The sequence below is a fragment of the Sus scrofa genome, chromosome 15 (assembly GCF_054392235.1).
Source record: "Sus scrofa isolate SSC_HxYL_T2T_F1_AM1 chromosome 15, Sscrofa_HxYL_maternal_Yorkshire_Landrace_v2.0, whole genome shotgun sequence".
In the NCBI taxonomy this organism is placed as follows: domain Eukaryota; kingdom Metazoa; phylum Chordata; class Mammalia; order Artiodactyla; family Suidae; genus Sus; species Sus scrofa.
This window is the reverse complement of record NC_139397.1, coordinates 32,129,005-32,273,183: the sequence shown is the minus strand read 5'-3', so window position 1 is coordinate 32,273,183 and position 144,179 is coordinate 32,129,005. Positions and strand designations below refer to the sequence as shown.

Genomic DNA, 144,179 nt, shown 5'->3' with positions numbered 1-144,179 from the left:
TTCACTCTGGGGGAAATTGCCACCATACCAGAAATCTGGCTGTCATGACACCACCATTCTGAGAGGTCACAGGTAGGCTATCAGTCAATAGCCATGGCTGAATGAGCAGCTCACAGACAGCATTAAATGCCACCCTGTGATTGAGCCACCATCTTGGACATCAGCCCAGCTGAGCCTTCAGATAACAGCTGCTTCAGCCGACCTCTGACCATAACCATAGGAGAGGTTCCGAGTAAAAGCTTCTAAACTAGGAATGCCATGAATTTCTGAGTCACAATTTGGTGAGCAAAGTAAAATGGTCGCCAGTTTCTATCACTAAGTTTTGAGAGAAATTTTTTTTTTCTCTTTACAGCAGTACCTGCAGCACATAGAAGTTCCCCGGCTAGGGGGTGAATTGAACCTGCAGCTGAGGCCATGGCAACAATAGATCTGAGCAAAATCTGTAACCTACACCACACCTTGTGGCAACACCAGATCCTTAACTCACTGAGCAAGACCAGGGATAAAACCCGCATCCTCACAGAGACTACACTGGGTCCTTAGCCCACTGAGCCATGATGGGAACTCAGAAAATTCTTAGCCAGCAATCATAGCAAGGACACCCCATTAGCCTATGATGGATATACTTGATGTGACGTGGTACTCTCATCACAACAAGTTAAAAAAAAATCACCTACAAGTTTAAGAACCCCACAAACACAATGTTTCCAGATTCTTCCCAAGTTTTCCTAAGGCCTGTTTGGTCAGTGAATGCAGAATCCTAAAAATAAAACAAACCTCTTTTTCATGCCAATTTCTGCTACCTGCTTGATCATTTTGCTGGTGATGAACAATAATTCTGTGTTTCTTTTGTTCCTCCAAGTGCGATGAATGGCTCTCATCCTTCAAAATGGGACAGAGCACCTGTGTCCACTGCAGGTGGGACAGTAGTCAGCAGGAGAGCCACAGACGGGCAGTCACAGGGCTCCCTTCATCAGCGCAGCAGCCCCTCTGTCAGCAACTGTCTGAGTGGAAAATAGACCATTGTTGGTAGAATCTGTGAGGCACCAATCTGTCAATAAGCACGCCTTTGAAGGGAGGAGGGCGAGGGTGGAAAGAGGAAATACAAATCCTATTTTTTAATCCTCTGGGGTTTAATGTCTGTTTCACTGCTGTTAAGATTTTTGAGAGATAGAGCGTGCCTGAGAAAAATACTATGGCAAAGGGAGACAGTACAAATTGGTTTCCATAGCAACTTCTCGGATAAGAGCAATGGTTCTACCCAGCCTAGAGGGTACAGTAGTAAGACTAAAATATGCTCAAAATAAACACTTTCATGACTTTATTTTTTTCCTTAAGTATTTAATTTTATGTAACTTGCTTATTGCACAGATTAGAACTCTTACCATGACATAATGTTTCCCCATGATCCCATTTCTGAGGAACTCATGAAATGCAGAACTACACTCTGAAACACGACATAGTGCACCTACTCAAAGAATAGAGCATAAAATGTATAATGTAAGTGAAACTCAGCAGACCTAAAGTGATATTTCAATGTCATTCTTTTTTATTTTTTTTTTTTTTGTCTTTTTAGGTCTATACCCAATGGCATATGGAAGTTCCCAGGCTAGGGGTCAAATTAGAGCTGCAGCTGCCAGCCACAGCCACAGCCACATAACATCTGATCCGAGCCACATCTGCAATCTACACGGCAGCTCATGGATCTTTAACCCACCAAGTGGGGCCAGGGATGGAACCAGAATCCTCAAGGAACCGGAGTCCTCAAGGATACTGGTCATGTCCATAACCCACAGAGCCACAACAGGAACTCCTGTCCAATGTGATTCTTGATTGAACACTTTAGAGTTGACTTGGTACTCACGTCACTTACCCGAAAATGGGTCCATTGATGTCTTCCTATTTCATAGGACTATTGTGAAGATGAACTGACAAAGCCTATTTTAAAAAATGCCAATCTAAAATGCAGAAGTAATAATAATTGTACCAGCAACATCAGTAACAGGGGTAGGAAAATATCATTTTTAATATTGGAGAATCTAGATTTCCTGAGTTCACCACTAACACTGGGTTTTTTCTACCATATCCCCAATATTCAAGTCCCTTTTTGCTTATGGCCTCATCCATGGCATATGGGGGTTCCCAGGCAAGGATTTAATCCAAGCTGCAGCTATGGGAACACTGAATCCTGTAACCCACTGCACTGTGTCAGGTATCGAACCCGCATTTCCACAGTGACTTAAGCCACTGCGGTTGGATTCTTTTTTTTTTTTTTTATTGTCTTTTTGCCATTTCTTGGGCCACTCCTGCAGCATATGGAGGTTAGGATAGGGGTCTAATCGGAGCTGTAGCCGCCGGCCTACGCCAGAGCCACAGCAATTCAGGATCCGAGCCGCGTCTGCAACCTACACCACAGCTCACGGCAACGCCAGATCCTTAACCCACTGAGCGAGGCCAGGGATTGAACCCGCAAATTCATGGTTCCTAGTCAGATTTGTTAACCACTGAGCCACGATGGGAACTCCTGGATTCTTAACCCACTTTGCCACTGTGGGAGCAACTAGAGTCCCTCTTAATGTCCATCCAACCAAAGATTTTGTTTCCTCCCAGTGAGATCTGTTCCAGGCTTACTTAATGTCACAAAATATATAAGAATCGAAGGATAGTGGAGTGCCTGTATCCTGCCTTTTTTTTTTTTTTTTTTGGTTCTCAGGGTCTGTGCTATTGTTAGCAGCACTTGTCTGTACTCATAGGGCATTTTAAACAGCACAGCTGTAATGACCCAAGGAATGATAAATGGACTGGGACAAAAAAGAAAGAGAAGGTGAATTCCAACGAGGAAGAACAAGAAGTTAAGAAGGCAGGAGTTCCCGTCGTGGCACAGTGGTTAATGAATCTGGCTAGGAACCACGAGGTTGCAGGTTCGATCCCTGCCCTTGCTCAATAGGTTAATGATCCGGCATTGCTGTGAACTGTGGTGTGGGTCACAGACACGGCTTGGATCCTGAATTGCTGTGGCTCTGGCATAGGCCGGTGGCTACAGCTCCGATTAGACCCCTAGCCTGGGAACCTCCATATGCCGCGGGAGCAGCTCCGGAAAATGGCAAAAAGACAAAAAAAAAAAAAAAGCATACTTTTGGCCAACACTGAAGACCTGAAATTTATATTTAAAGTAATTTTAAAATAAATAAATAATATTATTTTGTTTTACATTTTTAAATACCAAAATAAATATGATATTAGGCTTCAAAATAGTTGCCCTAGGAGGCTATGGTTTGATGTGATGCTCAAACATTTTAGCACTCCTATTTTAAAACTGACTTCAGAACTAGAAATTAAGTCCTGCTACTTTAAAATTAAAAACTATTAATGACCAAAATTTTATTCTTTCTCATAATTCCCAAATCATTCACCAAACATGGCTATGAATTGCTTTCAGTTGTTTCCAAAAGTCACACTCACCCTCACAGGATAAAAAGTCATCACCACTGAAAATAAGTAGAAACATGTGCTCTGAATGCAATTAATTCCTACAGGAGCTTGAAACCACCCTAGGCAATAAAGGTATTGCAAGAATAAATCCAAGACGATTACTTTGAAGTGGAGAAAAATCTGGACCTAAAGTCCTAGCATATTTGCTTTAGAAAATTAATTATACAACTTTGTAGTTAGAACTTGACTCATTCATTTATTCACCAATTTGTTCATTCAACAAATGCTAATTTTCACCCCTCCTACACAGATAGTGTAATAGCAAGTTTAAGACAATCTTCTCTATATGCTGATGATTTCCAAACTTGTATTTCCAACCCCAATTTTTTTTTTGTTTTTTAGGTCCATATGGACCTTCTGAAACTCAATCTTGATGTTCTCTAGATTCTTCAGATTTTAAATATGAAAGTTTATGTCTGGACACATCAACTTGGGGGCAAAAACTGCATTTTGTTTTTCCAGTTAATCACTGGAGCACTGATCTGTTTTTTTCCAGTAGGAAGTCCAGATACGCATTTTTAAGACCCACATTTACTATGATTCTTTTATATCCTAGACCCTTTTTCAGACCCATGTGACTTCCAAGTGACAAATAGAGAGAGAACTGTGAGGTTCAATGTGTCCACTGGCCCCACCACCTCAAGTATAGTCACAGAATGAACACTGGTCCCACACAGGTCAGTGGTGATTTGCCTTGAGTGATGCTCTTGGATACCTAGACCATATTCTACGCACCAAAGTGATGATCCTGGCTTAGTTTAGGGTCACAGCTTGCTATGTCTTCCTCTGTTCACCAAGTTTCTAAAGCATGACACCACTCCACCCCCAGCATATCCTGCCAGGTCTATTGGCCTCCACTACATATTGCTTCTCTCAGATGTAAACCAATAAGTAGCCCAGGCTCCCCAGGTATTGTGGTGTTTCTCTGTGCTGTGCTGTCTTTGTGCCTCTACCTCTCTCTCTTTTGTATTAGAAGAGGGTCTTAGAGTTCCCGCTGTGGTGCAGAGAGTTAAGGATCTGGCTTTTCTGCGGCTGCAGCTCAGATTTGACCCCTGGCCTAGGAATTTCCATATGCTGTAGGTGTGGCCAAAATAGGAGAAGAAGGAGAGGAGTCTTAAAAATGCTAGTATGTCCTAAGTGGAGTAAGTCAGAAAGAGCAAGGCAAATAGCATATGATATCACTTATATGTGGAATCTAATATATGACACAACTGAACCTATCTACAAAACAGAAGCAGACTCAGGGACATAGAGAACAGACTTGTGTTTGTGAGGGGAGCGGAGGGGTCCAGGTGGGATGAATTGAGAGTTTGGGGTTAGCAGGTGCAAACTATTATATATAGAATATATTAAACAAGGTCTTACTGAATTGCACAGGAAAAAATATTCAATATCCTGTGATAAACCATAATGGAAAAGAATATGAATATATATACACATATATATGTATATATATCCCTGAATCACTTTGCTGTACTTTAGAAACAGCACAAAATGGTAACTCAACTATATTTTTTTTTTTTTAAATGCTAGTATATCTGTGCTCTGATTGACACATTTTGTCATTACACTAGTAATTAAGGCCTTTGAGTATATGCTAGGAAGAAGGCACAGTTACTGAAAATGAATAAAATCTAATCCCTATCCTCAATAAATCAAGAGTTCAGAGGACATGGCTGACAATAAACACAATAAATCAACACTCTAGGTGCTTCAGCAAATACATCGTCCTGAGAACCAGAAGAGGAATATCTACAAGGATTTCTACTCCCAAAGAATTTCCTGGAGGCCTGACTCTCTATTGCTCTTCTTTTTCTCAACTTTAGGCTTATGGTCTTTGAACAAGATGATTTTAGGAAAATGAGCTGTTACCTCAGTCTTGTACCCAAGGAGCAAACTTATAGAGTCTTGCAGAGCGCAGAAAAAAAAGAAACTACTGCTGTGACCTTGCCCTCCCCCCCTCTTTTCTTTTGTCTTTTCTTTTTCTTTTTTCTTTTCTTTTTTTTTTGGGGGGGGGAGCTACACTGAGGCATATGCAAGTTCCCAGCCTAGGGGTCAAATCAGAGCTGCAGCACCCTCCCCTTCTCAATGTTCCTAGTTCTTTTCTTTCTCCTGTGAAATAATTTAATCCTATCTGTGCAAAAACACTTATCCAAAACCTAGCACATGTTGGGCTGAGAGTTCCTGATCCATGAGCAGAGGAGCAGCCCACGAAATCAAGTGAGCAGATACATTTCTCTAGGCATTGGCAGCCTCTGACTAAGCAAATTCTAAATTACCAGCTGTCAGGGGATGGAATGCTGATGAAATGGGGGAGCACAGACATCTGCAAAATGAGTCTGATTCAGGTGATCACCAATGTTGAGACCACTTTAGAAAGGGAAGCACACACTTCATTTATTTGATCTCCTTGAACTGAGCTTGCTTCTTTGGCCACAATCAGATTTTTAGAACATGAGTCACTTGGGCTTAAAACACATACACAAATACACATGGATCTCTCCCACACCACCTTCAGAGATGCCAGAAGACTCCATTCAAAGTCTTTAGAAAGGTAGGAAATGGCAGCCTCCATTCACCCAGCCAAAAGAGAAACTCCATACAAAACTGCCACATCCCAGGTAGCTGCTATGGTTTGGGATAGCATATCTCTGGTTGCAGAGATAAGAAAGGTGTAGGGGGGAGTTCCCTCATGGCTCAGTGGGTTAAGGACTCAGCTGTGGCTCTAGTTACAGCTGTGATACTGGTTCAGTCCCTGGCCTAAGAACTTTCGCATGCTATGGTCAAAAAAAATTAAAGATAGGAGTTCCCACTGTGGCACAACAAGATCAGTGGCATCTTGGGAGCACTGGGACATGGGTTCAATCTCCAGCCCAGCACAGTGGGTTAAGGATGCCGCATCGTCCAGCAGCAGCTTAGGTCACGGGTATAGTTCAAATCTGATCCCTGGCCCAAGAACTCCATATGCTGCTCGGGGCAACCAAAAAAGAAAAAAAATAAATAAATTTTAATTTTTTTAAAACAATAAGTAAGGTGGAGGAAAAGGGAAGATGGACAGTCAGATTGAGGAGGAGTCAAGTCTGCACCATAATTAGGCAATGCAGGTGGCCAATGGATGCATGTCACTTAGGAGACAAACAAGTACACTTGACCAGAAATACTACAAAACAACTGGATCGCTACAGAGGCTCATGGGGAAATCATTCCCTATGGATTGAGAAATGAAGACATGTGTCTGAAAAACTACCAGTGCAGGGAAACACAATCCAGTTGTGTCCACTACTGCCATAGTTTAGGATATCAAATTATATAACCAATCACCCAGCAAAACCTTGAAGAAATAATGAAATATCTAGGTAAGCTTTCATGATGGGGAGGGGACATGTAAGAACTAGAACATAGGCATAGACAGGGAGGTAATCGTAGGTGGGTCAACTCTCATTCAGTCAATGGCATCAGACATTTACTGATGCCTTACCATGTTCCAAGCACCATGTATGGGAATATGGAGATAAACAAAGGCCTGAAAGGAGGTGTGTGTGTGTGTGTGTGTGTGTGTGAGAGAGAGAGAGAGAGAGAGTTAGAGAGAGTGAGACAGAACCATTGGCCTGAGAATGTTGTTGACCAAAAAAAAAGTGACTTAAATTCTGTGAAGTTAGGGGCAATGGACTGAGAGGACCAAACTCACTTTCCAATCATGGGATGGTCCCCTGATGTGCATCCCCAGCCCCCAGCCCCACACACAGAAAAATTATTTTTTTCTTGAAAGATTTCAACCAGAAACACATTCACTAGCCCTACCTTTATGTTCATAGCTCCACCTTCCAGCAGCAACACAGAAAACCTCATGCTGATGGAGGCTGGAAAAGCACCAGGGAAAAGCAGTGCAGTGGCCAACAAAGCTGCCCAGCCATCAGCTCGTGGGAAGGCTGGTGGCAGGACAGGCTGTAGAATCCCCTGTTCTGAGAGAACCATGCTGCTGATGGCTTCCAGGTTCTTGGTCTCTATCTTCCCCCTGTCCCCAACCTCTGTAGACTGCCCCCCAATCCCTCCAAGCTTGCTGTTTACATAGACTTTGAATGGCCATCTAGCTTATGCACTCTGACTTTTGGTTACTTAATTTTCTCTGACTGACTACTCCCTAGAACTAGGAGGCCCACTTCCAGCATCCCAGCATCTCCCTTTACTGGTGGCTACCCACAGTGATGCTTGGGATAAGGAAGATGAATCTTCTGGGAACACAGCAGGAAAGCTTTTATGCTGGCTGCTTTCCACTAATCTTCCACTGTGCCAGACTTTGTGCTCTGGTGCTCTTTATGGACCACATCAGTGGGCTCTTTTGTCTTCTGATTCCACTGGGCTTGGAGGTGAGGTCTGGAAATGAAAGTCTTTCCTCAGGTCTCATGAATTCCTCTTCCAAAGGCCATACTGCTGTTGGGAGGCCCTCTGCAAGTAGCTGTGCTTTAGGATCTGAGAGATTAGTGAGGACTGCCCTGGGATTTGGCAGTGAACAGAAACCTAGAATGTCTTGCATTCATGGGTTTCACATCGAAGAGCAGGAGACAGACAATGAAGTAAAAGATAACCAGGTGAGATGATGGTACATACAATGGAGAAAGCAAAGAAAAGAAGGACAAAGAGGGCCAGCAGTTCAATTTGATACACCACACCCAAGGAAGGACTAGTGTGTTTGTTCAGGGCAAGGCTATCAAGCTCCATAGGAAAAAGGGAAATCCCAACCTCCACAAGGTGAGAAAACTTTCTATGAGAAAATTTTGACTAACTAGTGGAAGGCAACAAGCAAGGATTTAACATGCCATTATACTTAGCAAGAACCAAGAAAAAAAGAATATTAAAATTAATAAGGATAAATATTTAACAAAAAAGTTTAAATATTTTAAGAATTCTACTTACAGGGGAATATATTCCACCCCAAAGAGAACTTTACCCTGATAATATATCTGGATAACAGGAAAATGTTATTTCAAAATAGTGATGCTTGATGTTGTTATTTCAAGCAGTAATTCAGGGGAAAGTGGTTTTTTTCCTAATAATTTTTTATCTCCAGATGAACTCTTTCCCTCCTCTCCATTTAAGAAGACATAGTCTGGGAATATCAGTCATGGCTTAGCAGAAATGAATCTGACTAGCATCCATGAGTTTGCAGGTTCGATCCCTGGCCTTGCTCAGCGGGTTAAGGATCTGGCATTGCCATGAACTGTGCTGTAGATCACAGATGCGGCTCAGATTCCAGATTGCTGTGGCATAGGCCAGGAGCTACAGCTCTGATTGGACCCCTAGCCTGGGAACCTCCATATACCATGGGTGCGGCCTTAAAAAAAAAAAAAAAAAAGGCAAAAAAAGAAAAGAAGATATAGTCTATTCTGGGTTCTTAGCTTCAAGGATGGTTATATGTGGGGAAGGAAATATTTAGTGGGTTTTAGAGGACTTGGATCACAAACAAGTTGCTTTGGAGGAGTGTTATTACAAAAAGTATGTGAGGGCCACCACTGGCATGTTCAGTTCTAAGTGAGGATTTTCCCCAGCCTCACAGGTTCCCAGGGCCCCAAGCTCAACTTGCACAAGAATAAGATCGAAATCAAAGAAGAGGAGTTCCCGTCGTGGCGCAGTGGTTAACGAATCCGACTAGGAACCATGAGGTTGCGGGTTCGGTCCCTGCCCTTGCTCAGTGGGTTAACGATCCGGCGTTGCCGTGAGCTGTGGTGTAGGTTGCAGACGTGGCTCGGATCCCGAGTTGCTGTGGCTCTGGTGTAGGCCGGTGGCTACAGCTCCGATTCGACCCCTAGCCTGGGAACCTCCATATGCCGCGGGAGCGGCCCAAGAAATAGCAACAACAACAACAACAAAAAAAAAAAAAAAAAAAGAAATCAAAGAAGATATGACAGAAGGAAAGACAAAAGAGCTCTGCTTCCTGTGCCCTGGGCAGTGTATGGGAGGGAGGGGCGTGTACTGCCTGAGGCCAAAGGGAAATCTGATTTGAAGAAGGATTTTTGTAAGGAGAGCCAGGTCTAGCTACTCCATACAGTGAAATCTTTATTATTCAAAGCATGAGAGAGTGAAGAAATTAACTATATCCATTCATGTTTCTCCAGGCCATCAAACTCTGGTCACCTGCCCCTTCCCTGGAGGACACAAGGGACCCAGCTATGCTTGGCAAGCTTCAAGACCAATTTGTTGTTTACTCAAAAGCTGGGGTGGCTTATGAAGGGTTTTACAGTGTTCTTCAAGATGTTAAAGATAAGTTTGGTATTATTTATGCCCTGGTGAAACAGAGAAGGACCCTGTAGGGCTCCTGGGCATGGAAGCCATTTTGTGTCCCCTAGTTCTTATTTGTAAGGAAGAGGTTTCAGCCTCTAGGATCTTCCCTGAGCTCCAAAGGGCAGGTTCAAACAGTTGCTAATCAGGGAGGGAGGAGATGAAGAGACAAGAGACCAACAGCCAAGAAACATGAATGCAACCTTAGAGCAGAGTCCTGGTTCCTCCTCAGGGGATACATAGAACAATATCTTTGAGCAGAATTAAAACCCCCAACTAATGGAAGATATTAATTACTGGGTGAGGCATTCTTCATTCCAGAGAAAAGGTCACAGTTTGATAAACTTCAAACCACAAAACTCAAGCAGGAGACCCCCTGAGGCCAGATTAAAGGAATTCAAGCCCTGCACACTCTGTGATCCTTATCGGAGCCATTGCTAAAACACTCCTCACCAAATCCTCCCAGGCAGAACACACAGTTTTTGGAGACAATAACATTCTGATTCCCCCTTTGCCTGGCAAAGCAATAAAGCTCTTCTTTTCTCCTTTACCCCAAATGCTCTGAGGTTCAATTTGCATGCATGCACAGAGGCTGGGTTTCAGCAGCTACTCGTACGAAGCAGCCAGTCACCCTCAACCTCTTGCAGTTACATGAAAAGAAATGAAAAACCAAATGCTGACAATACTTCTTGTACAGGGTAAGGCTCACGGCAGAGGCCCCCAAAGTGCTAGACAGGTTGGGTGGGAAAGCTACACTCTTTCTAAGGTGAAGGTCTGTATTCTCAAAGGAATTCCAGCTGTGGTTTTCTCATAGTTTCTGGAATGTTCTGCCTCACTGCTTTCTGAAGCTGGCATAGGAGGATCCCATCTCTATCAAACAGAGAAAACAAAACATGGTCCTCTGTTCATGAAAGAAACAGAGATGGGTTCATGAAAAGCCTTATTTCTCCAGTATAGCATGAAGAGTTTTAGTGACTTTATCCACAGGGCCTCCTCCCCCTAAAACCTGGCACAGAATTGGGGCTGCAGGTGCCCATCTAAAGTGAAGCCACGTGGGGCCTGGTAAAGTGCTCAGAGCCACTGTATGTTTTCCCTCTGCTTTGACGATAACCAAAGGTGAGTCACCAGGCAAGTCACTGCACAACTCTGGTTGTCAATTTCATCACCTGTAAGATCAACAAACGGATTCCATTGTAGGGTCTCTAACTGGTGGCCCTGAAGCTGAATCTGGCCACAGACATGCCTTGTGTGCCTCGTCACACCAGCTCCTCCAGGCTCGGTGATGCTGAAAGATATTACCGGAACCCGGGTTCTTGTTCACACAGCCAAAGAATGAACTCCCCAAACATACAGGCAGCAAGCAAGTAAAGTCTTTATTACAGGAAAGCAAATAGCTCCCAGGGCTGCTGGGAGGGGAGGAGAAGAGCCCCCTTCTCTTTTGTCTTATAGGGATTTTTATCCCTTAAAGATGGAGATTACCAACGGGTCCAGAAAGATGTAGTTTCCTCCCATTGGCCTTGCCCATTTACCTATATCAGTCCTTGTCCAATAGTGGGTTTAGGGGTGGAAATGTCCTGTAAGTTTTATGATTTCTTTGTCCTTCTCTTCCCTTAGACTGAGTCACCCTTCCTCTCATTCCTTTTTTATCAATTGAGGAGTGGGTTAGAGATTAAGGTCCATGTGGGCATAGGTACACTTTCTATAGCAAACAAGGCCTGTGGGGAAGGTACATTTTATATAGTAAAAAAAAAAAAAAAAAAAAAAAAAAAAGCCTGTGGGGATATTACTCCCTGGAGCCCTTAAACAACAAATGTTACTCAATAGCCATATCAAAGAATGCATCGAAGCCCATGCTCCTACACTGACAACCTGAGTTAGGATTCTGCCTCATCAAGACAAGTGGACCAGCCCTTCTGAAGTGACCTGTGACTCTGCAGTGTCATTCCCCAAGTGAAAACCAAGCAGGGCAGCATCAAGGCACAGCCCTTCCCACTTCCACAATCTGCCTCCCCAGTCTCCTTTGGGGACTTCTACTCATCCCTTGTATATTGGGGTTCCTTCCTCAGGGTCCTCTTCAAACCCAGTCTACACAAAACCTCCTGGGTGCTCCTTCAACTCCCAATGCTTCCAGGGCTGCGTGGTCATGACTTCCCAGCCTATGTTTCACCCCTAATCTGCTCCATTTATTCCCCTGAACATCTCTACTTAGATGCTTCACAAGCATTTCAACACATCCAAAACTCACCTTCCATTAATCTCTCTTTGCCTCTTGACCAAATCCACCCCTGGTTGTTCTCACTCATTCCTCCTCTTCCAACCTCTGGGTTGCGCTATCCCATTTGCTTGGATTACCCACTTCCACCTCTCTCTTTGCCCACCACCCTTCTCATCCTTCAGATGTCTGTTTGCATCCTTGGAGAATCTTTCTCTGCCCACTGAGACTATGCTGCTCTGGGCTCTCACAGTACCCTGAATTTTTACCTATCTCCCAGCACATATCAGCACATGTGGGCCATCATAACATGTTCACCTGTCTACTATGAGTTCTTTTTTTTTTTCCCTTTGGCCATGCCCACAGTATGTGGAAGTTCTGGGACCAGGGATTGAACCCATTCCATAGCAGCCACCTGAAACACAGCAGTGACAAAGCTGGAATCTTCACCCACTGAGTTACCAGGGAACTCCTACCCTCCATTTTTTTTTTTTTTTCCTTTTAAGGGCCACACCTGCAGCATGCAGAAGTTCCCAGGCTAAGGATTGAATCAGTGCTACAGCTGCCAACCTAGGTCGCAGCTCACAGCAACACCAGATCGAAGCCACATCTGCAACCTACACCACAGCTTGCAGCAACCCTGGATCCTTAACCTGCTGAGCGAGGTCAGGGATTGAACCTGCATCCTCAAGGAACTACTTTGGGTTCTTAACATGCTGGGCCACTCCCTCCTGCCCTCCATTCTTTAAAAGAGGATCTGTGTCTTATGTGTTGCTCCTCCTGTATCTAACACTCTACCTGGCCCAGTGAATAACTGTTGAATGAGAAAACCAAATTAAAGGTAGACACTTGTGTCTTGCTCCCAAAAATGTATAATCCATCTCTAGGAATCCTTTTCCTCTCTCTTTTTTTTTTTTTTTTTTTTTTGACTTTTTAGGGTCACACCCACAGCATATGAAGGTTCGGCAGGCTAGGGGTTGAATCAGAGCTGTAGCCACTGGCCTATACCACAGCCATAGCAATGTCAGATCCAGGCCGCATCTGTGACCTACATCAGAGCTCATGGCAATGCTGGACCCTTAACCCACTAAGTAAGGCCGGGGATCAAACCTGCGTCCTCAGAGACGCTAGTCAGATGCATTTCTGCTGAGCCATGGCAGGAACTCCCCTTTTCCTCACTTCTTTCTTCTCGGCTTAGCCTATAAATTAGTGACCTGCCATGATACATTCTCCTCTATTTATTATCCAGTAATATAATTTGGGCATTGAAAAAAAAACTCTTGTCTGTGCAGGTTCTTTTGCATTTAAGTCACTGCTTCTGTGACAGCAGGAGGACCACTAAAAAAGAAATGTTGACCTAGGAATGGAGTAAAATTTGCCGCCTAATTCAACACTGAATAGATTTGGTAGAATTGAATTCCATGGGAAATTAGCCCTCGCTTGCTAGGCGGCCCTTTCTGTGCTTGGTTCACACACACACACACACACACACACACACGTTTCTGGTGTTTTGAAAAGTGAGACCATCTGTCACATTTGCAGAAGGTGGAACTCCATCTCTCATCTCTAGCTTCTAACCTCCTAACACTCACTGCCACTTCAAACAAAACTGGAGTGGGGACTGTTTTTTATGTGTGTGAGGACATATTTGCAATTTACCTGCCTCTTTGACCTTGGCAAGAGGACTAGGTGTTTGAGGTGAAGATTAATGAGACAATTACTTTTACAAGGAATAGAAAGAGTCTGAATCACCAGTGTTACCAGCCACCATGACAGCCATGGCTCCTTGGGGTCAAGACTTTGCTCCTTGAATTCTGAGCAGTGGAAAGTCGATACAAGTGTTCTTTGAGATAATCACTTCTAATGGAGAAAAGAAAATTAAGATACAGCTTGATATCATGACAACAAACTTAGTAGTTAACACTGAAGTCTCTTGAAAAACAGAAGGGTAGAGTGGGAATACAAGGTCTTAGCCTAATCACCTGCTGGCCCTGGGATGCCTAAAAGCCTTTATTAGACTCAGAGCCTCCATTTCCTCATCTGCAAAATGGAATGATTATTCATGAAAAGGAAAGGAAAAATCAGTATTTAGTATAAGAACTAGCTACAGCCCCTTTGGTATAGTTAGGAATTCAACACAGGGGTGACAGCCCTTGATTTAGGAAAATAACTGAACGAGTTTCTTTGAGAATAAAAGGTAAGAACTTTTCATGGTCTGAAAAGAGAAAATTTTAACAAAATGTGGGAAAAAAAGAAATCATTCTGCAAATCAGGTGTTCCCGCTGTGGCTCAGCAGGTTAAGAATCTGACATGGTATCCATGAGGATGTGGGCTCAATTCCTGGCCTCACTCAGTGGGTTAAGCCTCAGGCGTTGCTGCAAGCTGCAGTGTAGGTCCCAGATGCAGCTCAGATCTGGTGTTGCCATGGCTGTGGCATAGGCCAATGGCTACAGCTCTGATTCAGCTCCTAGCCTGGGAAACTCCATATGCCACAGCTACAGCCCTAAAAAGATGGAAAAAAAAAAAAAAGAAAAAGAAAAAGAGAGAAAAGAAAAGAAAAAGAAATTGTTCTGCAAATCAAAGTGAGAGAAAACATAAGCCCAGAATAAAGGGGCAGAGTCATCGGGAAGGAAAGAGGGAGACCTTGTAGGCAGCAAGACGGCTCCTACAACATGGCAGCAGGTGAATAAGACATTCCCTGTGGTGAAAAGTGCCTAGTGGATTTCTACGAACAAGGACATCTGAATGCAGTTTGAAGTGGTTTTCTACCTGTGGTGTAATTACCTTCCATTTCTCCTCAAACTTCAATAAAGTCTGCAAAACACAAGAGTCTGGTATGAGTGGTGAATAGTCAGGAGGAAGAAAAGCTGCCGACAGGGTGATGGGAAGATGGGACATGGCATCTCGCAGGTCAGACAGCTGCAGGGAAGGCTGACCGGGGGCCTGCAACCTCCCTCACAAGGCCCCTTTGGAGGCAGAACAGAACTCACCTCTCCATCTTCCATGCCATGCTTGTCTCTCCTGGAAATTCATAGAATCAATGGGTAGCATTTTCTACCCACACAGAAGGGAGACTTGAGTCCTCTTGTTTAGATTAAACAGCTTTTTTTTTTTGCCACATCCATGGCATGTGGAAGTTGCCAAACCAGGGACGGAATCCAAGCCACAGTAGCGACCCAAGCCACTACAGTGACAATGCCTGCCGAATCTTTAACCTGCTGTGCCACAAGAGAACTCTTGAGTCCTCTTATTTGGATATTCAAGTGAAATGTGACCCCAGAAGCATAGCATACTTAGAGCATCTGGGCTTCAAAGCTGTCAGAACTACCTTAAAGAGATGCAGTGAGGACTGCATGAAATAAAAGATGTGAAATTAGTTGGCAAACTTTACAATAGCATAAAGTGAAATTAGATCTGAACTAGTAGATCTCAAGTCAATTTCTTGCAGGCAAATGCAAAGCCACCAGATTCGTAGTTCACTGGGGTTCTTTAGAAAGGGTTATATCTGACAATTGTTATGATATTCAGAGAGAGAACCATACATGTGCATTCAAAGTATACTTCATTAATCAAATAATCAATGAGTATGTATTGAGAGATACCATGGTAGGATTGATACAATGAAATGTTAATACATAGTCACTGAGCACAGAGATTATAGTGAAGAATTAAGTCAGCAGAAACCTAAAGACCAGGAAAAGAATCTATCAAATGTGGCCTCCAAGACCAACCCCAGCATAAACTAACCACAACTTTGAACAAATCACCCAGCCTCTTTGGGCTTCTTGTCTTTGGCTATAAAATATAAATAAATAGGAGTTCTTGCTGTTGTGCAGTGGGTTGAGAATCTGACTGCAGTGGCTCAGGTGGCTGTGGAGGCATGGGTTCGATCCCCTGCCCATTGTAATGGGTTAAAGGATCCACTGTTGCCTCAGGTATAGGTTGCAACCACGGCTCAGATTCAATCCCTGGCCTGGTAACTTCCATATGCCATCAGTGCGGCCATAAAATAAATTTTAAAACATTTTTTTAATTTAAAAATAAATAAATAAGGAGTTCCCGTCCTGGCTCAGTGGTTAACAAATCCGACTAGGAACCATGAGGTTGCGGGTTCAATCCCTGGCCTTGCTCGGTGGGTTAAGGATCTGGCATTGCTGTGAGCTGTGGTGTAGGTCACAGATGCGGCTCGGATTCCATGTTGCTGTGGCTCTGGTGTAGGCCGGTGGCTACAGCTCTGATTGGACCCCTAGCCTGGGAACCTCCATATGCCGTGAGAGCGGCCCTAGAAAAAGCAAAAAGACTAAATAAATAAATTTTTAAAAAATAAATACATAAATAAAAAGAAATATATGAGCTCTATCCTATCTACCTCCCAGCACTGCTAAAAAGTTAGAAAGAGTTAATATATATGAAAACCCTTTTAAAACTGTGAGATGCTCAGAAAAATGTCATTATTACTGTTAAGAAGTCTTTTCTGAGTGTTTTTTTCCTCTGTCCATTGTTTATCTGCTTGGTGTTAGGCAGACTCTGCATTAGCCTGTTCATGCTGCATAAAATGTCTGATCTCTTTAAGAACACTGAGTGATAAATCACTCACCCGGCATCCTCTAAGGGGTTTGGTCCTGCTCCCCTCCCATATGCTGGAGAACAGAAGGGCAGAGAGCAGCCTAGAGGGAGAAGTGCTTCAGCTCAGGATCACCTCTGACTGTTTTCATGTGGATAAGAACTGGAAGGGAATATACAATACCGGAAAATAATAACTGCGTGGGTTAGCATTGCAAGATCGCAGGCCTCTCTTTTATGTCTTCAAGGCTTCCTTGTTATAGCTGTAGTGGTCTCGGGTAATAAATAAAAATACGTGTAAACAAAATACACACTTTGCAACCCTTTTCAACCTACAGAGCATTTTCACATATAGCAATTTTTACTAATGCTCTGTGAACCTAAGAGGGTGATATTGGTGACACCATTTTACAGTTGAGGAAATTGAGGCTTGGAGAGAAACAGGCTGCAGAATCAATATATTCTTTTCATTACTGGGCTCTACTTTCTAGAAGAAAGGAAAGGCTGCTCCAGGGAGGAACTGAGAGGAGAGGCGGGATCAAGCAAAGGGTTCCTCAGAAAATATTCTGGAAAGAAACAAGGTGAGGCCATGACTCAAGACCAGACTGCTGCAGGCTCTGAAAGCAGTGGTGAAGATGGCCAGAGACATGTGATATGGTGCTGATCTTGCCTTTGAGAAGCAGTCTTGGTATATTCATGGATGCAAAATGAGAGCCCCTTGGTTACCCTCTCAAGAGGAGAAACCAAGCCTCAGTGCAAACAGATGTGGTTGGGGAGGGTGGAGCACTGGGCTTTCCCAGTAAGTTTTCCTGGAAGTCACCAAATTTTTACTGAAATTTGGTAACCAAGCAGGACCCTATATGGTCTTCCCAGAACAGAACACCCCCCCACCACAACTACTAACATGTCCTCCACCTGCCTTCTGTCTGTAGAAAAACTTAAGCCTCCTAGGCCTTCCCTGGATTCCAAGGATTAAATTTAATTAGAGAAATGAAAAAAGGCAGAAAGAAAGGAAAACAGTCAAGCAAGACAAAATAATACTTTAGCCATTATAAAAGTCGTGACAAAGTCAAGGACCTTTAGCGCCTCCTCAAGGGCTGTAGATAATATTCTGAGCCATGTCCTCTGAGCTATTTTGCTGACACTCAAACCCCCACCAGGTGGAAGGAGTCAATTGTATGCTGTTCACAAGCACACAGATCCCAGGCCGGTTGGAACCAGAAGTCTGATGATGTTAACTCCCAATTACCCTCTCCACCCACCAGTCAGAAGAATGTCTGTGAGCTGATCACACACTCCACAACCCCTCTCCCTCACCCTGTCTTTAAAACCCTTTCCCTGAAAGCCATTGGGGAGCTGGGGTCTTTCAAGCACTAGCTACCTGGACTCCTCACTGAGGGCTCTGCAGTAAACACAGCAATTTCCTTGACCGCACTGACGCCTTCCGGGTGCCAGTAGATCGGCTTTACTATGCATGGGCAAGCAGGCCCCAGTTTGGTTTGGTAAATAACAGTCCGATGACCTTAAAAGCAGTCATGATTTTATAGAAGAGAATATTTTCTGTTTGTTTGTTTGTCTTTTTAGGGCTACACCCACAGCACATGGCATATGAAGTTCCCAGGCTGGGGGTCAAATCGGAGCTACAGCTGCTGGCCTACACCACAGCCACAGCAACGCCAGATCTGAGCCTTGTCTTCAACCTACACCGCAGCCCATGGCGTTGCTGGATCCTTAACTCGCTGAACAAGACCAGGAATCAAACCTGCGTCCTCATGGATGCTAGTCGGATGTGTTTCTGCTGAGCCATGACAGGAACTCCTAGATGAGAATATTGTCCTGGAAAAGTTATTTCAAGTCAATATATAACATTTAGCAGCTCTTGGGGTCACAGGTCAGCCTGGCCACCAAGCACAATGTCCAGGCTGGTAGTAGGCCCTGGCCTGAGGACCGGAAAAGCTGGAATATTACTGAAACGCCAGACACTGAGCTAAGCCAGAGGTGTTAACTGCAGCCGCAGACCGAACCCTACTCTGGGATGTTCTATTAGGAGTCCCTGGGACTGTTATGGTCCGGGGCAGTGTTATAAGAGTCAATAAGCAATCAATTGCCAACATTTGAAGATGGTAGAATACAACACAAAAATCTAGGGTTCTAGCCTCTCTTGCACATATCAAATGTTCTGGCTTCCTGAACCCAGATGCCTGCAAGGAAGCAATTTGCAGGAGACTTCAGAGAGCGCTCTCTGCTTCTCCCCAGGATCCCCTAGCCCAGGCTTCGTGTACTTTATCTGGATGGCATGGCATGCGCTCAAGCTTGGGAGCCCTCCTCTACACTGAAGCAAAGACTTGGAGGACAAGCCCAGACAGGCATGAGGCAGCTCCCACAACCTGAGGTAAAGACAGCCAGGAAACTTGCTTTGGTGTGTGGCACTCAGACCCTGTTTTCTTCCTCCCTGGCCCTCCTGCCTGTGACACCTATACTTTTTTTTTTTTTCTTTTGCTGGCAATCTATTTTTTTTAACTCAGTGAATTTTATATTTATAGTTGTACAACCATCATCACAACATAACTTTTACATTGCCATCCCAAACCCCTACCCTATCCCTTTCCTCCCCCATAACCTGTCCTCTTTGGTAACTGTAAGTTTTTCAAAGTCTGTGGATCAGTTTCTGTTCTGCAAATAAGTTCATTTGTATCCTTATTTTATTTTATTTCATTTCATTTCATTTCATTTGCTTAGGGCCCTACCTGAGGCATATGGAAGTTCTCAGGCTAGGGGTCAAATTGGAGCTATAGCTTCAAGCCTACACCACAGCCACAGCAATGCCAGGGGATCCCCAACCCACTGAGCAAGGCCAGGGATCAAATCCTCATCTTTGTGAGTACTAGTCCAATTAGCTTTTCCTGCACCACAAAGGGAACTCCTGTATCCTTTATTTATTTTTTATTTTATTTTAATTTATTTTATTTTTTGTCTTTTTGCCATTTCTAGGGCCGCTCCCGCGGCATATGGAGCTTCCCAGGCTAGGGGTCCAATCGGAGCTGTAGCCGCCGGCCCGCACCAGAGCCACAGCAACGCGGCATCCGAGCCACGTCTGCAACCTATGCCACAGCTCATGGCAACACCAGATCCTTAACCCACTGAGCAAGTCCCGGGATCAAACCCACAACCTCATGGTTCCTAGTCAGATTTGTTAACCACTGAGCCACAATGGGAACTCCCTGTATCCTTTTTTTAGATGCCACATATAGAGATAGCATATGACATCTGGAGACACCCAGATTTAAATTTTGGCTGTCTCCCTCCCTGAAGAGAGGCAGAGAGCAGGGCTGAGCAATAAGGTGCAGTTGGAATGGTGACCAGGTGAAACCTGGCACAGCAGATGGGCAGTCAGTGTCAGAAGCCATCAGGAGCAAATAAACAGACAAGAAGCAGCTACAAGGGCTCAGAGGAGGAGGTCTGGAAATATCCCCTCAATGTGGGTGACTCATAGTCCTCTTCCATGAGTTAAGATCAAAACTGGAGGTCTCTGAATCCAGTGCCAACCAACAGAGGAGGAGAGGCAGGGAGGGTGAGGCTCCTGACTGGCCTGCTGCCTCCATGCCTGCCACACTGAAGACCTGCAACACAAGTTATTACAGAAATGCATGGTTGGGTCAAGTCTGCTTCCCAGAGGTTACTAGTGGTAGTACACATCAGTACAACCTTTAGAGAGGGCAACTTTGCCATAGTTGGCTAAACCACCAGAGAATATAGACCTGGCCCCATCAATCCCATTTATTGGGATTTATCTTTTAGCCATAACTACAAGGGTACAAAATGGCATGAATATGAGTCCACTCGCTGCAGTGTTTTTTGTTTTGTTTTGTTTTGTTTTTTTGTCTTTTTAGGGCTACACCTAAGGCATATGGAAGTTCACAGGCTAGGGATCGAATTGAAGCTGCAGCTGCCAGTCTATACTGCAGTGACAGCAATGCCAGATCCAAGCTGTGTCTGCAAACTACACTGCAGCTCATGGCAATGCTGGATCCTTAATCCACTAAGTAGGGCCAGGGGTTGAATCCTCCTCCTCATGGATACTAGTCGGGTTAGTTACTGCTGACCCACAACTCCTATTGACTGCACTTTTTACTAAAGATTGGAAATAACCCAAGCTTCTCAAGGGAAGACTGCTTAAATGGTTTACCGTTAAATCGTTTAAATAGCTAACAACTGGTGAAATACTTTTAACAGCCAAAGAATGGAACCCTAGCAGCCATTTTTCTTAAAAAGAAAACCAGTGATTTCTATGTACTAATATGAACATTTTCCAAAAAATTAAGTGGATAAAGCAATGCACAGAACCGTCTGTATAGTATATTACCTTTTTCTACATGAAAAGAGGGACGACAAACATCTATAGTCATGTGTGCTCTGTTTGCTTTCTAACCTCCCCCCCCACACACTAAAAAACGGTAACAACGGCTACCTTTTGGGGACAGGGTGGGAGGATGGGGTAGATGGGGGATGGAAACCAGGTAGAAGAAAGACTTTTTGCTGTTATGTTTATTGTTTTGCATTTTGATTCATGTGGATATAGTACCATTTAAAACACACGCATTTCTTGTTAACTGCCAAGTCAGAAGGTGGAGGTATCGGTGGGTCTGGGCCTGAGAACAGCATGGGTAGGAGCAAGGGAGCGATCCTTGAAGGCTGATGGTGCAGGATGCTGTGATCTCTGGAGACCTCACAGGCTCACACACAAAGAACCATGGAAGGTCCAGCCTCACTTACTGCCCCAGTTCACCTAGAGGTGCCTGAGGGATGAGGGGCAGGACCCAAAAGCAAATGTAACAAATTCCTTTAGGTCACCCCTGTTCCTCAGGATTTGGAATATTACACTTCTAGAACATGACATTCCTTTTTTTTTTTTTTATTGAAATATAGTTAACCTACAATACTATGTTAATTTCAGATGTACAGCATAGTAATTCTGTATTTTTGTAGATTATACTGCACACAAAGTTATTATAAACTCTTGACTGTATTCTCTGTGCTGTGCATGACATTCTTGTAACTCATCGGTTTTGTCCTAGTAGTCTGTACCTCTGAATCCCCCCTCCCCCACCCTCTCTCCTCTGGGAACCACACATTTGTTCTCTGTACCTGTGCATCTGTTTCTGTTTTGTTATAACCGTTCATTTAAAAAAAAAAATTCTAGGAGTTCTCCTGTAGCACAGCAAGTTAAGGACCTGGCATTGTCACTGCAGTGGCTCTGGTTGCTGCTGTGGTGCAGGTTCATTCCCTGGCCTGGGAACTTGCACATGCCATGGGCATGGCAAAAAAAAATTCTAAATTCCACATATAAGTGAAAAGATGCACTATTTGTCTTTCTCTCTCTTATTTTACCAAGTTTTATACCCTCCATGGACGTGAACAACATTCTTACAAATACTAAAGTATGACTAATCATCCATATATACTGATAGTGGTTAACATTTATATACAAATGATTCCATTCAGTCTAAGGGAAGCAAAAGATGTGGCATTGAAGGCTTTGTGTGTTTGTGCATAAATATAACATGGGTATGTGAAGACTTTTTTTAAGATAATTTCCAAGATATTTTTCACCCTGTGATCCTCCTTGTCCCTGCAGGTTCCAGACCATGGGTGCTGGTGCTTCACAGCGGGGTGAGCAAAGTCGCAGTGGATTTTAGTTTGACAAGAAGCTGGAAATCCCAGCATTACTCAGAAAGAAAGGCACATGTAGATGTTTTTTGCCTATCAAGAACAAAGACTGGAAGACACAGATGACAGAATTTCTTCAGTGGTTGCAGGAAGGAGCTAGACAAGAAGGATGAGGTCCTCACTTTTAGTACTTCTCTGGAAGGTGCAGGCAGTCTAGAAACATCCAGCTAGATGTGGAGGAGGAGGAAAGTAAGGCATGACAGCCAACAGCAGCTCCCATAGGTGCTGTTGAAGAAGCCTCCAAAGAAGTCTCCTGTGATGACCCAAATTGTGTCCCCTCCCCCAACCCCTGTAAATGCATATTTTGAAGCCCTAACCTCCGGTATGACAGTATTTGGAATTAGGATCTTTAAGGAGGTACAGTGTCCTTCAGAGAAGAGGAAGAGACATCAGGGATATACCTGCACAGAAAAGAGGTCATGTCAGGACACAATGAGAAGGTGGCTATCTGCAAGTCAAGGAGAGAGGTCTCACCAGGACCAGCCCTACCAGCACTTTGATCTTGGACTCCCAGACTCCAGAACTGTGAAGAAATCAATTTCTGTCAGTTAAGCCATTAAGTCTGAGGAATTTTGTTAGGGCACCCTGAGCTGATGCAGACAGTTCCCACAGCCCCTCACACCACTGTTGGATAGGATGTCCCAGCTCAGCAGGAGGAGTTGGCTTTGTGTGTCCCCCAGGTGTGGCATGTAGGGCCTCAGAAGCCTTCATGGGATCTCAATGGTGCTGAGAGCCCAGATGGCCTAGCAGAAGGTAGGAGTCCCTACAGATGAGATGAAACTTTGAAATCTGATTCAAAAAGTGGGATCCAGTGTCTGTAGCATGGACACCATCATATCAAACCATCAGGACAACTTTATTAGTTCCTTGTTGATGGCACCAGTCACACATGCCAGTCCTGACTCACTGTACCAGAGGCCAGGAGACCCCAGAGGATGCCCTGTGGATACAAGAGTCCCTACCTTCCTCTCACTGCCCTCAGGTCAACCAAGCCACACCCCTCCCCCCATACACTCAGCAGCCATGTGGCTCAAGGGAAGGGAAGAAAGCAAGAAGAAGCAGAAATAGGAAAGGCCACATTTGCTCTGAAGAAACAAAATTACCTAGAGAGACTCTTCAAACTACTGGCTCAGATAGGACTAAAATTAGGTCCCTTCTGATCTTCCCTGTAGGAAGGGGCCTCGTAAGAAAATCATATCAGTAACTGGCAAAATAAGGAAAACATTTTTCTGCAGCCCTGAGTGGAAGAGTAATCCATGACTTCACTAGACAGCTTTATGAGTATATCCATCTGTGAGTGTGTGTGCGCGCACACGTGTGCATGCATATATTTCATATAAGACAATTTAGTGCCTTACAACTGGGCACTCCTTTCAAAGGAAGGATTAAGTGCTGTCTAAGCTTCAGGAAAAAAATTTTCCCTGATTAAGAATTGCCCCCAGGAAGTCTCTGATAGCCCTTTTCCATGTATGTCCAAAGCATTTACCATCTGGTCACATCTCTGACAAAATACAGCCCTAGGAGACACTCACCCTCTGATCTCCAGGAACACCATTCCCACCCTTTCACAGTGGAAAACCTCATTCCCTTAGGGCTACACTGCCCGTACCCTAAAGACAATGAATGGAATGCTTTATCTTACAGATTACCTTTCCCACAGCAAGATACAGTATTGCTGGTCACAGAGAACATCATGGCCCTGGAACCTCCCTGCAGGTCCACGTAACACAGGGGAGAAAACACACTGAATGGATAGCTTCGGTCCCCTTATGTTGCCATTTCTTTTGATTTTCCTTTCTCAAAGCAGCTCCATAGGTTTTACAGCTGATAAGCAAATCAAACAAAAGAAATATCTTTTGTAAAAAGGTTTTTGGGGAGCTCCCTGATGGCTTGACAGGTGAAGGATCCAGTGTTGTGCCTGCTGTGCCTCAGGTCACTGCTGTAGCGCACTGGCCCCAGAATTTTTGTATGCTGTGGATGCAGCCAAAAAAAAAAGACTTCTGTTCATATTAAGTTACAGGCCACTATAATGGAAGAGGCAGACAATCCTAAAGCCTCAGGCACCTTGGCAGGGTCTGGCTCTGGCTCAGACCTCAGGAGGCCATCTGTGGTTGGTCACTCCAAGTTGTCTGTTCTCTGGAAACACATTCGGAAACTCACAAGTTATGGAAACAAGAGAGAGGTCCTAGCATGGGAACTGAATTGGAGACATTAATAGGAGAAAGAAGACAATGAATTTTGTTTTGTTTTGTTTTGTTTTATTTTGCTTCTTAGGGCCACACCCACAGCATATGGGGTGGAATCAGAGCCACAGCTGCTAGCCTACACCACAGCTCACAGCAACACCAGATCCCCAACCCACTGAGCAAAGCCAGGGATCGAACCCACATCTTCATGGACACTAGTTGGATCCATTTCTGTTTCATCATGAAGGGAATTCCAAAAATGGATTTTTTTTTAAATAAGTTCCTAAAAAAGAAGGGCGTAGGGAGGGGCAAGCATGCAGAGCAGGTTAATGTGGGTTCTGTTGAATTTCACAAGCCCTGGCTTGTGGTCTTTCTGCTTTGTTTTTGTCTGGGTTGGCTCTCCTCCCTGTGCTGGGATGGGACCTTCCAGTGGCACAGTGCTGCCATGCTCTTGCAGTGTAGAGGTGATAGGGATGGAGTAGGCACAGGTAGTTGTAGATGTCCCAATAGAGGATCATAGACAGGGAAATCTAGGGGATGTTGGGGGATCACTGTAAGTTAATAATTGCTCAAGAAAGCCATCAAAATGAGGCAGGCTTGCTTGACTAGTGGAGGCATGAGACTTTGGGTTGGAGGTAGGCCTGTATTCAGATTCAGACCAAGGGCTGTAGTTGATTTGATTTGAATACACACATTACCAGATACTAAGGAGGGGCTACTACTTGAAGAAAGAGGAAGAAGTGGTCTTTTCTAACCCCCACTCCACTTGGACGATAAAACCATAGCCCACCAGATCCTACTGGTGGAACCTCCTTGCCTGCCTGCTCTCACAAGTGTCCTATCTTAATAAATCCATTTCTTGCCTACCACTTTTGTCTCTCGGTGAATTCCTTCTGTGCAGAGGCATGAAAAACCTGAACCTCAGTAAGTTCAGACATCATGTGAGTGATTCTAATTTAAAACATGGGTACCAGTTTGAATCTGGATTTAGTCTAGGTTTGAGTCCCAGCACGTGTGTTCGAATCCCAGTCTGTTCTGGCTAGGTTCAGGCCATTAGTGCTATCAGTTTCCATAGGACATGGAGCATTGACCTCCAGGATGAAAGCTTGCTATGCAGGGCAGCCTAGCAGAGTACCATGAAAGAGACAGGGATGGTGACTTCCCGGGAGGGTCATCGCATTCGAGTTCAGGACTGTGAGATTCTGGAGGGGCTGGAGAGATGGGAGCCAGTGAGCACAGTGCAAGGCTGCTGCTCATCCCTGACTCGGAGAGAATATGAGGCTCTTTTCCCTGACTGCAGTTAAGCTCAGAACATCCTCTGCCATCCCTCCCACAGAATGGTCCAAACCCACCCTGTTCAATATAGTAGGTGTCAGCCACATGTGCTCCTGAAATTGAATTTTAATAATTAAAATTAAACTAAAAATCCAATTCCATGCATGGCTAATTATTGGACAGCACAGAGGGTGAACATTTCCTTCCCTTCCCCACAGAAAGTTCTACTGAATGGGCTGAACCAAAAAATAAAAAATAAAAGAAAATAAAATATTTAGCAGGGGATGGCAATCCTGTAACTATCAGTTTGGTTGGGAAAATAGAAAAGTCATTTTAACCTGAAAAGGTTTAAATTTAATATTTTATTTTTAGGGATGCACCTGTGGCACATGGAGTTTCCCAGGCCAGGGATCAAATCAGAGCTGCAGCTTCCATCCTACACCACAGCCACAGCAACGCTGAACCTGAGCCACATCTGCGACCTACACTGCAGCTCACGGCAATGCTGGATCCTTAACGCAATGAGCGAGGCCAGGGCTCAAACCCGAATCCTCATGGATACTAGTCAGGTTCTTAACCCACTGAGGCACAACAGGAACTCCCAAATTATTCATTCACCTGAAGGATTATCCCAAGAAATTTCAAGTTCAGAATTTACATGTTAGCAAATTCAGGTAGTATTGAAGATTCCTACAAAAAAGAACTTCATTGATTTTCCTTGAGTCTTTCCTACTAATGTGTGTGTCAAATGTGGAGGGAAAAAAACATGCTCCAAATGGTTTACAGAAATCCCAGAACTAGCATCCCACTCACCAGGGAAATGTTGAAAATATATGCTTTTCTGTCTCCACCCACACAGCCACATTGTGTAGAGAACACAGCTGTTCATTTGTCAGTGGTTCACAGTGACCTCTGGGGTGGTCTTCAGATACTGTCCCCTGAGCAATCTTACATGTTTTCATAGCTTTTTGAGTGGGTTCATGCTTAAAGCAGGCAGAGTCATCCCTTGTCCCCAAATAAAGACCCAGAATACACCTGTTACATTTTGGGTTCATAAATCAGCCAAAAAGGTTTCAAAACTTCCAACTTGGATTTGGCAAAATATGTAATGGAGAATGATGGATGATCACAGGACACTCAGAAAGCCACCTGCAGCTCATCAGCCTCCTTGGAAACCAGCTCTTCAAAGAACAGCCCTGTTGCTCTCAGATCAAAGAAGAAAAAGAGGAGGAAAAAATCCAGACAAATCTTTCACTTCATTGTCTGCTAACTTCCTCAAAAAAATAATTTACTCCATGACATGGCAGCAATATATTATGCCCTCATTCTCTTTACAGAACTCACCTTTAGTTCCTCAATCATTATATCTCTGACTCAGGTTGTTTCTTCCATGAATGAAATGATTTATCTTTTTGAATAGACTCTTTCACCTTGTCATGAAGACATAGAATAGTGATTGATTCTGAACTCTGGGGTCTGGGTTGGCCCGTTCTTTTGTTGTTGTTGTTGTTGTTGTTGTTCCCCAAAGCGGGGGAGGCATGGAGGGATGGAACTGTTTAAAAAAAAAAAAAAGTGGAGATATGCATTTGGATTTTCCCAAAGGGACAAGAGAAGCTATGTGGACTCCCACTTCTCCAGGCTCTGGGTAGAGTGGATTTGCCATCATGACAGTGTTTTATAGGTCAAATTAACTGTGGTTGATTGGTTAGTCTTCTCACCTAACCTGTTGATGCCTGGAATGCCACTATTAAGTCTTCCTTTTAGTTTAAAACTTTACTTTCTATAGGAGTTCTCTGATGTCACTGTGGGTTAAGGATCTGGCATTGTCACTGCTCTGGTGTAGGTTCAATCTTTGGCCCCAGGAACTTCCGTATGCCATGGGTGTGACAAAAACAAACAATAAAAAACTAACAACTCCTTACTTGCTATTAAAGTGAAAATGTGACATGTAGAGTTATAAGACTTCAGGCCAGGCTCTCTGCGTCCTTCGCTTTTCTCAGTTTTAGCGTTCACAAGTACACTTTTGGTGAGCATGGAAGAGGCTCTCCTACCCAGCTCTTACAACGTCTCCCCAGTTGAAACAGAGAGCAGGGCCAACATGGCCGCCTCTGCACACCTAGGTTGTGAAACTTCAGACCTGCAGAACATCCATGGATAGAAAGATATGGAATAAAACCAACCTGGGAACAAATTTTGGCTCCACCACTTAAACAGTTTGTGATTTAGAGCAGGTTGTTTTGTCGTTCAGGGCTTCTGTGCTTTCATCTATAACTGGGAATTCTACCCATACTTTGTTTTACTTTAAACAAAATTTTTTAATTTTAAATCTTTTGCCACATCCATGGCCTGTGGAAGTTCCTGGGTCCAGGGATTGAATCTGCACCACAGCAGCAACCTGAGCCACAGCAGTGACAATGCTGAATCTTTAACCTATTGCACCACAAGGGAAATCCCCCATACTTCATTTTCCAATGAGAATTAATGACCTAACATATTGAAAAGGTCTGGTCCACAGCAGGCACTCTTATTGTTTTGGCAAAAAGAGGAAATATGCATTCATCGATACCTACTGTGTGCCACATCCTCTCACAGAAGTTTTCTTAATTAATTTTCACAAGCACCCATTTTGCTAGGAAAGATGGAGGGTTAGAGAGGTTGGATGATTTGCCTAGGATCATATAGTTAGGCAGTGGTGGAATCAAAATTCAAACCCATATTTTGACCTCCAGTTTAGTGTTCCCTCCACTTCAGCACATAATTTCTCAAGAAGAAAAGGATAAAGGCAAGGGAGAGGTCCTTGCTGCTGATCTTATCAAACTATGCCACATAGGCTGTTATCTTCCAGCCTTTGTGCAGCATGGATGTTACTGCAAAACTCTAGGATAAGTTCCCTTTTGTCATACTGAAGACTGGATGACCTCTTAGTTTCTCTGCATCTTTTGGAACCTCTGTTCCACACCAAATGGGCAGTATTGATTACTTTATTACAAGATAACAAGCAGATCCATGAAGCAAGCACCAGAACTAATTGGGCCTGGTTTGCTATAGATTCAAGTTTTCTGGCTGAACAACTTGTGAATTGAATTAAAACAAAGATATGTGGATTTCTGGTTTCCTTTGGTCTTGGACATTGATGTGTTCTTTGAGATCCTTTTCTGAGCATTCTGGGTCTTGAACCAAAGAGCTGAAATGCCCAGTGTGCATGGCAATGACCTTTTCTACCGGCACAGGGGAGCAAAGGGAAGGCAGGGAGGCACTGACAGGGCAGAGAAAGGGGGAGAAGGAATTTAATATTCATTTGATGCCAACCACATGCTAGGCACTTTGTCTTTTCTTTTATGGTACCATCTGCAGTAATTTTTATTATACTCTTTAACACAGCCAGTAAGTTAGAACACTGGTATTTTTATTTATAATTTAGACTTCGCTCTTGTTAAATGAGTCCACTTTTTTCAAATATAAAGAAGACTCAGAAGGAGCCAGGGCTTCAGACAGGTTTGACAACCTGGCAAGGGAAGCCTGCTGGAGCCCTTTTGCAGTAAGTCTAAAGAACCTCCTGGCAGAGGAGTCACAACAAGAAGTTGGAGGAGAACAAACACATATTTGCTGAGTAAATAGATCCATTCTTTACCTCTTTTTAATTAAAGGAACACAGATATTGGTAGGAGAATCAATACATCTAGATGAAAATTTGTTTCCCCAGCCTTCCTTGTAGAGAGGTATGATCACATTACTGAGTTCTGGCCAATAAGGCATGTACAGAAATTTGCACAGACATTCAGGGTGCTTCTACTTTTCAAATGAAAGGGGAGCAATGGAGGTGGTACCACCCTTCTCTATTTCATCTTAGTTCTGTTTTAAATATGGAAATGATGTCTGGAGTGGCTGCAGCCACCTTATGACCATGAGGCAATAGTATGAAGGAAGAAGACCAAGCAAAACCATGGGGCTGGCAGGGAGGTTAAACTGACTTGATTATACTCATCTGCACCAACAATCACCTACCTACAAAATCCTTGTTACATAACAAAGTTACAGGCCCATTTTTTTAATCCTCTCTTCCTGGATTTTTTCTACTATAAGCCAAACGCATTTATAATTGTTATACCCAGTGATAAAGCCTTCCTTGAATGGGAAAGGAGGTCCTCATACAACTTGGGTCTGTGGCTTTGATTTGTCTCCCTTTCCACACTGGGTCATTGTCAAAGTATCGAGGAAAGCAGGGGACCCACAGAAAAATAGAAGTTAACGGAGCTCCTCCTTTGAAAACACTGTACCCTTTAAAAACCTAACTTAAAAGGGAGAAATATGCTCTATATTATGGTTCTTTAGGTTTAAAGTGATAGAAAATGTATATAGACTGGTTTTAGCAACGTGAGAAACAAACTACTTCACATAACTGTCAATCCAAGGGTAATGCAGGCTTCAGGCACTTGGGGTCCAGGGGCTCTCACAACAGCATCAGGTTTGGCTCTGTCTCAGTTTTTCTACTTTGTATTGGCATGGCTCTCAGAAAGTCACCCTCTTCATGGCAGCCTCTTAATTCCACTCTTACAAAGCCAGCAGACAGGAAATGTGTCTTTTCCTGGTCATGCCACCAAAAAATGAAGCTTTATTTTCCAGATTTGGATCATGTGACCCACAGATACCCAGAAGTGGGGCAAGAAAAGGGAAAATTAGGTCTACCCAAACTACATGGACTGTTTATGTGTATGGGCTTGTCTCACAAGGAAAATATATTCCTAAAAGGCATAAAGGATTCTTGGCAGGCAAAAGCAATGCCATCCCAGCACAAAAAAGTTAGGAGTTCCCACTGTGGCACAGTGAGCTAAGAATCCAACTGCAATGGCGTAGATTGCTACAGAGGTACAAGTTCAATCCCTGGCCTGGTGCAGTGGTTGCAGCTGTGGCTCGGAATCTATCCCTGGCCCAGGAACTTCCCTATGCATAACATTTTTATGGTGCAGCCATAAAAATTTTAAAAATAAAAAAATATATATTTAAAAGGTTAGACACCAGGAAAACTCATAATTCATCTATAGTAGGAAGAGTGATGCTTCCCGAATACAGAAACACTAGAAAATTCTAAGACAGATACCTGAGAGAATAATGATGTCAGAAATAGGCTTTTAGGGGGAGTTCATGCAAGACATTGCCCAGGAAAAGTACCATAGTCTGAACTTTTAAATTGGTAGACAGCATCCAAAGCCTGAGTAGTCTGGATTTTGTGTTATTATAGGTCATTTGTCCCCAAGGGTTGGTAAGAACATTAAATTAAACCATCCTCCAACAACTCTGAGCACCCATCACGTGGAGGGTAATTAGTGGGCTTGGTAATTGTGAGGGAATCAAAGAGAAGACATACCAGTCCTCAGAGATTTGACAAATGTGTTTATTCAAATACAACTAATAACGCAAAACAGAATGAGTGGAACAGAAAAAGAAATATTAACAATGGCTGAGCATGTCAAGGAAGAAGTCATCAAGAAAGAATGTGTGTTCAGGATGTGAGAAGAGATATTCCCTGGCTATGAAAAGAATACCCCTCTTTAAATCAAGATTTCTGTCTTGCAACTTTCCCAACATCTCCAAGCTAGAAGAGCAAAGGCCATGTATGAGTTTCCAAAATTTACCTTCCCTTCAAGACTGACCCAGGGGAGGTTAGGTGGGGGTGGTCTCAGGGGAATTCTGCAGAGACTGAGCTAACAACCACTGTGGGTGGGCTGAGATGAGTCCTTCCAGGGCAGGTACAAAGGCCTGAAGGTCCCTCGGGGAGCAAACACAGAGCCAGCTCACAGGCCATCCTGCTCTCCTCCCATGTGATCAAAGAAATAGCAGCTGTGGGAGAGAGAGGCGGACCAGGTCAAAGGGCACAGGGGTCAAGGGGAGGGCAAGTTGTTGTCTTAGGATGGAGCATGCTTTATTGCTGAGAGAAAGACTGCACTTGAGAGACAGATATGTGTACACAGAGGGATAATTGATTAAAGCAGGATTGCTAACGGGGCTGGAGATTCGGCCCAGTGCCCAAAGGAAGATTGGCCTTAGACAGAGGAAGGGACATGTGAAAACCTCTCTTGGTACAGGAAACCTGCTTGGGTGGGCCTAGCGGGAGGCTCAGTGGTCAAGTATAGGACTTTCAAAGTCAGGTAGAGTTTGGGTCAAGTCCCAGGTTACCCCTTCAAAGCTGGATCACCTTGGGTTCCATTTTTGTATCCAAAAAGATAAGAATTCCATGCTTCCATCATAGAGTGTCTTAAAGACTATATGAAATCATGTACAGAAGAGGCTTAGTCTAATAGGAAAAACTCTAATGTAAACCCTAAGGCCTGTATAGAGTATCAGCACATATATCAGTATGCCAGTATATATTAGCAGTATATAGACTCAGTAGCAATGAAAAAGAATGAGGTAGATCTTTACACACAAACAAGGAAAGACCTACAAGACATACTTGGAAGGGTTTCAAACAGGAAATTACAAATAAAATATATGGTAGGGTAATATTTACTTTTGACAATTCATATACCTGCAGTGCATTGAAAAACAAATATAGATAAATCCCTGAGCTCATCACGATACAAAAAGAAAACTAATTAATAAGAAAACTCTCAAAAATGCTAGGGAACCAATTCATTATTTTGAAAATAGGCTATTAAAGATAAAATCAAACATTTTTTCTTTGAATTCCCTATACATACTGTACTTCAAAGTAATCCAAGAGTTGATAAGGGAAAGTTTTTCTGGATATTTGAGGTAATAAAGAAGAGATAATGGAATTTTTGTTTTTAATCTTTGAACATGTGGCATATGGAAATTCCCAGGCTGGGGGTTGAATCAGAGCTGTAGCTGCTGGCCTGCACCACAGCCACAGCAATGCCAGGTCTGAGCCACATCTGCAAACTACACTGCAGCTTGCAGCAATTCCAGATCCTTAACCCTCTAAGTGAGGCCAGGAATTAAACCCACATCCTCATGGATACTAGTCAGGTTCTTAACCCACTGAGCCATAATGAGAACTCCCAGGAATTTGAGTATCATTGGACAACCCCCAATGAATTCATGTAGCCAAGTATTGAGTATCAGTGGATGATAACCTCACAAAGAGAAAAACACCCAGAAATTAAGCACCTTCTTACAGAAGAATACAACACCTCTAATGAAGAAGTCTTGACAAAAAAATCAAATCTGAATTGGAGCCTACCTATAGAGGCAACTACCAATTTACAGGAAAATCAAGAACAGGGTAACATATTAAATAACACCAAGGGAATGGCATAAAGGGGTGAGACAAGATGATATGGATGTTTGATCACGTCATCTGACCCTCATCAGACCAGCAGAGCTCCCTTCAAAGAAAATGTGTTAAATCTGCCTCTTGTGTTTCCCTGGTGGTTCAGCAGTTTAAGGATTGGGCATTGTCAGTGCTATGGCCCTGGTCATGGCTATTGTTCAGGTTAGATCCCTGGCCTGGGAACTTCTGCATGGCATGGGTGTGGCCAAAAAATTTTTTTTAAATCTCCCCCTTTCCCACCCTTCCTCCTTCATTAAAAGGCAGCCTGCGGACTGCGTCCTCACCCACTCCTCTTCTGCGTGTGCAGCTGGGAAAGCCAGGACTCACCCACCCCCACCCAGCATCCCTCACTTGTTCTGGAAAGAGACTCCCAAGACGTATGGACCCTCCCAACAACCTTACTTCCTGCATGGTTTTCATACCCCTAACCCCAACTGGATCAGGAGCTAACTCTTCAGTGAGAATACAGTGTGTACACCATTTTACGGGGCCAGCAGCCACCTATTTAGATGGGAAGCAACTTACACTGCACTTACCACATGCCAGGCTGCAATCTAAGTACTTTACAAATAATAAATCCATTTAGTCCTCATCATAACTCTGTAAGGTAAGTACTATTACTATCCCCATTATACAGATGAGGAAACAGAGGCACAAAGAAGTAAATTGATTTGCCCAAATTCTCCCAGAAAATAAATCATATAGGCTGTTGGCCCTCACTGAGTATTGATCACATTGAAATCTTACGTGTGTGTGTGATGAGAGAGAGAGCTCATATGTGGTGTGCACATAACTGCTCCTACCTCATTATAAACAGAACTTTGGTTGTACACAGAGATTCTCATTGGTAAGGAATGCTCACGTGCAGGACCAAATCTCTTCCTGGGGTCTTGCCTCTTTAAAGAGGGGTCTCTATGGCTTGAGTAAGGCTTTGATTAAGGTAGGAGACTGGGTGATATTTTGAGGATTCTCTAAAAGATTATTTACTGAAAGGACATGTTGTGCTATGCCCATGCTAATACTTTTCCTACATTACTTCATTTAAGCCCTCAACAATCAGTTTTATTTTTGTTTTCCTTTTTCTTTTTTTACAGCCACTCTGTGAAAAATGGAAGTTCCCAGCCCAGGGGTCAAATCAAAGCTGCAGCCTACGACACAGCCATGGCAACACCAGATCCAATCCAAGCCGCAGCTACAAACTACACCACAGCTTCTAGCAATGCAGACCCTTAACGCACAGAGCGAGGCCAGGGATCAAACTCACATCCTCACAGAGACAATGTTGGGTCCTTAACCCACTGAGCTACAATGGGAACTCCAATACTCAGGTTTTTTAATTGTGCAATTTAGAGTCGAGGAAACTGAGATTTATAGGGATAAGAGTGACTCATTCCTACATTCATGGCTTTTCTGACTGCAGACCCCAAGTCCTTAGCCCTTTGTGTTCAATGACGAGTTAGTGAAGGATATGAGTTCACTGGATGTGATAATAGAAGGCTATTATCCTTATAGTAAAAGCATTAAGTGTACTTATCAAATTGGCCAAGATAAAAAAATAAAATCTTTAGCTATTGGGAAGAGGTTCAGGGAAATTGTTACTGAAAAACCTCTTGGTTTGGGAAAAAGTAAATTGGTACACACTTTCTGGAGTACAGTTCAACTCAGAAGCTCTTAAGAAGTAGCTACGATCTCATTTCTAGGCATTTTGCCTGAGTATAATTGGACAATTATACAGACATATGTGTAAAGCTGTTTATTACAATAGCAAAGTTATTACAATAGCAAAAAATCTGGGAAAATCAACCAACAACAGGAAATTGGTTAAACAATGTGAGGCATGACAAGATACTTCATGTCCATGGAAAGTGGTGCTGTAAACCAATATTCTGACAAAGAATGATACCTGATTTTCTTAGGTTGAAATATGCTGTATTTCTCTTCAGAATTAAAAAGGAAAGCAGCACAGCCCAGTTAGAGGATAATGTTGGAGGTCTGGAACAGAGGATTGTATTGCTTATGTCAAGAATCATCTTGCGATCTTCTTCTTTTAATACATTCACTTTTCCTGTATTTATCATTAAATCTGCATTGACTGGCCGGACACTTTTCTTTCTTTTTAGATAGAACACCTAAAAGCACTCTCTTTTTTTTTTTTTTTTTTTTTTTTCCTTTTCTAGGGCCACTCCTGCAGCATATGGAGGTTCCCAGGCTAGGGGTATAATTGGAGCTGTAGCTGCCAGCCTATGCCACAGCCACAGCAACACAGAATCCAAGCCGAGTCTGCAACCACACCACAGCTCACGGCAATGCCAGATCCTTAACCCACTGAGCGAGGTCAGGGATCCAACCCTCAACCTTAGGGTTCCTAGTGGGATTCATTAATCGCTGAGCCAAGACGGGAACTCTGAAAAAGCATTCTAAATAGAAACAAAAATAAGCAATTAGCCAGGGGTGGGGGGGAAGAAATATACACATTACAGACCAAAAATAATACTTTTTTTTCATGAAAAAAGTCTGGAAAACAAACTACCCAAAATGTTAGTAACAGTTATTTCTTTCTCCTCCTTTCTCCCTTTCTTTCTTCCCTCCTTTCTTTCTTTCTACTTTCTTTCTTTCTTTGTCTTTCTTCTTTTTTTATGGCCACACTGAAGGCACATGGAAGTTCCCAGGCCATGGAATGAATCCAAGCCACAGCTGTGGCAACACCAGATCTTTAATGCACTGCTCCCAGCCAGGGATTGAACCTGCAATTCTGCAGCAGTCTGAGAGGCTGCATTGATTCTTGACCCACTGTGTGACAGCAGGAACTCCAGTAACAGTTATTTCTGATTTGTGAAATTTTAAATAATTTTTTCACTTGATTAGCTATATTTTCCCCTATAAAATAATAATTGCACAATTTTCCTCAAAAACAAAAAAAAACGTATATTTTTAAAAGCGAGTCCTAGAGCAAGAAAAGAGGGCGTCATCTGTATGGTCTTGAGGAGTAAGCAGTAAGACTTGCATCCTGAGTCCCACCAGGAAACCCCACCACCCACAGCAGATAATTGCCACCAAGACCAGTACTGATCTGCAAGTCAAAAGGGTTGAGAAAGATTTTTTCTTTTTTTTTTTTTTTTTTTTTTGTCTTTTTGCCTTTTCTGGGGCTGCTCCCACGGCATATGGAGGTTCCCAGGCTAGGGGTCTAATCAGAGCTGTAGCCACTGGCCTACGCCAGAGCCACAGCAACACGGGATCGGAGCCACGTCTGTGACCTACACCACAGCTCATGGCAACGCCGGATCCTTAACCCACTGAGCAAGGCCAGGGATCGAACCCACAACCTCATGGTTCCTAGTCGGATTCGTTAACCACTGAGCCACAACAAGAACTCCCCAAGAAAGATTTTTTAATAAATTAACCCATGAACCATAAAATCCTTGATAGTCCACTAATTATGAAAACAAATTTGGCAAGAATTATGAAAGAGGACACTTCTCCCCTTCTCACTTATGTAAATTGAGAAGCAGTAACTGCCCTTCCTGCAGTGTGGTCTGAGCCTGAGAGTCCCAGCTGAGAAGGAAGGGCACCAACAATGCCACCTGCATGATCTCAGATCAGAGAGGTAGTGCCCACTAAGGGCAGGCTAGCATCACCCCACCTTCACCAGTCAGCCTGGGTTCTTAGGTGGCTCCAACATCCATGAACTGCCAACAGCCCCATCCTACCTTCAGAGCCCCATCTTTTTGGCACATGGAAGGTTCACCACCTGGGATGCTGGAGGGCTAGATTCTAAGAATGCCAGGATCCTCAGAAACTTGCAGGGAAGGGTTCATTTCATCTCTGCTGGTTAAATGTGAATAATGATGGCCTTTTTTAAAGCTATCTGGAAACATCTATCAAAATTAATTGCATTAACATATCCCCCAGTGCAACAGCTTTATACCTGGAATCCATCCCACAGAAATAACAGCACCAGTTTGGGAAAATGCATCTCGGTGAATCAGGTGTAGTGTTTGAAGTGTGCACTATAGTCTTATTCCTAGTTTCCAGATGTTGCTGGCCCTAGGATATTGAATAAAGTGACAATGAAAAATTACAGAGGGAAGTAATTCTGAGTTGGAAGGCAGGAAGGCAGGAGGTAGAGCAATCTAGAATAGGAAGCACCATGGGTTATGAGCTCAAAGAGCATGACCCAATTTCCCTCTAGGTGTAGGAGGGATGGTGTTTAAAAATGAACCCAGATTTGTTTTAATCAGGTATGGTGACCTGCAGACAAATGCTCATCATGGAGGAAAAGGCTTTTTTAATTTTTATATTTATTTTTATTTATTTATTTTTTTTTTTAGGGTTGCACCTGCAGTATATGGAAGTTCCCAGGCTAGGGGTCAAATTTGAGCTTCAGCTGCCAGCTTACACTACAGCCACAGCAACACCAGATGTGAGCCACATCTGTGACTTACACCACAGCTCTCGGCAATTCCAGATCCTTAACCACTGAGCAGGGGGTACAGGGATGAAACACACATCCTCGTGGATACTGGTCAGGTTCATTACCACTGAGCCACAGTGGGAACTCTCCAAGGAAGACACTTGTATACTCATTGTTCCCTAGAAACAGGAGTCAGTCCATGCCATGCAGGGCCACACAAGGAAGCACAAGGGCCAGTCAGAAAACAGAGAGAGTGAAGAAAAGATGTAGACAAGAGCCTTCATTGTGGTTTCCATGAGAAGGAACCAATGAAGCAGGGTGAAAGCCAAGGATTGGCTAGTTGGAATATTTTGTCAGGCTGTGGGGCATATAAGTTGTCCCTAGTTGTCTAATCCCTGGCTTGGGTATAAATAGGACAAGAGAAAAGCAGCCCAGCAGACAAAAGCCTGATGGGGTGGGGAGGGGAGTGGGTTCCGGTTTTCAGGGCTATTGAAATTGACAATAAATGAGATTTTGCATATGAAACCATAGGAAATATTGAGGTACAAAAAGGAAACATGAAAAAAGCCATTGACATGTTCAACGATGCTATTAACTTGGCCAAATCAGAAATGGAGATGGGTGATCTATACTCACTTAGTGATGCTGCCCATGCCCAGACAGAAGTTGCAAAGAAGTATGAATTAAAACCACCAACATTAGGAGTTCCCACTGTGGCACAGCAGGTTAAGGATCTTGAATTGTCTCTGCAGCTGCTCTGGTCACTGCTGAAGGGCAAGCTTGATCCTTGGCAGTGTTGGGTTAAGGATCTGACATTGCCACAGCTGTGGCATAGGTCACAGCTGTGCCTTGGATTCAATCCCTGGCCTGGGAACTTACATATGCCATGGGATGTGGCCAAAAAGACAAAAACAAAACAAAACCCACCAATATTATAAAATATGAAAAAAGGAAAATGACCCACTATTTAGAAATTTACCCCCTCTTCAACTGAACCCTAAAGGCACTGTAATGAATTGTGTTGAATGGTGGAACTTAATATTTCCCTGGGTGCTATTGTCAGTTGTCATATGTTTCCTATTCAGGTGTTGTGGGAGTGACTGTGGAAGAAAGTTTGCAGTGTTGCAGCTTTTATTCCCTGTGCAGCAAAGCTTAGAACCCATTAAAGGGATACCAAAATAAAGTTGTAAAAAGTGCAAATTATAATTATCCATGCAAATTTTAAAAAATGGTTCACATGCGAAGCGTGCACTTCCAGGCAGGTGTTTTAGTGTCTCTAGGAATTCGCTAACTCCAGGAGGGCAGTTTCTCTAAAGTCAATAAAGTCCCATGCCAAAATGTCAGAATAAAAAGACATGCTTGACACAGTTGGCCAGGCCCTAGTCATCCAGTGTTTCAGATTTCCCCACCTGCATCCAAGGAACCAGATGAGCCAACCAATCAGACTGCAGGGGCTGAGGTAATTCCAGGTCCAAGTCCTACAAGGACCAACACTGCAAGAGGAAGAAAACCAGACGTGATGTCTGGCTGGCTTCTGAAGTATCGAATTGCACCTCTAAAACTCAAAGGCATACAGAGGAGACTCAGACTGTCAAGGACCATTACTTTGGGATTCTGACTAAAGGGCAAGGTCCAACATGCCAGTTAGAGGCCCCAGGTGATGTTCCACTATTTTGCCTCAAGATTGTATTTCTTTCTGGGTAATATTCTGTAGATAGAAACTGGAGTCTGATCAGTAACTGAGGCCCCCCAGAGGGGAAAAAAAAAAAAAAAAAAGGCCAGGGAGAGAAAGAAATATTCTTTCCTCCTCTTGTGCCAAGACTACATTCCACAAACTTGGGTGGCCTTGGAGACTCAGGTAGGTCAGGAAACGAACCATGCCTGGGTGGAAAGTCTGACTTCTAATGATGTGCACACACATGAAAAAGGAAGGGATCGTTGCTTCCACCCATGAACACTCACCTGTGCTCCCCTCCTCCCACAGCCTAGGTGGACCTGACTTTCTGCAGTGTGACACTTCCTCCCTCGCTCCATTTATTTCCTTAATGGCAGTTAATTTTGCTTTTATTCTCAAAGAAAAATTAGATTGGCTTATATCCAGTAGTCTGAGAATTTTACAGAGAGGAGTTTGTCTTCATGCCAGGCAAAAGCTGCATCCTGAGAGTTACCTTTGTGGCTCAGCAATTAACAAACCCAACTAGGATCCATGAGGACTCAGGTGTGATCCCTGGCCTCAGTCAGTGAGTTAGGTATCCGGCGTTGCCGTGGTGAAGGCCAGCAGCTGTAGCTCCTGTTTGACTCCTAGCCTGGGAACTTTCATATGCTGCGGGTGCGGCCCTAAAAAAAAAAAAAAAAAAAAGCAAAAGCTGCATCCTATTTTATTTATCTTTCGCCATGGCATGTGGCATGTGGAAGTTCCTAAGCCAGGGATGGAACCTGTGCCACAGTAGTGACAACATTGGATCCTTAGCTCACTGAGCCACCAGGGAACTCTGCTGTATCCTACTATCAAAGCACTTGTTATACTTGAGAGACACAGATAGTGATCAGCCTCTACCACATGAATGGCAGCTGAGATGGTCAGAAAAAGAATGGGAATGGCTCCTTTAGGCCGAATATCCTGATTTAATGGGCACAAAAATCTCTTGGCTGTGAGGGCTGTGCACCTATACTCTGTATCAATCTACCACCTAATAGATGGCCAAACCATCCCACTTAGCACCCAGAGGTGCTGGGGACAGCCCCAGCTACAGTCTGAGGCAAAGTTGGGGGCCCCTTGGCCATGGGAAATCACTTGATCTCTGTGGGTTTTGCCTGAAAAGGCTGGAAAGTTCCAGTTCAGACTGCCCTCTCCATTCTTATCTAAGGAGAGGCCTTATGATTCCAGGTGGTCTGGGGTGACCAGAATGAACATGTCTGTGCTGAGATTCCACTATTTTCTTGCCCCTTCCTGCCACCTCACCCTACAGGACACTGTGACCACAATTGGCTCATCAGAGGCCAGGGATCACATCTGAACCGCAATTTTGACCTACACCACAGCTACAGAAACATCAGATCCTTAACCCACTGTGCCAGGCCAAGGATTGTACCCACGTCCCAGCACTGCAGAGATGCAACCAATCCCACAGTAGGAACCCCAGAGAAAAGCTATCTTGATACATACACCCATATGTTCATAGCAGCACTATTCACAATAGCCAAGACATGGAACCAACATAAATGTCTGCTAACAGATGAATGAATAAAGAAGAAGTGTTATATATACACAACAGAATACTACTCAGCCATAAAAAAGAAAGAAAGAATGCCATTTGCAGCAACATGGATGTAACTAGAGATTCTCATAAGTTAGAGAAACACAAGTACCATATGATATCACTTATACATGGAATCTAAAATATGGCACAAATGAACCTATTTGTGAAACAGACTTATGGACACAGAGAAAAGAATTGTGATTGCCAAGGGTGGGGGGTAGTAGGGAGTAGGATGGACTTGAAGTTTGGGGTTAGTAGAGGCAAACTATTACATTCAGAATAGATAAGTAATGAGGTCCTACACAGAGGACTGTATCAAGTCTCTTGGGATAGAACATAATAGAAGATAATATAAGAAAGAGTCTGGATCACTTTGCTGTACAGCAAAAAATGGCACAATATGGTAAATCAACTATAGTTTTTTTGTGTGTGTCTTTTTAGGGACACACCTGCAGCAAATGGAAGTTCCCAGGCTAAGGTTCAAATTGGAACTGAAGTTGCCAGCCTACACCACAGCTCACAGCAACGCCAAATCCTTAACCCATGTCCTCATGGATACTAGGCAGATTTGTTACCTCTGAGCCACAACAGGAACTCCCCAAATCAACTATACTAATAAAAACAAAACAAAACAAAAAAAAACAAACAAAAAAGTTCAGAGACAAAAGAAAAAGCAGGAATCAAAACTGTGTAGCAATTTCAAAAAGCTATCTTATCTTTCTCTAATTATCACTAAACCACACCCTATGCCCTAAAATGGCAATATATGTAGCCCCTGTTTATTGTTATATAATGCAACATGCTGATAGCCATCAATCAGCCCCACTTTTCTCCTCATATGGGACAACACGAGAGAAAACACAGTCCTTGGTGATTAATAAAAATACACTATACACACCCTGGGATGCAGGGCCCAGTTCTGGGGTCCTCCCCACCCTACTGGACTATCAGCTCTTGGAGCTGGCTTTAAAGTCTCATAGGGCTGCATTTCTCAGACACTAAAGAAGACACGAATTCTCTGGAGAGTCTTGTTAAAATGAAGATTCTAATGCAGTAGTTCTGGGTTCCAAAACAGTGCATATCTAACAAGCTTCCTGGTGATGTTGACACTGCTGGTCCATGGACCACACTTTGAGTATCAAGGGCACAAGAAACAAATAGCTTTGAGCTTCCAAAACATGTGTACTCATGTGGGCTTGCTGAGGCAAAAATGCAGCTTAAAAGGGGACACTGTAAAAATGCTCTGTTTGTTTCTGAATTGGGCTGCTTTAAAGATCTCGAAGTTTCCGCATGGCTTCAAGGTGTACTCATTTTGATAATATTTATAAACACATCTTATACATGAAAAGATGCCTGACTTAACTATTAAAAAATGCAAATCAAAACTGCAATGAGGCACCACCACACACCATTCAAAATGGCCATCATTAATAAGTCTACAAATACTAAATGCTGGAGAGGGTGTGGAGAAAAGGCAACCCTCCTACACTGTTGGTGTGAATGTAAATTAAGTACCACTTAGCACTATGGAAAACAGTATGGAGGTTCCTCAGCAAACTAAAAATATAACTGCAATATGATCCAGCAATTCTATTCCTGGGCATATATCCAGACAAAATTATAATTCAAAAAGATACAAGCATCCCTATGTTCATTGAAGCATTATTCACAATAGCCAAGATATGGAAACAACATAAATGTCCATTGACAGATGAATGGATTAGGAAAATGTAGTACATATATACGCACAATATGTATGTATAATGGAATACTACTCAGTCATAGAAAAAATGAAATAATGCCATTTGCAGCAACATGGAAGGATCTAGAGATTATCCTACTAAGTGAAATCAGACAGAGAAAGATAAATACCATTTGATATATATGTGCAATCTAAAATATGACACAAATGAACTTATCTACAAAACAGAAACAGACACACAGACATAGAGAACAAACTTATGATTGCTGTGGCGGGGGGGTGGGAGAGGGATAGATGGGGAGTTTGAGATTAGTAGATGCAAACTATTACATATAGGATAGATAAACAACAAGGTCCTACTCTATAGCATAGGGAACTATATTTAGTACACTGTGATAAACCAAAGCGGAAAAGAAGGTGAAAAGGAATGAATATGTATATGCATAACTGATTCACTCTGCAGTAAAGCAGCAATTAACACAACACTGTAAGTCAATTATATGTCCATAATATACATTTTTCTTGGCACCATGTTCTAAACAACTGATCTAACCATCCAACTGACCATTTTCAAACAAATTTTAAAAATAAAAACTTCTTCTAAAAAATTCATGTACCCATGCCAAATTCAAAATGCATTTACTAGGGAGAAAGAGAAACGTGAGTGGGAAGGAAGTTTCACTTTGGGCCCCAGTTAAATCCCCAGTGACTCAAGGATGCAGGTAAAATTGACTTATGGATGTGGAATTTGAAACTGAAAGGGCTCCAGAAATAAGGGCAGGTGGCTGACATCCCCTAACAGCTCTGGACTGTTCAGTGAGGGCTGACATTGTTGCTGCCCTGTGTTGTGTGTGGCTGGATGCTCTCAACTTAAAAGCATTGTTGCTGCCCTGTGTTGTGTGTGGCTGGCTGCTCTCAACTTAAAGGCAACAACCCTAACCCTAACCCGAACCCTAACCCTAACCCAAACCCTACCCTAACCTGAACCCTAACCCGAACCCGAACCCTAACCCTAACCGGAACCCTAATGGTGGGGAGAGGGGCGGTCATTTGCATTTTTGCAGAGAGCTGGTTTAATGGACAAACCTATATAACTTGAACAAAACAAAATGGTTTGGACCTGGGTTTGGGTTTTGGTTTTCTTCTCTTTTTTCTCCAGTTTTGCCCCAGGAAGAAAACCCCTTGGCAGGGGATAGTTGTTTTCTCTCTTTTGGATTTTGTAGGGCGTAGGGCTTAGACATCCCACTCCTATCTGTATAAACTAAATATTTAGGTCACGTGATGAAACCCTGGGGGAGATTTCATGGAGGGATTCTTTTCCTAACAGAATGAAGCTGATTTTTTGTTTGTTTTTTTGTTTGTTTCTGATGATTCGGCCCCCAACCTCTCCATTTTCAGAAGCCAGCCTCACCTTTAAGCAGTCTGCCCCCTTCCCAAACACCTCTCACATCCCCAGATCATCTTGATTCGGGGGTGGGGAGAAGCTGCACTTACCTGCCACCACAGAACAGCCCAGAGTTCCCTGAATAGACAGAGAACGCTTAAATGCTGGAGGTGCAGGTCTGAACTGAGATTCCTCCCCTGATGGGACCTGAACTGTCTGCCACGTTTGCTTTAATCCGTTTTAGCGCACTCTACAACTTATTCCAAGCTATTTGGTGCCATCTCCTGGAAAACTGCAACTATGGCGAAAAGGCAGGTTTCCCAAGCAAGTCCTGGAGGAAGATCATTTGATGATCGTTGCAATATTACAGTGCTTGCATTTCTACCTCTAGGAATGAGCTTTATGTGTAGGGTTTTTTTTTTTTATGGAAGTATAGTTGATTTACAACGTCATGTTAGTTTTAGGTGTATAGCATTGATTCAGTTACACATCTACCTAACTATATCTATCTATAGCTGTGTATCTTTTCCCTTATAGGTCCCCACTCCAAGAGTTACTATAGTAACTATATAAACCAGAAACAGTACACCAAAACTCAAAGATGCATGGCAGGTGTATATGTCCCTTTCAAAAACATAACTAATTTTCTCAGCCACCTTTGCATTTAGGGATGAATATGAGATAAAAGCTGACCAATGAGAAGCAAGAAGACATTGATGGGAGAAATCTAGGAAAGGTCCATTAAAGGAAAGCTCACCCAGCTAGCATGTTCTTTTCACCCTTTGCCTGTTCTCTTCTTCCTGCCCAAAATGCAAGTAAGATGGCTGGAGGATGGCAGTCATTTTGTGGCCATGAGATGAGCAGACACTGAGAATGATGGAGCAGAAAGATGGCAGAACCTGCTGGACCTCTGATTACATTATGGAGCTGCCCTTCCAGTCCTGGACAGTCTCACAGACTTCATATCATGTGAGAAAAATAAGATCCTTTATTAGAATAAGCCCTATTTTTTAATACCCAATAGTTCTTGCTGAATGTTAAGCCCAAAGTGATACAATTATTACTGACTAACCAATTGCCTAGTCAGTTATGGAGGAAGGAAAGATTTTTTTTCTAATTTTGTCAATCAGTACAATTGCAGGAACTCAGTAAGAATATTTGGCACTAAAGAGGCACTCAGTTTTTGCCTACCAATTCTAAACCCACATAGAGGAGTTCACAATTTGTTTGGCTAACACATATGTTTTATTTCCTGGTTGCAATTTCAAACTTGTAGTTCCTAAGCTTGAACCTTGACCACTGACTGAGATAAAATATGTATAAATTTTAACACAGAACATTTAGTGCTGTGAATGCTTCTGAAAACTTGAACTCTAAATCTGTAGTAGAGAGATATTATGTAATAGTCTCAATGGAGATTTGTTTCTGAAATCCTAACTCTTTATACATTATTAAGAATTATGTTCCCATCTTGGCTCAGCAGTTGACGAACCCGACTAGTATCCATGATGACTCAGGTTCCATCCCTGGCCTCACTCAGTGGGTTAAGGATCTGGTGTTGCCATGAGGTGTGGTGTAGGTTGCAGACACGGCTCAGATCTGGAGTTACTGTGGCTGTGGTGTAGGCCAGCGGCTACAGCTTTGATTCAACCCCTAGCCCGGGAACCTCCATGTGCTGAAGGTGTGGCCCTAAAAAGACAAAAAAAAAAAAAAAAAAAAAAAAGAATTATGGGTTTACTTGATTATTTAAACTATAGTACAAGTAATAAGCAGATTAATAAAAATATATGATAAAATGCATTCTACACTTCTTCTTAGCCAAAAGGCTGAGAAGCCATTAAAATGCATTCAAATAAAAGAAAATGAAATTCCAAAAATTATGTACGTATCTGGGAACTGCACAGCCCCACTGTGGCACATGCAGGTGCAGGGGAAGAAAGTGCTGGCTGTCACTTTAGTGATAGGTAATCACGGGGCTCAGGTTAGACTCTGTCGAAGCATTGTCCCCAGCAAGGATATGAAGCTGTCCTTGGTGACTTTATATCCTAATGCATCATTCTTTTCTCAAAGAGTCAAATGGCTTGGTAACACATACTTCCAGCAAAGGAAAGGTTTATCCACAATGAAGACAAGCTGGGAGGGTTGACACTGGGCTTGTGGAGCCCTTGGAGTGCTAGACAATTGGCACTGGCTCCCTCCTTCCCCTTTTTATGCTTTTAGCTTTCTGCGGTGTTTGAATTTATCAAATCGGTTAGGTCTGGCTCCAGATATTTTGTTTGTGGTTTGTTTCTTTGTGTTCAGAGATGATTGAGGAGCCTCTCTAATTTCTCCTGGATGAAGATCTGCTTATAGAATATGCTTCTGAGCTGGTTGGCATGGCTGGGTCTAGGGGAAAACATTGCCTGTGTTTTAAGATACAACTTGATCTTCTGCTTATTTCTGACTCAGGCTCAAGCCCTTAACATACATATTTGTTTGGTCAGTAACGTACCTTCAAATAATTTACTGGAACACAAAATAAATAGCAGAAAGAGAGGCTACAGAGGCATTAACAGCCCTCTTTGCCGAATATGCTCATCTTAAGAGAGTGAAGTTTAGAGGGGTCTTTGGCACAGAGGGTTTGCACTAGAGGACACCAATAGTCACTATTTAAGAGTATGCATAACAGTTTACATGCTCCCTTTTTTAAAAACATTTTATTGAAGTATAGTTGATTTACAATGCTGTGTCAAGTTCTGCTCTAAAACAAAATGATTCAGTTATATGTATGTATGTTTTTTTACATATTCTTTTCCATTATAGTTTATCACAGGGTATTAAATATAGTTCCCTGTATTCTACAGTAGGACTTTGTTGTTTATCCATCCTGTATATAGTAATTTACGTCTGCTGGTCCCAAACTCTCAATCCATCACTCCCTCACCTGGCAACCGCAAGTCTGAACTCTATGTCTGCATTCTCACTTTTTTTAAAGTAAAAATATACGAAGGCACATTTACATAACAGCAAACTACAAAAGATCTTTCATACACACGCATACGTATTTTTGTTAGGAAATTAAGTTCAAAGACAAATAATGTAATACTCTAGCACAGTGTAGATTCCATTAAATGGAATACGTACTGACTCCAAAAAAATATTCAGTCTTCTATATACCTAACAAAAAAGCACTATATTCTTTCTTTCAAAAACATTTGTTAAATTTTTTTTTGACTTTTTGTTTGTTTGTTTGTTTTTATTTTCCCACTGTACAGCAAGGGGGTCAGGTTATCCTTACATGTATACATTACAATTACATTTTTTCCCTCACCCTTTCTTCTGTTGCAATATGAGTATCTAGACAAAGTTCTCAATGCTATTCAGCAGGATCTCCTTGTAAATCTATTCTAAGTTGTGTCTGATAAGCCCAAGCTCCCGATCCCTCCCACCCCCTCCCCCTCCCATCAGGCAGCCACAACCTTAGTCCAGGCCCAGCGTTAGAAACCAGAAATAAAAGATGAATAAAGCGTAAGTAGTACTCTTAAGGGGGAGGGCCGTAGCACAGTGGTTAAGACACTGGAGCCAGACTGCCTAGTTATGAGTACCAGCTCTTCCACTTATAAGATCTGTGATCATGAGCAATTATATAATTTCTTTGTGACTCAGTTTTCTCATCTGCAAAATGGGCATAATAATAATATCTGCCTCTGAGTGTTATGAAGATTAAATGAGGATAGTGATATCATCAAAATGGTAAAATATGAGTTTTCACCCATCTTCCCCTCAAAGAACACCAATGTTGACAATCACCTACAGACAAGCGAGCCTTTGCAGAATTTTGGAGTTCCAGCCGAGCATTTCCAGAACACTGTTGGAGCAAAACCAAAAAACAATAACAATAATAACAACAAAAATTCAAGATTGGACATATTGAGGAGGATAAGAGGAACTTATCCTTTGTGTCAAGTTTATATTGTCACCAAAGATGGCACAGCTCAGTGCCAAGAGGGAACTTTTCAGCCCCTGATCATTCCCAGGGTACGTGAGCGCCTAACTTCTACAGCTGTTCAGGTCAAAGCCAAAGAGGTGTACTTGTCTCTCACCCCACTTAGAATATGCTGAATCGTGAATTACATGACTAGGGAGGGGTTGATGAGCAGCAAAGAGAATAGCAGCCAGGCTCAGAACAGAACTCATCAAAGGGACACAGATGTGGAGGGCATTATGTGAAGTAAAATAAGTCAGACAGAGAAAGGCAACAACTGAATGATCTCACTTATATGGGGAATCTTAAAAAGCTAAACTCAGAGTTCCCATTGTGGAACAGTGGAAATGAATCTGACTAGTAACCATGAGGTTGCGGGTTCGATCCCTTGCCTCGCTCAGTGGGTTAAGGATCTGGCATTGCCGTGAGCTGTGGTGCAGGTCACAGACACGGCTTGGATCTGACACGGCTGTGGCTGTGGCATAGGCCAGTGGCTACAGCCCCAATTCGACCCCTATCCTGGGAACCTCCATATGCCCCACGTGTGGCCCTAAATAAATAAATAAATAAATAAATAAAGCTAAACTCATGAAAATAGAGAGTAAAATGATGGTTGGCAAGGGCTGGGGGTGAAGGAAGTGGGGAGATGTTGGTCAAAGGATACAGATTCCAGACAGAGCATGAGTAAGTCCTGAGGATCTGCTGTACAACATGGTGACCTTAGTTAAAAATATATGATTATACATATGAAAGTTGTTACGAGAGTAAATCTTAAATGTTCTCAGCACAACAAAAGAAAACATGTAATTATGGGAGGTGATGGAGATATTAACTAACCTTACTATAGTAACTGTTTCTATATTTGTATAATATATATTTTTATATTACACAATATTTTTAATGTATTATGTATCTTATATAATATACATTTTATATATTTTGTATATTACATATTATATATTATATTTCTTTTGCATATTATATATATTAAATATCTTATTTTATATATAATATATAGGAATTGTTTATATATATAAAATCATCAAGTATGCCTTAAATTTATAGAATGTTAACAGTTGAATATACCTCAATAAAGCCACGGGAGGGACAACAATTATAACAAGAAACAAAGATTAAATGAGTTAGTATTTGATAAGCACTCCTAAGAATTAAGACATACCAAGTGTTTTTAAATAAAGGTTCAGAGGCAAAGACAGACTTGTAATTCAGGCAATGTATAAAGAGCTATGATCAAGACATGTTCTGGAAGTGCAAACAGGGAAGAGGTCAGCCATACTGAGAAGGTCAGGAGAGGGTTCTCAGAGAAGATGGAGAAGATGGTCCTAGTTCTGAATCTACAGGCTAAGGAGTCCTCCAGGGAGATGAGCGAGGAAGCAGAGGGCCTGTCATAGGCAGGCATCTAAGCTGCCTTCTTGGTTGGTTTGGTGTTCCTCTCAACCCGCCTGGAAGAGACAATCCCAAAAGCAAGAGGTGGCCCTTGGCCAGATTGAAAAAGGTGTGCTCAGCAGTTTTACTTTCATAACTTCATTCCTTCATTCCTTCATTCATCAGTCCTTGGACAAGCAGTTGGCCAGGCTCCTAATTGCCATCACGCTCCCTGTGTGACCATCGTGATTGGACTGATTCCAACCAGCTGCAAAGGCACAACCCAGTGAGCTCAGGTGGAGCCCTCAGAACAGCTGTGGTTTCCCTGCTCTGCAGCACCTGGAGAGGGTGGGGCAGGGACGGCTCTCCTGAATTCCAGTCGCTTAGGCCATTTCTGGCGAGCTCCCTTCCAAAGAACCCAAGCCCAACCTGAAAGATACCCAAGTCCAACTTGCAGGAGACAGTAAGGACCAGAAACCCAGTTGTTTCCTTCATCCTTCTAGCTGTGTGTGGCTGTGTGCAGAGAATTTTTCAGAGCGGGACCTCACTCCTGAAATGTGTATACCCTGAGTCCTCACAGGTAAGAAGCCTCCTTCCTTTACAGCTGAAGTTTTGAACCAGGAAGCCTGGTGGGCAGCCTTCATCTCCTTTCCCATTCTGGCTCTGACTTTGCCACCTCCCATCACTGTCTTTTATGCCAAGGGGCTTCCTCTCTATACTACACCCATCAGCTAAGGTCCCAAAGGGGATACGGTGGCAGAGATGAGTACATTAAAAAAAAAAGAAAAGCCTGGTTATCATTGCTCGGCTTCATCTCTCAAGATTAGTTCCCAGAGCTGGGCCATCAACACCCATCAGAAAGAAGTGATGCAGGCTGAATTTATTTTATTATTATTATTGTTTTTTTAGGGGCACACTTATGACATACGGAGGTTCCCAAACTAGGGGTTGAATTGAAGCTGTAGCCACTGGCCTGTGCCACAGCCATGGCAATGCTAGATCTGAGCTGCATCTGCAACTTACACCACAGCTCACAGGGCAACAACGGATCCTTAACCCACTGAGCAAGGCCAGCGATCAAACCTGCATCCTCATGGATACTAGTCAGATTCCTTTCCACTGAGCCACGACAGGAACTCCCAGGCTGAATTTCAACTTGTTTGTCTGGAATTCAGTAATTATATAGTTGATACCTGCCGACTACACTTAAGGAGCCTTTTACCTCAGGCACTCAGATTTGTAGGAATTCCATATACTCACAAGTGGAGGAGTTATTTTATAGCCAACCTCATTCATAGCCTTCCCCAAATACATGTACAGTATCTTCTGTGCAGCCTGGGAACATCCACCTTTTTTTGTTTGTTTGTTTAACCAAGCCAAAGAGTCCTGGAGAAAGAGGCACCCCCCCCCCAATCCCCACCATCTGTTCTGGGACTTGGAAAAGCACCCCAGGCACAGCTGATGCCCATTCTATTCCATTAGAATTTGTCTCATCAGTAGAACTTGACAACTCTAATCCCAAGTCCCGTGGTTCTCAAAATATGATTCCCCAGTCAAGCAACATTAGCATTGCTTGGATGAGACTCGATAGAAATACAGCTTTGTGGGCTCCACCCCAGACCTACTGAATCAGAGGTGGGGCCCAAATAACTGCACTTGAGTAAGTCCACCAGGTGATTCCAGGATGCTCATTCAAGCTTGAGAATCACTGATCTAGTCTTGGCTGTAAAGGGCCAAATCCTACATATGTTAGGCTTTGCGGGCCATAAATCCCTGTCACAACTACGCACCTCTGTCATTATACTGTGAAAGCAGCCATGAATATGGTGTAAGATGGATGAGCTGGACTGTGTTTTAATGAAACTTTACAGAAATAATCAGGATACCAGAGAGGGAGGTAGGGAGACTAGGTTAGTCCTACTTTATCCTGATATACCCTGAGAGTTCTATCAGTCAGAATTTTTATTTCATCCTTGTTCCTGATTCTGGGTTTTTGGTTTTTTTTTTTTTTTTTTGAAGTTCTTATTGTCTGTGGATGTTTTAGAAATTTATCCACAGTGAAAAAGAAAAAGCAAAACTGTATAGAAAGGTGCAAGGCATTGTGTCTTTTCCAAAGGCCTAGGAAGTGTGTAGTTGCGCCATTTCACAGTGAAGAAACTGAGGCACAGATGGAACACATTCAGGGCCTGCCGTGCTGTACAGGCAACACTGTGTTCCTTGAGCACAGAGGCCCTGTTTCCATCAAACACAATAGGAGCAGTGTTTTGGGGAGCTGTCAACAGGGACCTGGGACATAGGATTTTATTCAACCCCACTGCTGATCCCAGGCAACCCCCTCTAGAATCCCAGTTTCACCATCCCTCATCTACATCTATGCCATGCTGCTTTCTTTTCCTTGAAGCCACACAAACAAGAGTAAAAACAGACAAAGTAGCTAATCATTCGTTCATGTATTTCTCTAGACTTGATTCATAAAGGATCCATCCTGAGAGCTGTTTACAAAGCAGCTGGTCCTCTTTCCTCACCAGGCATAAAGTACAAATCTCTTTCAGCAGGTTAGGGATAGGTTTGGTCCAAGCAGAAAATGGCATCTAGGTCTTCAGCTTGAAGAGTTTTGGCAACTGCAATTCCTCCCAAATTGGGTGGGGGGAGTGGAGAATGCCGGCAGGGCTGCAGGCCAGAAACACAATTATCAAAAATTATACACGGACATGCCTGAGCTACTATATGAAAAGCACAGCCAGATTACCTACTGGGGACAGAAAAAGTGTGAAAAGACTTGTAATGTTTTCTTACTGATTTCTTAGAATGAGCCAGGTTATCTGGCAGTCACAGACAGCCTTCAAATCTCAGTGGCTTCATGCAACAAAGGATTGGTGGTGATGGGTGATGCAAGTGCCTCTTTAGGGCAGATTTCCTCATGGTGCAGCTCAGGGTCTAGGTTTTGTTTTTTCACTTTTTTTTTTTTTTTTTGGTCTTTTTTTTTATAAGTTCCCAGGCTAGGGGGTCAAATGGGAGCAGCAGTTGGCAGACTATACCACAGCCAAAGCAATGCCAGATCCAAGCCACATCTGTGACCTACACTGCAGCTTGCAGCAATGCTGTATCCTTTCACCAAGTGAGCGAGGCTAGGAACATAACCTGCATCCTCATGGATACTAGTCAGGTTCTTAACCCACTGAGCCACAATGGGAACTCCCAGGTTGTTTTCATCTTGCAGCTCTGCCCCTAAATCAAAGCCTCCTGCAGCTTCACATGCCCTGAGGAAGACAGAGTGCCTGGGTTTTCCACTGCCTCCACTCACAGGTCATCAAGGACTAGACTCATGGCCCTGCCTAAATACAAGGGGCCTGTGGTTCATACGCCTGGAGGGAACATAATTCTACTGATACAGGAACCCATGGTGTCTGCCACATGACATGGTGTCTCTCTTCACAGCACCAAAGAGATCAGCTAATACAAGAGCCAGACTAAGGACTATTTTTTTTTCTTTTGTCTTTTTGCCATTTCTTGGGCTGCTCCCACAGCATATGGGAGGTTCCCAGGCTAGGGGTCTAATCCGAGCTGTAGCTGCCAGCCTGCGCCAGAGCCACAGCAACGCAGGATCTGAGCCACGTCTGCGACCTACACCACAGCTCATGGCAACGCCGGATCCTTAACCCATTGAGCAAGGGCAGGGATCAAACCCGCAACCTCATTGTTCCTAGTCAGATTCTTTAACCACTGGGCCACGACAGGAACTCCCAGGAGCATATTTTATAGCCCTGCCATATCATGTGTACCAATCAGCAGTGGAATTCCCCAAGACCCATTAAACACACATCCCTCATGTCATCATTCTCAGCACAGCCAATTCAGGCTTTGCTATGATTGCCTTTACCCTTTGTAGGACTCCATGAAAGAGAGAGACAAAGAATCGACATCATTTAGGAGTTCCCATCATGGTGCAGCAGAAATGAATCTAACTAGGATCCATGAGGATGTGGGTTTGATCTCTGGCCTCACTCAGCGGGTTAAGGATCTGGCGTTGCTGTGAGCTGCGGCGTAGGTCGAAGACATGGTTCAGACGCCATGCTGCTATGGCTGTGGTGCGCCAGCATCTGTAGCTCCAATTTGACCCCTATGCCACAGGTGCAGCCCAAAAAAAAAGAAAAAAAATCATTTAAAAACGACACAGAGGAGTTACACAGTAGCACAACAGGATCGGCAGTGTCTTTGTAGCACCAGAACACAGGCTCGTTCCCCGGCCCAGCACAGTAGCTTAAAGGATCCAGCGTTGCTTCAGCTGTGGCTTAGGTTTCAACTGGGTCAGATCTGATCCCTGGCCTGGGAACTCCATATGCTGTGGGGTGACCAAAAACAAAAGAGAAAAAAAAGAAAAAAACAGAAACAAACAAAAAAAAAAACCCCAAAAAACAAGAAATGGAAACTAAGACCAGACAGCTGTGACGTGTCTGCTGGGTCTGATTGTCTCTTTCCACTCTCCTTGCTCTGTCCCTTCAAACAGGACACATTGACCCTCTAGCATATTTTGCTTTATCTCACTTCAAGTAACTCAGGCTGAAAGACAATTTTGGGTAAAACCCTGAAAGATAAGGGCTCCAGGACTCCTGTGCTCACCCACCCCTATCTGTTCAGTATATGGTTCTTTCCCTAATAAATACCATTGTCCAAGAACCTATTCTGTGCCCAGTGATAGGAGCTTTAGATGTATTATCTTAACAGCACGATAATCCTGTGAGGAAAATACGATTGTACCCATTTTGCAGATTAGAAAACTGAGAATGAACAAAGTAATTCCTCTACAATGTTACACAATTACCAAACCACAAAACTGGAATCTACCCTCAGGTCTGCTGACTCCAAAGCCAGACCATGTTACATCTGTTGTGCTATGCTGTCTTCCTGATCATGACCTTTGTTTGCACTTCTCAAACTTTCAGAGGGTGTCTACATGTGTCCCGCATTTTCATAAGGATCACCCAGGCAGAGACATAGGTCCTCTGGCTGCTCACAGTCACAGTGATGGTGGCAAAGATGTCCTCAGGGACCCCAGAAGCAAAAACTGCCATCTTTCTAGAGAGGGTGGAGAAGACTTCAAAGAAGAGGTAAGACGGACTGTTCCAAGGAGGAAAACTTGGTGGTGATAGGGACATGGTAAGAGAGAGAATTTTCACTAGGCTCCCTCTATGCCTTTCAGCATCAGGATCCAAATGGGACAACAGCAGGCGTGTAGAATTGGTATTGAAGGGTTCCTAGAGGACGTGCACAACCTAGGCCCCAGGCTGCCCATGGGTTTCACATTCTGAGCAGCCCTGGGTTTCAGGCCAGCAGAGTCAGCTATTGGGACTTTGGTCAGGATAAGTTCTTCCCACAAGTGCCCATAATGAGGATGTGGCTATGACTGCTGAGAAAGTTGTGAAACAGGCCCTGGTCCTTGAGCTGGGGGTGGGGGGAGGAGTGTCTTTCATTTTCCCAGGTGAAATTCACCTCTAAGAGCTTCCTCTCAAGTAAAGGAGGGTTGGCTCTAAAGACAGAGGGATCATTCAGTGCCATGGTCAAGGTGTGGTACCCAGACCACCACCAGTTGCAGCAGCAGCACCTGGAAATGTATTTGAAATTCACATTCTCAGAGTTCCCGTCGTAGCTCAGTGGTTAACGAACCCGACTAGGAACCATGAGGTTGTGGGTTCGATCCCTGGCCTTGCTCAGTGGGTTAGGGATCCAACGTTGCCGTGAGTTGTGGTATAGGTCAAAGACTCAGCTCAGATCCTGCGTTGCTGTGGCTCTGGCGTAGGCCAGCAGCTACAGCTCCGATTTGACCCCTAGTCTGGGAACCTCCATATGCTGTGGGAACGGCCCAAGAAATGGCAAAAAGACAAAAAAAAAAAAAAAGAAAGAAAGAAAGAAGGAAATTCACATTCTCAGGATCCACTCCAAGCCAACTAAATCAGAAACTCTGGGTCAATTTTTAACCTGGGGAGAAAGTCCAATCTATAAATTCTGATGTATCTCCCTCAAAGACACTTGAGAACTGGGGATGGTCCTTCAACCCTTGTGTGGGCCTATTCCCCTGCCTACTTCTTCCAAGATCAGCCCAGGCTACCCCTGAGAACCACAGACTCTTAATTACCTTCAGGGAAGCCACCACAGGGCATAGAATAGTTTGAGAGAGAGCAAAAGCAGAACTGTTGGATGTATTGACATGTGAGGTAATGGGTTATTTGTTTGGGGGAGAGGCTAGAAGTGGGTGAGTGAGTACCAGCTCTTAAAAGGAAAGAGAAGGGATACCGTGGAGCAAAGGCTAGAAGCCCACCTATGAATGGTGCCACAGGAGCATGACCAGGCTCTGGGCATTGTCCTAGATGCCAAGAGAAGTGGAAGGAGACAGAAAATATAGGAACCTCCCCACAAGGGAGCAGTTAGACCACAGCATCTTAATTTTGCCCAGTATTGATTAGGCATCTGCCCTGTGGCAGGCACTTTGACAGTAGAGAGACAGAACAGAGGAGCGGTGAGAATGTGGATCCTGCTGCCAGGCTGCCTGGGTTGGAACCTCCACTGGGGGTAATGCTTAGCCAGTAAGACATATGTGGCCATGCCAGCTTGATTTATAGGGAGCATCTGTTCTGAGTGGTCACAGCCTTGAGTCTGACTGGCCAGAGTCTGGATCATCCTACTTGTTAGAGTTTTGGAATATCACCCATGTGGTCATTCACTGCAGAGTGGACTTAAATTAATAAGCCTCTCTGCACCTCAGTTTCCTCATCTATACAATAGGAACAGTAACACTGCCTATCTCAAGTGTTATGAGGATGAAATGAGTCAACAGGAGGACTGTGCCTAGAATGATACCTGGTACACAAATTCTCAATAATATTAGCTATGATAATTCCTCTCTCTCACGGTGAGAGAGTGCCTGAGCAAAAGATAGCTTCTCAGAGTTCAAATGTCCAGAGTGGCCTGAGCTGCTAAAAACAGAAGCTTGCTTCTCATAGGATTTAATTCCAGGGCTCAACACATACCATCAGCTGCAGAAAGGGGCAGCTGGCTAGCTACAGCTAAGGTGGTGGGGCCATGTCACCGGCCAGAAGAAAGCCATTGCACACATGGGCTGCCTTGCTCTCCTCCAGAACATGCAGATGTTCTGGCCCAAATGCTGGCATAGACCCTTGGAGTCCATTCAAATGTAGAGAAATATTTAGATCTAATCAAAACCACTCCAGATTGTTGGCTCTTGTTTTAGATAAACAGGATAAGCAAACTGCCTAAATAGGAACTGGTAATAAATATTTCCTTTTTCTGTCTTTCTAATTCTTCAAAGTCAAATGCTCTGAGTCTAAACATTTCCCAGGGAATGTCTGAAGGATTTCTGGAGTGTTTTATTTGGTTGGTGACAAAAATTCTTTCTATTATACAGACCTTTCATGAAAATGTGATGCTCATAATATAGCTTAGAGGTAAGTAGGAGAGATGGCCTTAACTTCAAACTAGTTGGAAACTGAGGCCCAGTGGGTGTAGGAGGTCTGTCTTGGGGCTCTTGGACATTTGGGGTGGGGAAGGTGGCATGAAACCATCACTCTAGAAATATACAACCTTCTCTATTCATTGGCTGATAGAGCCCTTTCAGAACACTACTCCCCAAACTCTCACCGCAGATTATCTTGAAGATGCCCATATGCCCGGATACTCATACAACATCATCAACAACCATTCGCCTCAGGTAAGGAAGGGAGTGGCTTATCCTGGAAAAGACTGGAGACCTTCACCTACCACATCCCCTCTCCCTTTAGCACAAACCATTGAAAGCTGGTTCTAAACATGGGCTCCTACCTTCTGGACATGAAAGAATTAGGTACATATCTCTTGCAGCCTTTATTAGGTATTTGGGGGTGAAAATATTGTTCTAAATGTTGAAAAGACCTCCTTACATCTCTATAAAGAGACAGTCAACATCATATACAAATAGCATAATATGCACGTATTAGAATGCAAAAGAAATGGAAGTGGTAACTTGCACCTTTTACAGCAGACCTGGGCAGGAAGACATCACTTGAAACCATGGAGGAAAAGAACTATATGAAATGGTCTATATCATGTCATAAGTACAAACACATAAATATGTTCATATATTTTGAGGCTTCCAACTACCATGATTCTCTGTATCCTTACAAAAGTAAAAAAATAATAAAATAAATCTTCCTTTCCATCATGAGAAATTATGAAATCAGCTGAAAGCTAGCAACATAGTTTATCCTATAACACATCTACATTTAGGTCCAAGAGGCACTGCCACATTTTGTTAATCAATTGGACAATGATTTCATGAGAGGTGTCTAATATGCCTACCTTTATGTTGGTGCTTCTCCACTGGAGGGAAGGACCCAGGTAAGGAGACAGCGTGGTGCCTCTCCATGAGCCATCTAGTCGGGCATCCTCACTGCAGCACATGATGATGGCATAGCAACAATGACTATGGCCAGGGATGATCAATTCTTCCTTCCAAATGTATCCAACTCCTTTATGATCTTCTTTTACTCCTAGGAACCCTAGTCCAGACCCTCCATCATTCCTTCCTCCTGCCCTGGCCAGCTTCCAACCTTTTCCTCTCTGGTTCCCTTGAAGGGACCTTGGCCAGAATAATTTTTCTAAACCAGACACAAGTAAATCAGTGGTAGCGGCCAAGCTTCCCAGCTACGGGGAATCAGGGAATACTCTGGCCCTACAATCCCTCAGCCACACCAACCATTGCTCCTGAGCTAAATCACTGCAGCCAGAGCAGCTTTGATAGAACCAGTCTCTTCACCTTAATCCACCTGAGAATTCCTTTTTGTCCTCCTCACCTTTTCCAAGGGCTTCAAGATCTAACTCAAATTCCATCACTTCCACAAAGTTTTCCTTGCCTCCTCTAGTGTGATGGATTCTCCTTTCCCAAATTCTAATACCAATAGAATTTGCTATGGCTCTATTTGCCACCAAGTGGAGAAAAAACAATGGTGCAAGAGAGTGAAGCCGGTGTACAGAGAGAAGCTAAGACAGGAGGTGTTTTATGCACAAGTAAAATAATCTTTCCATCCTTTAGACAAGGGATAAATAAATCAATTTTAGATACCCTTCCAAGCAGAATGGCCAAAATAAAAAGTCTTAAAAGAAGACAGACCAACATTGGCAAGAGTATTAAGCAAGAAGAACTCTTATATACTACTAATAGGAAGGTAAATTGGTCAGTCACTTTGGAAAAATACAAATAACCACTACAGTTGAACATAAGCTTACTCCACGAGCCAGCAATTCCAACAGAATAAGTGCACATATGTGCCACAAGAGATGCACTGGAATGTTCACAGCTGCACTAATTTTAATCACCAAATAGTAGAGACAACCCAAATGGTCATCAACTGTAGACGGAATAACATCACTGAATAAATACAATGACACGAAAGCCAGCAAAGTCAATGAATAAACTCAGCCACATGCAACAACACAGATAAACCTCACAAAGATCATTGAATGAAAGAAGCCAAACACAAAACAAAAAGGGTAATAGTTAGGAAGGAACACAGAGAGTTTTGTGAAGTTTCAGTAACATTCTGTTAACTGATGTGGTTACATGAATTTATTTTGTGAAAAGTGATCAAGCTGTATGCTTCTGATGAGTGCCATTTCTCTTACACATATTATACATAATATACATTTAAAGTGTTTCTATGTGTAGAAGAGGGACACACAGAGAAATGCTCCCAACTAGAGAGCAGAAAGAGAGGGCGGTAGACCAGAGACCATGAAGAGCATCTGTGAGCACTGAGGGCTGGCTTTATGGGTGTGGGAGCTTTGCAGTTGCACTGGGCTTTGCATTGATAGGGTCCCAAACTCGGGTCAATGCTATGCTGTCACTGTCTCACAATTCTTCATAACTTTCGAACCAGAGACCTGCATTTTCCCTTCACCCAGGCCCTGTGAATTTTGTCTCCCATCCTGAGTCCAGGTTTATTGTCAATTCCCAGTATCAAGAATCCGAATTTCTAAGATCTTAGAGAAGGTCACTGGATTGAATAGGCTCAACCTCTGAAATGCCTGGATGCCTTTTCAAGGAAATTAGAACTGCAGCTGCCTTCTTGCTATAAAGTCCCAGAGATCCCACTCAATTTCAAAACCCCTAGTAGGCGTAGAGAAGGGAGGGGTGAGGGAGCTTCTACCTTCTGGGTTGTGAGCTGGTTCCTAAATGAATCAGGAAAACCACTTGGTTCTGCCAGATACTAGAGGAGAGTATCCCTTCCCCATGCTGAGGATATCACTTCCCATCAAGGGCCAGATTGATACATTTAAGAACCACTGGATCTGCTTGTCTCAGCTCCCCTTCTCTCCTCTGGGGAATGAGATGCCCTAGGGAGCAAGTGGTTTCTGGTCCTGCATGTGTGGTGACAGATAAGCGTGCCTAATTCTGGGGACACTAGCAGACCCAGAGCCATGCCCTCCACCCTGGCTTCTTCCTACTTCTCCTTCATCTTAGTTCTCAAATCCTTTAGAACCAGGGAAAGGGGAGCTGACCAGGTTTCAAACCTAGAAATGTACTGTGCTTTACCTTCTCTTTAAAAAGAGAAACAGCAGAACTCGTGCAAAAGCTACTACAAAGAGTTCAGTGACCACATCCACGGGATAAAGGCCAGCCCCCAAACTAGCTTCTATGTGCGTTGGCTTTTAGGCACATCAGATAAAACAAGCTTCTCCTCCCAAACTCTAATGAGCTCGCTGCTCCTCCTCCCTCTCCACTCCAGCTGCAGGGATCCCTGTGGAGAGAGGAATCCAGCCTGGGATCACTGGGCAGCCAGGCCACCAAAATGACTGACTTTTCCTCGGTCCTGGGAGTCTAGCTAGGTGGGCTTCTCACCCTGCTGAATTAAACCCATTCCTTACCCTGGGTTCAACGGCTGATGCCATAGCCTGTCATCACCTTTATTATCTGCCTGAATTTTGCTCCCAGTTAATCTGCTGAAGGCCCAGGATATTTTCAGGGTTGATTTGACATGAAAGGAAGAGCTCTCTGATTTTCCACTGAAAATAGATACAATCCCCAGGGTACCCCTCAGTCAAACAACTGCTCCAACTGATTCCAGGTAACCAGTCTGGTGGCTGCACTCAATTTCAATTAACCCCAAGGACAGCTTTTCTTGTCCTGTGATGGTAGCAAAAATAACTTTTTTTTTCTTTATGTGCTATCAACCTACAGAATTCTAAATATGAGCTATACAGTTTTGTGACTCATTCATCTTTGGGAAAACTGTCTCTCAGTGGTTTGTTCTAGCCAAGGATATTTCACTTAATTTCACATCACCTGCATGCATGCATGCATCCATCCATCAATTCATTCTTTCATTCATTCATTTATCTCCTTATTCTGCAACATAGCACTAAGTGAACATTCATTTTCCCTACCCTGCTATCCCTTCAAGATCTTTTTTTTTGAATACTTTTATTTTTTCTATAGCTTATTTACAATGATCTGTCAATTTCTGCTGTACATCAAAGTGACCCAGTCATACATACATATATACACTTTTTTTGTCACACTATCCTCCATCATGCCCCATCACAAGTGACTAGATATAGTTCCCTATGCTATACAGCGGGATCTCATTGCTTATCCACTCCAAATGCAATAGTTTGCATCTACTAACGACAAACTCCCAATCCGTCCCATTCTCTCCCCCTCCCCATTGGCAACCACAAGTCTGTTCTCCAAGTTCATGAGTTTGTTTCTTTTCTGTGGATGTGTTCATTTGTGCCATATATTAGATTCTAGATATGTGATATCATATGGTATTTGTCTTTCTCTTTCTGATTTACTTCACTTAGTATTAGAGTCTCTGGTTCCATCCATGTTGCTGCAGATGGCACTATTTTGTTCTTTTTATGGCTGAGTAATATTCTGTTGTGTATACATACCACATCTTCTTAATCCATGCATCTGCCAATGGAAGATATTTTCTTTATGCTATCAATGCCTGGTTCATAATGCCATTCCCAAAATATCTTCCACGATTAAGTACATCCTACTCTGATCTTATCTCTTTCTTCTGTGTCTACTTGGTAATAGCTGCTTAGTTTCCAATACTATCTGTCATAACTCTCATGCACATGTCTTAAACCCAGGTAAAGCCTGATGATTTTCAAATGGGGAGGAAGATTAGCAGTGAATCAGCCTAAAGGGAGGATCCTTACAGGTCCCTTGTATTTTATAAAAAGCATACCCAATGTTACACTGCATTTCAAATAATAAGTACTTGTATTGGTTTTGGTAATGCAAACTATATGAAATATGTCTTAATAAGATACCCCTGACCTGGAGGAGATATAATGAAAATGTAGTGGTTCTCAGTGAGAACTTGTCCCTGTAGGAAGTGATCAGCTCCTGAGCCAGGAGAAGGCAAGATTTCCTGTCACTGTTCCCTACAAGTACTAGATCCATCTCTATTCCTAGTCATAAGCCTTTGTTCAAACCCTTTTCCTACCTGGAGTGCCTTTCCCTCCCTCTATAAAAATCCACCTGTTCTTAATGAGCCATTACAAATATCACTTCATACTCTAAGACTTCTTTGTTCTACCACATGGACTTTCCTTATTCTGAATGCCCTATAAGATGCCTCATTTATTACACTAATTGCACTATGGCAAATAGTAACACATTTTTATCCACTGACCCCTGACAGTAAATTCCCTGAAAGTAGGAATCATGTGCAAAAAGTATGATTTTTAATTCCAAAACCATAAGATACAAAAAGATCACTTTATTCTTTCTCTAAACCAGGTTGAATTTGTTCTAAGCGCTATTGCCCAGATGGAGGAACATTCAGTCTCAGCATTTAGTGAGCTTCCTTCTCACATCTGCACTCGAGCCACCATGAGACTCTCCAACAGTATTGAGTTTACAAGGGAGCAGGTAACATGACCAAGGTCTCATCCTTTGAATAGGGTGGCCTCAGCTTGGGTGCTCACTGCCCAAGCCCACATGGTCAAGTTGAAGCAGGTGGCTCCACCCCCTCCTACATCTTGCCATAGCTCAGTCTAAAGCCCACACTCAGCTGGGCCTGCCCATCTTTCCATCAGGATAGATCTTTGTCTCTTCTGAATCCCATCTCTTCAACCCCCTATTTGATGTTGGCTACATTCTAGCATTTGCCTTGGCATCTGTTTTGTACACACTTACGCCCTCCAATCTTCTTTTTTTTTTTTTTTTTTTTTTTTTTTGCCTTTTCTAGGACTGCACCCGCGGCATGTGGAGGTTCCCAGGCTAGGGGTCTAATCGGAGCTGTAGCCGCTGGCCTATGCCAGAGCCACAGCAATGCGGGATCCAAGCCACATCTGTAACCTACACCACAGCTCATGTCAACGCTGGATCCTTAACCCACTGAGCAAGGCCAGGGATTGAACCCACAACCTCATGGTTCCTAGTCGGATTCGTTAACCACTGAGCCATGACAGGAACTCCCGCCCTCCAATCTTCGAAGAAAGTAATGATCTTAGTCACATTTGCATCTTATACTAGTAAATAATATGGTGCCACCAAAATGAAGGCATTGAGTGAATGGTTAATCTTTTTCTGTTCTTTCATCTTCAGTCCCAGGAGATATTTTTTGAGACATAGGACCCATCCTGTAGAACTCAGGGCAAAACTTCCTCAGTGTCTGTCCCCTGTCAGTATTCTCACAGCACCCAGTAAATTGATTCACCTGTCACCACAGCTGTTTGTATCATTATGCAATCCTGTTTGCAGAACTAAACTGCAGGTTCCATGAGGTCAAGAACAGCATCTATTTTTGCTCACTCTGTTCCCTGCCTAGAGACCTGACACCCAGTAGCCCTTTAAATCAATACTGACGAAAATAATAAAAACCTCTTCCTCCCATCAGCTCCCCAGGTGGGATTGTGTTTCTGACACACAGGATATGTTTGAAGCTGTGGGGTAATGGTTCTTCCCTAAGGGAAAAGTAGAGGCTCCTTTCCCACCAGGACCTCCCTTGAGAAGCAAAGAGTGAGAATCAAGATCCTTGCCTCTCCCCAAGCCTATTCCACTAGCTCTGACTCACTTTCATGCCTCTGGTCCTGTTGAGAAAACTCCCTACTGCTCTCCATTTTTCCAGAGATCCATCCAAACCTGAGCAGAGGTGAAAATTCCCCTCATATCCAAATAGGCTTTTAGAGATCCTTCAGGCCATTCTTTAAATACTATTTTCTACCACTAGACTGTGCAGCAATGGGGACGTTAATGTGTTTGGTTGAAAATAGCCAAGAATTCAATTAATTTAATGTGCTGGGCATTTGAGATCTGACATTGTGTGATTCTAAGGCAGTGACAGCAATGGCTTTGTAGACTACCCTGGGGGACTCTGAGGAACGTGATCCTCAGCACTGACGGTCAAGATTGTCTTTTCAGTCATTTCAAGTTTAAATAAATGTACATATATGTGTAACTGGGTCACCATGCTGCACAGCAGAAAAAAAATTGTATTGGGGAAATACCTATAAAAATAATAATAAAATGTAAACTAAATTAAAAAATAAAATAACTGGGTCTCTTCTAGGGTGTTCTAGAACTGTACTTTCCCACATAGTGCTAGCTACCTGGGGCTCTTTACATTTAAATTCAAGAAAAAATGAACTTTCTCAGTCTCACAAGTCACACCCAAGTGCTCAATAGCCACAAGTGGCCTGGGGCTAACCTTTTGAACAGCACTATGTGTTACATTCCTATCAGTCCAGGACGTTCTATGGAATGGCACCTCTCTAGATGCCTTGAACACACACCACGTCGAAAAATCATCTCAGCAAGAGGACTTGCGCTCAGATAGGAAACATTCGATAAACATCCACTCTTTACTCCAAGCCAGATTCTGTTGGACCTGCTTTGTACTCAGTGCATCATTAAACCTTCACAACTTAGGATATAGGCAGCAGATGACTAGTTCCCCCTGAACTAGTTTGCTTGTTCTGCTGTTGCAGAATAAAACCCACTTGGTGGCTGCATTTAATAGAAAACAGAGCAGTCAAATGAGCCAGATGAATGACTCTACTTATCCACTTCCTTTTTCTTCCTCTTTGCCCTCCTGACCATCTGGGTAGAAATGTCTCACAATGGGATAGGTTATAACTACACACTTCAAGAGATGGTAGCGTGGGTTATAAGTCCTTCCCAGAACCACACCTGAGAAGACAGTCTTCCAGGTTGAGAATAAGCAGCCAATTCAGTGCAACAGATGGCTCAGACTGAAATGATTCAGGAATGGGGTCATCATCCAGTGGGACTTTTGCATTGTAATATGCTATTGGCCAAGCCGGCGTGATGGGCAGGGAGTAAAAAGCACCAGTTCTCCTCCAGAAAAATAAAAATGACATGCAGCCAGCTCTCTATTAACCATAGAACTTAGAGCATAAGGACAGAGGCAATTGGAATTCATAGATAATTCCAAAGCTTTTCTCTAGCAAGTGACAGCAAGTGAGCTCATTTCCAGAGGCTTCAAGGCCAATTCTAAAATGTAATAAACAGAAATTGTGTGACTGTAACACACACACACACACAGCTTTTCTTGGGAGGAACTGAAGGGAACCAGCTTGGATACCCATTCAGGCCTAAACTGTTCCTGTCGAACCCTTAGACTTTGTGTTCATAAACTCATCACTCATTCAGGACTTTTGGGCTTAATGCAGATTAATTAAACTGCCATGCAGCTCATTTGACCATTATCGAAGTTTTAAAATAATTAAGAGTGAAGGCAACTGATTAAAGCCTTTCCAGGCTGCTGTAGCAGTTTATGAATTATATAAGTTCCATATTAATGTGACTCCTCTGTGACTGCAGATTAGCTGGGGGATATTCATTAAGATGGAATAAAAAGGCAACAGTAGCTAAGACATCCCTTTGTTTCATGTTCCCTGACAGCTTTTCAGGGCACTCAATGTGAAGGCATGAAAATAATATACTATATACTATATTCCTAGAGCATTTTACAAATAGGGTTATATTGCTTATTCCATTTGATCCTTCTATTAATCCTATGAGCTAGGCAAGGCTGGTGTTATCCCCTTTGTTTTGTATGAAAAGGAACTATAGGTCAAAGAAGTCTAGTGCATCACATAGGTAATAAGTAGAAGAAACATAGTCAAATACCCAGGCCTGCTAACTTTGAATCCAGTGTCCTTTAGGTGTATCATGGTGTCTCTTTACTAAGAGCCAGTCTTCTCAACCAATAGTCCCTTTATCCTCACATCTTAGGCGTCTGAAATTTCCAAAGAGAAAGATTCATTACTTTGGCTTAAGGTAAAGACTCCTATATTAAAATAAAGCATAAAAATTTTTCACCAAGAGATAGAAGAACAGAGGTATTTTGCTTGTAATCTCTCCCTATGAATTGATGACAATAAAAAGAGATGGAAAAATAATACCATTTTACTTTTTAAGTTTTATTGTAGTATAATTGATTTATAATGTCACTTTACAGCAAAGTGACTTAGTTATACACACACACACACACACACACACACACATTCTTTTTCATATTCTTTTCCATTGTCAGGATATTGAATATAGTTCCCTGTGCTATGCAGTGGAGCCTTGTTTATCCATCCTGTGTAAAATATTTTGCCTCTGCTAATCCCAAACTCCCAATCCTTCCCTCCCTCACCCCTCCCTTGGCAACCACAAGTCTATTCTCTATATATCTGTGAGTCTGTTTTTTTAATAGATATTTTGATTTGTGTTGTATTTTAGATGCCACATATAAGTGACATCACATATTATTTCTTTCTCTGACTTAATTGGTATGAGAATCTCTAGTTGCATCCATGTTGCTGCAAATGGCATTATTTCATTCTTTTTTATGGCTGAGTAGGATTCCACTGTGTATATGTACCACATCTTCTTAATCCATTCATCTGTTGGTGGACATTTAGGTTGTTTCCATTCTTGGCTATCATGAATAGTGCTGCAGTTAACATAGGGGTGCATGTATCGTTTTGAATTATAGTTTTGTCTGGATATATTCCCAGGAGTGGGATTGCTGGATCATATGGTAGTTTTATATGTAGTTTTCTGAGGAAGACTCATACTGCTTTTCCATAGTGGTTGTATCAGCTTACATTACCACCAACAGTGAAGGAGGGTTCCCTTTTCTCCAAACCCTCTCCAGCATTTGCTGTTTGTAGACTTTTAAATAATTGCCATTCTAACTGGTATGAGGCGATACCTCATTATAGTTTCGATTTGCATTTTTTAATAATTAGCAATGATGAGCATTTTTTTTTAATTTGTCTTCTTTGGAGAAATGCCTGTTTAGGTCTTCTGCCCATTTTTAGACTGGGTCATTTTTTTTTTTGTTTTGTTTTTTGTTATCAAATTGTTTAAGCTGTTTGTATATTTTGGAATTAAGTCCTTGTTGGTCACACCATTTGTAAAAATTTTCCATAGTCTGTAGGTTGTATTTTAATCTTGTTTATGGTTTCCCTTGTTGTGTTAAAGTTTATAAATTTAATTATATCCCTTTTGTTTATTTTTGCTTTTATTTCTATTGCCTTGGGAGACTGACCTAAGAAAACATTGGTATAGTTTATGTTGGAGAAAGTTTTGCCTATGATCTCTTTTAGGCGTTTTATAGTGTCATGTCTTAATATGTAAGTCTTTAAGCCATTCGGAGTTTATTTTTGTGTATGGTGTGGAGGTGTGTTCTAACTTTATTGATTTACACGGTGGTGGCTGTCCAACTTTCCCACCACCACTTGCTGAAAAGAATGTCTTCTTCCTGTAGAATATTTTTGCCTCCTTTGTCAAAGGTTAATTGTTCATAGGTGTGTGGGTTTATTTCTGGGCTCTCCATTTTGTTTCATTAATCCATGTCTGTTTTTGTGCCAATACCATGATGTTTTGATTATTGTAGCTTTGATATATTATCTGAAGTCTGGGCAGAGGTGGGGGGTAACACCATTTTAAATAAAATAAGGAAACAAATGGGTGCCCAAAGCATAAGCAATGAAGCATATCTGCCACACACTACAAGATCTGAGTCTAGTTGAAAGAATATGGTAAGCATCAATTCATTTGCCTCAGACTCCATGGAAGGTGCAGATTTTCCCACAGTCAAGTGTTGCTAAGAAAGAAAGAATCAATCTTCCAAATACTCTTCCAAAAATTTTTTTAAATGGAGAATGTTTCCTAAATAATTTTTTGATGCCAGTATAACCTTGGTACCAAAGTTACATTACAAGAAAGGAAAGTTACATACCAAATACGAATTCATGATTTGTACACATAATCCCAAATGCAATATCAGGATTCAAAAATGCTAAGCAAAATATTATCAAAAAAAGTCCAGCAATATGAAACCAGCAATACATTGTGAAAAAGTTGAGTTAATTTATGAAATGCAGGGGAGGTTTAAATTTTAAAGCTCAAAGTTATTTTTTTCCATTTACAAAAAAGTTACATGAGTTTATTCAATAGGTGTAGGACAAGACATAAAATTTACTACTTGTTTTTAATAAAATCTTAGAACACTAGGAATAGAAATGAATTCCCTAATCTGATAAATGAGATTACAATAACCTAAAAGCAGACGTCATGCTTAATAGTGAAATAGTGATACTTTCCCTCTAAACTGGGAATGAAACAACAACAGAACTTATTAATTTCTATTTAACATCATACTGAAGGTTTTATTCAGTCTAATAAGGCAAGGGAAAAAAGATTAAAAATAAGAAAATCACCATACTTTGCATAAGAGATAACTGTGTACATGGAAAGATAAACTATAGACAAATCATTAGATTAAGAAGTGGGCTTAGCAATTATACTGGATAAATGGTAAATACACAAAACAAATTGTATTTCTACATAATAGGAAAAAATTAGACAAAAAATTTAATTATATCATTTATAATAACATTAAAAAAACAAATACCCAGGAAATAAATCTGACAGAGGATGTACAAGATCTCTACACAGAAAACTCTAAGGCATTAATGAGGGAAATTAAATAAGATAAAAATAAATTTGTGTATACACACACACACACACACACATATTCCTAAATCAAAAGTTTCAAAATTGTAAATATTCCTGAATTGAAAGCTTCAATTGGAACTTTCCTGAATTGAAGTTTTAATGCTATAAATATGTCAGTTCTTCCTAAATTGGTTTATATTCTCAACACAATCCCAAATGATATCTCAGCAGTACATGGGTATGGGTGTGTATAATGTATATGGGTGTGGGTGCCATTGTACATGGCAATGTAAAGTTCAAAGAATATTCCAGACAAATTCAAAAACGTCTAAAAAATGTCAGAACTGACAGTAAAGCTATATAAATTAAATCAGTGTGGTATTGGTGCAAGAAAAACACAAGTAGGAGAATGGAACTGAATAGAAAGCCCAGAAAGAGTCTTATGCAGGACAAACATTTGATTTATGACAAGTGTGGCATTGAAAGCAGCAGAGAAAAGACACTTTTGTCATTAAATATTGCTGGCCAGTTAGATATCCATATATAAAGAAATGAAACCCAATCCATATCTCATACCATGCAAAATAATCAATTTTAGATGAATTATTGGTCTAAATGTGAAATATAAAATAATCTAAAAAAAAATTAAAAAAAGGAGTTCCCGTCGTGGCACAGTGGTTAACATATCCGACTAGGAACCATGAGGTTGCAGGTTCGATCCCTGACCTTGCTCAGTGGGTTAAGGATCCGGCGTTGCTGTGAGCTGTGGTGTAGGTTGCAGATGTGGCTCAGATCCCACGTTGCTGTGTCTGTGGTGTAGATGGGCAGCTACAGCTCCGATTAGACCCCTAGCCTGGGAAGCTCCATATGCTGCGGGAAGCGGCCCTAGAAAAGGCAAAAAGACAAAAAAAAAAAAATCTGAAAATAGTAGACTATCTTTATGACCTTGGAGTAGGCAAAGATTTCTGAAAAAGACACAAAATCTACTAACCACAAAGGAAAAGGTGACAAACTAGAGTACACTAAAAGTAACTGTTCATAAAAAGATTTCACTATGACTATAAAAACACAGGCCACAAAATGGGATTTTACACTACATGTAACTAAAACAGACACATATTCAGAATATATAAAGAAATCCTACCAATAAATAAGAAAAAGCCATCAACTTAATATAGAAATATCAAGATACTTGAAGGGACACATCACAAAAGTGAATATTTAAATGGCCCAATAAACATGTGAAAATGTTCCCATTTGTACATCTTCTTTGATATAAGAAAAGATGCTCAGTACCACTAATCAGGGAAATACAAATCAAAACCACCAGGAGCTACAACTTCACACCTGTTGGGATGGCTAAATATATGTATACACACGCAAACACACACATATGTAAATGTATGTGTATATATGTATATAAGTGTACCATTCAGTGGGTTTTAGTGTGTATGTATATATGTATATGTGTGTATATATTATGCCTATATATTTGTGTTTATACAAAATAAGTGTTGGTGAGCATGCAGAGAAATTACCACTCCTGTATGCTGTTAGTAGGAATGTACTACAATGGTGCTATCACTATGAAAATAATATGGAGGTTCCTAAAAAAATTAAAAATAAAAATATCACATGATACAGCAATTCCACTCTATTTATCCAAAACATTAAAACCAGCATCTCAGGAGTTCCCGTCGTGGCGCAGTGGTTAACGAATCCGACTAGGAACCATGAGATTGCGGGTTTGATCCCTGCCCTTGCTCAGTGGGTTAACGATCCGGCGTTGCCCTGAGCTGTGGTGTAGGTTGCAGACGCGGCTCGGATCCCGCGTTGCTGTGGCTCTGGCGTAGGCTGGCAGCTACAGCTCCGATTGGACCCCTAGCCTGGGAACCTCCATATGCCGCAGGAGCGGCCCAAAGAAATAGCAAAAAGATAAAAAAAATAAAATAAAAAAATAAATAAAATAAAAAATAAAACCAGCATCTCAAAAAGATATTTGCACTCCCATGTTCATTTCAGCGTTATTCATAATACCTAAGACATAGGAAAAATCTAAATGTCTATTAACAGATGAATGGATAAAGAAAATGTGGCATATGTGTACAATAGAATGTTATTTGTTCTTTAAAAAGAAGGAAATCTTGTCATATGTAGCAACATGGATTAAACATTCAGGACATTATGCTAAGTGAAATAAGCCAGTCACAGTAGGACCATTATTGCTTAATTCCACTTTCATATTTAAAATAGTCAAGCTCTTAGAAGCAGAGAGTATGATGATGATTGACAGGCTCTGGTGAGGGGCAGTGGTGCTGGGAAACTCCTGTTCAATGAATATAAAGTTTCAGTTACCCAAGACAATTAAGCTTTAGAGATCATCTATTAACATTGTACCTATAGTTAGCAATATTATACCGTACATCTTGAGGGTAGATCTCAAGCTAAGTGTTCTTATCGCATTTTTTTTAAAAGGAAAATGTTCCCAGGCAAGACAGATGCATACTAAAACTATAGTAAGATACCACTGTATAACCTCCAACATGTTTAAATGTAAACACCTGACAAAATTAAGTTTAACTAGAATGTAAAGCAACTGATACTCTCACATGCTGTTACTGAAGTATAAATTTGTACAAACACTTAAATTGTATGGCAGTATCCACTAAATTCAAACATGTGCATAGTCAATGACCCAGCAGTTCCTATATATGCATCAAAAAATTATTTAATTAAAAAAATTTAAGTTAAAATAAAATTTAGAAATAGAAAGAGAAGGAATTCCATTGTGGTGCAGTGGGTTAAGGATCCAGCATTTTCGCTGCTCTTGCTCAGGTCACTGCTGTGACATGAGTTCCACCCCTGACCCAGGAACTTCCACATGCCACGAGTGTAGCCCCCCCAAAAAAATAGAAAAAGAAATTCATGCTCACGTGTACCAAAAGTTATATGAAGCAAAATTCACAGCATTATTATTGATAATAATCCCCAAACTTTTTTCATGGTGTATGTATACAGTGAATTCAATACAGCCAAAAAATGTTTAACTATAGCGGCAGGCAACCTACACGGTATTGTGCAAAAGAAGTCAGAAAGGAAAGGATATATAATGTTAATTCCATTTATAAAATTTCAAAAATGTGTACAACTAATCTATGGTGTTAGAAATCAGGCTGGTAGTTATATTTACGGAAGATAGAAAGGTTATGGAATGAGCGGATACACAAATTGTACTTTTAGGATCCTGGAAATGTTCTTTCTCTTGACCTCGTTAACAGTTAAACAGACGTGTTTACTGTGAACTTAGGGTTGATATAATTTTCTAAGTGTATTTTAATTTAATAAAAAAATAGTTCACTGCCATAAAAGTCAGCCAATGTCCAGCCATTAATCCTTCACTTAAAGATCTAGGGTCAAAATGTGCTTTCACTTTCTCAATGGAATCCTTTGAAACAGAAAGCTTTTCATTTTGATGAAATTCTGCCTATTTATTTTTTCTTTTGTTGCTTGCACTTTGTGTTATACCTAAGAAACCATTACTTGATTCAAGTTCACAAAGATTTATTCCTGTGTTTTCTTCTAGGAGTTTCTTTTCTATTTTTTGTTTGTTTGTTTGTCTTTTTGCCTTTTCTAGAGCCGCTTCCCACGGCATATGGAGGTTCCCAGGCTAGGGGTCTAATCAGAGCTGTAGCCACTGGCCTGCACCAGCGCCACAGCAACGCTGGATCCTTAAGCCACTGAGCAAGGCCAGGGATCAAACCCGCAACCTCATGGTTCCTAGTCGGATTCGTTAACCACTGAGCCACGACAGGAACTCCTCTTCTAGGAGTTTCATAGTTTTAGCTCCTACATGTAGGTCTATGATCTATTTGGAGTTAATTTTTGTATATAATATCACAGAGGGGTCCAAATTCATTTTTTTTTTTTTGCATGTGGATATCTGGTTGTCCCAGCACAATTTATTAAAAAGAATATTCTTTCCCATTAAATTGTCTTGGCATCCTTGTCAAAAATCGGGTAACCATAAATGTAAGGTTTTATTTCTGGACTCTCAATTATCTCATACTGATCTCTATGTAATTTACACCTGTACTACACAGTCTTCCTTATTATTGCTTTGTCCTAAGTTTTTGAAATTGGGGGATATGAGTCCTCCAGCTTTTTTTTCCCCTAAATTGTTTTGGCTATTCTGAGTCCCTTGCATTTCCATATGACTCTTATGATTGTCTTGTCAGTTTCTGAAGAAAAGTTGGTTGAGATCTTGATAGGGATTACACTCAGTCTATAAATCAAGTTGGTGAAATTTGTTATATTAATAATATTAGGTTTTCTAACTTATGAGCACAAATTGTCTTCCAATATACTTAAATCTTTAAATCATTTCAATGAAGTCTTATAGTTTTTTTTTTTTAACGTGTGTGTGTGTGTGTGTGTGTGTGTGTGTGTGTGTCTTTAGGGCCACACCCGCAACATATGGAGGTTCCCAGGCTAGGGGTCGAATCGGAGCTACAGCTGCCAGCCTACATCACAGCCACAGCAACACAGGATCTGAGCCAGGTCTTCGACCTATACCACAGCTCATGGGAGTGCCAGATCCTTGACCCACTGAGTGAGGCCAGGGATCAAACCCACAACCTCATGGTTCCTTAGTCGGATTCATTTCTGCTGCGCCATGATGGGAACTCCAGTTTTATAGTTTTCAGTGTACAATTCTTACATTTCTTTTGTTATGTTTATTCCTAAGTACTTTATTCTTTTTGATGCTATAGTAAATAGAATTGTTTTCTTAATTTCATTTTGGGATTGTTCATTGACAGTATTACAATTACCAAAAAATAAGTAGATTTAATTATTAGTTTCACAATTGATGTACTATATTGATCATATATCCTGCAACCTTGCTGAACGAATTAGCTCTAATAATTTTTGGTGTGGATTTCTTAAGATTCACAGATATATGAAATTTATATAATATACATATAATATCATCTGCAAGATTTTCCTTTTCTAATCTGGATAGCTTATCTTTCCTTTTCTTGGCTAATTAGAACTTTCAGTACAATGTTAAACAGAGGTGATGAGGGTAGACAGCCTTGTTTTGTTCTTTATCTCAGGGGGAATGATTTAAGTTTTTTTTTTCCTCATCTTTTTGTCTTTTTCGAGCTGCACCTGTGGCATATGTAGGTTCCTAGGCTGGGGTCCAATCAGAGCTGTAGCTGCCTGTCTACACCACAGCCACAGCAACACAGGATCCTTAACCCACTGAGCAATGCCAGGGATAGAACCTTCATCCTCATGGATACTAGTCAGGTTCATTAAGCACTGAGCCACGACGGGAACTCCGATGATTTGAGTTTTTAAACTTTTGGTATAATGTTGGCTGTAGGTTTTCCATATATGTCCTTTTGCATGTTGAAAAATTCATTTGTATTCCTAGCTTATTGAGTGTTTTTAACATAAGGAGTATTGATTTTATCAGATGATTTTTTCTGCATCTGTTGAGAGGATCATGTTGCTTTGTCCTTTATTTTATAAATATTGTTTTATATGGGTTAATTTTTGTACCTTGAACAAATGTTACATTTTTGGGAAACAACCCAACTAGTCATGGTATATAATCTTTTTTGTATTGCTGATTGAGTTCGATAGTATTTTGTAGAGGATTTTTAGTCTATATTCACAAGAGATGTTAACCCATAATTTTCTTATGCTGTCTTTGTCTTGTTTTAGAATAAATTGAGAAGTATTTCATCCTATTCTATTTTGGGGAAGACTGTGAAAATGTGACATTCATTCTTTTTTAAATGTTAGGTAGAATTTACCAGTGAAGTTTGGTCCTTGGATTTTCTTTGAGGGAATTTTTTTTTAATTACTAATTCAATTCCATTATTTGTTATAGGTCTACTCAGGTGTTCCATTTCTTCTTGAGTAATTTTTGGTAGTTTTTTTTCCTATGAATTTTCCCATTTCATTATAGTTTTCTAATTTGTTGGCATGCAATTTTTAATGGCTTTATAATCCTTTTTCTTTTTCTAAGACCCCCTCTTTCATTCCTGATGGTATTATTTTGAGTATTCTCTATCTTTTTCTTCATCTGTCAAGCTAAAAGTTTGTCAATTTTGTTGATATTTTAAGGAACCACTGAAGTAAGCAAGGAGGAAGGTTGATTTACTAACATTGCAAGATTTTCCATGTGGAGAGGCTCCAAGGAGGTTATTTCAGCAGCTGTTCAGAGGAGCCAGGTCATTTCTGTGTGTTTGCCCTGCAATTCTCAGGTTGGGTTGGCCCTTGATTGCCCCCCCCCATGGCTGCCTCATCTGCATTGTATCCACGTACATGTGATTGTGTCCAATATAAGAGTTAAAAAATACAACAAAATGTTTTTCAAAATGCTCCTGCAGACTCACTTTTACATTTCATTGCCAGAATTGTGTCCTAATCCAGTCTCTAACAAGGTGAATGGAACTATCATGATGGCCATAAGTACTTAGGATGCATAAAAGAGGGTGAGACCTGAACAAAATTATAGCAAGAAAGAAGGGACTCAGTAGACACCACCTGAATTTGAAATAGGTATTTAAATGTACTGAATATAATTACTGATGGATTTTTTTTCTTTTTTAGAACTGCACATGCAGCATATGGAAATTCTCAGGCTAGGGGTTGAATCAGAGCTGCAGCTGACAGCCTATGCCACAGTTACAGCAATACAGGATCCGAGTCCCATCTGTGATAATGCCACAGCTTGCAGTAATACCAGATACTTAACCCACTGAGCAAGGCCGGGCATCAAACCTGCATCCTCATGGATACTAGTGGGATTCTCAACCCAATGAGCCACAACAGGAACTCCCTCCTGACACTTTTTTATAATTTTCTTAGGATATTTTTAAAGGTTTTTTTTTTTTTAAGAAAGAGATATCTTTTATGATGGAAAAAACTTCTAGCTAAAATTGAGCAATTACTTGAGATTATGTTTCTTTATTCATATTGATAAACCTACTTTATATTTTAGTAATGTATACACCATAATCCCAAGTTTCCAAAAAAACCAAAAACTAACAAACAAATAAAAATACAACAAAGGTAGCTATCTTTACTAAAACATAAACCACCCAAGGAGAAATTATTTTATGTAAGTGTATACTGCTTACAGTTAGTATTTATGACATTATCAGCCATTGATACCTTTGCCAGAATTATCCCAGATGAGCTTATCTGCCATATTGAAAAGCACAATGAAGCACAGTTTGAGAAGAAAAAATAGTTCAGAACGTTTATAGACCAAAATAAGACACTGTGGTTGATTCAAGGCATAGGAGCTTCTCTCAGATATCAAAGCAGTCCTCAGAGCTGTGCAGGAAGGGCCCGTGAAGGCTGGACAGATAGTTTTCCTGTTTCTTCCTCTGCTAAATGCACAGAAAACTTGCTGTGAAGCACTTGAACCCTGAACAATGATATCTATTTAATGTTGACAATGTGGCCCTGGGCCAGAAGTTGATGATACAAAGATGAATGTGACTCAGTTCCCGCCCTCAAGCACTCACCGTCTACTGGGAAAAATGAAGTCATAAAAAGCAATTTCCAGAGCAACATTAGAGATGCAATGGTATGAGCCACAGCAGTTGCCCAGTGGGGGTGTGATTAATTCAGTTTCAAAAGGCAGAGACAACTCTATAGAGAAAAAAAATTAAAATGAAAAGATACATTTGCGTTCACCAAGTGTACAGCAGAGGAAAGGTCTTTCCAGAAACAGAGAACAGAGGTTGGAGGCAGCCTGGAGTTCTTGGTTAGCTGCAAGACAGCTGATCTTGACACAGCATGGCGGTGGAGGGAGATAAAGACCAGATCTAGGTGTGCCTTCCTCGCCTTACTAGGGAGGCTCATCCTATGTATCAAGGGGGCCACCACGAGTTTTAAGTAAAGAAATGTCCCAATCTTCATTCTCAGAAAAGAGAGCTTTGGGGTTTTCTGGAGAACACATCAGAGCAGGTAAAGATAAAAGACTGATGACCCATTAGGAGGGGTCATTGGAAAGAGGAAGATGCAGATAGTAGATATTGGAGCCTGAACTAGGGACATGACAATAAGAAGGTACAGAAGGAAATAGTGATTGACTCTTTGAGGGGTGATGGAGAGAAAGCAGTAAAATATGACATGCAGGTCTTGGCTTGAGTACCTAGTTAGCTGGATGTAGGAAGTAAATTCAGCCCAAGACAAGCTGACTCAAGACATCAGTGGGACAACCCAGGGAGGATACACATTGGGCAACTGGACATAGGTCTCATCCAAAAAAATTAATTTAGACTGTATAAAATAGATAATTAATAAGAACTTATATAGCACAGGAAAATCTATTCAATAGTTTGTAATGATCTATATGGGAAAAAAGAATGGATATATATATATGTGAGTGTGTATGTGTGTGTGTATATATATATATATATAATTATTCACTTTGCTGTATACCTAAAACTAATACAACATTGTAAGTCAACTGTACTCCAATAATCTGGACAAAACTACAATTAAAAAGATATATGCACCCATATGTACATAGTAGCACTATTCACCAATATCCAAGCAACCTAAATGTCCATCAACAAATGAGTGGATTAGGAAGATGTAAACTATTGCCTTTGGAGTGGATAATCCTCCTGGAGATCCTCCTGTATAGCACTGGGAACTATATCTAGTCACTTATGATGGAGCATGAATGAGGATAACGTGAGAAAAAGAATGTATATATGTATTGTGACTGGGTCACTTTGCTATACAGTAGATAATTGACAGAACACTGTAAACAAACTACAATGGAAAAATAAAAATCATTCTAAAAAGAAGAAGATGTGATACATATAAATAGTGGAATGTTACTCGACCATAAAAAAGAACAAAATACTGCCATTTGCAGCAACATGGACGCAGCAAGATATTATCATACTAAGTGAAGTAAGTCAGAAAAGAGAAACACAAATACCATATGATATCACTTATATTTGGAATCTAAAATATGGCACAGATGAACCTATCTACAAGACAGGAATGGACTCACAGATGTAGAGAACAGATTTGTGGTTGCCAAGGAAGAGGGGGGAGGAAGTGGGATGGACTGGGAGTTTGGGGTTTGGTGATGCAAATTATTACATTTAGAATGGATAAGCAATGAGGTCCTACTGTATAGCATGGAGGACTATATCAAGTCTCTTGGGATAGTACATGATAAAAGTGTCCATATATATATATATATATATATATGACTGAGTCACTTTGCTATACAGCAAAAATTGGCACAACATTGTAAATCGACTATACTTTAAAAATTTTAAAAAGCTATACTCCAATAAATTTTTTTTAATGAAAGGAGAAAGGAAAGAAGGAGAGAAAGGAAGGGGAGGAAAAGTAATGCATAAGAAAGAAATAAAATAATAAATTGGGTATTTAAAAAAATATGAATTTAGAAAGCTTGAGGTGGCATCTCCTGGATCTACCAGGAAAGGCTGTATTGCCTGGGGAGTGAAAGAAAGTGTGAAAGGGGAAAAGGAGCGGCCTCTACAATTCAGGAACCAGTGAGTCAGTCCCCAAAAGAGACTGAGCAGGAACAATGAAGAGGTAGGAGGGGAGATAAGAAAAAAACAGTGCACCCAAATCTAAAGGTTGAAAAAAAAAGTCTCCAAAGAGAAATTAAAAATAGGGAAAAAGAAAAGCGGGAGGAGGAAATGCATTCATGCATCACTGGCAGAAAACTGTCTTTAAGTATCCAGAACCCTGCTGCTGGTTTCCTAGCCTTTTTTTCCAGGGAAGCATGGAGGTTGTCAGATGAGGTCCAGGTATCCCGGAGTGGGGTGGGCAGCAAAATCTATGCTGTTTCTAAGGACCCTTCTTCCCCCACCCACCTGGCTAGAGCAGGGGTGCTTCCCTGGTCCACTTTGTGGAGAAAGTGCAATCTCCTATGGAGGTTTCTGGTAACTAAATCCTAGGGACTTGTCTACCTACTCATGTTTTTGCCTCATAGATAATCCTTTTCCTCCATCTGACATCCTGAGAAGGAGAAACCTGGGGGCCTTCTGAGACAACTGAAGAGAAGCCTAAGCAATTGTCTCCTCTTTGATTTCACTCAGCCGTGGGCTATGAACCAAAGGTGTCAGAGTCCTGTAGCCTGAAGCCTACCCTCTCAACCTGCTCCCTCTGGAGCATGAAGTTGGACAAGTCAATTTAGAGAGAAACACACACACAGCCTATAAACACACTGTGGATACCATTTCAGTCAACTCCTTAGAGAATAGGAAAAAGAACAGACTTTTACCAAGAGCCAACTGAGTGCCAGATTAAAGCTACATACATGTTAGCTCCTCACATGGCCCCTGAGGCGTGTGGTTTCATGCCCATTGAAGAACCTCAGGTGTGCATCCTCCACAAAACTACCTGACTCTTAGTACTAAAACAGCGGAGACAGGTTTGGTCCCATATCTGTGTGACCCAAAGTCCACACTTTTCCCTATGTGAAGAGTCAGTTTCTATTCCTTTTATTTTAATGGCTCTATATTCTTCAGATTCCAATATGTAGATGAGCTTCAGATTAGAAAGACATGTGTCCCTGTAATGTTGCATACAAACTTTTTGTAGCTCATATTTCAAGTATCTTAAATTTCATGACAAATCCTTTCCACATCAAAGAACCCTTTCATGGAGCAAAGAGCCAGTCCCTAATTTATCTCCCATTTTGTGTGTGAAGTTTCCTTCAAGTGCACCTTGATTTTGCTACTCGAGAAACTGTACACCCTGAGTAAGCACCACATTCGAAGTCACACTTTGTTTTCAGGGAGAGCCAAGAAGCAGTGCTGGGGAACCGTCAGAGCAGCTCCTGGAACGAGACCCTCTGTGTTCCCCTGGCTGCCTGCAGACACGCTTCTCCGCACAGAGCCCCTCCTCTTGAGCCCACACTGGCAGGACCCATCCTTGGAAGCTTTACAGAAGGCATGTAGTTTGAGCCTGGATTAGCACAGAGTTGCCCATCCTTCTGGCCACATGAATCTCTCAAGTAGAGAGAGGCTGGGCATGGGTGAGGACTATAGGCATCTCTTAATTTCTGTGAAACCACAAGTCTTCAGCCCATTCTTAACTTCCTAAGTCTGTAGGCAGATTCCTCCTTCCCTCACCCCACCCCACCCCACCTCCCAGGAACTGGATAGGTGAATTTGAGGGCAAGTGTGGGCAGTGACTTCCATGCCCTCCCTTTTTTTGTGTCTGTCCTGAACTTATAAAGAAGTGTGTACAAATCCATGTGTACCCGAATGGGCTGAGCCTCAGATTACATAGGGAGAGCTGCTGTGCTCTTAGCTTGGACTGAAACTCTAGAGCAGGCTCCTCTTTCATGCTGGTCATCTGTGTCATCTGCCATAGGTTTCCAGGCTTCTCCTGGACACAGGTGTGATTGCCCTTCCCCTAGCTCTTAGAGTTAGGCATGCCATGCGACTTGCTTTGGTCAATCAAACATGGGCAAAAGTGATGTGGGTCATCTCTAGGCTTTAGGAGCCAGTGTAAAGGTGAAAATAAGCATTGTGATAAAGCTGCTGTTAGCATTGAGATGATTTTGAAGAGAGCCACCCACCAAATGCCAATGGATATGAAGCCAAAGAAGCCCAAGATGCCATGGGGGTCCTAAGGGAAATATCTCAAGGAAGGGGAGACTGCTCAAGGAAGCCTACCTAGATGAGGTTGCACTGATATTGGGTAAGAGTGGAAAAGAAAGAGGTGGTAACAAGGCAAAGGGGCTGGTGGAGCAGAGGCAGAAGGAGGCATTGCAAGCAGAGGAAACAGCAGGTACAAAGACCCAGATCAAGGGCTCTTCTTTCCTGATAAACATGGGTACCAGCCCAACTCCAACCAGAGAAAAGGAAGAGAGAAAAAAGAGGGAAAAAGGTGCAATTGAGGATAATGAGAAAAACAGAAAAATGGATTTAAAGGAAAAGAGAACTAAACAAGAACCAGAAGCCAGAAAATTCAGACCATAGGAGAAAATAAGGAACAAGATGCAGTGGGTGGAATGAAAGCACCAAGGATATCAAGTCCTCATCCCTGAACTTGTAACTGTGACCCTATTTGGGGACAGGGTCTTTGCTTAATGATTTTGAGATGAGGAGATTGCCCTGGATTATCTGAAGGACCCTAAATGCCATCAAACATGTCTTTGTGAGAGATAGGCAAGAAGAAATTCTCAGAGGGGAAAGCCACAGGACCACAGAGGCAGAGATTGGAAGAATGTTGCCACAAGCAAGAGACGCTTGGAGCCACCAGAAGCTGGAAGAACCAGGAATGGGTTCTCCCCTGGGGATTCTGGAGAGAGCCTTGCCAATGCCTTGATTTCAGACTTCTAGCCTCCGTGCTTCAAACAAATACATATCTATCATTCCAAGCTACCCAATCTGTGGTCACTTATTCCAGTAGTCACAGGAAAGTAGTGAATAAGGTGACAGAGAATGTCTCCTCATTCTGTTTGGCTGCGCCCCCACCCCAACACACTTCTCTTAAATAAACAGCCTCCAAGCCTCCCGCACAGTCATCAAAAATTCCTGCACTTTCCTACTCAGGGATTCACTAATACCCCCACCCCCCGACCATTCTTTTCCTTTCCGTCCATCCATTCAGGCTTCACCTCAGGGCTCACTTCTTCTTCCCCCTTTCCCACGTGTTCTCCTAACCCCCATTCAGCCTTTGTGCCAGATAGAACTAGTCTTTTTTATTTTAATTTTTAATTTTTATACAATTTTAAAGGTTACTTTCCATTTACAAATGTTACAAAAACATTGGCTATATTCCCCATGTTGTACAATACATCCTTGAGACTATCTTACAGTTTGTACCTCCCATTCCCCAACCCCTATGATGTACCCTGCCTCAGTGGTAACCACTAGTTTGTTCTCTAGATCTGTGAGTCAGCTTCTTCTATGTTATATTCACTACTTTGTTGTGTTTTTTAGATTCCACATATAAGTGATATCATACAGCACTTACCTTTTTCTGTCTGACTTATTTTGCTTAGCATAATGCCCTCTAAATCCATCTATGTTGCTGCAAATGGCGAAATTTCATTCTTTTTTATGGCGGAGTAGTATTCTATTGTACACATGTACCATATCTTCTTTATCCATACTTCTGCTGATGGACACATAGGTTGTTTCCATGTCTTGGCTATTGTAAATAATGCTGCTACAAACTATGAAACTAGTGTTTTCAGTTTTTTCAGTTATATGCCCAGGAGTGAAATTGTTGGATTATATGGTAGCTATATTTTTAGTTGTTCGAGAAACCTCCCCACTGTTTTCCACAGCAGTTGCACCAATTTACATTCCCACCAATAGTATACAAGGGTTCCCATTTATCCATATCCTCATCATATTTGTTGTTTGTGCAGAACCACTATATTGTTGGCTGTGTTTCTCCACTCACTTAGGTGGTTTTCAGCTCTTCAGAGGCAATCCTAATCACCTTCAATATTTCATTTAAAGTCAGACTCAGCACATGGATTTAAATGCATAAAAGGCCATTGATAAACATTTTATAATTGGCTGATTATTTGGTTTTGGTAATTATTACTATAATAACCACTTATGTAGTACCCATTATGTTCCAGGTACTACACTGAACTGAGTAATAATAATGGCCATTATAATTAGTGAGCTGTAATCATGTGCCAACTCTTGTGATATGAACTAGAAATATGTATTTAATCCTCACCACCATATTATTATTATTCCATTTTATACATGAGTAAACCAGGCTAAGTAATCTGCTCAATGTCACCCAGCTAACAAGCCTCAGAGCCAGAGTTCGGGCCTAAACCTGAAAAGTTCTCAAAATTATGCTTTTAGTAGAGTCTTTTGGAAGCTTCTCTAGATGGCTGTTTCCTTGGCTACTGTCTTGAGGTGGCTCAGTTTTTCAAATGTTTGGGATCTTCCTTAAATAGTGCAAGTCCAGGTTTACCAGAATCACAATTCCAATGTAATCAACCTAATTGGCCACTAGGTGGCACTAAAAAAGTGTGTCTGAGACAACAAAAGCCAGCCAGGCAGCGTGATTTCCTGCTTTGAGGTGTTCCTGTAGCTCAGCCGTGGACAGACAGAGAGGCAAAACTGCCCAGAAGAAAATAAGCCAAACCTCAAAAAACAGATTGGAAAACATGTTTCCTTGGGTGTCAAATGCTGATAGAAAATATTCAGTGAAATATCATAATCCTGAGAAAAGCAGATTATTTAAATACATATGTTGACCAGAAGCACACAGAAATCTCTGTAGGTACTCCAAGAAAAGAAAAATTATAGGCACAATCACCAACAGTGAGGATGTCCAAACACCTTAACAAGTCCTTGTTGAAACAGCAGTTCTTAAATGATTCAACTGCCTCTTAGCCAAAACGCATAGCAACAGCCATAAATACACTATAATTAACATCACACGCAGACCAAAGGAAACTTTGAAAATACTTCATTTAGCATCTCAAAGGAATCACAGATATTCTTCCCTGTGAATGAGGACATTGTCAAATTATTTATCTATCTGTGCCTTCTGAGTTGTGAAATACCTAGAGATTGCTACATGGTTAATAGGAAGAATGATAACTCACTGGACAGTGTCACATCCCTGATCTCAGGGACCTGACGGGGCATGGCTTCCATGCAAGAACTGTGTCCTACGTCACTGATACTGATTGTGGTTCACAGAGTGCTTTCCATCTGTAAATGGTTTGCTACCAGTCCACAAGGAGATAAGAACAGAGAGTGAGAGTAAGCGTTAGAAATTGGTAGGGCAGTTTGACCTTGCCATGACATCGCACAATGCAATCAGTTCCACAGATTTGGATGAGTTGGAATGTTGCAATCTTGTTGGTGAGTCATTTTGTAGCAAGAGATATGAACTGGGCCTATGCAGGAGACCCACATATGGATCTGAAACAGATTGGAAATGAACGGACCCCCATCATGGGTAGTTCGATAAGCATTTTCCCATGGCAGATATCTTCTGCCCTGTTCCCCCAGTACCCCAGCCCTGAGAAGCAAAGGTTGCTAGGTGGTAGTGATTAAGGGCATGGTCTTTGAAGTTGGGGAGAACTAGAACCATCCAATCTCCTCTACTAACAGTCAACTGTTTGACATTAGAAACATTACCTAAACTTTTGGATCTTTAGTTTCCTTAACACTAAAATGTGGCTAATAACATATACTTTACAAACTGATTGGGAGAATACAAAACAAGATGTGGTGAGAGTGAACGCTCCAATGGTTTTTATACTTCTTTTTCAGTATTTCTATCTATCAATCTATCTTTCTTCCCCATTTCTCTCTGTCTCTGCAAATAATATCCTTTATCTATGTGAAGAACTTTTTTTTTTTTTTAATGGAGTCCTATTTGTTTTCTTGGCCTAAAACAAATTGACTGCCAAGTATTTCTCCACCAAAGATGGAGTTATTCAGAGTTGGCAGAGAATTGTAATTCAGGGTCTGCAACCATGGTGAGCCAAAAGCAAGATCTCATGCCTCAAGAGAAGAACTTTTTAATAGAGAACAAAAAGGAAGTTGAGCGGGCTTTGGTCAACAGTCCATGGCTTTTTTCTCTTTTTTTAATGTTACAATAATTTTTATTTTTTCCATTATAGCTAGTTTACAATCTTCTGTCAATTTCCCACTGTAGAGCAAGGTGACCCAGTCACACATACATGTATAAGTTCTTTTTTCTCACATTATCATGCTCCATCATAAGTGACTAGATTTAGTTCCCAGTGCTATACAGCAGGATCTCATTGCTTATCCATTCCAAAGGCAATAGTTTGCATATAATAACTCCAAATTGCCAATCCATCCCACTCCTTCCCACTCCACCTTGGCAACCACAAGTCTGTTCTCCATGCCCATGATTTTCTTTTCTGTGGAAAGGTTCATTTGTGCCATATATTAGATTCCAGATAGAAGTGATATCATATGGTATTTGTCTTTCTCTTTCTGACTTACTTCTCTCAGTATGAGTCTCTAGTTCCATCCATGTTGCTTCAAATGCCATTATTTTGTTTTTTTATATGGCTGAGTAGTATTCCATTGTGCATATACACCACATCTTCTTAATCCAATCATCTGTGATCTGGACATTTGGGTGTTTCCATGTCTTGGCTATTGTGAATAGTGTTGCAATGAACATGCAGATGCATGTGTCTTTTTTAAGGAAAGTTTTGTCTGGATATATGCCCAAGAGTGGGATTTCTGGGTCATATGGTAGCTCTATGTATAGTTTTCTAAGGTACCTCTATACTGTTTTCCATAGTGGTTGTACCAGCTTACATTCCCAACAACAGTGTAGAAGGGTTCCTTTTTCTTCACATCCTCTCCAGCATTTGTTATTTGTGGACTTATGAATGATGGCCATTCTGACTGGTGTAAGGTTGTACCTCATAGTAGTTTTGGATTTGCATTTCTCTAATAATAACTGATATTGAGCATTTTTTCAAGTGCTTGTTGGCCATCTGTACATCTTCCTCAGAGAAATGTCTATTCAGGTGCTTTGCCCATTTTTCCATTGGGTTGTTGGCCTTTTTTGCTGTTGAGTTGTATAAATTGGTTGTATATTTTAGAGATTAAGCCCTTGTCAGTTGCATCATTTGAAACTATTTTCTCCTATTCTATAAGCTGTCTTTTTGTTTGTTTGTTTTTTATGGTTCCCTTTGCTGTGCAAAAGCTTGTGAGTTTGATTAGTTCCCATTGGTTTATTTTTGCTTTTATTTCTGTTGCTTTGGGAGACTGACCTGAGAAAGCATTTGTAAGGTGGATGTCAGAAAATGTTTTGGCTATGTTCTCTTCCAGGAAGTTGATGGTGTCTTGTCTTATATTTAAGTCTTTAAGCCATTTTGAGTTTATTATTGTGCATGGTATGAGGTTATATTCCAGTTTCACTGATTTACATGCAGCTGTCAGTTTTCCCAGCAACAATTGCTGAAAAGACTGTCTTTTTCACATTTTATATTCTTGCCTCCTTTGTCAAAGATTAATTGACCATAGGTGTCTGGGTTTATTTCTGGGTTCTCTATTCTGTTCCATTGGTCTGTATGTCTATTTTGGTATCAGTACCACACTGTCTTGATGACTATGGCTTTGTAATATTTCCTGAAGTCTGGGAGAGTTATGCCTCCTGCTTGGTTTTTGTTCTTCAGAACTGCTTTGGCAATTCTGGGTCTTTTGTGGTTTCATATAAATTTTTGGATTGTTTGTTCTAGTTGTGTGAAAAATGTCATGGGTAATTTGATAGGGATCGCATTGAATCTGTAGATTGTTTTGGTTAATATGGTCATTTTTACAATATTAATTTTTCCAACCCAGGAGCATGTAATATCTTTCCATGTCTTTTCATCCTCTTTAATTTCCTTGATTAATATTTTATAGTTCTAAGTATATAAGTCTTTCACCTCCTTGGACAGGTGTATTCCCAGATATTTGATTTTTTGGGGTACAATTTTAAAAGGTATTCTATTTTTATATTCCTTTTCTAATATTTTATTGTTAGTATACAGAAAGGTAACTGATTTCTGAACGTTAATCTTATATCCTGCTACTTTGCTGAATTTGTTTTTCAAGTAGTTTTGGGATTGTGTCCTTAGGGTTTTCTATATAGAGTATCATGTCATCTGCATACAGTGACAGTTTTACCTCTTCTCTTCCTATTTGGATGCCTTTTATTTCTTTTGTTCGTCTGATTGCTGTGGCTAGGACATCCAGTACTATGTTGAATAACAGTGGTGAGAGTGGGCATCCCTGTCTTGTTCCAGATTTTAGTGGAAAGGCTTTCAGCTTTTCTCCATTGAGCATTATATTTGCTGTGGGTTTGTCATCGATGGCTGTTATTATGTTAAGGTATGTTCCCTCTGTACCCACTTTGGTAAGACTTTTGGTCATAAATGGATGTTGGACTTTGTCAAATGCTTTTTCTGCATCTATTGAGATGATCATGTGGTTTTTGACTTTTCTTTTCTTAATATGGTGTGTGATGTTGACTGATTTGTGTATGTTGAACCATCCTTGTGCACCTAGGATTAATCCCAGCTGGTCATGGTGTATGATCTTTTTGATATGTTGTTGGATTCAGATGGCTAAAATTTTGTTGAGAATTTTTGCATCTATATTCATCAAAGATATTGTCCTATAGTTTTCTTTTTTGGTGATATCTTTGGTTTTGGTATGAGGACGATGATGGCATCATAGAATGTCTTTGGGAGTATTCCTGCTTCTTCAGGAATACTTTGAAAAAGTTTAAGGAGGATGGGTATAAGTTCCTCTTTGTACGTTTGGTAGAATTCAACTGTGAGGTTCTCTGGTCCTGGACTTTCATTTGTATGGAGTATTTTTATGACATATTCAATTTCATTTCTAGTGATCAGTCTGTTCGGTTGATCTTTTTCTTCTTGATTCATTTTTGGCAGTCTATAAGTCTCTAGAAATTTGTCCATTTCTTCTAGGTTGTCAAATTTGTTGATACAATTGTCCATAGTAGTCTCTTATGGTTTTTGTATTTCTACAGTATCTGTTGTGATTTCTCCTTTTTCCTTTCTTATTTTGTTTATTTAGGTTTTTTTCCTCCTCTTCTAGGTGAGTCTAGCCAGAGGTTTGTCAATTTTGTTTACCTTTTCAAAGAACCAGCTCTGGGTTTGATTGATTTTTTTCTATTGCGTTTTTTTAAATTTTTTTATTACTCAATGAATTTATTACATTTATAGTTGTACAATGATCATAACAATCCAATTTTATAGGATTTCCATCCCACAGCCCCAGCGCATCCCCCCACCCCCTGAACTGTCTCCTTTGGAAACCCTTTTTGAATCTCTATTTTATTGATTTCCTCTCTGATCTTTACAATATCCTTCCTTCTGCTGACTGTGGGTTTTGTTTGTTCTTATTTTTCTAATTCCCACTTAGGTGTTGGGTTAAGTTGTTGATTGGAGATTTTTCTTCTCTTTTGAGGAAGTCCTGTATTGCTATGAATTTCCCTCCGAGCACTGCTTTAGTGGAAACCCATAGATTTTGAGTGATTGTGTCTTCATTATCATTTGTCTGAGGTATTTTTTAATTTCCTTCCTGATTTCCTCATTAACCCATTGGTTTTTTAGTAGCATGTTGTTTAGTCCCCATATAGTAAGTTTTTTTTTCTCATTTCTTTTCCTGTAGTTGATTTCTAGTTTCATGCCATAGTGGTCAGAGAAGATACTTGAAATAATTTCTATACTCTTAAATTTGTTGAGGTTAGCTTTGTGCCCCAGTATGTTATCAGTCCTTGAGAATGTTCCATGTGCACTTGAGAAGAATGTGTATTCTGATTTTTTTGGACGTGATGTCCTGGAAATGTCAATGAAGTCTAACTTTTCTATTGTGTTGTTTAGGATCTCTGTTGCCTTATTGATTTTCTGTCTAGAGGATCTGTCCATTGATGTGAGTGGGGTGTTAAAGTCTCCTACTATGATTGTATTCCCATCAATTTCTTCTTTTATGTCTGTTAGTATTTGTTTTAGGTATCTGGGTGCTCCTATATTAGGGGCATATATATTGACATTAGAATATCCTCTTCTGGAATGGATATTTTTACCATTGGTGTCCTTCTTTGTCTTTCTTTATGGCCTTCATTTTAAAGTCTATTTTGTCCGATATGAGTATTGCAGCTCCTGCTTTCCTGTCTTGTCGATTGGCATGAAACACCTTTTCCCATCCCCTCACTTTCAATCTATATATGTCCTTTGCCCTAAGGTGAGTCTCTTGTAGACAGAAGATTGTAGGCTTTTGCTTTTTTTTCCATTCTGCCATGCTGTGTCTTTTGACTGGAGCATTCAGTCCATTGACATTTAAGGTAATTATTGCTAAATATGTAATTATTGCCATTTTAAACCTTGTTGTCCAGTTGATTCTATGTTTCTCTTTCTTCTCTTTTTTTTGGTTAGGTGATTTCCATTTATTTTATGCTTGAGTACTTTGCTTTTTAGTTTTTTTGAATGTGATGTTTGGTTTTGATTTTTGGTTGCTTTATTTTTTAAGTATGTTAAAACCTTCATGTATCTGTTTGCTTTAGCCTGATAGTCATATAGGCTCAAACACATTAAAAAAAAAAAAAAAGAGAGAGAGAGAGAGAGTCAGAGTTCCCGTCGTGGCGCAGTTGTTAATGAATCCAACTAGGAACCATGAGGTTGTGGGTTTCATCCCTGGCCTTGCTCAGTGGGTTAAGGATCGGGCATTGCTATGAGCTGTGGTGTAGGTTGCAGATGTGGCTTGGATCCTACATTGCTGTGGCTGTGGCATAGGCTGGCGGCTACAGCTCTGATTAGACCCCTAGCCTGGGAACCTCCATATGCTGCGGGAAGCAGCCCTAGAAAAGGCAAAAAGACAAAAAAAAAAAAAAAAAAAAAGAGTCTATATTTTCTTACTTTCCTTCCCCACATTCTATGATTTTGATGCTTTTTTTTTAACATCTCCATGTTTAGTTTGGTATGCTGGCTTATTTAAGTGATTGCTTTCCAGTTGTGGTTTCCTCCACCCATTTTCTTCTTACTTCTTTTTTAATATTTTTCCCTTTTTTATTATTCAAATGAACTTATCACATCTGTAGTTGTATAATGATCATAACAATCCAATTTCACAGGATTTCCATCCCACAGCCCAAGCACATCCCCTCACCCCTCAAACTGTCTCCTGCAGAGACCATAAGTTTTTCAATGTCTGTGAGTCAGTATCTGTTCTGCAAAGAAGTTCAGTCTGTCCTTTTTTCAGATTCCACATGTCAGTGAAAGCATTTGATGCTGGTGTCTCACCACATGGCTGACTTCACTTAGCATGATAATTTCTAGGTCCATCCATGTTGCTAAAAATGCTGGTATCTCGTTCATTTTAATGGCTGAGTAATATTCCACTGTGTATATGTACCACCTCTTCTTGATCCACTCCTCTGTCAATGGACATTTAGCTTGTTTCCATGTCTTGGTTATTGTATATAGTGCTGAAATCAACATTGGAGTACAAGCATCTTTTTGAGTCATGGTTTTCTCTGGATAGATGCCCAGGAGTGGGATTGCTAGATCAAATGGTAGTTCTATTTTTAGTTTTCTGAGGAATCTCCATTCTGTTTTCCACAGTGGTTGTACCAATCTACAATCCCACGAACAGTGTATAGGGTTCCTTTTTCTCCACACCCTCTCCAGCACTTCTTTGTAGATTTTTGGATGATGGCCATTCTGGCTGGTGTAAGGTCGTACCTCATAGTTGTTTTGATTTGCATCTCTCTAATAATGAGTGATGTTGAACATCTTTTCATGTGTTTTTTGGCCATCTGTATGTCTTCTTTGGAGAACTGTCTGTTTAGATCTTCTGCCCATTTTTTGAACACTCTCTAACACCATACACAAAAATAAACTCAAAATGGGTTAAAGACCTAGATATAAGACCAGACATTATAAAACTTTTAGAGTAAAACATAGGCCAAACACTCTCTGACATAAACAACAACAACGTCTTCTCAGATCCACCTCTTAGAGTATTGACAATAAAAACAAAAATAAACAAATGGGACCTAATCAAACTTAAAAGTTTCTGCACAGCAAAGGAAACCTTAAACAAAATGAAAAGACAACCCATAGAATGGGAGAAAATCTTTGCAAGTGAATCAACTGACCAGGGATTAATCTCCAAAATTTATAAACACCTTCTGCAGCTCCATACCAAAAAAACAAACAACCCCATCAGAAAATGGGCAGAAGATCTAAACTTCTTTTTTAATTTAGAGAAGCCCTTTCAGTATTTCTTTGAGAATGGGTTTAGTATTGCTGTATTCTTTTAGCTTTTGTTTGTTGGTGAAATTCTTTATTTCCCCTTCTATTTTAAATGATATTCTTGCTGGATGGAGTATTCTAGGTTGCAATTTTTTTGCTTTCAGCACTTTGCATATATCTTGCCACTCCCTTCTGACCTGTAGTGTTTTTGTAGAGAAATCAACTGATAGCCTTATGGGGGTTACCTTATAATTAACACTTTGCTTTTCTCTTGCTGCCTTTAGAATCCTCTCTTTATCTTTAACTTTTGCCATTTTTATTATAATATGTCTTGATGTAGGCCTGTTTGGGTTCAACTTGTTTGGGGCCGTCTGTGCTTCCTGTATCTTGATATCAGTTTCCTTTAGATTTGGAAAGTTTTCAGACATAATTTCTTCAAATATATTTCAATCCCATTTTCTTTTTCTTCTCCTTCTGGAATTCCTATTATGCATAGAGTGGCCCGCTTTATATTATCCCATAGATCTTTTATATTGCTTTCGTGTTTTTTCATTTGGTTTTCTGTCTGCTGTCCTGATTGGATGATTTCCATTATTCTATCTTCCAAGTCACTGATTCATTCCTCTGAATTATTCATTCTGCTCTTTAGTGCCTTTAGCTCAGTTTTTGTCTCTGCAAATGAATTTTCTAGTTTTCGTGGCTCCTCCTTATATTTTCTAGTTCCTTTCTAAAGGAATCTGAATTACTGTTCATATCTGCTCTTAATTCCTTGATATTCAGCCTTAATTCCTTCAATATATTCACTATCTCCCTTTTGAACTCAATGCCTATGAGACTGTAGAGGTTTGTTTCATTGTTGACTGCTTTAGGTGAATTCTCCTGTCCTTTAACTGGGAATGGTTTCTAAGCTTCTTTATCTTGCTTATGTTTTTCTTTTTCTGTGAGTTTAGGGAGGCCAAACTGTAGTCTTGTAGAGATACTTCTATGAAAGAGCACCCCTTTGTGTTTTGGGGGGGATGTTACTATTTATTTTTGGTGTGGGAGTTTGAATATTAGCTGTCTCTTTCTTCAGTGTGAGTAGGCTGTCATCCCCAGGGTGCTGAGTGTGTTTCCAGGGAGAAGGAGGCAATGGGTAGAGCTAGTAGTCAGTGCCTGATTGCTGGGCTCTCAACAGCAGCAAGGACCTGCAGGAAGGTGCACAAGCTACTCCTAGTTGCAGGGCCCTGGGAACTGGTAATGAGCCTTAGGGAGATTTGCAAGGTGCCCAGAGCATTTGGCAGTGGAAGCAGCAGGGTGTGTGAGTTCCCAGGGGAGTGAAAGCAACAACAGGTAGTGTTCAATTGCAATGCCCTCCTCTGAGTTGATTGGAGCTGGAAGTGGTGCCTGTTCAGGGACCACTAGTGGGAGCGGGTCACGCCCACCTCTGGAGTCAGTAATAACTTCATTGGTTTGCCCCCACCACCTTGTCTCACTTAGCCCCCAAAAGATATGCTGCACCAGCTATTCCTAGTTGTAGGTTCCTGGGAAGGGACAGTGATGAAGCATCTGGGCACTGCCCAAAGCATTTGGCAGTGGCCACAGCAGGGCAGGTGTGCTCCCAGGGAAGCGAGAGCAATAACAGGTGGTATTCCATCACAATGTCCTCCTCTGTGGTGCCCTCTGAGGTGGTTGGGGTTGAAGGTGGTTCTTATTCAGGGATCTCCAGTAGCAGTGGGCCATTCCCACCTCTGGAGTCGGAGATAACTGCAGTTATTTGCCCCTGCCACCTGCGTAACCACTCAAGAAGCACACTGTCCTGCTTAGCCCATGCCGGAGGTGCTGCACTAGCTGCTCCTAGTTGTAGGGTCTTGGGAAGGGACAGTGATAAAGCATCTGGGTGCTGCCCAGAATGTTTGGCCATGACAGCTGCAGGGTGGGTGTGTTCCCAGGGGGGTGAGAGCAGGAATGTGTGGTGCTTGGTTGCAGTACCCTCTTTTTTTTTTTTCCCTTTGCCGACCCCTGAGGTGACTGAGGATGGCAGGCCATGCCTCCCTCTGGCCTCTGAGATGACTGCCACAGTTCATCTCTGCTGCCTATACATCATGCAAGAGGCACCATGTCACACCTAGCCCCCCTCCGCCGCTGCCCTTAGCCCACTCAAGCGGTTCCTGCCCACCCATAGCCTGCACAAGAAGCACCCAGTCTCCCATGGCCTGAGCTAGTGGCTTCTCACCACCTGTAGCCTGCAGCAGAGGTGCCCTGCCCTCTGAGGCCCATGCTGGGATATTCCTATGGTGTTCCACCCCTCCTCCTCTCACCCTCCCCAACAGTGGCTCCTTGCTTCTCCTGTTGGCCCAGACCTTCTTCCAGGTTCCCTCTGCAGTGGTGTTCCACTCCTCAGCCCATAGCACACTGCTCCCCTGCCTGTGGCTCAGCACTCCTTAGCTCCTTAGGCTGTTCCCACATAGCTAACCCTAGTCCTCTCCCAAGGACTGACCTCTAGAGCCCAGCCCCCACCCAGGCATCTCAAGCTGTGGTGTCCAAGGCAGTGGTGCAGATGATCTATGTGGCTCTCACTCTGCTTTGCCCTCCTCAGTCCAGCTGCTGTGCTTTTCTTGGCAACTTTGAGGTCCCTCCATCTCAGCTGATATGGTCAGTTAGGTGGCTTCCTAGAGTGTGGGTTCCTTTTCTCCTTCACAACTCTCTCTCAGGAATGCTAGTCCAGTCCTGATTCCTTTTCTTTCTTTCTCTCTCTCTCTCTCTTTCTCTCTCTCCCTCCTTTTTTCTTTTGTTCTACCCAGTTATATCAAGAGTTTCTTGCCCTTTTTGGAGGTTTAAGTTCTTCTGCCAGCATCCAATAGATGTTCTAATTGAGTTGTTTTACATGTAGATTTTTTTTTTTTTTTGATGTGTTTGTTTGAGAAGGTGAGTGTGACGTCTTACTCCTCTGCAATCTTGATCCACCCACCATGGCTTTTCATTGGCTGATTTTTGTCAGGAAGAAAGAAGAGTCTTTCTCTTTCTATTTGGGCTCCGTTATCATTGCAGAGCATGAGAGCTCCCCCTTCTGGTCTCCCAACTCTATTTAATTGAGGTTTCTGTTTATTATTTTTTTTTACATTTCCTCCTTTTGATCAAATCTTTCTCAGAAAGTATCACTGATCAAGAGTCAGATTTTCTAGTTTCAGCAGCTTTGTGTCCCTTAATGTCTCTTAATACTATACCTAGGAAATCTTTTCTTTTAAATACAGTCAGAGTGTGGTGCTTTCTTTAGGTTTGTCATGTGAATCCAAGAGTCTATTTTTTGGAGTTTGCTGACCGAAGGGCTATTTAGCAGTATCTGATAGGGCCTCTCCAGTAAGGTTAAAGAAAATTCTTCTGGAGGTATATATTCCAGTAGATGAAATCTCCAGGTTGAAATGTGTGAAACTTAAGGTCTTCATCTCTGGATAGTGAACTGTGAAGAGATGGCTCTACCAAAATATGGTTATTTTCAATAGAAAAAAAATTAGCTTTGTAATAATGGAATATCTCTTCTTTTATAAGTTGTAGGTCAAGAAAGGAGGATCCAAGACCATTGAGTGTCCTGCGACTATCTCATAGTGTGAGAGTTTATGAGCTTCAAAGGGGGTGAATCTGAGATTTAGAAGGACCAAGAGTGATGCTTTTGGTGAAGGTATTTAGAGAACCTCTACCAACTTTGCCAACTAAGTCTTAACAATGCCATTAGTGCATTCTGCTAAACCAGAGGATTGAGGGTAGTAAGCACAGTGAAAGTATTGTAAAACTGGCCAACAACACACACTTGTCAAAGTACCTGGCTAATAAAATGAAGTTCAAGGGAATGTCCTCATGTAGAGATAATCTTTTCTAAAAGGACTTTAGGCACAAAACAGGCAGTAGCCTGTCTGCAAGGAAGGCTTTGGTCCAGTTTGAGAACATACAGACCATAATTTTTATATATATATATGTAACTTATGTGGAGATATATATATGTGTGTGTGTGTGGATTATAAAATCCATTTGCCAGGCCCTCAAATGGTCCATTAGGCAGTTTAAAACATCTGATAGCAGTAAGCACAGCCTTTCCTGGGTTATACTTCAGACAACTGGGACCGGTGAGGCAGCACTTTTGCAGCCTTGTTTTTATTTCCCCACCAATATTGATTCACAGTTTAGTGTATGTACAGTGAAGGGTGAGGATTTTAGGGTTGGGTTGTTATTTGGTCTAAACCATCACTTTCTCCTTTTATCAAACCAACACCTGTTGAATTTCCAATCTTTTTCTTCCTTTTCTAAGGCTAATTTTTGGGCTTTTCTGCCAAGTTTTTCTAAGTTATCATTTGGGCAAATATCACTTTGGGCCATGAGAGAGATTTGGTTGCTATTAGTCCCTTTAATGGCAGCATTCTTTGCAGAAATATCAGCAAGTTAGTTTCCCAGAGAGTCAAGTGTAGAATTCCCTGGAATCTTAATAACAGGTAAAGCAACAGGTAAGATACTGCATTCAAAAACTTATAAATATAGGAGCCATTTAAATTTGTATTTCAGCTGGAAGTAAGGAAGCCATGTTGCTGCTACAACATTCCAATATAACAAGATACTCCACAGGCATATGTACTACCAGTATAAATACTGCCAGTTTTGTCCTTGTTTAAAAGGCAAGTTCATGTTAGAGTGTATAATTCAACCTATTGGGCTGAAATAGCCATATGTAAAGATTCTGCCTCAACAACACCAAAAGTAGCATACCCAGCACAATATTTGCCATTGTCACCTTTTAAATAGGAACTATCAGCAAACCATGAGAAGTCAGCATTACCCAAAGGAATTTCATGTAAATCATCACAAGGAGTCAGGAGCTGGTCCATCAGTGTTAAACAGTCCTGAGGGACTTTATCAGTGAGAGAGAAGGGAAGAGTAGCAAGGTTTAAGGTTACTACCGTATAAAGGTGTTGTGTGAAGAGTAGTAACAAAAGGACTTCCTAGGAGGTGAAATGGCTGGCTGATGATGAGAATGCAATGTTGGATGTGATGAGAATTCAGGAGAACTGCATGAGGTGCAAAAATTGGCTAAAGGAGAACCTACAATCATTTTCCAGTGACCTTAACCAAAAGGGCAGTGACCATAATGACTCTAAGGCAAGGGATGTATCCCCATGTCCCCATGGGGTCCAGTTGCTGCCTATGGGCCAGTGGTGGTCCTTGTGCTTTTGGGTGAGTACTCCAAGGGCAATCCTTTCTTTTTCATATACGAAAGGGAGAAAGGAAATCTGATCATTGGGATGCCTAAGGGCAGGTGGGTTCATCAAACATTCCCTTTAAGGCTTTAAAGGCAGTGTCATCCTGGCCTTCCCATAAAACTGGTTTGGGGTTGTTATTGTTGAGTAAAACAAAGAGGTTTGGTCATAAAAGAGAATCTAATTTCAGCAACAACCAATTAACCTGAGAAAAACCTTACTGTTGGCATTTAGTTTTGGGAAACTTAGGACATCATGAATGAATCTATGAATCTGTGTCTCTATGAATCTAAATATAGCCCTTGTTCTAACATCAGATGCCCTAAATATTGAATGTTGGTTTGGGTATACTGCAATTTTTCTTTGGTGATCTTATGTCTCTTTAATGCTATAAGCTTTAGCAAGTGGATTCTGTGTTCCTATGAGGAGGCTTTAGAAGGAGAGCAGAGAAGCAAATCATCTACATACTGCAAGAATGTAGAACCTCTAGGGAGCTTTATATTATTCAGATCAGTTTTCAGGACTTGCAAGAAATAAGAAAGACTCTCAGAAAAATCCTGAGGCATTACTGTCCAGGTGAATTATTTTTCTTCCCAAGTGAGGGCCGAAAGGTATTGGCAGAGCTCATCAACTACAATATTTAAAAATGCACTGCATAGATCAATTACAGTAACAAATTTACTTCCAGTGAAAACAGATGTGAGTAATGTATGAGGGTTAGGAACAACAGAGTGTTGATGGATTATAATATTGTTTATGGCTTGAAGATCTGGACAAACCTCCACCTTCTGTCTTTATTTTTTTTTTCTCTAGTAAATGAGGGTGTTATTGGAGCTAGTACAGGGATAATGAGGTCTTGAGCCTGAAAAACATCTATTATGGCCTTTATGCCTTAAAGGGCTTTTTTACTTATAGGGAATTGACTAATTTGGGGAAGAGGTTTTGAGTAGTCTGTTTGGATCTTAATGGGAGGTGCACTGTAAATTTTGCCAATATCAGTTGGAGATTTTGCCCCTAAAGAGGGTGGTAACCGATTCAATTGGGACAAATAATCAGTGTTTCCAGAATCAGCTCTAATACCATCAGAGACAGAACATTAAATATGACAGACATTAAATATGTCAAAGGATCATTTATTTCACCTGCTTGGTTACTTGACAACTAGTGTCAAATTCTAGATTTATTTCCCCTTTTTGAAAAAAATTCTGCTATGATACTTCTTTAAGAAGTCTTGGCCCGATAAATGGGTAGGAACAGAGGAACTTAGGAGAAAAGAGTGTATATTTCTCAAAGAGTCTAAACAAAAGGGAATATGTTCAGAGTCAAAAACCTCCTGAGGTTCATCAGAGATTTGCACTATTTGAACAGTTAGCTTTCTGAGATAGGAGCTGTTTTGTAGCAGTGGGGTTGAGATGTCACTCCAGTGTCAGTTAGGGTTGGAAGTGATTCATCCCCAATCTGGAGAAATGTTTCCTCAAACTTATTAAGAGGGGGATTTGGAAGACCCCCTATAGTTCCTCAGAGCCTGTCATTGAGAACTGGAGGGTGCTTGAAAAGCTGGTTAGAGGACTGAAAGTGCCTAAAGCATTTAAATATATAACAGTCTCTTCTTCAATGTCCTGGCTCTTTGCAATAATATCGGAAACTCATAGAGTTTTGGTTTCATTTAGAGGCTTCATTTGCTGGAATTGAAGATTAAGAATTTTGGCAGTTTTCCTTTTTAGTGATTCACCTAGAGTGGAAGAGAACTGGTTTGCCAGATTCTCTAAATATAGAGTGGACATAGTTTTCCATTCCATCTTGGCCTTTTTAGGAGAAGGGAAATGTTCCCAGTTAAGCCCATTGACATAGAGTTAAAAGCTACCTGGGTGAAATCAGCACCTGAAAGAAGACCAAAATCCTCTTGAAAATCAATCTGAAGTTACTTAAAATAGTCATGAATGGATTCGCTAGATTTTTGAGTGTAAGGCTGAATTTTGTTCGAGTCAACAGGCTTTGGAAAAGCCCTAGGAATTACCTGATGAAGCTACCTAGCAGTCACTCAAGGACAGTCATGTTAGTGCAGTGTTCTCTCAATTGTTATTCTAGAGAACTTTTGAAATTTTCCCAATTAGCAGTTTTTAATTCAGTGCTGGATTTGGCCTTCACCAACAAGCATGTGAACTAGCTGATATAAGTAAGAGAAACCAGATTGATAAGTTTGAATGACTATATTAAATTCTTGAGTGAATCTGTGAGGATTTTCAGTTATTTGGGGATAGTCTTTGACTGTGGCTCTCAGTACAGCTTTAGTCCAGGGAATGTAAGAAATTAAGGATTTAGACTCTGGATTATCAGAAGGCTGAATTTTAAAGGAACAGTTCTGACAAATTCAGAGAAAAAGGGAGTGGGGAGAATTTCAGAGAAAAGAGAAAAGTTAACCAGGGAATGAGTGTGAAGGAACTAAGAGTATAGAGGAGGCCCAGCAGAGTAGAAGGGAAATAGGGATAGGGCACTAGAGGCAGACTCTGAGATAACAAAGGCAAGGAAGAAGAGTCTGAGGCATTGGAGTCATTTTTCTTTTCTTTAATCCTTTGTTTGCCTCAGCTAATCTTAAAATCTTATGTTGCAGAGAGGCAATTTTAGACTCCTGATAATGTCTGAAAGCCTCAAAATACCAATTGAAATAAACATGTCACTCAGTTCTGAAATTTTTGAGCTATTGTACTTCAGTTCAGTTTTAAGGAAATTAAGTTGGGGATTTCAAAAGTTCCCCATAATGGCCATTGATATTCTCAGTTGCCTGTGGTCAAGTCAGTCCATTTAGTTAGAAATGTGCATGAGGAAGAACAAAGAATTTTAAACATAAAATCAGCCAGAGCCCCTGATTGGGATGAGAGGGTTCCCTCAAATATTTAATTAACTGCTATCCCATTTTTCAGAGGCTTTTCTGTAAACTAGAAGAACCATGTACAAACAGCTTATAGTACAGTTTGCAAGCTAATACCAGCCAGTTTTTTGTTTGTTTTGTTTTGTTTTTTAGGTCCACACCCATGGCATATGGAAGTTCCCAGGCTAGGGGTCCAATCAGAGCTATAGCTGCCAGCCTACATCACAGCCACAGCAACATCAGATCCAAGCTGCATCTGCAACCTACACCACAGCTCATGAAATCACCAGATCCCCAACCCACTGAATGAGGCCAGGGATCAACCCTGCATCCTCATGGACACTAGTTGGATTCATTTCCACTGCACTGCAGTGGGAACTCCAATACCAGCCAGTTCTAAGGAGGCAGTTTGGTCTAAAAGAAGTCAAGCCAAAGGCTTTTCTCACCAGTTTCCAGAGAGCAGCATCTATTCCAAAGGAAGGAGGCAAGGGCTGAACTAGTGCAGTTTCACTGAAGCAGCCTCTGTCCCTAAAGGAATTAGCAGAAGTATGGAGTTAAGAGATAAAAACTACTATGTTTAATATAGATAACCAATGAAGGTATATTATACAGCACAGGGAGTTACAGCCATTATCTTATAATAACTTTTAATGGAGTAAAATCTGTAAAAATACTGAATCATTATGCTGTATACCTGAAATGAATACAATATTATTAATGAACAACACTTGTATTAATTTTTTTTTAATCAGACTGAAGTGCCAAACAAATACTTGCCTACAGAGCAAGGCCTTAATCAGAAAAATGAAACCTGGAGTTCCCATCGTGGCACAGTGGTTAACGAATCTGACTAGGAACCATGAGGTTGCGGGTTCGATCCCTGCCCTTGCTCAGTGGGTTAACGATCCAGCATTGCTGTGAGCTGTGGTGTAGGTCGCAGACGCGGCTTGGATCCTGCATTGCTGTGGCTCTGGTGCAGGCTGGCAGCTACAGCTCGGATTCGACCCCTAGCCTGGGAACCTCCATATGCTGCAGGAGCAGCCCAAAGAAATGGCAAAAAGACAAAAAAAGAAAAAAAAAAGAAAAGTGAAACCTTAAAATAGATCCCAAATAAAGCCTAGAGAGCTTCAAGCAGAAAAAGGACATGAGCTCAGATTCATGAGAAAGATGTATCTTCAATTCGAGTGTTGAAGAGAAAAGCAGTGAACAATAATGAGCTAAATTTTGAGTATGCACCTGTTTGCTCACCAGTCCAAGAATCTTCAGCAGTCTCTATACTCCACATATACGCCACCAAAATGTTGACCAGAAACAAATAGATGGCTGAATATTTCTCTGGCAAAGATGGGTTTATTTAGAATCAGTAGAGACTGCAACCATGATGAGTCCACACGGCAAGGGAAGAAGAACACTTTCATAGGGAGGAAAAGGAAGGTGTGAGAGGTAGAGTTAAAAGGAGTCCATGGCTGGAATTCCTATCATGGCTCAGGGGTAACGAACCAACTATTATCCAAGAGGATGTGGGTTCTATCCCTGACCTCACTCAGTAGGTTAAGGATCCGGCATTGCAGTGAGCTGTGGTGTAGGTCACAGACATGGCTCAGATCCCATGTTGCTGTGGCTGTGGCATAGACCATCAGCTACAGCTCCAATTCGACCCCTAGCCTGGGAACTTCTTTATGCTTCAAGTGCAGCCCTAAAAAAAAGAGAGAGAGAGAGAGTTCATGGCTTTTCATTGTCTGAGTCTTTGCCAGGGAAGAAGAGGACTCTTTTTACTTGCTGTTGAGTTATGCTGTCATCACAGGACAAGAGAACTCCCCAGTATGGCTTCCTGTCTCTATTCAATCGAAGTTCCTATTTATTAATTTTTTACAATCTTCAAGAAAACAGTGTTCTCATTACTCTTAGAGTTTCATTAGAACCAAGGCTCTGGTTTTATTCAGTCATCCAGTTCCCTTTTAAAGAAAAGAGAGAATTATAGATTAATGGACAGAAGAGAGAAAAGAGAAGATACAGGGTGAGGGATGGAGTGATAAAGAAGGAAGGATTCTCTTGGATGAGAGGAAAAGTAAGTCTTGAGACCTGACACAGAGGAGAGTAAGGATGAGAAGGACTGGAGCACAAGAGCTTGATGCTGATTCTGGGGAAAGTTTACAGAAGAGAGAAAGGCAGAAAGGGTACACCAAGTCTAGAGCTCCATGAATAGCCTTGTGGAGTTCTCAGAACCATAGCACACCTTTTTCTGTAACCACCTGGGCAGGTGAGGTCCATTCAGAACTTGGTGTTTCCATCTTATTCTGTCATACAACAGATAATATTTCAAAACTTCCTAAAGGTGATCTCTTCTTTAAAAAGTAGCAAGGTTTCCCTGAGTGCTTACCATGTGTCAGGCAATGTGTCCAGAAATTTACCTGTGGCTTAGGAATCCCTAACCACCACATCAGCTCAAGGAGGTAAGACATGTGTCCTCCAGCTCCTCCAGGAAAATATGAGTTGAATCAACATTATCTCCAAGGTAATGAGCTGGAGATGCCTGTGAGTATGTTTGCCTGTTGCAAACAGACCTAAGCCAACTGGATCTTTCATGGTTGTGTGGATGTTTTTGGCAGCCATCCCTAACATCTCTTTGCTAGAGGTCAGTGATGTCTATAGGCCGTGACAGGTGGGATGCAGAATGCACAATTGCCAGGCTGTATGTGACAATACAACTCTGACCCACAACTTCTCTATCATTCAGTCCAGAATGGTCAGGACTTGGTCAATGACTGCCAACTTCCCTGATTTTTTTTTTTTGCCCCATTTCCAACTCAGGACCAACCAGAGAAAGCCAAATACATTCCCCAAAGCAATCACATCAGATCCCCTGCTTCTAGTTGTCCTGCCTCCAGCTTCTTCATACCAAAAACCTGTAATCTGGCAAACCTACAGCCTTCACTTTCTCTCACTGTAAAGTTTTCTCACTCCTCCCCCTGCCTTTGAGTCTCTGCCTAATGCTAGAGATGGTGGCCAACTCCCTTGCTAGAGCAACAGCCTCAGAAGAAATAGCCTCTATGTGTTCATGTATGGGTGGCTCACACCTAGTAAGGCCCTCTCTTTGTCAGACCAGGTCCCTTGTCCCCTGTGGTGAGCAACCTGGCAGCCTCCAGCAGTGATTCTGTGTAATTCTCATCTGCCTCCTCTTCCTTTGGCTTTATTTTCCTGATTCTTCTGAATTTCAACATCTCAATATCACTGAGAGTTCAAAGTGCTGTTCTGGTGCAGCAGACTTTCACATCCAAGAGAGTTTCGGTCTTGTCTCTGACACCTACTGGTTGTATAGCCTGGGTGTAGTGTCTGTGCCATCTAAGGTGAAGTTTCCTCTTATGGGAAGTGGTGATAATCAAGCCACCTGGCCAGGTAGTTGTGCCAGTTAAATGCCACAAAGCACATGAATTTCCTGGTCCCCAGAAGTTGCTCAACAAATGCCATAACCTTCCTTTCCTGTCTTCCCTTAGATTTTTTTTTTTTTTTTTTTTGGTCTTTTTGCTATTTCTTTGGGCCACTTCCGAGGCATATGGAGGTTCCCAGGCTAGGGGTCTAATCCGAGCTGTAGCCACCGGCCTACCCAGAGCCACAGCAACGCAGGATCCGAGCCGCGTCTGCAACCTACACCACAGCTCACGGCAACGCCGGACCGTTAACCCACTGAGCAAGGGCAGGGACCGAACCCGCAACCTCATGGTTCCTAGTCGGATTTGTTAACCACTGCGCCACGACGGGAACTCCTTCCCTTAGATCTTAAAATTCTCCTCCCTTTCCTGAAGGAGCTAGAGAAGGCTTTTTAAAATGACACTAACAGAAAACATATTTGCACATTTACTAATATTCTGGAAGAGTCCTAAATGCTTTGCACATGTCATCTCTCTGAGCTCTCTTATGTTGTCTGTGATTTATTTGAAACCTATGAACCAGACAATGTGTGTGCGTGTGTGTAATTGCAATTAACAAGTAGCTTGGGTGCGGCCAGCATTCCAATGTGGAATGGTTCGCAAGCACTCTGACCAGGTGGTCTCTCCCTGGACTAACATAGGTTCCTGCATCTGCATCCCCATTGAGATCAGGTGTGTTGTCTATGAGCTCAGAGAATGTCAGAATATTTCCTTACTGGTGAAATTACTGTATTGTTAAACAGCGTGGCAACTGTTAGAAATACATTTTAATGGGGAAATAAAGATACTTCAATCTTTAAGATATTTGGGCTGAGTAAAATATTTTAGAAATGCTCTCAAACTTTGTATGAGTTGTCTATAAAGAACCAGAAAGACCTACAGCCTTATAAATAGCCAAGACCTTATAAGAAAGATCTAATCCTTAGAAATAACTCTGGTGGGCTAATATGCAATCTGTCTGGTATCCAGCATGAGCAAGGAAGAAGGTTATGGCGCTGATGCCAATCATAACATGAACAAAATTCCTGCCTCAGCAGTCATGGTGTGTCTGCCCTGAGGGAAGCCCCCTGCAAATGGGGGTGGGAACATGAATGAATGGAGAACTTGGAGCTTACAGGCAAGCCCTGTGGGTTGTTTGGGATTTTCTTGCTAATAAATGTCTATGTGTGAGAGAATTTTGAAATGTCCTTCCTTTTTAACCTGGTGATTAGCTTGTAGAGAAATTAGCCAACCTCTCTCTACTTCAACACACTTCAGTTCCCTACATCTACCTAAAGGCACCTAAGAAATGCGTGAGATGAAATTGGCTGAGATCACAATAAATCCTACAATGGTGGTATCCAGGTTAGAGGAGTCAAGCCACTTGTCTGCAGTCACCAGAAAGTGGCAGAAGCAGGATCCCAGCCATACTCTTAATGCAGAGTCCTCTCTCTTGATTACAGTGAGGTTCCGCCACAAGAAGACCCCTCTGTTATCTGAACTTTTTCTATTTTTTTCCATGGATAAGCACTCTCAGCATGATTGACATCATTTGCACTGACAGTTCTCTGTTGTGGAGCTGATCTATGCATTATAGGATGTCTGGCACAAATTCTACCAATGGCATCCCTTACTGCTGCTGTGACAATCAAAAATGTCTGCAGTCATTGTCAAATGTTCTCTAGGGAGCAGAATTGCTCCTGGTTGAGAAGTACTGGTATAGATCCTACCAAAGATTTGGTACAAGTGATAAAACACCAGTGAGAGAGTGGGGGTGGGCATCAGGCTGGGGAAGGGAGGAGGCAGACTTTTGTAACTGCACTAGTTGGCACTGGCTTGGGGCCATGGCTCCCAGGCAGGCCTTAAACTCTTCTGCCTCTTCCAGTTTTCCCTGAGTGTAGCAGCTCCAGTGTGCTTGGGTGGTCCTCTGAATGCACACAGAAGCTGTGGAGCAGACACACAGAGCAAGGAAAAGGAGCCCCAGAGGCTCTGGGAAGGGTATCAGCATCATGCACTGGCTGGCCATCCCAGCAACCAAAGGGGTTCATCCTTCAAAATCCAGTAAGATCTAAATTTTTGCACAGCCCAAATGGCCTCCTGACTGGCCCTGCCTAGCCATGTATCTCAGACCTCCTTCTCTTGCCTCCCCAGTCCTGTTCCAGGCACACTAGCCTTCCACTGGCCCCCAGAGACACCAGGCTCACCCCAACTGTGACCTGTGCTAGTCTGCTCAGGAACCACTTCCCTGGAGAGCAGCCTCGCTCCCCCAAGGCCTTTCCCCTGATGACATCTTCTCCAGGAGGCCTGATCACCCTTTATAAAGGTGCCCCTCTTCCCTTTCACCTACAACCCTCTCCCCATGTCCACCTGACACAGTCATGTGTGTTTCTTTGTTAATATGTTTATTGGCAACCTAATGACAGAGAAACATAAGCTCTAGGCAGGCAGGACTTCTGCCTACTTTGACCACTCCTCCTTCTTCTGTATCTGAAATAGCACTTGGTATAGAGTAAGAGTGAATAAATACTGTGGTTGAATGAGTGAGTGAAAGAACAAATGAATCCAGAATATATTGCCTAAGGCAGCATTACTGGAAGTCTGTCCAAGGATCACCTAGGTCAGAATTCCTTGGGTAAACTTATTTTTTATGGTTGCACCTGTGTCACATGGACGTTCCCAGACCAGGAACTGAATCCAAGCTGCAGCTGAAACCTATGCCACAGCTGCAGCAACAACCAGATCCTTAACCCACTGTGCCTGGCAGGATTAAACCCATACCTCCACAGTGAACTGAGCCACTGCTGGCAGTCCCTTAACCCACTGCACCATGGCGGGAACTCCTCAGGTGAACTTACTATCATTGCAGATTCCTGAGTGATTCCATGATGGGTAAGGAAAAGAATTCTTAAGTTTCCCTTGGTATTCTTGACCACCACACACCTTTGCAGAGGCCTCCATTAAGAAGCTGCCAGGTGGGAGGGAGGGATTAACAGCTTGGCCACCCAGAGAGGCTGGGCACTTGGCCCCCATGTCCCAGCCTTCTGCCCCCCCTTTCCCAAGTTCCCAGAACCCAGGCCCAGCCAGGAAGCAGTGGAGCTGTCTGATTCAAGGGATACCTGTCAGATTCAATGGATATTCAAGGATGCATTTAGAAAAGGTAACTCTTGGGGCCCCCATAGCAGGCAGGCTATTAGAGAAACCTCATTGCTTTTCAGATACTGTCTAGGCCTTCTTGATTCTGTGACATTTGGAAAGGGATGGTCCCTAATACTCACTGATATTGAGCCTTTGGATTGTGTTTTATAATGAATGAGAAATAGCAACTTGCTGTTTTACCTGTTTTTACAACTCACTGTAAGGTGGATAAATCATCTATATCATTTTAGCTTTCTTCAATATGAATCCTTTAATTTATTGCTCAATAGTTTTAAGATCTTATTTTTACTCAATATGAAATTTAACTTATATTTAAATACTTCTGAAGCTCATAGTGACACATGTACTTGATTAAAAGATGAAGTCAAGGGGTGTGGAGAAAAGTGAACCCTTCTGCACTCTTGGTGGGAATGTAAGCTGGTACAACCACTATGGAGATCAGTTTGGAGATACCTTAGAAATCTATACATAGAACTACCATATGACCCCGCAATCCCACTCTTGGGCATGTATCCGGACAAAACTCTACTTAAAAGAGACACATGCACCCACATGTTCATTGCAGCACTGTTCACAATAGCCAAGACATGGAAACAACCCAAATGTCCATCAACAGAGGATTGGATTCAGAAGATGTGGTATATATACACAATGGAATACTACTCAGCCATAAAAAGAATGAAATAATGCCTTTTGAAGCAACATGGACGTTAACTAGAGACTCTCATCCTGAGTGAAGTAAGTCAGCAAGAGAAAGACAAATACCATATGATATCATTTCTATCCAGAATCTAATATATGGCACAAATGAACCTTTCCACAGAAAAGAAAATCAGGGACTTGGAGAATAGACTTGCGGTTGCCAAGGGGTAGGAGGAGGGAGTGGGGTGGTTAGGGAGCTTGGGGTTAATAGATATAAACTCTTGCCTTTGGAACGGATAAGCAATGAGATCCTGCTGTGTAACACTGGGAACTATGTCTAGTCATCTTATGATGGAGCATGATAATGTGCAAAAATAGAACATGTATGTGTAACTGGTTCACCATGCTGTACAGTAGAAAAAAAATTGTATTGGGGAAATAACCATTGAAAAAATAGTAATAATAAATGGAAAAAAAATAAATAAAAGATGAAGTCAGGGAGTTCCCATTGTGGATCAGCAGGTTAAGAACCAAACTAGTATCCATGAGAATGCAGGTTTGATCCTGGCCTTTCTCAGTGGGTTAAAGATCCAACATTGCCACAGACTGAGGTGTAGATCACGGATAGGCTCAGATCTGGCATTGCTGTGGTTGTGGCGTAGGCCAGCAGATGCAGCTCTGATTCAACCCCTAGCCTGGGAACTTCTACATGCTGCAAGTCCAGTTAAAAGAAAACCTTCAAAGAAAAAAAAATGAAATCAGACTATTTCTGTCACTCAAATCAGACTGAATTTGACAGAGAAAACAAATCAAGGGAGAGGGCTTTTAAATTGCAGATTCCTGGGTCCCATCCCAGGGCCACTGAATCAGAGTTGGCTAGAGTGGTAGCGCCCTAGAATTGGCCTTCTTACCAGGTTCCACGCAGAATTCTAGTACCTTTTGTGAAGTTCAAGAATCCCTGTGCTATATGGCCTCAGGGTAAGTAGGGATGTGGGGATAAGCAAAGGGGGTGGGGTCAGAGCTAGGCCCCTGCCACCTCTATGCTCCTGGGTACTTGGTAAGTGACACTGATTTAAAGCCTACCTCTCTTTCTCTTAGACATAAAGTGGCTCTGTTCCCTTCTAGCCAAAGAAGACCCTGCCTCTAGAGGCCAGCTGGAGTGGCCAGCTGCTAAGCAAACAAAGTAGAGGGAGGCAGGATTGACTTCCTAAGGAAAGAAGAAGAGACAGGAAACAGGAGCGAAATGATAGACTTGCCACATAATAAGTGTTAATATTAAGATGTCGCTGAAGGTTTAAGATGGAGTGGAAAGAGCAGCTTGTGCTTTGAAAGCAGGCAACCCAGGATGTGGATGCAGAGGCCATTTGTATGGCTTAAGGGAAAGAGTAGGTGGCTGGGATGTGTTTGATCTCTTGGCTCAGCTATTCATTTGCTCTGTTTCTCTGGGAGCAGCATCTACTCTGTGCCTAGGGTTCCTCATCTGTAAAAAGGCATCATTATCTCTGTGCTTCCCCTGGATATTTGGGAGGGGAGACTGGTGGGGTCCACTATCTTACAGAAAACTCTCACCATGGACCATCCTTCCTATACCTGTGCTCCAAAGGGTGGAGCTGGAACAGCTCTGCCTGAGGTCTGCTGCCATTGACCATTGAGACGTTGGTACTTCTTTTCTATCAACCTGGACCAGCCTTGCTCTGCACCTCCATGTTGACTCACAGTTGGGTTTTGGTTTTGCCTGGAACACTCTTTCTTTTTCATATCCACATGCTGCCTGCTCATCATTCACATCTCAGCTTGACTCTCATCTCTTCAGAGACCTTCCACGTCCCCAATCCAATATCATTTCCCCAACACTCATTCTCAGGTGTTCTCTGTGCATCATCCTCTCATACCTTGGTCTTAGGACTTTCCATGCTCGATATCATTAAATTTGTACATTTGTTCACTTGTTTCTGGTCTGCATCTTCACTGTCATGTGAATTCCTTGAGGTCAAGGGCCATCTTTTCCCATGAGCAGACTCCCTGTAATGTCACGCATACCCCTAAATATCCAGAGAATAAATGGAGTTTGCCGGTCCTTCTTGTTGTGTCTCCACCTTCTCTCTGTTCCACCCAGTTCTCCGCTGTGTCTCTTTTCATCTTTTTATTTCTGCCCTTCCCTCATCCTCCATCTCTTTGCCTAGACCCTGACTCTAAAAATTTCCCCCAGATAGTGCTGGAGAAAGTTTTAGTTCCTTCCAGTCTTTCTGGAGGAACTTAGGTTGAATAATACAATCTCAGTAGGAAACATCAAAGACAATCCATCTTTCTCTGGCTAATGGTGCTAAAAAGTATAGCCCTGATGCATTATTATGTCCATATTTCTTCCTTTAGACCCTAGATGATCTTCTGATCACACAATTCTGGGAGGGAGGGATTGGGGTGAGGATGGAAGGAGAAAACTCCATCCTGCCACATTATCCAACAGACTTTGCTGGTGATATGTGAGAGCCTAAAGTAAAAAGCCCTCCAAGGAATTGAGAAAACAGTAAGATGGACTTCAGACAGGAAAACAGGACACCAAGCAACCTTGGATCAAGGCTGTTAAGAGGGGGCATATCTTAGGTGGAGGCACCAGTATATCTAAAGGGAAGAATCTCTTCCTTGACAGAGGGGTTTGTCAGGCCTAGAATTAGAGCAAATATTTATTTAGCCTCAGCAAACCTTGAGGCTAAGACCAAACCTTGGCTAAACAAGGATTGTTGAGAGATGTCCTCATGTTCTCTCCTGGAATCCTCCCAACAGCCCTTTCCTTTGCTACTATTGGTCTTATCCTCAAGAGTAGATTACTGAGACTTGTGGGAACAGAAATGTTGTCTTGTTTCTCACCGTTCTTTTTGTTTAATATGTGGTCCCAACATCATGGCACAGAACACAGTTCTGGGAGGAACAACTGACATTGGTTGATTGATTCATCCTCTAGCCAGGGGCTTTCCTGCCTCTTTGAAAATAGCCTCCTCCCTTTGCTTCCCTATCTACCACCGCTGCATTGCCTATTCCTTGCCCTTAACCTTAGGTTCTTCTGTACCCTGTGAGAGGAATACCTCTTTCATCTTTGGCAGACACCACTTACTTTAAAGCAATAGACTTTTGTGGCCAAGCAAATGGACCTTTGAAAATAAGAGCCCCAGGAGGTCCCATCATGGAGCTGCAGAAACAAATCCAACTAGGAACCATGAGGTTGTAGGTTCAATCCCTGGCCTTGCTAAGTGAGTTAAGGATCCGGCGTTGCTGTGACTGTGGTGTAGGCTGGCAGCTGTAGATCCGATTCGACCCCTAGCCTGGGAATCTCCCTGTGCTTCAGGTGCTGCCCTGAAAAGACAAAAAACGACAAGGAAAAAAAAAGAAAGAAAGAAAATAAGAGCCCTGGGTGTTGAAGTGGCTGTGGTGTAGGCTGCCAGCTGCAGCTCCAATTGGGCCCCTAGCCTGGAAACTTCCGTGTGCCATAAGTTCGGCCCTAAAAAAAATTAAAAATAATTAAAGGATTTCCCATTGTGGCTCAGTAGAAACGAACCCAGCTAGTATCCATGAGGTTGCAGGTTCTATCCCTTGCCCCACTCAGTGGGTTAAGGATCTGGTGTTTTCGTGAACTATTGTGTAGGTCACAGACACAGCTCAGATGCAGCATTGCTGTGGCTGTGACTGTGGCTGTGGTGTAGGCTAGCAATTGAAGCGCCAATTCAACCCCTAGCCTGGTAACTTCCATGTGCTGCACTTGTAGCCCTTAAAAAAAAAAAAAAAAAAAAAAAGCATGCACAAGAAAGAGAGAGAGAGACCTGTGTTTTAATTCAGGCACTGCCAGGAAATAGCCATGTGTCATTGGGTGAATTAACCCTTTGTATCTGAAACCTTTAATGAAGTGGGTATAAAATAGCTACTCCAAAAATTACTGTAAGAGGTATCATAAAGGGTTGAAGTGTATCTTCAAAATGTATTTAAAGACAAAGCACAATATTTGGGAGGGGAATTAAAGCTGGAGAGAATATTTGATGAAGATAGTAAGTGTCAACAAAATAATAGCTTGTAGAGGGTTTTGTTGGTAGTGGTTGGTTGGTTTGGCTGCAAGAAAAAGAAATTTCATTTGGACAGCTTAAACTGAAAAAAAAAAAAAGAAAAGAAAAGGAATCCATCAAGATGCTGTGACACTAACTGGCTCAAAGTATAATCAGAACAACCAACCTTGGGAAGGTCTAGTCTCTAGGGATCTCAGCAGTTGAAATTCACTTAAGAGCCTTATTTCGAGTGTTGAACCGGGATGATTTAGCTCCAGTTGCCTTCCATTCTGATCCTGATCTCAGTTCATTTAAAATTCACACTCCAGGATACATCTGGGTCATACCTTCTCTTTGGAAAGGAAGTAGGATAAGCACAGTGATTGATAGTCACCAAGATCATGTTGAACGGGCAGAGTTCGAGGTTTCTATCAGTTTCCTATCATGGCTGTAAAAAAATTACCACATACTTAAAATAACATTTTTATTACTTTACAGTTCTGAAGGTCATAAGTCCAGGATCTGTCTCTCTGGGCTAAAACCAAAGCATCAGCACTGCTGGGTCGCTGCCGTCTGCTATGACAGCCTTACTCAACATCAGGTAATCACAAAGTGCCTTTCCAATCCCCTTTGCCCTATAAAGTAACCTGATCAATGTGTGATAATCCATTTTATTCACAGGCCCTGCCCACACTCAAAGGGTGGGAATTATATGTGCCATCTTTGTGTCTAAAATGTACCTTCTAGTAAATGTATCTGAAGATAAAAAGGGAAGCAGGTTATAATACAGCATAGGCAGTTTGGGCACAAAAGGTGTGTGTGAGACCTATAAGCAATTAGGAGTAAATGTGGAGGAGAGCAGGAAATAAGGTTCATAAAAAAGGGTGAATTATGAGCAGAGATTTGATGGATGAGAACTGGTCCCTACCAGGAGCTGCAGATGTAAACCAAATTCATGTTTCTGGGCAAAAGACTAATGCTTTCATCTAGACCACAGCTGAATTCAAAAAGAGCCAGAAATTAAATCCAAGCAGAATGAATCATTTAATCAGTCAGTCAGGCTACCTTGACTTGCTGTGGTAATTTAAGAGGGCTTAGACAATGCATCTGGATCCCCTTTCTAAAGCTTGTTGCATCTTGAAATTCTTCTTATCTTAGGATGACTAGTGAATTTTCAGAAGGCTTTTGCTGAAAAAAAAAATGCTATAAAGGAGCAGGCATACGTGGAGTTGCTGGAAGGAATAGTCATAATATTGTCTAGATGGTATGGTAGTTGAATTCACCAATCAGCCAGTTGCCCTGGGCTTATTAGTTTCTTTTTAATCTTACACCGCAATATAGAACTCTAGGATGGCGTGAAATGTGAAAAAGAGGAAAGGGGGGGAGGGAAGATTCTTAAAGCAAGCACAAAATTGAAAGAGATCAAGTAGAAAGCCATGCATGAAGTTCCAGTTGGCTGCCAATGATTGATCATAGCTCTGTTTGTTGTCAAGTTATGGAGGTGGGAGGCATTGGAGGGGGTCTTAGTTCCAAGAAATTCCTTTTTCATCAGTTGTAAGTTGCCCCAGCCTAGTGTTAACCAAGTCTAAAGACTTTGAAAATTCAAAGGTTTCTTTTTTCTTATTTGTAGATGTTTATCCAAATAGTACATGCATATATATATATATATATACACCTTTTGTCTTTTTAGGGTCGCACCCACGGCATAGGGAGGTTCCCAGTGTAGAGGTTGAATTGGAGCTGTAGCCGCTGGCCTACACCATAGCCAGAGTAACTTGGGATCTGAGCTGTGTCTTTGACCTACACCACAGCTCATGGCAATGCCGGATCCTTAACCCGCTAGGCTAGGCCAGGGATCAAACCCGTGTCCACATGGATACTAGTAAGATTCGTTAACCACTGAGCCACGACAGGAACTCCTACATGCACATACTATTAAAAGTCAGATTTTACAGAGGGATTGGTGAAGGAAAATAGTGTCTCTGTCTCATGCTCCTCTGTATCTATGTTTTCAGTTGTTTGGGTAGTTCCTGTCCTACCCACAAAAAATATGTGTTTATGTCATTATTTGTATGCTATTTGAGAGATGAAGTCCACTCTTTTTTTTTTTTGGTCTTTTTGTCTTTTTAGGGCCACACACACAGCATATGGAGGTTCTCAGTATGGGACTGGAATTGGAGCTTCAGCTGCTGCCCTCCACCACAGCCACAGCAACATGGGATCCAAACTGCATCTGTGACCTACACCACAACTCATGTCACTGCCAGATCCTTAACCCACTGAGCGAGGCCAAGGATCAAATCCCTGTCATGGATGCTAGTCAGCTTCACTAACCACTGAGCCATGACTGGAACTCTGAGAGTTGACTTCCCCTCGTTAGTAGAAAGGTTTAGCTCACCTATAACAGCAACCTCCCCACCCTTAACTTCCATAAAATTTTATCGCTATTTGTACTTTCTTGATTGATTTTTCCTCACTTTATATGATATCCCACAACCTTTATTTTTTGTTCCATTGTCTGCAAACATTAATACCTCTTGACTTTCTTCCTTGCATCGGAAAGATTTTTTAATAGCCTGCTGACAGGTGAACATAGTTACATAGAATATTAATAGATGGGCCATAAAAAAAGATGTTTCATGTATAAATAAGCTGAAGGAATCCTGGGTAAATAAATAGAACAAGTCTCCTGCAATGAATCATCTCAGTAGCTTTGATGTGCAAATATACACTGTGAAGCTTCAAAAGGGCACAAAATGAGTAGCATTTCCCAAACTTATAATCATAGAAACTTTTTTGCCTACAGAACATCTATTCATATCTTAGAGAAATGCTTGTAAGAAGGTAGAGGAGGCAGTCTCCTATGTGATGCAACATAGGAATGACCTGCTCACACGGTGAACACATGCTCCCTGCTGATGCTACTGAGTGTGAGCACATAGCTCCCCATGAGCTCTGTACTAGCTGTCCCTCCGGTCTGCAAAGAGGAAGTCTGAGGCTCAGATGTAGCCAGACATTTGTCCAACATCCCACAGCTAGTGAACTGGTAGAGTCAGAATTCAAACTGAAGTCTCAAGTTTAGAACTCCCCAACTACACTATCTGAGCTCCTCCCTGGACGGACACAAGGCCCAAAAGTAGAGCAAGGTAAAAGGAATGCTCTAAGTGGTTATATTACTGAGTGCATACCCATCCTGCTCACCACTAGACAGGCCAGTAAACCAAGGGACAAGGTATGGGGCAAGGAATAGAGACTTTATTTGGAAAGCTAGTGGACTGAGAAGATGGTGGGCCAGTGTCCCAAAGAACCATCTTACCCCAGTTAGAATTCAGGCTTCTTTTATAATGAAAGGGGAGGGATGTGGCTGGTTGTTGCAAACGTCTTGGCACTGGAATCCTTTGTTCTTGCAGCTGTCCAAGTAGGTCTGATTGCAGTGTTCCTGAAAACCTCCAAGATGATTGTTATTTTCTTTTTTTTTTTTTTTCTCTTTGCTTTGTAGGGCAACACTCGCAGCACATGGAGATTCCCAGGCTGGGGGTTGAATCAGAGCTACAGCTGCCAGCCTACACCATAGCCACAGCAACATCAGAGCCAAGCGACATCTGTGACCTACCTACACCATGGCTCATGGCAATGCTGGATCCTTAACCCACTGAGTAAGGCCAGGGAGTGAACCTCCAACCTTTTGGTTCCTGGTAGGATTCTCTTCTGCTGAGCCACCACGGGAACTTCCGATTATTTTCTGTTCTGCAACTATTTGTTTCTGCATGAATGGACAAGGCTAAGCCTAGAAGGCAGAATATTGAGATATTTCATGCTATGGGCAATATTCTTTTACAAAAGTTTCCGACTAAGCACAGACAACCACGTACAAGGGTTAGAACTAAAAGAATAGATCCAATATGGAATGGGATTGGGCTTCTCTGTTACAGTTAGGCATTGAACTAGACTTATACATTTCTGTAGTCCTTATGCTATCTCTTATCTCTGCAAAGCTAAAGCAACTTATAATACACCACAACACTTAAATTCATTATTTCACTGGACTCTCACCCAACCCTATCTGATAGTGGAGCTAATGAGGATACAGAGGTTGTATGTACTGATCAACTCAACACAGCTAACACCAGGAGTTTGCCTTATCACTGGCTATATCCAAGTGAGCAGGCTTTCCAGATTTAGCAAACAAACATATAGGACTCTCAGTAAAATTAGAATTTCAGGTAGAAAATGAATAATTTTTTGTATGTTTCCTGCAATGTTCGAGACATACATATATGAAAACATCATCCATTGTTTTCCTGAAATTATTATCAGCATTTTATCTGGAAACCTTACAAGTTAAGAAAAGAGCTCAGAACAGAGAGAAGAGGAGGAGAGTTTGGAGGCCCTGAAACACTATGGACCACTTATGCCTCTGAGCTCCCCAAATGGTGTGGTCCAGTGGTTAAAGTGAACTATGAGATTCTCTCAGCCATCTACACATCCAAAGATGCCTGGAGTGGCAGAAACACAAGGCCCAGTTCTTCTAGTCACAGAAACCTCTTTTAGGGCTCCTTGAGGGGTGGCGCAAGCATGGTGAGGTTTAATAGTGGGCCCATGGTTTTCTCAGGTGGCGTCCAGAAGGGTTCCATGTAGACCTCGACACTGGCAGCCAGCTTCAAAACACTCAGCTGCCCATCTTGGCCAAGGGACCCATAAACCAAACTGGAGTTCACATTCCAGGTGCTCACAGAACGGGACTCACAGGTGAAGGTGCAACTTGTTGGGGCAAAGGTGACAAGAGGCCCTGAAAGGCACAGCTCTGAGCAGTGTAGCCCCAAACCTCTATTTCACACAGAAAAGAATGTGTTGTTTTGTGCCCTTACTGGCAATCCAGATATCTTCACAGTGAAAGCTTTACCATCCATGTTCTGTGACTGGAGCATAATTGTTATTCTCAAATACTTGGTATGCAAAAGATAGTTTGTGTTTGAACCCTGGTTTCATTATTACAAAATAAAATGTAATGTCCCTTGTGTCAATAAAAGAAGAGGAAGCACTATTAAGGTTTTTAAACCTAACTTTAACTCTTGCAAATGTGAGAATGCTTGTAAAAAATGGCTTCAAATATTTTATCACTTCTTTGTGAGACTGTTTTCAGTGGTGATGATGGGAATTTGACGAGAGTACATTAAAAAGCCAATTAGGATTTGCTTGTAACCATTTCAACATAAAACTTGATAGAAAAAGCTATGGTGACTTCCTCTTCCACTTGGGATGTGGAAAGTCACAAGAGAACTTTGCTGTCACCCCAACAACAAGCCAGTTAATCCATAAAATCATAATTTTTTAAGCCTGTAAGGATATTCAGTTTGTAAAGAAATCTAATGAACAAAAATCCAAAAAGTAGCAACATCTTCCTTGAGACCTGCTTTTATCCTTGGCAGCACTGCAACTTGAAGAGGAGACTGAAAAGAAAAAAATAGCTGAAACTTCAGTGCAAATTTTAAAAATTGAAGTATAGTTGATTTACAATGTTGTATTAGTTTCAAGTGTACAGCAAAATAACACACACACACATATATATGATTCTTTTCCATTATAAGGTATTACAAGATATTGAATTTAGTTCCCTGTGCTATACAGTAGGACCTTCTTGATTATGTATTTTTAGTGTGTATCTGCTAATACCAAACTCCAAGTTTATCCCTGCCCCCCTTTCCCCTTTGGTAACCATAAGTTTGTTTTCAATATCTGTGAGTCTATTTCTGTATTGTAAATAATTTCATTTGTATCACTTTTTTTTTCGGCTTTTTAGGGCTACACCTGTAGTATATGGAAGTTCCCAGGCTAGGGGTCAAATAGGAGCTACAGCTGCCAGCCTATGCCACAGCCATTGCAACATGGGATCTGAGCCTCATCTACGACCACAACTCCTAACAACACTGGATCCTTAACCCACTGAGCAAGGCCCAGAAAGTGAACTTGCATTCTCATGGATACTAGTCAGGCTTGTTAATGCTGCACTACAACTAGAATTTCCTCGTTTGTATCATCTTTCTAGATTCTACATGTAAGTGATATCATGTAATATTTGTCTTTCTCTGTCTGACCTACTTAGTATGATAATCTCTAAGTCCATCATATTCTGGAAAATGGCATTATTTCGTTCTTTTTTATGGCTGAGTAGTGTTCCATTGAATATATGAACTATACCTTCTTTATCCATTCGTCTGGTGATGAACATTTAGGTCGCTTCTGTGTGTTGGCTATGGTGAATATCGTTGCTATAAACTTTGGGGTGCAAGTATTTAATGAAGTTTTAAAGGGATTTAAATCCGCAGGAGCTAAGACAGAGAGGGATCTGCCCCTACACACCAACTCTTTCCACAAGCCTTCACTAAGTGCCCACAGGGCTGATTGGGGTATGGCAAGACTGACGAGAGACCCCTTTGTGGAGACTGCCGAAGTCAGAGCAGGAAAACCAAAGGAACTCTCCCAGCTCTCAGACCCTGGCGCTGATTGTGAGGCAGTAGCTGTCCATCTGTGGTAGGGGTTGAGGACGGTGGCTGGAGACCCAACAAAAGCCTCCCCTCTCTCTCCCCCTGTGCAGGTGGGCAGAGCCTGCTGAGGTCCAAGGAGAGCTGAGAGAAACTCCCACAGACACTGAAAGACCTTACCTTACCAGGGGGAGTTCAATGTTGTGGCACAACAGGTTAAGAACTTGACATAGTGTCCATGAGAATAGGGATTCGATCCCTGGCCTCACTCAGTGAGTTAAGGACCCAGCATTGCTGCAAGCTGTGGTGTAGGTCACAGACATAGCTCAGATCCTGTGTTGGCATGGCTGTGGCATAAGCCTGTAGCTGCAGCTCCAATTCGACCCCTCACCTGGGAACTTCTATATGCTGAGGGTGTGGCTGTAGAAAGAAAACGACCTTACCTCACCAGGTTTGGTCCTTCTCCCTACTAGGGAAAGAGCCAGAGAGCTGCAGAAGATATCTTTCACCACAAACACAAGTGCATAGGACTCACTGGAGTCCAAGGGCAGAACACAGGTATCGAGAGAAATCCCAGACCTAGCACTGAGTGCAGGCAGGGGCCATGGGCATTGGGAGAGTGCAGGATTGCTGAGAGGCAGAAGAAAAGCAAACAGAGGCTGCTAAAGTTAAGGGCAGGAGGGAAGAACTGATAAAATCCCTCCCAGACACTCATACCTCAAATCCTGCTACAGGTAAGGTTCTGATTCCCCCATCAAATAATATGGAGCCTGTGTTAACTAAACCTAATTAAAATGATAAAATGTCCAGATCTAGGTCAATTACAGATTAGATTGTCTCAAACCTTCTCACTAATGACCTGCCAGACAAAAAAAGGTCTACCATTTTCTAGATATTAGTATTTTCTTCATTTTCTACCATTCATTGTTAATTTATCATGTCTGAATTCAATCAAAATCAAGTCATGAGACACATGGAAAAGTAACTCTTTCTTAAATAGAAAACAGTAAATAGAACCAGACCTAGTAAATAGAATCTCTATTGGAATTATCAGATAGGTGTCTTAAAATAATAATAAACATAAAAAAACAATAGAGTGGAAAAAGTGAACAACACATTTGAAGAGATGGACAATTCCACATGCAAATGGAAATGCTAGAAATGAAAAATATATCAGAGATGAAGAGTTATTTCTATGATTTTATCAACAGACTGGACACAGCAGAGGAAGAAATCAAATTGAAACCAATCAGACAATTTATTTATTCACTTATTTATTTATTTTTCCCGCTTACAGCATGGGGGTCAAGTTACTCTTACATGCATACATTTTTTTCCTCCCTTTGTTCTGTTGCAATATGAGTATCTAGACATAGTTCTCAATGCTACTCAGCAGGATATACTTATAAATCTATTCTAAGTTGTGTCTGATAACCCCAAGCTCCCAGTCCCTCCCACTCCCTCCCTCTCCCATCGGGCAGCCACAAGTCTATTTTCCAAGTCTATGATTTTCTTTTCTGTGGAGATGTTCATTTGTGCTGTATATTGGATTCCAGTTATAAGTGATATCATATGGTATTAGACAATTTATTTTTATTATTAAACTGTGCATTCAAGATATCTAATACACACACATACATATGCACACATACATATGCACATAATTTGTGCCACAAGAGAAATGTTTGAATAGCCTAGAATTTTCTAACATATGTGAAAGACATCAACCCATGATTCAATAAGCTTAGCAAACCCCAAGAAAGATAAATACAAAGAAATACTAATAAAAGCACCCTGAGAAACATCATAATCAAACTGCTGGAAACAAAACATGAAGAGAAAATCTTAAAAGCTGCCAGAGAAAATAAGACACATTGCATAAAGAGGAACAACAATAAAAATTACAGCTTCTTGCTGGAAACAATGGAGACCAGAAAACAGTGGAATGACATCTTTAGAGTGTTAAAAAGAGAAAAAAAATCAATCTAGAATTCTACATCTAGTGGAATTATTTTCTGAAAATTAAGGAAGGTAAAATAAAGATTTTTTTCAAAAAGGCAAAAGTAAAGGAAATTGTCTCAGACAGAGCTCTACTATAAGGAATACTAAAATAAGTTATATTACTCAAATAAAAACAATAGCAGACAGAAACCCAGTTCTTCAGGAAGGAAGAAAAAAACACAAGAAAGAGGAAACATGTCAATAAATATAAAGTACTTTGGAATTTTAAAAACTATTGACCTTTTAAAGTAAAAATAATAACAATGTAATACGAGGTTCTGGCATATTTAGAAGTAAAATATATGACAAGAGCACAGAGAGTGAGAATAGTAATTAAAATATATCATTTTAAGATTCTTACATTGTGTAGTATAACAATTTTTAATTGTGACAAGTTAGAAAGGCATATTATGATCTCTAGATCAATCACTAAAAGATAAAAAAACAAGGAGATATAACTACTGATAATAACTAATATTAAAAATAAAAATAAAGCAAATACCTAAAAATACTTAATTCATACACACAAAAAAAAGAGGCAGAAAATGAGGAGCAGACAGAAAAATATAAATCAAAGAGTTCTGTGGTAGATTAAAATCTACATATATCAATAAAGGCATATGGACTAAAGAGACAAATTAGAAGCCAGAGATTTTTAAAAATGGTTAGAAATAAACAAGACCAATGTGTATGTTGTTGACAAGAAACACACTTTAAACAAAAAGACACAGAAAATTTGAAAGTAGAAGCATGGAAAAGGATAAACTATGCAAATACTAATCATTAAGAATCCACCATGACTGTATTTTATAACAAAAGTAGACTTCAAGACAAAGGTTATTATTGAGATAAAGAGGCATTTCATAATGGTAAAAGGGTAAGGTGATCAAGAGAATATAACAATTTTAAATGTGACAAAACTAAAAGTATACACAGATATGCAATTGTTGTTGAAGAATTTAGCACTTATCTTTCAGCAACTGATAGGACAACTAGACCAAAAATTAGCCAGGGAGTTCCTGCTGTGGTGCAGTAGGTTAATAACCCAGCTTGTTTGTGGAGGCAAGATTCCTGGCCCAGCACAGGGGGTTAAAGATGCAGCGTTGCTGCAGCTGTGGCATAGGTCACAGCTCCAGCTCAGATTCCATCCATGACCTGAGAACTTCCAAATGCTGCAAGGGCAGACAAAAAAAAAGTTAACCAAGGCATGGAAGACATAACTCAACTGATAGTTACAGAACACTATCCCCAGTAATAGAAAAGGATTGTATAATCTCTCTATATACATGAAACATAAAAGAATAATACATTCTGACCTACTGAGGTTTATCCCAGGAGTATAAGAATATTTAAGCCTTGGGAAATCCATCAATGTAATTAACCACATTAACAGATTAAAAGGAAAAATAAAATCATATGAGTTGAGAAAATCACTTGACAAAACTCAACGTGTTTCACATACACGAAAATATCTTAAACTGGAAATAAAAGCATATTTCCCAATCTAATAAAAGTCATCCATGATGAATGTATTACTAATATCAGTGAAATATTAAATGCTTTCCTCCTAAGACTGGAAAAAAAGATACGAATGTTCATTGTTGGTATTTTATCTTTTGTTGTTGCTATTGTCATTTATCAGGGCCACACCTGCGGCATACGGAGGCTTCCAGGCTACGGGTCTAACTGGGGCTATTGCTGCCAGCCTACGCCACAGCCACTGCAATGCCATATCCGAGCCATGTCTGCAACTTACACCACATCAATGCAACACCTGATCCTTAACCCACTGAGTGAGGCCAGGGATCAAACTTGCAACCTCATGTTCCTAGTCGGATTTGTTTCCACTGTGTCACGATGGGAACTCCTATTTTATCTTTTTTATCACACAGTTTCTTAGAGGTCCCACCCAGCATAATAAGATTGCCAAAAAATGAAAAGTATAAAGTTTGTAAAGGAAAAAGTAGCAGTTTTTTCCATAGTTGGAATAATTTTGTATATGAAATGTACTAAAGAATTTTTCTATATACTAGAAATAAACTGAAAACTTTAATTAAAAGAAAACCCCATCCTATAATAGCACTCAAGAGATAAAATACATAAATATCAATTTCACAAAAAAATGCACAAAACTTTTATATTGAAAACTAAAAATCATTGCTAAGAGAAATTAAAGACAGAAATGCGAAAATAAACCATGTTAAATAATTGAAAGCTTCCATCTTGTTATTATGAGAATTCTACCCAAATGCACTAGAGTCAATGCTGTTCCAGCCAAAATAATAGCAGACTGTGTGTAGAAAATGACAAGTTTGTTCTAAACCTTTATAGAAACAGAAAGGATCAAGAATAGCCAAAGCGATTTTGAAAAAGTAAAAACAAATTTTGAGAACTGAGCTTCATTTTAATACTTACTGTTAAACTACATTAATCCAAACAGTGCAATATTGGCAAAAGAAAAACAAATAGGTTCTTGGAACAAAACAGAAAGTTAAAAAAAAACAACCCACACATATGCAGTGAAATGATTTTCAGCAAAGGCACCTGAGAAAATTAAAGAGAAAAGGAAAGTATCATTTTAAAAAATGATGGAGGGGAGTTCCCCTTGAGGCTCTGCAGTAACGAACCAGACTAGTATCCATGAGGATGTGGGTTTGATCCCTGCCCTTCTCAGTGGGTTATGGATCTGGTGTTGCTGTGGCTGTGGCAAAGGCAGCTACAGCTCTGATTCGACTCCAGCCTTGGAATTTCCATATATCACAGGCACAGCCTTAAAAAAAAACAAAAAAAAAATTTAAATTTAAAAACTTAAAAAGAGATGGAGGTCCAACAGGATATCTCTATTTTAAGTATACCTTGGACACCTTGCAGGTTTGGTCTGGGAAACATTTTTGGTTTCCCAGCACCTAGAAAATTATGTTAGACTGTAGGCTTTTTTTTTTCCCCCACTGTACAGCAAGGGGATCAAGTTATCCTTACATGTATACATTACAATTACACTTTTTTTCCCCACCCTTCGTTCTGTTGCAACATGAGTATCTAGACATAGTTCTCAATGCTACTCAGCAGGATCTCCTTGTACATCTATTCTAAGTTGTGTCTGATAAGCCCAAGCTCCCGATCCCTCCCACTCCCTCCCCCTCCCATCAGGCAGCCACAAGTCTCATCTCCAAGTTCATGATTTTCTTTTCTGAGGAGATGTTCATTTGTGCTGGATATTAGATTCCAGTTATGTGATATCATATGGTATTTGTCTTTGTGTTTCTGGCTCATTTCACTCAGTATGAGATTCTCTAGGTCCATCCATGTTGCTGCAAATGGCACTATGTCATTCTTTTTATGGCTGAGTAGTATTCCATTGTGTATATATACCACCTCTTCTGAATCCAATCCTCTGTTGATGGACATTTGGGTTGTTTCCATGTCCTGGCTATTGTGAATAGTGCTGCTGTGAACATGCAGGTGCACGTGTCTCTTTTAAGTAGAGTTTTGTCCGGATAGATGCCCAAGAGTGGGATTGCGGGGTCATATGGAAGTGCTATGTATAGATTTCTAAGGTATCTCCAAACTGTTCTCCATAGTGGCTGTACCAGTTTACATTCCCACCAACAGTGCAGGAGGGTTCCCTTTTCTCCACAACCCCTCCAGCACTAGAAGAAAACATAGGCAAAACACTCTCTGACATCAACATCATGAATATTTTCTCAGGTCAGTCTCCCAAAGCAATAGAAATTAGAGCAAAAATAAACCCATGGGACCTCATCAAACTGAAAAGCTTTTGCACAGCAAAGGAAACCAAAAAGACAACTTTCAGAATGGGAGAAAATAGTTTCAAATGATGCAACCGACAAGGGCTTAATCTCTAGAATATATAAACAACTTATACAACCCAACAGACTGTAGGCTTTTAATGTGCAATAACATCATGTTTAAAAAGCAATGTAGGAGTTCCCATCATGGCGCAGTGGTTAACGAATCCGACTAGGAACCATGAGGTTGCGGGCTCGGTCCCTGCCCTTGCTCAGTGGGTTGACGATCCGGCATTGCCGTGAGCTGTGGTGTAGGTTGCTGACGCGGCTCGGATCCCGCGTTGCTGTGGCTTTGGCGTAGGCCAGCCGCTACAGCTCCGATTGGACCCCTAGCCTGGGAACCTCCATATGCCGCGGGAGCGGCCCTAGAAATGGCAAAAAGACAGAAAAAAAAAAAAAAAGCAATGTACATACCCTAAAGAAATACTTCATTGCTAAAACAGCTAACCAACATCTAAGCCTTCAGGGAGCCTTTTTGCTGGTGTAGGTCTTGCCCTGGTGTTTATGGCCACTGACTGATCAGATGGTTGCTGAAGGCTGAGATGGCTGTGAGTTTCTTAAGACAACCATGAAGTTTGCCACATCAATTCTTCACAAACAATTTCTCTATAGCATGAAATTCTGTTTGATAGCACTTTACCCACAATAGAACTTCTTTCAAAATTGGAAGTCAGTCCTCTCAAACCTTGCTGTTCCTCTTTCAACTAGGTGGATGTTGTGTTAAATTCTTTGTTGTCATTTCAACAATCTTCACAGTTTCTTCACCAGTAGATTCCATCTCAAGAAATGATTTTCTTTTCTTATCCATAAGAAGCAGCTCCTAATCCTTTAAAGGTTTAACATGACATTGCAGCAATTCAGTCACGTATTCAGGGTCTACTTCTCATTCTAGTCTTTTTTGCTGTTTCTGCCTCTTCTGTAATTAATTCCTCCACTGAAGTCTCGAACTCTGCCAAGTCAACCATGAGGGTTGCAATGAACTTCTTCTAAACTCTTGTTAATGTTGGTATTTTGACTTCTTCACATGAATTAACACATGTTCTTAATGTCATCTAGGATTCTGAATCTTTTCCAAAAGTTTTTAAATTTACTTTGCCCAAATTCATCACTATCCATGCAAATGATAACCTTACAAAAGATATTTCCTAGATAATAAGACTTAAGACTTGAAAGTCAAAATTACTCCTTTATCCATGGGCTCCAGAATGTTGTTGTGTTTGAAGGCATGAAGGCAGCATTAGTCTCATTGTACATCTCCATCAGAGCTCTTGGTGACCAGGTTCATTGGCAACCAGCAGCCATATTTTGGAATGGATTTTTTCTTTCCTGAACAATAGGTCCCAACAAAGGGCTTAAAATAGTCAGTAGACCATGATGTGAACAGATGTACTATCACCTAGGCTTTGTTGTTCCATTTATAGAGCAAAGGCAGAGTAGATTTAGTATAATTCTGAAGGACCATAGGATTTTCAGAATGGTAAATGAGCACTGACTTCAATTTAAAAAAACCAGATGCACTGACCCCTAACAAGAGTCAGGCTGTTCTTTAAAGCTTTGGGACCAAGTATTGACTTTTCCTCTGTAGCTATGAAAGCCTAGATGGCATCTTATTCCAATATTAGGCTGTTACATCTATATAGAAAATCTATTGTTTATGGCAGGTACTTTAATTAATTATCTTAGCTAGGTTTTTCTGGATAACTTATTATAGCTTCTACCTCCTCAGCATAAGCTGCTTGCATTTTTATGCTATGGAAATGGTTTCTTTCCTTAAATCTCACGAACAAACCTTTGCTAGCTTCCAACTTTTCTTCTGCAGTTTCCTCACCTCTCTTAGCATTCATAAAACTGAAAAGAGTTAGGGCTTTGCTCTCGATTAGGTTTTGGCTTAAGGAAATCTTTTGGCTTGTTTGATCTTCCATCAAGACCACTGAAACTTTCTCCTTATAAGGAATAAGGCTGTCATTCTTATTGCTTTCTTGTCATTCTTATGTTCACTGGAGTAGTACTTTTAATTTCCTTCAAGAATATTTCCTTTGCACTCACATGTTGGCTAATTGTTTAGTGCAAGAATCCTAGATTTGGCCTACCTCAGCTTCTGATATACCTTCTTTGCTAAGTTTAATCATTTCTAGCTTGTGATTTAAATTGAGAGATGTGTGAATCTTCCTTTTACATTAATACTTAAATGCCAATGTAGGATTATTATCTGGCCTTCTTTCAATATTGTTGTATCTCAGGGAATAGAGATACCCGAGGAGAGGAAGAGAGACAGGGGAACAGCCAACCAGTGGAGCTGATTTCTCAATTAAGTTCCTGATATATGAGAACTGTTCATGGTGCCCCCAAAACAATTACAATTGTAACATCAAAGATCACTGATCACAGATGACCATAACAATTGTAACAATAATGAAAAGGTTTTAGGTGTCATGAGAACTACCAAAATGTGGCATAGAGATGTGAAATGAACAAATGCTGTTAGAAAATGGTGCCGATAGAATTACTCAGTGCAGGATTGCCACAAACCTTCACTTTGTAGAACAGATGCAATGTCTTCAAAGTCTAATAAAGTGAAGCACGATAAAATGAGGGATGCCTGTAACAAATTACTGATACATGCAGCAAACTGAATGAATCTTGAAAATATTAAGCTTATGATGGTCTTGGCCCATAACATACTCATCAGTATGTACCAGTCACTCTCTCTCAGTCACTTTCATATAATGCAGGGTCAGCAACCTTTTTCTGTAAAGAACCACATAGTAAATATTTGCAGGCCACATATGTCTATGTTGCGTATTCTTGGTTTAGTTTAGTTTTTGTTTTGTTTTTTAACAATCCTTTTTTAAATGTCAAAACCATGTCTAACTTGCAGCTGTACAAAAACAGGCCAGCGGCTGGACTTGGACCATTACCTTCTGACCGTTGGGATAGAGAATGAGTATTTTGATGTGGGGGTTAGCCCTGACGTTCAGCCCTACTTTATTTATGTCATGTACTGTGGATTTCTGGAGACCAGATCCATGAATCCTTTTTGAATTCTGACAGGTATTTAGATCATGATCTTAATGGTATTGTTGCAAATGGCATAATGTTTTGTAAAAAGAATCTGTGAATAACCATGTTTGTGCTATAAGCGTTATGTATTTCAAAAATTGATGTCTCATAAAAACTTAAAAAAAGAAAATATTAAGCTTAATAAAAGGAGCCAGACACAGAAGGGTATATACTGTGTTATTCCATTTATATGAAGTCCTTTCCACACTAATGGATATTATTATTCTATGATCAAGTGACTGCTTCTAGGAGCCAGGCATTGACTGGTTGCAAAGAAACATTTTAGGGTAAAAAATATTCTATATCTTGATTGGGGGTTATTTGTTCACTTGTCAAAAATGATCAAAAGTGTATTAAAGTCTGTGTATTTCACAGAATGTAAGTTCAGCCTCAATAAGCTTTTCCACTAAACAACGAAGCTCTGTTTGCAAAATCAGGCTCAAGTTTCTCCAAAAATTCAAAACTTTAATTTGTAAAGGTAGTACAAATTCAGTATTTAATATCTTCTTTAGTATATGTATTTTATTTTTCTTATTTGTATTTTTTCACCAAGCCTTATCTAAATGCTTCAGAAGACTTTGCTGTTTGTTTCAATGTGCCATGTAAATATAGCACTTTTCCACACGGGCCATGATATGAAAATCCTGGGAAGCCCTGGTCTACCTGGAGTTGAAGCAAGGGGGATGGATGGGGAGCGAGACATGTTTAGGAAGCAGAATGCAAAAAAGATGGAAGGGATGTCTATGTCATAGTGTTGTCTTAAGGATTAAAATGAAATGAAGTCTGTGTTAGATCATGTATCTAATGTTTTGGGCACAACACTGTCCTGGCTCCAGTGGAAATGCTCAATACGTAAGATTTCCTCTCCCTTCTTGGGCTCTATTATTTAGGGAGGTGTTATTTTGTCTCTCTCTAAGGAAACCTACATTTTTATATTTGGGTAAATGTATTTTTCAGACCTTTATTTCCCATAAGAAAAGGTTGGCATAGTCAAGGGATTCAGTTTTGGCTGCTCTTCAGAAATGAGCTAATTTATTAAAAAAAAAAAAAAGACGATTCTGAGTCTTCAAAGTTATGGATTTAAACTGTATGCAAATCAGGGATTCAGAATTCATTAATTGATCTTTGAGCAATCATGTGAGCCATGAAAAGGGCAGTATTCCTACAAAATTAAATACTTCGTCATAATTAAGATGACAGTAGGAGCTTTTCAGAAATATAAAAGACCTTTTTTCCCTAGACAATAGGCAAATACTTAATTTAAAATACCACAGTTAGAAATGCATTTATTTATTGAGATAACAAGTGTTCAAGAAGTATTTTTTTAAGTTTCTTCAAACAGTCCTTATGACTTCATCTCCCAAATTAATTTGCAAAGTGTCACTGTTTGACAAAAATACCTTTCAAGGCAGTTTAAAGCCAGTGAAGTCTAAATCAAGGGTTATTTTTTAAATGGTATTATTGATTTAGACTTGGGATAATTATCAGAATAATCCCATGGGTGTTATTTCATGCTTTGAACAGGAGACCTGGAAATGTGGGTTGGAGGGGGGTTGGGTTTTTTTAATTGTTCTTGGGTTTTTTTTTGGCTTGTGATGTAGTCTATATTTCTCCAACATTTAACATTAATTATTTTTTAAAACTCTGAAGACATTTTTGGAGCACCCACAATACACCACAGCAAGCACATTTCTGCATTTATTTTCACAGCCCTCCTAAATTTACAGATGGTGAAGGAGTCAGGGCGCACCAGAGGGTGGTTGGTTTATTTATTTTCCCAGGGTCCACAGCTGATAGAAAACAGTGTGGGTTTAAGTCTCATGCCAACTCTATTACCCCAGGGTTTCTGACATCCCACTCTGCCCCCGTGCACCCTGTACTCCATGAGGAAATCTGATGGAGAGAGGCTACCATGTTGTCGAGACCAGTACCAGCCCCCCACCCCTAACTGTCCTGAGAAACTTGTACCAGACAGGGAGACCTCAGAACACTGTGATTGAGGGAAGAGGCTCCCAGAAGATACGTACTCCCATCAGGGCCCTCTTGGGTGGGTTCTTTGCTCGGCCCCCACAACAGCATCTCGGTGATATTGGTTTTCCCTACCTGTGTGCACTTAAGAAAACTTAGATCCAGGACCCCTGCTCCCCACCCACCATGCCACTCACAGCACCACCCGCTCCCCAAGCAGATACTAGCTTCCAACAACCATTTGTTTCTCTGCTTGCCAAGGAGAACTGGCTGCTTGGGTGCAAGCGTGAGGGGTACCTCTCCAACCTAGTGTGATTCACACAGCACAAAAGGGCCACTAGAGAAAAGACATCACACTCAACAGTCTGTTGCAAAGCCATGAAACGCCCACCATTTTATTCCCTCTTCAAGAGCCTTCTGGCACTATTTCTATTTTAACTAGTTTAAATTATTTCACTTATGAGCTAAGTCTAATGTCTCAGCAAACTCAGGAATTAGTGAACTTTATGAATTTTTTGAGGAAGGCAAGAGATCAACACATTTTGCTTTTTAACCTTGGGGTTGAGGGCATTTCAGCCATTTAAAAAGTTAGTCCTAGGCAAAGCTCACATCTCTCCTAACCTGTAGCTTTGCATTTACCCCTGATAATTGGTTTTGCAAAATAGAAAATGGGGATGAGGAAGCAACTTCTCACACACAACAGCATTACTGGCATTAAGACTACTTATCTATACTTTTCCAATAGCTTAATATTTATCTCTAGTTATCTGAGACTTAGTGATAAAAGCCTCTAGGATATCCTGGACTTTGGAGTCACCACTTATTAAGTGCCAGGCATTTTGCAAATATTTCTTTAATGATTACACTGTAATATATATATTCCTATTTTACCAATAAGAAAACCAAGCCTCAGAGAGGTTATCATGAAAACAACAATAATGAGAGTTAACATTTACTGAGCTCCCACTAGGTAGCAAGTACTGTGCAGAGTGCTGTGTATATACTTTGTACATATTATTGCTCTCATTTCCTCTTCACAGCCCAATGAGGTTGATCCTATCCTTATCACCACAGGTGGGAAACAGAAGTTCGAGACGATAAGTAACCTGCCCAATGTCATATAATCAGTCAGTGGCAATGCCAGGAATGGAACATGGTTCACTGCCACCAAAGTCTACACTCAACCACTCCATTCAAGGGGCCTCCTCCTCCAGAGTTCTAATTTTAACCTGAGTCTGTCCAGCTCCAAAGCAGAGACATTCCACTGCCGTGTTTTCTAGCAATAAATATCAACCACAGAGAGATACTAACACAGATGGTTTGAACAGGGCAGCTAATTCCATCCAGCTTCTCCTTTAGCAACCTCATTTGGACAATACCTTTCAGGGTTATGAGCACACACTCAGACCTACTCTTACACGGTCTCTTGTTGGCTGAGTGAATTGTAGATATTACTCAACCTCTCTGAGCTTCCATTTCTGATTCCTTGAATGGGAACATAATAGTACCCATCTTGGAAGATTATTATAGGAATGAGATGAGAAAGTGTTGGGAAAATCTTGGAATTTGGTAAATGAGTATAAACAATCGCTATCCTTGGAGTTCCCACTGTGGCACAGTGGGTTAAGAATCTGACTATAGCAGCTTGGGTGGCCACAGAGGCATAGGTTTGATCCCCAGCCTAGTGCAGTGAATTAAACAATCTGGCGTTGCCACAGCTGCTCTGTGTAGGTCGCAGCTGCAGATCAGATTCAATCCCAGGCCCGGGAACTTTGATATGCTGCAGATACAGACATAAAAAAAAATAATAATAGCTATCCTTATAAGATATTACTCTCTTTACCAAATAAAGATAAAATACATCCAAAGGTATGTTTGGGAACAAAAAATCACCCTTGTTTTCCATCATAATTTTGCCATTATCTAACTGGGTGTCCTTGGATATGTTACATAAAGTTTCCTGACCTCGGTTTATTCTTTGAAAAAATTTACTATTTCCCCTCAAAACAGGGACATTGTCATGTAGGAAAAAATCTTTTTCAAGTTATTATTCCAATTTAATAATGAGGAAATTTAAGTCCCTAGTAATATAGAGCAGTTTTGTGTATTATTATAGAGATTTTTTTTAAATGGAAAGATTATTCTCCAAGGAAAGGTTCATTTGTGCCATATATTAGATACCAGATATAAGTGATATCATATGGTATTTGTCTTTCTCTTTCTGACTTACTTCACTCAGGATGAGAGTCTCTAGTTCCATCCATGTTGCTGCAAATGGCATTATTTTGTTTTTTATATGGCTGAGTAGTATTCCATTTGTGTATATATATGGATCTTCCTAATCCAATCATATGTTGATGGACATTTGGGTTGTTTCCATGTCTTGATTATTGTGAATAGTGCTGCAGGGGGTGGGGGAGGGAGTGGGATGGTTGGGGAGCTCGGGGTTAATAGATGCAAACTATTGCCTTTGGAATGGATTAGCAATGAGATCTTGCTGTGTATTACTGGGAACTATGTCTAGTCACTTATGATGGAGCATGATAATGTGAAAAAATAGAATGTATACATGTATGTGTAACTGAGTCACCATGCTGTACAGTAGGAAAAAAATTGTATTGGGGAAATAACAATTTTTTAAAAATTTTTTTAAATGGGAAGATTACCTTGAGATTTCCATAGTTAGCTCTCATGGAAAGATCTTTTGATGAAATGATCTGATTCATTTTACAGAGAAATTTAGGAAAAAACTTTTAAAATTTATTTTTCAATTTATACTGTTTGAATGTTGAAGTATAGATGGAGAATACCGTATTTTAAATTTGTAATTTAAATATTATATGAAGGTAGGTTACTATAAAGTCTTTTAAAATAGACTTTATTTTTTAAGTCAGTTTTAGGCTCACAGTAAAATTGAACAGAAGGTAGCAAGTGTTCCAGTATGCTCCTTGTTACCACACATACACTGTCTTCCCATTATCAACAGCCACACAGAAATGGTACAGTTTTTACAATCGATGACCCCACACTAACACATCATTATTAACAAAATTCATCATTTGAATTACGGTTCACTCTTGGTGTTGTACATCCTATGAATTTGGACAAATATAGAATGACATGTACCCATCATTATAGTGTCACATGGAGCAGTTTCATGGCCCTGAACATCCTGTGTTTCACTTACTCATCCCTCCCACATACCAGCCCCTTGTCACCACTCATCTCTTCACTCTCCTCATAGTTTTACCTTTTCTAGAATGACCTATAGTTGGATTCATATAGTATGTAGCCTTAGCAGATAACTTCCTTTGCTGAGAAACGCACACTTAAGCCTCCTCCATGTCTTTTTACAACTCTATAGCTCATTTCTTTTTAGTGCTGATTAATAATATTATGGTCTGCATGTATCACAATTTATCCATTCACCTACTGAAGGACATCTTGGCTGCTTCCAAGCTTTGGCAATATGAGTAAGCATCCACATGTAGGATTTGGTGTAGACATAAGTTTTCTACTCTTTTGGTTCAATACCAAGGAGCACAGTTGCTGGACTGTATGGTAGAAATATGATTAGTTTTGTAAGAAACTACCAAACTATCTTCCAAAATGATTGTACCACTTCACAGTCCCATCTGCAATGAATGGGTCCTTGTTGCTCCACATCCTTGTCAGCATGTGGTATCGTCAGTGTTCAGGAATCTGGCCATTCTAATAGGTCTGTAGTGGTATCTTGTTGTTTTAACTTGCCATTCCCTAATGCTTAGATGTGGAGCATCTTTCCATGTGCTTATTTGCCACCTGTCTATCTTCTTAGGTGAGGTAACTGCTAAGGTCCTTCGCCCATTTAAATTAGTTTGTCTGTTTTCCTACTATAGAGTTTTAAGAGTTCTCTGTGCATTTTGGATTGCAGTTCTTTATCCGACGTGCCTTTCACCAATGTTTTCTCCCAATCTGTGGTTTATCTTATCATTCTCTTGGTACTATAACTTTTACAATTCTTAAACCCTCTAAGGTTATAGCCCATCCTCTCCACTCTGTCTGAGAACAGGAGACTGTAAGGACTTTATTGCCAACACTGATGCCTTCCAGCCCCCATGTACCAAAAGGTTACCAAGAAAAATTACCTGAGATTTAAGATCCTGTGCCAGTATCTACCAAGTGCTAATAATCTACACAGATGGCCATGGACTTTTAGCTTAAATATGCTTATAAAAGAGCCTTGGAAACACCAAATAAGCAGACTGCAGGCTCACAAAGCACAGAATCCAGCTATAAAATTACCATCACATTAAATCAGGAGCTGAATCAGAGCCCTAGCTCTGACAGTGACTATTTCTAAATTTATGGGTTAGGAGACCCTGAAGATCACATTTGTTTGGCAATAAACATTTATTATTATTATTTCATTTTAATGTTTATCAGATGACCATTATGTTAATGATACCTATGAGTTATAAAGACATATAAATTTCTCAAGGTAATTATTATCTTGTAAATGCTACATGGCATGTATGTAAATTCAAATTGCCTTTCAAGATAGAAAGGCAGTAAATCTTGAGAAACAGTGTAGTTAATTGTAGCCATAAAATCTTAGATTAGGGAGAGAACTTAAAGTTCATCTCATTTAATCTTCTTCCCAATAAAAGACTTAGAAAGGCCTAGACAGGAATTCTGACTCCAAATTAACTGGCTTGGTGAACACAGACGAGTTATTTGATATCCTTGGGATTTTGCCTTTTCTTCTATAAAATGAGTATCCTAGGCTTCTGGTTAGACATGGCTGATGGAACACACATGTGTGTCTCTGCTCTCTCCTAAAACTCTTGTAAAGTTGCAGAAAAGAATTTTTTACACATAATAAACAAAAGAAGGAGAAAGGAGGAAATTATGGGTAAAAATGCTTATAAGCAAAAAGAAACCAACTTCTTTCAGGGAAGGAAGGCAATTTAACTACACACAAAACCTTGGAGAGTTTAAAGAACTAGAGGGGACATGGCACTGCTAAGGGTGGGGGAATGAGACAAGATAAAAAAAATAAAAGCATTGCTAAGGAAGCAGATAAAGTCCTAGGTTCCCTTTCCAGTCACATGGAGTTGGATCTTCCTTCACAAGAGCTGAAAACTGGAGGAGAAATTGAACCAAAGGACTTAGAGATTCCAGGAATAGCAGAAGGTAGGCTGCCACACTAAAAATAAGGGGATGGAACAGAAGTCTACTTTTTGGATGGCAAAGTGTCCGAACCCCCTGTGTTAACAAAAATGAATGCCGCCTCCTAAACTTTCCACATTCTAATTCTTAGAACTGATGAATGTGTTACATCACTTGGCAAAGGGGACTTAAGGAACTAGGTGGAATAAAGATTGCTAATAAACTGACCTTATAATAGGAAGATTATGCTGGATTATCTTGTGAGCCCAATGTCATCACAAGCATCCTTAAAAATGAAAGAGGGAGGCAGAGAGTCATTCAAAGGAAGATGTGACTACAGAAGAAAAGTGCAGTGACGCAAGTTTGCTGGCTTTGAGCTAGATGAAGGTGGCCATGAGCCAAGGAATATGAGTAGCCTCCAGAAGCTGGGAAAGACAAGGAAATGCATTCTGCTCTAGGGCATCCAGAAAACATCTGAGACCTTGATTTTAGCCCAGTGTGACCAGTGTCAGACTTCCATCCTACAGAACTGTGAGATTGTACGTCTGTGGTCTCTAAACCACTAAGTTTGTGGTCCTTTGTTATGGAAGCAATGGAAGGGAAAAAAACCTAGAAAAATATATCCCCTCAGGAAGCAATAATATCATATACGTGTTATTTAGAAATGCAGAATAAATTCCAAAAGAAATAGCTAGAAGAACTGAACATGGCTGCCTCTAGGGAGAGGGAGGTGGGGGTGGGGTAGAGTAGAAAGACGTCTGCACGTTTTTGTGGTAAGTCTTGGAAAAGCATATAAGCTTTAAAATTATATTGTAATATCATGGTAAAAATCCAGCTAAAAATATTAAACTTCTTAGAAGGTTTTTAAATAGTCACCTTGGTCTCCCACAGGTGGAGAAAATCATGTTCTGAACAGCTGAATTAACCAATTACTGTCCAATCAGCCTGTTCTTGTTCTAATGAATGATTGCTCTATGTTGTATTATTCTATTATGTGATTTTCATTTTATTTTAAATCTGTGTCTTATAATTTAAATATTCAATTTCATATACTTGTAGTATAAATATTTGCATCACCATACTTGTGAAATCATAAAATATATGATTTTTTTTTTCTTTTCATGGTGGCACCCATAGCATGCGGAAGTTCCTGGGCTAGGAGTCAAATCAGAGCTGCAGCTGCAGGCCTATAGCACAGCCACAGGAATGCCACATCTGAGCCACATCTGCAACCTATGCTACCACTTGTTGAAACACGGGATTTTTTTTTTTTTTGTCTTTTTTGTCTTTTCAGGGCCACACCCATGGCATATGGGAGGTTCCCAGGCTAGGGATCTAATCACAGCTACAGCTGCCAGTCTACACCACAGCCACAGCAATGCCAGATCCGAGCCCCGTCTTCAACCTACACCACAGCTCATGGCAACGCTGGATCCTTAACTCACTGAGTGAGGCCAGAGATTGAACCTGCAACCTCATGGTTCCTAGTCGGATTCGTTTCCTCTGTGCCATGATGGGAACTCCCAACACTGAATTTTTAACCCATTGATCGAGGCCAGGGATCGATCCCACATCCTCAGGGAGACTATGTCGGGTTCTTAACTCACTGATCTACAATGTGAACTCTGAAATATGTGATGTGCAACACTGGTTTTTTTAAGTTTTTCTTTCTTTCCTTTTTTTTTTTTTTTTTTGGCCACACTCATGGCATGTGGAAGTTCCAGGGCTAGGGGTCAAACCTGCACCACAACAGCAACCAGAGCCACTGCAGTGACAATACCAGATTCTTAACCAGAGAAGTCCTCTTTTAACAATTTTATCATTTGGCTAGTGGGACATTGCAAGTTCTCTCTCTCTCTCTCTCTCTCTCTCTCTCTCTCTTTTTTTTTTTTTTTTTTTGCTTTGAAGGGCCACACCCGTGGCATACGGAGGGTCCCAGGCTAGGGGTCACATCAGAGCTATAGCTGCCGGCCTATACCACAGACACAGCAATGCAGGATCCAAGCTGCATCTGCAACCTACACCACAGCTCACGGCAATGCTGAATCCTTAACCCACTGAGACAGGCCAGGGATCAAACCCACAACCTCATGGTTCCTAGTCAAATTCGTTTCCACTGCATCACGATGGAAACTCCAACATCCTATGTTCTCTTGCTTCCAGCTATTTTCAGCCCCTTATGATCATAGCAAATACATGGTCTTTGGAATAAATCTCAGCATTGTGAAGATTTTCGATATAAAAGATGAATTTTAGAATAAAGCTTAAACCGTATGGAAATATTTCTTCTTATAAACTATAGGAATTCCAACAAAGTATCTGTAACAGAAATTAAATTTATTTCTATTTTCTATTATTTTTTATTCTAAAAATAATGTGCTAGCGTCACTTGAAAAAAGACATTCCAGAATGATAAACTCTAAATTCAAGTTACTTCTGCAATGTGAAAGTCATGGAGGGAGTAGGGAGCTGCCCATGTGTTGATTATACAGCTGTGCATTTGCTTTGTTTGTAATATTGTCTAAAATACTGTTAAGAGGCTTCTTTCTCTTTAACCTTTTTTGTAGACTTTAAAAGTAACTTGTATGAAATAAATTCAAATGACGGCAATGCTGCCTTGATTAATACGTCTTATGGAAAAATTAACATCCCACCTTCATTTGATTGCTTTCTGAGACAGTGGCCACTTGGGCAATAGCAGTGTTCACCTGCCCGAAAGTACATATGTGTCAAAGGTGTGTAAACGTCTATCTTGAACACATACCACAGTGCATTTTTGATGACTGGCTCATCAGTTCATTTACTGAAACCAGTTGTAAAGACACCCCTGAATTTCAGCTATGAGATCTTTCAGTACAAGAAATATGATATATTATTACAGGAAATTCCATGTCTACTTTAAACCAGATGAAAGAAAGTTGATTATTTTAATTATTACCAGTCTGTAGGGAGTTGGAAACAGACAATATAATGCTGTCGCTAAAGTGTAATTAAAGCGTTTTTTCCTTTAACTGATAGTATAAATACTAGCATTTGTCCTAAGTATTAATTTTGAAAATACATTTTACAAATTGCAATATTTCCCTTTTATGTAGATGTGAATGAATGATTTAACTTAATCTCATTTTTACTCTGATTTCAAACCCTTCTTACACATTTTCATTAAATAACTTAATTTATTCAAATGAGAACTGGTCTGTCTAATTCCAGCTTTGTGTCCCTCATAAGCATGTGCTCCTTTGTAAGGCCAACTCAAACACCTGGTGCTGAATATTTAATTTGAAGAAACTCTCCCAGCATCTGGCATTAACTGTCAGTCTCTCTGGTGTAGCTAGGATCTTTGTATATTTATGTTTAGTCTTTTCACTGACATTTTATAAAGGAAAAGAATGTGGGATGAACTAGGAAAAGAGAAAGAATAAAAGGAAAGCAACACTGATGTGTCATAGTAGAATCTGTAGTAATATCTGGTAAAAAAATTGCAAAATTGAAGAGATGTTTATAGAAAGTGGATTTGGTTTTTTAATTTTATCATAGTGTAGTTGATTTATAATGACGTATTAGTTTCCTTGTGCAGCAAAGTGAGTTAGTCATACATAAAAATATATCCGTTCTTTTTTCCCATATAGATTATTACAAACTATTGAGTAGATTTTCCTGTGCTATACAGTAGGTTCTATTTTATGCAGTTCTATTTTATACAGTAGGTTCTATTTTTATACAGATGTGTGTATATGTTATTCCTACCCTCCCAATTCTTCCCTCCCCTCAATGATTTAACCTATGGTAACCATAAGATTGATTTTGATATCTATAAGTTTGTTTCTGTTTTATAAATAAATTATTTTGTATCTTTTTTTTTTTGGTCTTTTTAGGGCCACACCCTCAGAATATGGAAATTTCCAGGCTAGGGGTCTAATCAGAGCTGTAGCTGCCGGTTACACTGCAGCTCATGGCAATACTGGATCCTTAACCCACTGAGTGAGGCCAGGGATCAAACCTGCATGCTCATGGATATTAGTTGAATTCATTACTGCTGAGCCACAATGGGAACTCCTGTATCATTTTTTATTAGACTCCACATATAATTGTCTTTGACTTCCTTCACTCAATATAATGATCTCTAGGTCCATCCATGTTACTGCATACAGAAAGTGTTTTAAAGGTCAAAAATATGTTTTAGAAATGAGAGTGATGGATTGGATTTTTTTAATCCAACATAAAGAGTATGATAGGTTGGGTTAGTTACCAAATTTGGGTTATTTTCCAAAGGAAATGATCCATTTAGTCTGATGTTAAGCAGATCTTTAAGTGGTGGTTTTGGGGATCTTTATGGAGCAGATAATATTAAAGATTTGTGGGTGACAAGTAACAGGAAAGTAGAAAGTATTACTGATTATCTTACCCACTTTTGAAAGACAAAGTGTTAGAACTTCACAACTAGGGAGCATTAATGCAACAAACGTTAGTTTTCCTACTATCTCATAAATGAAAACACATTATACACTGTCTTAAAGACACTATGGGGAGCTTATTGGGGAAATATAACTGAATTAATCATAACAGAAATGAAAGTACGATAGCTCGTACATATTTTTTGGCCACGCCCCTGGCATGTGAAAGGTCCTGGGTTAGGGATCAAACCAGCACCACAGCAGCAACCCAAGCTGTAGCAGTGACAACACTGGATCCTTAACCTACTGGACCACAGGCAAATTCCTAGCTTGTACATACTTAAAACCCTTAGGTCAATCTTTGCTGTGGAAGTGAGTCAAAATTGAGAACTTTCATCAACCTAAAAAATCCATGAAATAGTAAAATTACAAATACTTATGACAAAGATTGATACTAACAGTGGTGTAGTTCTGCAAAATATCTTTTGCATTTAAGAATTGTCAAAATATTGCCCTATGCATATTATTTGCTAAGTTTTTTAATGGATACGGAATACCTATTATGAGTGATCATTATAAAGATTAAATGAGTAAATTTACGTAAAGAATCTGTCAGGTACAGGACTTTACACATAGAAAGCCTTCAGTAAAATATAGCTATTTGTTGCTATGTATTTGCCAAACTACCAAATAAGTGAATATCCAAGATCTGATCCAACTTTCCCATTGATGGAGACCTCTATCCTTCTTTAGGTCATCCATGTCTTTTTTGGATAACTCCAAGGTTTAGAAAGGCCATTTTTATGTTGCGTCAAAATCTTCATCCCAAAATCTCATCCCTCTACTATTAGAGCAACAAGGAATATCTATTCTGCCTTCCACATGGTGGCCCTTTAAAATTTCTATACAGCTGCATCCTCTTCCTCTAAGTCTTCTCCCTCTTGACAGCCATCTTTAGAAAGATGAACCTAGAAATGACCACAATAGTCCATACTCATGTGGCCAAGGCAGAGCTTAGATTAGGGTTACCTAGAAATGTAGTATTTTATGATTATCCCACCTTTATTCCAGAACTCTAAAGTTGGAGCTTGAGCCTGTGTGTTAATACTCAGAACAGCGTGGATTGCCAATGACAGAAACTTGATTATCTTCTTTTGTATTTTTTTAATTAAAGTATAGTTGATTTACAACGTCATGCCAATTTCTGCTGTACAGCAAAGTAATCCAGTCATACGTACACATACATTTTTTCTCATATTATTTTCCATCATATTCTATCCTCAGAGATTGGACAGTTTCCTGTGCTATACAGTAGGACCTCATGACCTATCTGCTCTAAATGTTATAGTTTGCATCTACTAATCCCAAACTCCCAATCCATCCCACTCTCTCCCCTCTCCCTTTTGGCAAACACAAGTCTATTCTCCACTTCTGTGAGTCTGAGATACTTAATTATCTTGAGTGGAAAAAAAAGAACCTATTATGTTCTATTAGGTGATTAGAATAGAATGATGCCGAGAGAGGAGAAATGGAGCTGACCATTGGCACAACTGACCCAAGGAACCAACATTTAGACAAAAGTTTCTTTCTCCATCTCTCATCTGGCGATCTTCTGCAGACCAGATTCCTCTGCTGCCCCAGTAGTGGAGACGTGACAGTCCACACAGCCAGAGCTTTACCTCTTAGAACTCAGGCTTTCAAAAAGAGAGACTGGCTTACCATTCTCTGATTATAAAGTAATAATATTTTAAATTAGTATGAACTTAATAATTATTAAGTCAGAACTTAGAGATGGATTCTCATTTTTGAGTCACATGTCCACTTCTGGACCCCTTAACTGTGGGCAGGGAACCAGGTCATGTTGTGGTTTAACTATTTTCATTGCAACCATTTGTATTCAGGGAAGGGACAATTTTTAGAAAGATATGCTGTTCAGACAGGCTTGCAAGTATTTACTGGAGAATGCATAGTTTTGGGTTTCATTTTTTGACCAGCAGTTAATTAGCAGCTTTTTGATTTACATTTAAACTGATAAATTGTCTCATGCATCCCATTCCTAACTTGGGAATCTGAACCTATGACCCCATTTATACTGATTGAATTTCAGCACATCTTTACAGCCTATTGAAATTTTGTATTGGCATGCACCCCAGCGTTTGTTGCAGCACTGTTTACAGCAGTCAAGACATGGAAAACATTTAAATTTCCATCAATAGAGGAATGAATAAAGAAGATGCAGTACATATATACAATGTAATATTACTCAGCCATAAAAAAGAATGAAATAATGCTATTTGCAGCAACATGGATGGACCTAGAAATTATCATACTAAGTGAAGTTAGCCACACAGTGAAAGACAAACATCATGTGATATCACTTATATGTGGAATCTAAAAAAAGGATACAAATGAACTTATTTGAAGAATAGAAACAGACTCACAGACTTAGAAAACAAACGTATGGTTACCAAAAGGGACAGGTAGAAGGTGGAGGGACAGACTGGTGTTTGGAACTGGCATATGCACACTGAGGTATATGTAATGATTGGCCAATGGGGACCTGCTATATAACACAGAGAACTCTACTGAATATTCTGTAATGATCTATGTGGGAAAATAATATGAAAGAGAGTGGATGTGTGTACATGTATAACTGAATCACTTTGTTGTACAGAAGAAATTATCACAACAATGTCAATCAACTATATTTCAATCAAACTAAAAAAATGAAAGGAAAAGAGTCTGAAAAACAATGGCTATATATATATAACTTAATCACTTTGCTGTACACCTGAAACTAACACAATATTGTAAATCAACTCTATTTCAATATAAAACAAAAAAAAACCTTTAAGAAATTTTGTATTAGAATTTCTCATCCAACATATATTACTAATGTATCTCAATTGTCTATCTGAAGTCTGGCTTTCACCTCTTCACGAGTAGATAATAAAATGGACAGAGTCACTGATACAACTTTGTGGCAGTCCACTAGATACTTCTTTTAGGGTTGACACGAGTCCATTAATCAATACCTTTTGTGTATCATAGATCAACGAACCATGATGTCTCAGAAATGAGTCTTACTAGAAGCTCATGCTCAGAAATGTCAGAGACACTGATGTTAAAAGGCTTTTCATCTCCTCATCCCACAGGAGGAAAATATTTAAGGAGCAAGATTCCTGCAATACCAAAAAAGATAAATTCTTAAAAAGTGACCCAAAATTCCCATTTTCCTCCCTTAAAGATGAGGTGATACCTGAAATACTTTGTATCAGTGTACAGATTATTATCTCAACAAATCCTTTTTCTAGTGAAAAGAGAACTCGGAAGACATTTCCAAGAAATGCAGTTCTTACAGGGAAGACAAAGGCTCTAAGCTCCACATGGAAGAAGCTGCAGCAGCCTCTTTTGATGCAACATTCAGGTCCTGGCTCCAGAGCAGGTGCTAATCTATGCCATCTCCACCCTGTGTTCTAAGATACCCTCTACACCTAAATGCAAAGTCATGCTCAGACAGCTCAGATTTGCCTGAATATTTTCTCAACAGGCTTGGCTGCTACTATCTTATTTTCTGGGGACTTGTCACTTTTTAACTTGTGTGTCAAATTGTGTTAGTAAGGAGTGAATGAACTATGCCATCTGTCAGCAGTTACCTTCAACCCAATTTTGATGTGAAACGTTCAGTTTATTCATTTGCTATTTCATTCATTCAACTGGTACTCATCAAGCATTTAATTTGTGCCAAGCTCTGACACATAACTCGTTTCTTAAAGCAGACACCGTCCCGGACTTCAGGGAACTTCAAAACCTTTTTCTCTAGCCAACTAAGTCTTCTCATGGACCATTGAATCTTCCATGCTTTCCTGACCACCCCCACTCTCCAACCCAGAGTTCTCTCCTCTCCATGGTCTCCTGCTTAAACCTGATCTCAAAGGGTACCCGCCCCTCCACAGGGTTCCATATCCACCCAGCCTGAAGTGTTCTTTCTGCTGTTTTTGAGTTCTTATAGCTGAATTGCCTATACACCTTTGGACAAGTATTGGCAATATTTGATGAAAGACATTAGCTTTAGAGTGGAATCAATCCATGTTCAGATCTCACATAGGCTAGGATCTCTCAAAGGTTATTTAATATTTCTTTTAAAATTTTTATTTATTTATTTATTTTTGCCTTTTAGGGCCACACCTGTGGCATTATGGAAGTTCCCAAGCTAGGGGTCGAAATGGAGCTACAGCTTCTGGCCTACACCACAGCCACAGCAATGCAGGATCTGAACCACATCTGTGACCTACACCACAGCTCACAGCAGTGCCGGATCCTTAACCCACTGAGCAAGGCCAAGGATCAAACCACAACATGGTTCCTAGTCAGATTTGTTTCCACTCCGCCACAATGGGAACTCCGGTTATTTAATATTTCTGAGCCACATACATAAAGTGAGGATAATTCCAGTTTCATAGAGAAATAATTGATTCCACATGACCTGTTTTTATCCATGCATCCAGTTCTCTAACCATGGTATACCGAAAAGAGAACAGTACTTGGAGCTGCAGCATGAATACATTTACACTCCTTGGCTTTGATCCCTCTGAAACATCACCCAATATCTGTGAGTCTCAGTTTCCTGTGAGGCAAAAGAGGGGTAATAATGAATTCTTACTTCAAAAGGTTGTTGTGGGAAAAAGTCCTTTATGAGCTAGAAAGCACAGAACATATGGTACACTCTGTTGCCATTACTATTATGTAGGTTTTCTAACTGTAACTACAGTATCAAGTCAATTGGGTTCATGAATCCATCTCCTATTTCTCTCTTGCATCTATCCTTTTTCTACAAAGACAGCAATCCAGATAGGTGAGCATGCTATGTGTGTGCATGCACACACACTTACTTTTTTGTATTCTGTTTCTAAAGCTTTTTATAAAACATACTACACGTGGCAAAAGTGCACAAATCTTAACATCACTTGTTGATTAAGTAAAGTTTTGGAAATTACTTAAGCAGCCACCCAGCCCAACTCACAAATCATTACCAGAAATCTAGAAGTCTCTACTACAGTACCCAACCCCCCACAAAGTTAGTCACCACTCTGACTTCCACAACCAAAGATTCGTGTCGCCTGTATTGTTTGTGCTTAACATAAATGGGGTCATACAATATGAACTCTTATGAATCTGGCTTATTTAACTCAACATTAAGCATCGAGTGTCACTCTTTTATTATAGAAATATATTTGACATATTAACACTGTGTAAATTTAAGGTGTACGACGTGTTAATTTAATACATTTATATATTGTAATATAATTACCAATGTAGCAATAATTAGCACCTCTATCACATTACGTAATTATTTCTTTGCAGTGGCTGAAATAATTAAGTTTTACTCTCTTAGCAAGAGATTCAATGATTATAATATATCATTGTCTATAATTACTGTATTGTGCATTAGATCTCCAGGACTTATTTACTACTCTGCAAGTTCTAACTCTTAAACAACCAGTCCTATCCCTCTACCAATTTCCTCTGGAAACCACTATTTTACTCTCTGTTTATATGAAATTGGCTTTTTCAGATTCAATTTAAGAATAATCTCATACAGACTTGTCTTTCTCTGTCTGACTTACCTCACTTAGCATAGTATTCTCAAGGTCTATCCATGTTATAACAAATGGCAGAATGTCCTTCTTCATGGCTGAACAATATTCTATTGCGTTGTATCCATTCATCCATTGATGGCACTTACATTGTTTCCATGTCTTGGTTATTGTGAATAATGCTGCAATGAACATGGGAGGACAGCTATCTCAAGATCCTCGTTCATTCATCCATTTCATTCATTCATCTGGGGGGGGTGTATATATATACCCAGAAGTGGAAACGATGTATCTTATGGTAGATCTATATTTAATTTTTTGAGAAAGCTTATATTGTTTTCCATAGTGGCTGAACCAATTTACATGCCCACTAACAGTGTTCAAGGGTTGCAGTTTCTCTACATCCTCACCAACGCTTGTTATCTCTACTCTTCTGCATGACAGCTATTCTAAATGTTTTCAGGTGTTATCTGGTGGTTTCAATTTACATTTTCTTGGTGATTCTTAATGTTGAGCATCTTTTAATGTACCTGTTGGCCCTTTAGATGCCTTTTTTGTAAAAATGATTGTTTAGTTCCTCTGGTCATTTTTTAATCAGTTTTTTTTTGTTACTGAGTTTTGTGGTTTCTTTATATATTTTAGATACTACCTCCTTATCCAATATATGGCTAATAATATTTTTCTCCCATTCTGTAGGTTGCTGTTTAATTTTAATTTTTTCTTTTGCTGTGCAGAAAACTCCTAAGTTTGATGTCCTATTTATTGATTTTTTTCCTTTGGTAGCTTGTGATTTTGATGTCATAGCCAAAAATCATTGTCAAGACCAATGTTGAGGAGCTTCTGACTATGTTATCAGGCCTTATATTTAAGTGTTTGATTCATTTCAAGTTAACTTTTGTCAGTGGTGTAAGGTAGGGGTCTAATCTCATTGTTCTGCCTGTGTTTATCAAGTTTTCCCAACACCGTTTATTGAATCCTTTCCCCATCAGGTATTCTTGGTGAGTTTTAGTTTACTGCATATGTGGAGGTTTGATTATGGGCTCTGTACTCTGTCTCATTAGTCTGTGTGTCTGTTTTTTGTGGGGTTTTTTGGTCTTTTGTCCTTTTAGGGCCGCACCCGCGCCATACGGAGGTTCCCAGGCTAGGTGTCTAATCAGAGCTCTTGCTGCCAGCCTGCGCCAGAGCCACAGCAATGCCAGATCCGAGCAGCATGTGCAACCTACACCAAAGCTCACAGCAATGCCAGATCGTTAACCCACTGAGCAAGGCCAGGGATTGAACCTGCAACCTCATGGTTCCTAGTATTCCCCATGGTTCCTAGTATTTTATATAGATAAAATATATTTCCCCCTCTGGCTTTTTTCAAGATTTTTATCTCTGTCTTTTGTTTTTAGCAATTTGAAAATGATATGCAAGGTGTACAATTTTTGCTATTTATCCCACTTATTGTTCTGTGAACTTCCACGATCTGTGGTCTGGTTTCTCTCATTAATTTTGGAAAATTCTTGACCATTAATATTTCAATTAATTATTCTGCTCTATTTTCTCTTCTTCATCTGATATTCTAATTATGTGCATTTCCTTGTTTTTGAGATCGTTTTATGGTACTTGGATGTTCTCACTGGCTTTTGTTTGTTTCATTACTTTTTCTCTTTGTATTTTTCTGTCTTTGTAAATGTTTGTCAATTTTGTTTATCATTTCAAAAAACCAGCTCTAAGTTTTGTTGATCCTTTATATTGTTTATCTGCTCTCTATTTCATTTATTTCTGCTTTGTATTTTATTATTTTATTCCTTCTGCTAATTTATTCCCGCTTTTCAAGTTCCTTGAGGTATAAATTGGGGCTGTTTGAGATTCTTCTAATTTCTTAATATGCAATTTTAAGTAAAAAGTTTCCTCTCAATTTTTGCAGCTTCGTATGTAATTTGATATGTTGTGTTTCCATTTTCATTTGTTTTAAGATAATTTTTATTTCTCTCCTGATGTCTTCTTTGACATATTTGTTCAGAAAATGCCTTGTTTAGTTTCCATATATAGGTAGATTTTCCAGGATTCCTTTTGTTATTGATTTCTAGTTTCATGCCATTGTGGTAGAAAAGATATTTGATTTCAATCTTCTTGAATTTATTGAGACTTGTTTTGTGGCATAATATTCTCTATCCTGGAGAATGTTTCATGTGCGCTTGAGGAGAATGAGTATTCTGCTGCTGTTGGATGGAATGTTCTGCTAGGTCCTTTTGGTTTAAATTATGTTTCACTTCCAACATTTCCTTGTTGATGTTCTGTCTAAATGATCTATCCATTGTTAACAGTAGGGTATTGAAGTCCCCTACTATTACCATAGTGTCATATTTCTACCTTCAGTTCTGTTAGTGTTTAATATATTTATGTGCTCCAATGTTAGGCGCATATATATTTATGATTGTTGTATCTTTTTAATATAGTCACTCTTTTATCACTATATAATGACCTTCTTTGTCTCTTGTTAACATTTT

General features: G+C 40.9%; 1 long non-coding RNA gene across 1 annotated transcript; it reads left to right on the top strand.

Moving 5' to 3' along the window:
* The first annotated feature begins 49,424 nt into the window (after positions 1-49,424).
* On the top strand, positions 49,425-124,888 carry LOC110257154 (uncharacterized). Its single transcript, XR_002339401.2, has 4 exons — positions 49,425-49,709; positions 54,073-54,237; positions 109,721-109,823; positions 124,393-124,888. It is a non-coding gene; the product is annotated as an uncharacterized LOC110257154 (long non-coding RNA).
* The last annotated feature ends 19,291 nt before the right edge of the window (positions 124,889-144,179 follow it).